Genomic DNA, 127591 nt, shown 5'->3' with positions numbered 1-127591 from the left:
GGCTGTGTTTGTGTGTGTGTGTCAGGGGCTGTGTGTGCGTGTGTGTCGGGGGCTGTGTGTGTGTGTGTCGGGAGCTGTGTGTGTGTGTCGGGAGCTGTGTGTGTGTGTCGGTGGCTGTGTGTGTGTGTGTCGGGGGCTGTGTGTGTGTGTCGGGGGCTGTGTGTGTGTGTCGGGGGCTGTGTGTGTGTGTGTGTGTCGGGGGCTGTGTGTGTGTCAGGGGCTGTGTGTGTGTGTCGGGGACTGTTTGTGTGTCGGGGACTGTTTGTGTGTCGGGGGCTGTGTTTGTGTGTCGGGGGCTGTGTTTGTGTGTCGGGGGCTGTGTGTGTGTGTCGGGGGCTGTGTGTGTGTGTCGGGGGCTGTGTGTGTGTGTCGGGGGCTGTGTGTGTGTGTCGGGGGCTGTGTGTGTGTGTCGGGGGCTGTGTGTGTGTGTCGGGGGCTGTGTGTGTGTGTCGGGGGCTGTGTGTGTGTGTCGGGGGCTGTGTGTGTGTGTCGGGGGCTGTGTGTGTGTGTCGGGGGCTGTGTGTGTGTGTCGGGGGCTGTGTGTGTGTGTCGGGGGCTGTGTGTGTGTGTCGGGGGCTGTGTGTGTGTGTCGGGGGCTGTGTGTGTGTGTCGGGGGCTGTGTGTGTGTGTCGGGGGCTGTGTGTGTGTGTCGGGGGCTGTGTGTGTGTGTCGGGGGCTGTGTGTGTGTGTCGGGGGCTGTGTGTGTGTGTCGGGGGCTGTGTGTGTGTGTCGGGGGCTGTGTGTGTGTGTCGGGGGCTGTGTGTGTGTGTCGGGGGCTGTGTGTGTGTGTCGGGGGCTGTGTGTGTGTGTCGGGGGCTGTGTGTGTGTGTCGGGGACTGTGTGTGTTTGTGTGTCGGGGGCTGTGTGTGTGTGTCGGGGGCTCTGTATGTATGTCGGGGGCTGTGTGTGTGTAGGGGTGTGTGTGTGTAGGGGTGTGTGTGTGTAGGGGTGTGTGTGTGTAGGGGTGTGTGTGTGTAGGGGTGTGTGTGTGTCGGGGGCTGCGTGTGTGTGTGTGTCGGGGGCTGCGTGTGTGTGTGTGTCGGGGGCTGTGTGTGTGTGTGTCGGGGGCTGTGTGTGTGTGTGTGTGTGTGTGTCGGGGTGTGTGTGTGTGTCGGGGGCTGTGTGTGTGTGTCGGGGGCTGTGTGTGTGTGTCGGGGGCTGTGTGTGTGTGTCGGGGGCTGTGTGTGTGTGTCGGGGGCTGTGTGTGTGTGTCGGGGGCTGTGTGTGTGTGTCGGGGGCTGTGTGTGTGTGTGTGTGTGTGTGTGTCGGGGGCTGTGTGTGTGTGTCGGGGGCTGTGTGTGTGTGTCGGGGGCTGTGTGTGTGTGTCGGGGGCTGTGTGTGTGTGTCGGGGGCTGTGTGTGTGTGTCGGGGGCTGTGTGTGTGTGTCGGGGGCTGTGTGTGTGTGTCGGGGGCTGTGTGTGTGTGTCGGGGGCTGTGTGTGTGTGTCGGGGGCTGTGTGTGTGTGTCGGGGGCTGTGTGTGTGTGTCGGGGGCTGTGTGTGTGTGTCGGGGGCTGTGTGTGTGTGTCGGGGGCTGTGTGTGTGTGTCGGGGGCTGTGTGTGTGTGTCGGGGGCTGTGTGTGTGTGTCGGGGGCTGTGTGTGTGTGTCGGGGGCTGTGTGTGTGTGTCGGGGGCTGTGTGTGTGTGTCGGGGGCTGTGTGTGTGTGTCGGGGGCTGTGTGTGTGTGTCGGGGGCTGTGTGTGTGTGTCGGGGGCTGTGTGTGTGTGTCGGGGGCTGTGTGTGTGTGTCGGGGGCTGTGTGTGTGTGTCGGGGGCTGTGTGTGTGTGTCGGGGGCTGTGTGTGTGTGTGTGTCGGGGGCTGTGTGTGTGTGTGTGTCGGGGGCTGTGTGTGTGTGTGTCGGGGGCTGTGTGTGTGTGTGTCGGGGGCTGTGTGTGTGTGTGTGTCGGGGCTGTGTGTGTGTGTGTGTGTCGGGGGCTGTGTGTGTGTGTGTGTGTCGGGGGCTGTGTTTGTATGTCGGGGGCTGTGTGTGTGTGTGTGTTGGGGGCTATGTGTGTGTGTGTGTTGGGGGCTATGTGTGTGTGTCGGGGGCTGTGTGTGTGTGTCGGGGGCTGTGTGTGTGTCGGGGGCTGTGTGTTTGTGTGTCGGGGGCTGTGTGTTTGTGTGTCGGGGGCTGTGTGTTTGTGTGTCGGGGGCTGTGTGTTTGTGTGTCGGGGGCTGTGTGTGTGTCGGGGTCTGTGTGTCGGGGGCTGTGTGTGTGTGTGTCGGGGGCTGTGTGTGTGTGTGTCGGGGGCTGTGTGTGTGTGTGTCGGGGGCTGTGTGTGTGTGTGTCGGGGGCTGTGTGTGTGTGTGTGTCGGGGGCTGTGTGTGTGTGTGTGTCGGGGGCTGTGTGTGTGTGTGTGTCGGGGGCTGTGTGTGTGTGTGTGTCGGGGGCTGTGTGTGTGTGTGTGTCGGGGGCTGTGTGAGTGTGTGTGTGTCCGGGGCTGTGTATGTGTGTGTGTCGGGGGCTGTGTGTGTGTGTGTGTCGGGGTGTGTGTGTGTGTGTCGGGGTGTGTGTGTGTGTGTCGGGGGCTGTGTGTGTGTGTCGGGGGCTGTGTGTGTGTGTTGGGGGCTGTGTGTGTGTGTGTGTGTGTGTCGGGGTCTGTGTGTGTGTGTGTGTCGGGGTCTGTGTGTGTGTGTGTGTCGGGGGCTGTGTATGTGTGTGTCGGGGGCTGTGTGTGTGTGTGTGTGTCGGGGGCTGTGTGTGTGTGTGTCGGGGGCTGTGTGTGTGTGTGTCGGGGGCTGTGTGTGTGTGTGTCGGGGGCTGTGTGTGTGTGTCGGGCTGTGTGTGTGTGTGTCGGGGGCTGTGTGTGTGTGTGTCGGGGGCTGTGTGTGTGTGTCGGGGGCTGTGTGTGTGTCGGGGGCTGTGTGTGTGTGTGTGTCAGGGGCTGTGTGAGTGTGTGTGTGTGTCGGGGGGTGTGTGTGTGTGTGTGTGTCGGGGTGTTTGTGTGTGTGTGTCGGGGGCTGTGTGTGTGTGTCGGGGACTGTGTGTGTGTGTCGGGGGCTGTGTGTGTGTGTGTGTGTGTGTCGGGGGCTGTGTGTGTGTGTGTCGGGGGCTGTGTGTGTGTGTCGGGGGCTGTGTGTGTGTGTCGGGGACTGTGTGTGTGTGTCGGGGGCTGTGTGTGTGTGTGTGTGTGTCGGGGGCTGTGTGTGTGTGTGTCGGGGGCTGTGTGTGTGTGTGTCGGGGGCTGTGTGTGTGTGTGTGTCGGGGGCTGTGTGTGTGTGTGTCGTGGGCTGTGTGTGTGTGTGTCAGGGGCTGTGTGTGTGTGTCGGGGGCTGTGTGTGTGTGTGTGTGTGTGTGTCGGGGGCTGTGTGTGTGTGTGTGTGTGTCGGGGGCTGTGTGTGTGTGTCGGGGGCTGTGTGTGTGTGTCGGGGGCTGTGTGTGTGTCGGGGTGTGTGTGTGTGTCGGGGGCTGTGTGTGTGTGTATGTATGTGTGTCGGGGGCTGTGTGTGTGTGTCGGGGGCTGTGTGTGTGTGTCGGGGGCTGTGTGTGTGGGTGTGTCGGGTCTGTGTGTGTTTGTGTGTCGGGGGCTGTGTGTGTGTGTGTGTGTCAGGGGCTGTGTGTGCGTGTGTGTCGGGAGCTGTGTGTGTGTGTCGGTGGCTGTGTGTGTGTGTGTGTCGGGGGCTGTGTGTGTGTGTGTCGGGGGCTGTGTGTGTGTGTCGGGGGCTGTGTGTGTGTGTGTGTGTGTGTGTCGGGGGCTGTGTGTGTGTGTGTGTGTCGGGGACTGTTTGTGTGTCGGGGGCTGTGTTTGTGTTTCGGGGGCTGTGTATGTATGTCGGGGGCTGTGTGTGTGTCGGGGGCTGTGTGTGTGTCGGGGGCTGTGTGTGTGTAGGGGTGTGTGTGTGTAGGGGTGTGTGTGTGTAGGGGTGTGTGTGTGTAGGGGTGTGTGTGTGTAGGGGTGTGTGTGTGTGTCGGGGGCTGTGTGTGTGTGTGTGTCGGGGGCTGTGTGTGTGTGTGTGTCGGGGGCTGTGTGTGTGTGTGTGTCGGGGGCTGTGTGTGTGTGTCGGGGGCTGTGTGTGTGTGTGTCGGGGGCTGTGTGTGTGTGTGTCGGGGGCTGTGTGTGTGTCGGGGGCTGTGTGTGTGTCGGGGGCTGTGTGTGTGTGTCGGGGGCTGTGTGTGTCTGTGTGTGTGTCGGGGGCTGTGTGTCTGTGTGTGTGTCGGGGGCTGTGTGTGTGTGTGTGTGTCGGGGGCTGTGTGTGCGTGTGTCGGGCTGTGTGTGTGTGTGTGTGTGTGTCGGGAGCTGTGTGTGTGTGTGTCGGGGGCTGTGTGTGTGTGTGTCGGGGGCTGTGTGTGTGTGTCGGGGGCTGTGTGTGTCGGGGGCTGTGTGTGTGTGTCGGGGGCTGCGTGTGTGTGTGTGTCGGGGGCTGTGTGTGTGTGTGTCGGCTGTGTGTGTGTGTCGGGGGCTGTGTGTGTGTGTGTGTGTGTCGGGGGCTGTGTGTGTGTGTGTCGGGGGCTGTGCGTGTGTGTGTGTGTGTCGGGGGCAGTGCGTGTGTGTGTGTCGGGGGCTGTGCGTGTGTGTGTGTCGGGGGCTGTGTGTGTGTGTGTGTCGGGGGCTGTGTGTGTGTGTGTGTGTCGGGGGCTGTGTGTGTGTGTGTGTCGGGGGCTGTGTGTGTGTGTGTGTCGGGGGCTGTGTGTGTGTGTGTGTGTGTGCTGTGTGTATGTGTGTCGGGGGCTGTGTGTATGTGTGTCGGGGGCTGTGTGTGTCGGGGGCTGTGTGTGTGTGTCAGGGGCAGTGTGTGTGTTTGTGTGTGTGTCGGGGGCTGTGTGTGTCGGGGGCTGTGTGTGTCGGGGGCTGTGTGTGTCGGGGGCTGTGTATGTGTGTGTGTGTCGGGGGCTGTGTGTGTGTGTCGGGGGCTGTGTGTGTGTGTCAGGGGCAGTGTGTGTGTTTGTGTGTGTGTGTGTGTGTCGGGGGCTGTGTGTGTTTGTGTGTCGGGGGCTGTGTTTGTATGTCGGGGGCTGTGTGTGTGTGTGTGTATGTCGGGGGCTGTGTGTGTGTGTGTCGGGGGCTGTGTGTGTGTGTGTGTGTTGGGGGCTATGTGTGTGTGTGTGTTGGGGGCTATGTGTGTGTGTGTGTCGGGGGCTGTGTGTGTGTGTCGGGGGCTGTGTGTGTGTGTGTGTGTGTGTGTCGGGGGCTGTGTGTGTGTGTGTGTGTCGGGGGCTGTGTGTGTGTCGGGGGCTGTGTGTGTGTGTGTGTGTGTGTGTGTCGGGGGCTGTGTGTGTGTGTCGGGGGCTGTGTGTGTGTGTCGGGGGCTGTGTGTGTGTGTGTCGGGGGCTGTGTGTTTGTGTGTCGGGGGCTGTGTGTGTGTGTCGGGGGCTGTGTGTGTGTGTCGGGGGCTGTGTGTGTGTGTGTCGGGGGCTGTGTGTGTGTGTGTCGGGGGCTGTGTGTGTGTGTGTCGGGGGCTGTGTGTGTGTCGGGGTCTGTGTGTGTGTGTGTGTCGGGGGCTGTGTGTGTGTGTGTCGGGGGCTGTGTGTGTGTGTGTCAGGGGCTGTGTGTGTGTGTGTCGGGGGCTGTGTGTGTGTGTGTGTGTCGGGGGCTGTGTGTGTGTGTGTGTCGGGGGCTGTGTGAGTGTGTGTGTGTCGGGGGGTGTGTGTGTGTGTGTGTCGGGGTCTGTGTGTGTGTGTCGGGGTCTGTGTGTGTGTGTGTGTGTGTCGGGGGCTGTGTGTGTGTGTGTCGGGGGCTGTGTGTGTGTGTGTCGGGGGCTGTGTGTGTGTGTGTCGGGGGCTGTGTGTGTGTGTGTCGGGGGCTGTGTGTGTGTGTGTCGGGGGCTGTGTGTGTGTGTATGTATGTGTCTCGGGGGCTGTGTGTGTGTGTCGGGGGCTGTGTGTGTGTGTCGGGGGCTGTGTGTGTGTGTCGGGGGCTGTGTGTGTGGGTGTGTCGGGGGCTGTGTGTGTGGGTGTGTCGGGGGCTGTGTGTGTTTGTGTGTCGGGGGCTGTGTGTGTGTCGGGGGCTGTGTTTGTGTGTGTGTGTCGGGGGCTGTGTGTGTGTGTGTCGGGGGCTGTGTGTGTGTGTGTCAGGGGCTGTGTGTGCGTGTGTGTCGGGGGCTGTGTGTGTGTGTGTCGGGGGCTGTGTGTGTGTGTGTGTGTGTCGGGGGCTGTGTGAGTGTGTGTGTGTCGGGGGGTGTGTGTGTGTGTGTGTCGGGGTCTGTGTGTGTGTGTGTGTGTGTCGGGGTCTGTGTGTGTGTGTGTGTGTCGGGGGCTGTGTGTGTGTGTGTCGGGGGCTGTGTGTGTGTGTGTCGGGGGCTGTGTGTGTGTGTGTGTCGGGGGCTGTGTGTGTGTGTATGTATGTGTCTCGGGGGCTGTGTGTGTGTGTGTGTCGGGGGCTGTGTGTGTGTGTCGGGGGCTGTGTGTGTGGGTGTGTCGGGGGCTGTGTGTGTTTGTGTGTCGGGGGCTGTGTGTGTGTGTCGGGGGCTGTGTGTGTGTGTCGGGAGCTGTGTGTGTGTCGGGGGCTGTGTGTGTGTGTCAGGGGCTGTGTGTGTGTGTGTGTGTGTGTCGGGGGCTGTGTGTGTGTGTGTCGGGGGCTGTGTGTGTGTGTCGGGGGCTGTGTATGTATGTCGGGGGCTGTGTGTGTGTAGGGGTGTGTGTGTGTCGGGGACTGTGTGTGTGTGTCGGGGACTGTGTGTGTGTGTGTGTGTCGGGGACTGTGTGTGTGTGTGTCGGGGGCTGTGTGTGTGTGTGTCGGTGGCTGTGTGTGTGTGTCGGTGGCTGTGTGTGTGTGTCGGGGGCTGTGTGTGTTTGTGTGTCGGGGGCTGTGTGTGTGTGTGTGTGTGTGTCGGTGGCTGTGTGTGTGTGTCGGGGGCTGTGTGTGTGTGTCGGGGGCTGTGTGTGTGTGTGTGTATCGGGGGCTGTGTGTGTATGTGTGTGTGTGTGTGTCGGGGGCTGTGTGTGTGTGTCGGGGGCTGTGTGTGTGTGTCGGGGGCTGTGTGTGTGTGTCGGGGGCTGTGTGTGTAGGGGTGTGTGTGTGTCGGATACTGTGTGTCGGGGGCTGTGTGTGTGTGTGTGTGTGTCGGGGGCTGTGTGTGTGTGTGTGTGTGTGTGTCGAGGGCTGTGTGTGTGTGTGTCGGGGGCTGTGTGTGTGTGTCGGGGGCTCTGTGTGTGTGTGTCGGGGGCTCTGTGTGTGTGTGTCGGGGGCTGTGTGTTTGTGTGTCGGGGGCTGTGTGTTTGTGTGTCGGGGGCTCTGTGTGTGTGTGTCGGGGGCTCTGTGTGTGTGTGTCGGGGGCTGTGTGTGTGTGTCGGGGGCTGTGTGTGTGTGTCGGGGGCTGTGTGTGTGTGTCGGGGGCTGTGTGTGTGTGTCGGGGGCTGTGTGTGTGTGTCGGGGGCTGTGTGTGTGTGTCGGGGGCTGTGTGTGTTTGTGTGTCGGGGGCTGTGTGTGTTTGTGTGTCGGGGGCTGTGTGTGTTTGTGTGTCGGGGGCTGTGTGTGTTTGTGTGTCGGGGGCTGTGTGTGTGTGTCGGGGGCTGTGTGTGTGTGTGTGTCGGGGGCTGTGTGTGTGTCGGGGGCTGTGTATGTGTGTCGGGGGCTGTGTGTGTGTGTCGGGGGCTGTGTGTGTGTGTGTGTCGGGTGCTGTGTGTGTGTGTGTGTCGGGTGCTGTGTGTGTGTGTGTGTCGGGTGCTGTGTGTGTGTGTGTGTCGGGTGCTGTGTGTGTGTGTGTGTCGGGGGCTGTGTGTGTGTGTGTCGGGGGCTGTGTGTGTGTGTGTCGGGGGCTGTGTGTGTGTGTGTCGGGGTCTGTGTGTGTGTGTGTGTGTGTCGGGGGCTGTGTGTGTGTGTGTCGGGGGCTGTGTGTGTGTGTGTCGGGGGCTGTGTGTGTGTGTGTCGGGGGCTGTGTGTGTGTGTGTGTCGGGGGCTGTGTGTGTGTGTATGTATGTGTCTCGGGGGCTGTGTGTGTGTGTCGGGGGCTGTGTGTGTGTGTCGGGGGCTGTGTGTGTGGGTGTGTCGGGGGCTGTGTGTGTGGGTGTGTCGGGGGCTGTGTGTGTTTGTGTGTCGGGGGCTGTGTGTGTGTCGGGGGCTGTGTTTGTGTGTGTGTGTCGGGGGCTGTGTGTGTGTGTGTCGGGGGCTGTGTGTGTGTGTGTCAGGGGCTGTGTGTGCGTGTGTGTCGGGGGCTGTGTGTGTGTGTGTCGGGGGCTGTGTGTGTGTGTGTGTGTGTCGGGGGCTGTGTGAGTGTGTGTGTGTCGGGGGGTGTGTGTGTGTGTGTGTCGGGGTCTGTGTGTGTCGGGGTCTGTGTGTGTGTGTGTGTGTCGGGGGCTGTGTGTGTGTGTGTCGGGGGCTGTGTGTGTGTGTGTCGGGGGCTGTGTGTGTGTGTCGGGGGCTGTGTGTGTGTGTGTCGGGGGCTGTGTGTGTGTGTATGTATGTGTCTCGGGGGCTGTGTGTGTGTGTGTGTCGGGGGCTGTGTGTGTGTGTCGGGGGCTGTGTGTGTGGGTGTGTCGGGGGCTGTGTGTGTTTGTGTGTCGGGGGCTGTGTGTGTGTGTCGGGGGCTGTGTGTGTGTGTCGGGAGCTGTGTGTGTGTCGGGGGCTGTGTGTGTGTGTCAGGGGCTGTGTGTGTGTGTGTGTGTGTGTGTCGGGGGCTGTGTGTGTGTGTCGGGGGCTGTGTATGTATGTCGGGGGCTGTGTGTGTGTAGGGGTGTGTGTGTGTAGGGGTGTGTGTGTGTCGGGGACTGTGTGTGTGTGTCGGGGACTGTGTGTGTGTGTGTGTGTCGGGGACTGTGTGTGTGTGTGTCGGGGGCTGTGTGTGTGTGTGTCGGTGGCTGTGTGTGTGTGTCGGTGGCTGTGTGTGTGTGTCGGGGGCTGTGTGTGTTTGTGTGTCGGGGGCTGTGTGTGTGTGTGTGTGTGTCGGTGGCTGTGTGTGTGTGTCGGGGGCTGTGTGTGTATGTCGGGGGCTGTGTGTGTGTGTGTGTATCGGGGGCTGTGTGTGTATGTGTGTGTGTGTGTGTCGGGGGCTGTGTGTGTGTGTCGGGGGCTGTGTGTGTGTGTCGGGGGCTGTGTGTGTGTGTCGGGGGCTGTGTGTGTAGGGGTGTGTGTGTGTCGGATACTGTGTGTCGGGGGCTGTGTGTGTGTGTGTGTGTGTCGGGGGCTGTGTGTGTGTGTGTGTGTGTGTGTCGAGGGCTGTGTGTGTGTGTGTCGGGGGCTGTGTGTGTGTGTCGGGGGCTCTGTGTGTGTGTGTCGGGGGCTGTGTGTTTGTGTGTCGGGGGCTGTGTGTTTGTGTGTCGGGGGCTCTGTGTGTGTGTGTCGGGGGCTCTGTGTGTGTGTGTCGGGGGCTCTGTGTGTGTGTGTCGGGGGCTCTGTGTGTGTGTGTCGGGGGCTGTGTGTGTGTGTGTCGGGGGCTGTGTGTGTGTGTGTCGGGGGCTGTGTGTGTGTGTCGTCGGCTCTGTGTGTGTGTGTGTGTCGGGGGCTGTGTGTTTGTGTGTGTGTGTGTCGGGGGCTGTGTGTGTGTGTCGGGGGCTGTGTGTGTGTGTCGGGGGCTGTGTGTGTGTGTCGGGGGCTGTGTGTGTGTGTCGGGGGCTGTGTGTGTGTGTCGGGGGCTGTGTGTGTTTGTGTGTCGGGGGCTGTGTGTGTTTGTGTGTCGGGGGCTGTGTGTGTTTGTGTGTCGGGGGCTGTGTGTGTTTGTGTGTCGGGGGCTGTGTGTGTGTGTCGGGGGCTGTGTGTGTGTGTGTGTCGGGGGCTGTGTGTGTGTCGGGGGCTGTGTGTGTGTGTCGGGGGCTGTGTGTGTGTGTCGGGGGCTGTGTGTGTGTGTCGGGGGCTGTGTGTGTGTGTGTGTCGGGTGCTGTGTGTGTGTGTGTGTCGGGTGCTGTGTGTGTGTGTGTGTCGGGTGCTGTGTGTGTGTGTGTGTCGGGTGCTGTGTGTGTGTGTGTGTCGGGTGCTGTGTGTGTGTGTGTGTCGGGGGCTGTGTGTGTGTGTGTCGGGGGCTGTGTGTGTGTGTGTCGGGGGCTGTGTGTGTGTGTGTCGGGGGCTGTGTGTGTGTGTGTCGGGGGCTGTGTGTGTGTGTGTGTGTCGGGGCTGTGTGTGTGTGTGTGTGTGTCGGGTGCTGTGTGTGTGTGTGTGTCGGGGGCTGTGTGTGTGTGTGTCAGGGGCTGTGTGTGTGTGTGTGTCGGGGGCTGTGTGTGTGTCGGGGGCTGTGTGTGTGTGTGTCGGGGGCTGTGTGTGTGTGTCGGGGGCTGTGTGTGTGTGTGTGTGTCGGGGCTGTGTGTGTGTGTGTGTGTCGGGGGCTGTGTATGTGTGTGTGTGTCGGGGGCTGTGTGTGTGTGTCGGGGGCTGTGTGTGTGTGTCGGGGGCTGTGTGTGTGTGTCGGGGGCTGTGTGTGTGTGTCAGGGGCAGTGTGTGTGTTTGTGTGTGTGTGTGTGTGTCGGGGGCTGTGTGTGTCGGGGGCTGTGTGTGTTTGTGTGTCGGGGGCTGTGTTTGTATGTCGGGGGCTGTGTGTGTGTGTGTGTTGGGGGCTATGTGTGTGTGTGTGTTGGGGGCTATGTGTGTGTGTGTGTCGGGGGCTGTGTGTGTGTGTCGGGGGCTGTGTGTGTGTGTGTGTGTCGGGGCTGTGTGTGTGTGTGTGTGTCGGGGGCTGTGTGTGTGTCGGGGGCTGTGTGTGTGTCGGGGGCTGTGTGTGTGTCGGGGGCTGTGTGTGTGTGTGTGTGTGTGTGTCGGGGGCTGTGTGTGTGTGTGTGTGTGTGTGTCGGGGGCTGTGTGTGTGTGTGTGTGTGTCGGGGGCTGTGTGTGTGTGTGTCGGGGGCTGTGTGTGTGTGTGTCGGGGGCTGTGTGTGTGTGTGTCGGGGGCTGTGTGTGTGTGTCGGGGGCTGTGTGTGTGTGTCGGGAGCTGTGTGTGTGTCGGGGGCTGTGTGTGTGTGTCAGGGGCTGTGTGTGTGTGTGTGTGTGTGTGTGTGTGTCGGGGGCTGTGTATGTATGTCGGGGGCTGTGTGTGTGTAGGGGTGTGTGTGTGTAGGGGTGTGTGTGTGTCGGGGACTGTGTGTGTGTGTCGGGGACTGTGTGTGTGTGTGTGTGTCGGGGACTGTGTGTGTGTGTGTCGGGGGCTGTGTGTGTGTGTGTCGGGGGCTGTGTGTGTGTGTCGGGGGCTGTGTGTGTGTCGGGGGCTGTGTGTGTGTGTGTGTGTGTCGGGGGCTGTGTGTGTGTGTGTGTGTGTGTGTCGGGGGCTGTGTGTGTGTGTGTGTATCGGGGGCTGTGTGTGTATGTGTGTGTGTGTGTGTCGGGGGCTGTGTGTGTGTGTCGGGGGCTGTGTGTGTAAGGGTGTGTGTGTGTCGGATACTGTGTGTCGGGGGCTGTGTGTGTGTGTGTGTCGGGGGCTGTGTGTGTGTGTGTGTGTGTGTGTCGAGGGCTGTGTGTGTGTGTGTCGGGGGCTGTGTGTGTGTGTCGGGGGCTGTGTGTGTGTGTCGGGGGCTCTGTGTGTGTGTGTCGGGGGCTCTGTGTGTGTGTGTCGGGGGCTGTGTGTGTGTGTGTCGGGGGCTGTGTGTGTGTGTGTCGGGGGCTGTGTGTGTGTGTCGTCGGCTCTGTGTGTGTGTGTGTGTCGGGGGCTGTGTGTTTGTGTGTGTGTGTCGGGGGCTGTGTGTGTGTGTCGGGGGCTGTGTGTGTGTGTCGGGGGCTGTGTGTGTGTGTCGGGGGCTGTGTGTGTGTGTCGGGGGCTGTGTGTGTTTGTGTGTCGGGGGCTGTGTGTGTTTGTGTGTCGGGGGCTGTGTGTGTTTGTGTGTCGGGGGCTGTGTGTGTGTGTCGGGGGCTGTGTGTGTGTCGGGGGCTGCGTGTGTGTGTGTGTCGGGGGCTGTGTGTATGTGTCGGGGGCTGTGTGTGTGTGTCGGGGGCTGTGTGTGTGTGTCGGGGGCTGTGTGTGTGTGTGTGTCGGGGGCTGTGTGTGTGTGTGTGTCGGGTGCTGTGTGTGTGTGTGTGTCGGGGGCTGTGTGTGTGTGTGTCAGGGGCTGTGTGTGTGTGTGTGTGTGTGTCGGGGGCTGTGTGTGTGTGTGTGTGTGTGTGTCGGGGGCTGTGTGTGTGTGTGTCGGGGGCTGTGTGTGTGTGTCGGGGGCTGTGTGTGTGTGTGTCGGGGGCTGTGTGTGTGTGTCGGGGCTGTGTGTGTGTGTGTGTGTCGGGTGCTGTGTGTGTGTGTGTGTCGGGGGCTGTGTGTGTGTGTGTCAGGGGCTGTGTGTGTGTGTGTGTCGGGGGCTGTGTGTGTGTGTGTGTGTGTCGGGGGCTGTGTGTGTGTGTGTCGGGGGCTGTGTGTGTGTGTCGGGGGCTGTGTGTGTGTGTGTGTGTCGGGGCTGTGTGTGTGTGTGTGTGTCGGGGGCTGTGTATGTGTGTGTGTGTCGGGGGCTGTGTGTGTGTGTCGGGGGCTGTGTGTGTGTGTCGGGGGCTGTGTGTGTGTGTCAGGGGCAGTGTGTGTGTTTGTGTGTGTGTGTGTGTGTCGGGGGCTGTGTGTGTCGGGGGCTGTGTGTGTTTGTGTGTCGGGGGCTGTGTTTGTATGTCGGGGGCTGTGTGTGTGTGTGTGTTGGGGGCTATGTGTGTGTGTGTGTTGGGGGCTATGTGTGTGTGTGTGTCGGGGGCTGTGTGTGTGTGTGTGTGTGTGTCGGGGCTGTGTGTGTGTGTGTGTGTCGGGGGCTGTGTGTGTGTCGGGGGCTGTGTGTGTGTCGGGGGCTGTGTGTGTGTCGGGGGCTGTGTGTGTGTGTGTGTGTGTGTCGGGGGCTGTGTGTGTGTGTGTCGGGGGCTGTGTGTTTGTGTGTCGGGGGCTGTGTGTGTGTGTGTCGGGGGCTGTGTGTGTGTCGGGGTGTGTGTGTGTCGGGGTCTGTGTGTGTGTGTGTGTGTGTGTCGGGGGCTGTGTGTGTGTGTGTGTCGGGGGCTGTGTGTGTGTGTGTCGGGGGCTGTGTGTGTGTGTGTCGGGGGCTGTGTGTGTGTGTGTCGGGGGCTGTGTGTGTGTGTGTCGGGGGCTGTGTGTGTGTGTGTCGGGGGCTGTGTGTGTGTGTGTCGGGGGCTGTGTGTGTGTGTGTGTGTGTCGGGCGCTGTGTGTGTGTGTGTGTCGGGGTGTGTGTGTGTGTGTGTCGGGGGCTGTGTGTGTCTGTTGGGGGCTGTGTGTGTGTGTGTGTGTCGGGGTCTGTGTGTGTGTCGGGGGCTGTGTGTGTGTGTGTCGGGGGCTGTGTGTGTGTGTGTCGGGGGCTGTGTGTGTGTGTGTCGGGGGCTGTGTGTGTGTGTGTCGGGGGCTGTGTGTGTGTGTGTCAGGGGCTGTGTGAGTGTGTGTGTGTCGGGGTGTGTGTGTGTGTGTGTGTGTCGGGGTGTGTGTGTGTGTGTGTCGGGGGCTGTGTGTGTGTGTCGGGGGCTGTGTGTGTGTGTCGGGGGCTGTGTGTGTGTGTGTGTCGGGGGCTGTGTGTGTGTGTGTGTCGGGGGCTGTGTGTGTGTATGTGTGTGTGTCGGGGGCTGTCTGTGTGTGTGTCGGGGGCTGTGTGTGTGTGTGCAGGGGGCTGTGTGTGTGTGTGTGTGTCGGGGGCTGTGTGTGTGTGTGTCGGGGGCTGTGTGTGTGTGTCGGGGGCTGTGTGTGTGTGTGTGTGTCGGGGGCTGTGTGTGTGTGTCGGGGGCTGTGTGTGTGTGTCGGGGGCTGTGTGTGTGTGTCGGGGGCTGTGTGTGTGTGTCGGGGGCTGTGTGTGTGTGTCGGGGGCTGTGTGTGTGTGTCGGGGGCTGTGTGTGTGTGTCGGGGGCTGTGTGTGTGTGTCGGGGGCTGTGTGTGTGTCGGGGGCTGTGTGTGTGTGTATGTATGTGTGTCGGGGGCTGTGTGTGTGTGTGTGTCGGGGGCTGTGTGTGTGTGTGTGTCGGGGGCTGTGTGTGTTTGTGTGTCGGGGGCTGTGTGTGTGTGTGTGTCGGGGGCTGTGTGTGTGGGTGTGTCGGGGGCTGTGTGTGTGTGTCGGGGGCTGTGTGTGTGTGTCGGGGGCTGTGTGTGTGTCGGGGGCTGTGTGTGTGTCGGGGGCTGTGTTTGTGTGTGTCGGGGGCTGTGTGTGTGTGTGTCGGGAGCTGTGTGTGTGTGTCGGTGGCTGTGTGTGTGTGTGTCAGGGGCTGTGTGTGCGTGTGTGTCGGGGGCTGTGTGTGTGTGTGTCGGGGGCTGTGTGTGTGTGTGTCGGGAGCTGTGTGTGTGTGTCGGTGGCTGTGTGTGTGTGTGTCGGGGGCTGTGTGTGTGTGTCGGGGGCTGTGTGTGTGTGTCGGGGGCTGTGTGTGTGTGTCGGGGGCTGTGTGTGTGTGTCGGGGGCTGTGTGTGTGTGTCGGGGGCTGTGTGTGTGTGTCGGGGGCTGTGTGTGTGTGTCGGGGACTGTTTGTGTGTCGGGGACTGTTTGTGTGTCGGGGGCTGTGTGTGTGTGTCGGGGGCTGTGTGTGTGTGTCGGGGGCTGTGTGTGTGTGTCGGGGGCTGTGTGTGTGTGTCGGGGGCTGTGTGTGTGTGTCGGGGGCTGTGTGTGTGTGTCGGGGGCTGTGTGTGTGTGTCGGGGGCTGTGTGTGTGTGTCGGGGGCTGTGTGTGTGTGTCGGGGGCTGTGTGTGTGTGTCGGGGGCTGTGTGTGTGTGTCGGGGGCTGTGTGTGTGTGTCGGGGGCTGTGTGTGTGTGTCGGGGGCTGTGTGTGTGTGTCGGGGGCTGTGTGTGTGTGTCGGGGGCTGTGTGTGTGTGTCGGGGGCTGTGTGTGTGTGTCGGGGGCTGTGTGTGTGTGTCGGGGGCTGTGTGTGTGTGTCGGGGGCTGTGTGTGTGTGTCGGGGGCTGTGTGTGTGTGTCGGGGGCTGTGTGTGTGTGTCGGGGGCTGTGTGTGTGTGTCGGGGGCTGTGTGTGTGTGTCGGGGGCTGTGTGTGTGTGTCGGGGGCTGTGTGTGTGTGTCGGGGGCTGTGTGTGTGTGTCGGGGGCTGTGTGTGTGTGTCGGGGGCTGTGTGTGTGTGTCTGGGGCTGTGTGTGTGTGTCTGGGGCTGTGTGTGTGTGTCTGGGGCTGTGTGTGTGTGTCAGGGGCTGTGTGTGTGTGTCAGGGGCTGTGTGTGTGTGTCAGGGGCTGTGTGTGTGTGTGTGTGTGTGTGTCGGGGACTGTGTGTGTTTGTGTGTCGGGGGCTGTGTGTGTGTGTCGGGGGCTCTGTATGTATGTCGGGGGCTGTGTGTGTGTAGGGGTGTGTGTGTGTAGGGGTGTGTGTGTGTAGGGGTGTGTGTGTGTCGGGGTGTGTGTGTGTCGGGGGCTGTGTGTGTGTGTGTGTCGGGGACTGCGTGTGTGTGTGTGTCGGGGGCTGTGTGTGTGTGTGTCGGCTGTGTGTGTGTGTGTCGGGGGCTGTGTGTGTGTGTGTGTGTGTCGGGGGCTGTGTGTGTGTGTCGGGGGTTGTGTGTGTGTGTCGGGGGCTGTGTGTGTGTGTGTGTCGGGGGCTGTGTGTGTGTGTGTGTGTCAGGGGCTGTGTGTGTGTGTGTGTGTGTGTCGGGGTGTGTGTGTGTGTCGGGGGCTGTGTGTGTGTGTGTGTGTCGGGGGCTGTGTGTGTGTGTGTCGGGGGCTGTGTGTGTGTGTCGGGGGCTGTGTGTGTGTGTGTGTGTGTGTGTGTCGGGGGCTGTGTGTGTGTGTGTCGGGGGCTGTGTGTGTGTGTGTGTGTGTCGGGGCTGTGTGTGTGTGTGTGTGTCGGGGGCTGTGTATGTGTGTGTGTGTCGGGGGCTGTGTGTGTTTGTGTGTCGGGAGCTGTGTTTGTATGTCGGGGGCTGTGTGTATGTGTGTGTGTGTGTTGGGGGCTATGTGTGTGTGTTGGGGGCTGTGTGTGTGTGTCGGGGGCTGTGTGTGTGTGTGTGTGTCGGGGGCTGTGTGTGTGTCGGGGGCTGTGTGTGTGTCGGGGGCTGTGTGTGTGTCGGCTGTGTGTGTGTCGGGGGCTGTGTGTGTGTCGGGGGCTGTGTGTGTGTCGGGGGCTGTGTGTTTGTGTGTCGGGGGCTGTGTGTTTGTGTGTCGGGGGCTGTGTGTGTGTGTCGGGGGCTGTGTGTGTGTGTGTCGGGGGCTGTGTGTGTGTCGGGGTGTGTGTGTGTCGGGGTCTGTGTGTGTGTGTGTGTGTGTCGGGGGCTGTGTGTGTGTCGGGGGCTGTGTGTGTGTAGAGGTGTGTGTGTGTAGGGGTGTGTGTGTGTAGGGGTGTGTGTGTGTGTCGGGGGCTGTGTGTGTGTGTGTGTGTCGGGGGATGTGTGTGTGTGTGTCGGGGGCTGTGTGTGTGTGTGTCGGGGGCTGTGTGTGTGTGTGTCGGGGGCTGTGTGTGTGTGTGTCGGGGGCTGTGTGTGTGTGTGTGTCGGGGGCTGTGTGTGTGTGTGTCGGGGGCTGTGTGTGTGTGTGTGTGTGTCGGGGGCTGTGTGTGTGTCGGGGGCTGTGTGTGTGTGTGTGTGTGTCGGGGGCTGTGTGTGTGTGTGTCGGGGGCTGTGTGTTTGTGTGTCGGGGGCTGTGTGTGTGTGTGTGTGTCGGGGGCTGTGTGTGTGTGTGTGTCGGGGGCTGTGTGAGTGTGTGTGTGTCGGGGGGTGTGTGTGTGTGTGTGTGTCGGGGTGTGTGTGTGTGTGTCGGGGTGTGTGTGTGTGTGTCGGGGTCTGTGTGTGTGTGTGTGTCGGGGGCTGTGTGTGTGTGTGTGTCGGGGGCTGTGTGTGTGTGTGTCGGGGGCTGTGTGTGTGTGTGTCGGGGGCTGTGTGTGTGTGTGTGTCGGGGGCTGTGTGTGTGTGTGTCGGGGGCTGTGTGTGTGTGTGTCGGGGGCTGTGTGTGTGTGTGTCGGGGGCTGTGTGTGTGTGTGTCGGGGGCTGTGTGTGTGTGTGTCGGGGGCTGTGTGTGTGTGTGTCGGGGGCTGTGTGTGTGTGTGTGTCAGGGGCTGTGTGAGTGTGTGTGTGTCGGGGTGTGTGTGCATGTGTGTCGGGGGCTGTGTGTGTGTGTCGGGGGCTGTGTGTGTGTGTGTCGGGGGCTGTGTGTGTGTGTGTGTGTGTCGGGGGCTGTGTGTGTGTATGTGTGTGTGTCGGGGGCTGTGTGTGTGTGTGTCGGGGGCTGTGTGTGTGTGTGTGTAGGGGGCTGTGTGTGTGTGTGTGTGTCGGGGGCTGTGTGTGTGTGTGTGTCAGGGGCTGTGTGTGTGTGTCGGGGGCTGTGTGTCGGGGGCTGTGTGTGTGTGTCGGGGGCTGTGTGTGTGTGTCGGGGGCTGTGTGTGTGTGTCGGGGGCTGTGTGTGTGTGTCGGGGGCTGTGTGTGTGTGTCGGGGGCTGTGTGTGTGTGTCGGGGGCTGTGTGTGTGTGTCGGGGGCTGTGTGTGTGTGTCGGGGGCTGTGTGTGTGTGTGTGTCGGGGGCTGTGTGTGTGTGTATGTATGTGTGTCGGGGGCTGTGTGTGTGTGTGTGTCGGGGGCTGTGTGTGTGTGTGTGTCGGGGGCTGTGTGTGTGTGTCGGGGGCTGTGTGTGTGTGTCGGGGGCTGTGTGTGTGTGTCGGGGGCTGTGTGTGTGTGTCGGGGCTGTGTGTGTGTGTCGGGGGCTGTGTGTGTGTGTCTGGGGCTGTGTGTGTGTGTCTGGGGCTGTGTGTGTGTGTCAGGGGCTGTGTGTGTGTGTCAGGGGCTGTGTGTGTGTGTCAGGGGCTGTGTGTGTGTGTCAGGGGCTGTGTGTGTGTGTGTGTGTGTGTGTGTGTCGGGGACTGTGTGTGTTTGTGTGTCGGGGGCTGTGTGTGTGTGTCGGGGGCTCTGTATGTATGTCGGGGGCTGTGTGTGTGTAGGGGTGTGTGTGTGTAGGGGTGTGTGTGTGTAGGGGTGTGTGTGTGTAGGGGTGTGTGTGTGTCGGGGTGTGTGTGTGTCGGGGTGTGTGTGTGTCGGGGGCTGTGTGTGTGTGTGTGTCGGGGGCTGCGTGTGTGTGTGTGTCGGGGGCTGTGTGTGTGTGTGTCGGCTGTGTGTGTGTGTGTCGGGGGCTGTGTGTGTGTGTCGGGGGTTGTGTGTGTGTGTCGGGGGCTGTGTGTGTGTGTGTGTCGGGGGCTGTGTGTGTGTGTGTGTGTCAGGGGCTGTGTGTGTGTGTGTGTGTGTGTCGGGGTGTGTGTGTGTGTGTCGGGGGCTGTGTGTGTGTGTGTCGGGGGCTGTGTGTGTGTGTCGGGGGCTGTGTGTGTGTGTGTGTCGGGGGCTGTGTGTGTGTGTGTCGGGGGCTGTGTGTGTGTGTGTGTGTCGGGGCTGTGTGTGTGTGTGTGTGTCGGGGGCTGTGTATGTGTGTGTGTGTCGGGGGCTGTGTGTGTTTGTGTGTCGGGGGCTGTGTTTGTATGTCGGGGCTGTGTGTGTGTGTGTGTTGGGGGCTATGTGTGTGTGTGTGTTGGGGGCTATGTGTGTGTGTCGGGGGCTGTGTGTGTGTGTGTGTGTCGGGGGCTGTGTGTGTGTCGGGGGCTGTGTGTGTGTCGGGGGCTGTGTGTGTGTCGGCTGTGTGTGTGTCGGGGGCTGTGTGTGTGTCGGGGGCTGTGTGTTTGTGTGTCGGGGGCTGTGTGTTTGTGTGTCGGGGGCTGTGTGTGTGTGTCGGGGGCTGTGTGTGTGTGTGTCGGGGGCTGTGTGTGTGTCGGGGTGTGTGTGTGTCGGGGTCTGTGCGTGTGTGTGTGTGTGTGTCGGGGGCTGTGTGTGTGTCGGGGGCTGTGTGTGTGTGTGTGTGTGTCGGGGGCTGTGTGTGTGTCGGGGGCTGTGTGTGTGTCGGGGGCTGTGTGTGTGTGTGTGTGTGTCGGGGGCTGTGTGTGTGTGTGTCGGGGGCTGTGTGTGTGTGTGTCGGGGGCTGTGTGTTTGTGTGTCGGGGGCTGTGTGTGTGTGTGTGTGTCGGGGGCTGTGTGTGTGTGTGTGTCGGGGGCTGTGTGAGTGTGTGTGTGTCGGGGGGTGTGTGTGTGTGTGTGTGTCGGGGTGTGTGTGTGTGTGTGTGTCGGGGGCTGTGTGTGTGTGTCGGGGGCTGTGTGTGTGTGTGTCGGGGTCTGTGTGTGTGTGTGTGTCGGGGGCTGTGTGTGTGTGTGTGTCGGGGGCTGTGTGTGTGTGTGTGTCGGGGGCTGTGTGTGTGTGTGTGTCGGGGGCTGTGTGTGTGTGTGTCGGGGGCTGTGTGTGTGTGTGTCGGGGGCTGTGTGTGTGTGTGTCGGGGGCTGTGTGTGTGTGTGTCGGGGGCTGTGTGTGTGTGTGTCGGGGGCTGTGTGTGTGTGTGTCGGGGGCTGTGTGTGTGTGTGTGTGTCAGGGGCTGTGTGAGTGTGTGTGTGTCGGGGTGTGTGTGTGTGTGTGTCGGGGTGTGTGTGTATGTGTGTCGGGGGCTGTGTGTGTGTGTGTCGGGGGCTGTGTGTGTGTGTGTCGGGGGCTGTGTGTGTGTATGTGTGTGTGTCGGGGGCTGTGTGTGTGTGTGTCGGGGGCTGTGTGTGTGTGTGTGTAGGGGGCTGTGTGTGTGTGTGTGTGTCGGGGGCTGTGTGTGTGTGTGTCGGGGGCTGTGTGTGTGTGTGTCAGGGGCTGTGTGTGTGTGTCGGGGGCTGTGTGTCGGGGGCTGTGTGTGTGTGTCGGGGGCTGTGTGTGTGTGTGTCGGGGGCTGTGTGTGTGTGTCGGGGGCTGTGTGTGTGTGTCGGGGGCTGTGTGTGTGTGTCGGGGTGTGTGTGTGTGTTGGGGGCTGTGTGTGTGTGTATGTATGTGTGTCGGGGGCTGTGTGTGTGTGTGTGTCGGGGGCTGTGTGTGTGTGTGTGTCGGGGGCTGTGTGTGTGTGTCGGGGGCTGTGTGTGTGGGTGTGTCGGGGGCTGTGTGTGTGTGTCGGGGGCTGTGTGTGTTTGTGTGTCGGGGGCTGTGTGTGTGTCGGGGGCTGTGTTTGTGTGTGTGTGTCAGGGGCTGTGTGTGTCGGGGGCTGTGTGTGTGTGTGTCGGGAGCTGTGTGTGTGTGTCGGTGGCTGTGTGTGTGTGTGTCGGGGGCTGTGTGTGTGTGTGTGTCGGGGGCTGCGTGTGTGTGTCGGGGGCTGCGTGTGTGTGTCGGGGGCTGCGTGTGTGTGTCGGGGGCTGTGTGTGTGTGTGTGTGTGTGTGTGTGTGTGTCGGGGGCTGTGTGTGTGTGTCAGGGGCTGTGTGTGTGTGTGTGTGTCGGGGACTGTTTGTGTGTCGGGGGCTGTGTTTGTGTGTCGGGGGCTGTGTATGTATGTCGGGGGCTGTGTGTGTGTAGGGGTGTGTGTGTCGGGGACTGTGTGTGTGTGTGTCGGGGACTGTGTGTGTGTGTGTCGGGGACTGTGTGTGTGTGTGTCGGGGGCTGTGTGTGTGTGTGTGTGTGTGTGTCGGGGGCTGTGTGTGTGTGTTGGGGGCTGTGTGTGTGTGTGTGTCGGGGGCTGTGTGTGTGTGTCGGGGGCTGTGTGTGTGTGTCGGGGGCTGTGTGTGTGTCGGGGGCTGTGTGTGTGTGTGTGTGTCGGGGGCTGTGTGTGTGTGTGTCGGGGGCTGTGTGTGTGTGTGTCGGGGGCTGTGTGTGTGTGTCGGGGGCTGTGTGTGTGTGTGTCGGGGGCTGTGTGTGTGTGTCGGGGGCTGTGTGTGTGTGTCGGGGGCTGTGTGTGTGTGTCGGGGGCTGTGTGTGTGTCGGGGGCTGTGTGTGTGTGTCGGGGGCTGTGTGTGTGTCGGGGGCTGTGTGTGTGTAGAGGTGTGTGTGTGTAGGGGTGTGTGTGTGTAGGGGTGTGTGTGTGTGTCGGGGGCTGTGTGTGTGTGTGTGTGTCGGGGGCTGTGTGTGTGTGTGTCGGGGGCTGTGTGTGTGTGTGTCGGGGGCTGTGTGTGTGTGTGTGTCGGGGGCTGTGTGTGTGTGTGTGTCGGGGGCTGTGTGTGTGTGTGTCGGGGGCTGTGTGTGTGTGTGTCGGGGGCTGTGTGTGTGTAGGGGTGTGTGTGTGTAGGGGTGTGTGTGTGTGTCGGGGGCTGTGTGTGTGTGTGTGTGTCGGGGGCTGTGTGTGTGTGTGTGTGTGTCGGGGGCTGTGTGTGTGTGTGTCGGGGGCTGTGTGTGTGTGTGTCGGGGGCTGTGTGTGTGTGTGTCGGGGGCTGTGTGTGTGTGTCGGGGGCTGTGTGTGTGTGTCGGGGGCTGTGTGTGTGTGTCGGGGGCTGTGTGTGTGTGTCAGGGGCTGTGTGTGTGTGTGTGTGTCGGGGACTGTGTGTGTTTGTGTGTCAGGGGCTGTGTGTGTGTGTCGGGGGCTCTGTATGTATGTCGGGGGCTGTGTGTGTAGGGGTGTGTGTGTGTAGGGCTGTGTGTGTGTAGGGCTGTGTGTGTGTAGGGCTGTGTGTGTGTCGGGGGCTGTGTGTGTGTGTGTGTCGGGGGCTGCGTGTGTGTGTGTGTCGGGGGCTGCGTGTGTGTGTGTGTCGGCTGTGTGTGTGTGTGTCGGGGGCTGTGTGTGTGTGTCGGGGGCTGTGTGTGTGTGTGTGTCGGGGGCTGTGTGTGTGTGTGTGTCGGGGGCTGTGTGTGTGTGTGTGTGTGTGTGTCGGGGTGTGTGTGTGTGTCGGGGGCTGTGTGTGTGTGTGTGTGTGTGTGTGTGTCGGTGTGTGTGTGTGTGTCGGTGTGTGTGTGTCGGGGGCTGTGTGTGTGTGTGTGTCGGGGGCTGTGTGTGTGTGTGTCGGGGGCTGTGTGTGTGTGTCGGGGGCTGTGTGTGTGTGTGTGTGTGTGTGTGTGTGTGTGTCGGGGGCTGTGTGTGTGTGTGTCGGGGGCTGTGTGTGTGTGTGTCGGGGGCTGTGTGTGTGTGTGTGTGTGTCGGGGGCTGTGTATGTGTGTGTGTGTCGGGGGCTGTGTGTGTGTGTCGGGGGCTGTGTGTGTGTGTCAGGGGCAGTGTGTGTGTTTGTGTGTGTGTGTGTGTGTGTCGGGGGCTGTGTGTGTCGGGGGCTGTGTGTGTTTGTGTGTCGGGGGCTGTGTTTGTATGTCGGTGGCTGTGTGTGTGTGTTGGGGGCTATGTGTGTGTGTGTGTTGGGGGCTATGTGTGTGTGTGTGTCGGGGGCTGTGTGTGTGTGTCGGGGGCTGTGTGTGTGTGTGTCGGGGGCTGTGTGTGTGTGTGTGTGTGTGTCGGGGGCTGTGTGTGTGTCGGGGGCTGTGTGTGTGTGTGTGTGTCGGGGGCTGTGTGTTTGTGTGTCGGGGGCTGTGTGTGTGTGTCGGGGGCTGTGTGTGTGTGTGTCGGGGGCTGTGTGTGTGTCGGGGTGTGTGTGTGTCGGGGTCTGTGTGTGTGTGTGTGTGTCGGGGGCTGTGTGTGTGTGTGTCGGGGGCTGTGTGTGTGTGTGTCGGGGGCTGTGTGTGTGTGTGTCGGGGGCTGTGTGTGTGTGTGTCGGGGGCTGTGTGTGTGTGTGTGTCGGGGGCTGTGTGTGTGTGTGTGTCGGGGGCTGTGTGTGTGTGTGTGTCGGGGGCTGTGTGTGTGTGTCGGGGGGGGTGTGTGTGTGTGTGTGTGTGTCGGGGTGTGTGTGTGTGTGTGTCGGGGGCTGTGTGTGTGTGTGTCGGGGGCTGTGTGTGTGTGTTGGGGGCTGTGTGTGTGTGTGTGTGTGTGTCGGGGTCTGTGTGTGTGTGTGTGTCGGGGGCTGTGTGTGTGTTGGGGGCTGTGTGTGTGTGTGTGTCGGGGGCTGTGTATGTGTGTGTCGGGGGCTGTGTGTGTGTGTGTGTCGGGGGCTGTGTGTGTGTGTCGGGGGCTGTGTGTGTGTGTGTGTCAGGGGCTGTGTGAGTGTGTGTGTGTCGGGGGGTGTGTGTGTGTGTGTGTGTCGGGGTGTGTGTGTGTGTGTGTCGGGGGCTGTGTGTGTGTGTCGGGGGCTGTGTGTGTGTGTGTCGGGGGCTGTGTGTGTGTGTGTCGGGGGCTGTGTGTGTGTGTGTGTCGGGGGCTGTGTGTGTGTGTGTGTCGTGGGCTGTGTGTGTGTGTGTCGGGGGCTGTGTGTGTGTGTCGGGGGCTGTGTGTGTGTGTGTGTGTGTGTCGGGGGCTGTGTGTGTGTGTGTCGGGGGCTGTGTGTGTGTGTCGGGGGCTGTGTGTGTGTCGGGGTGTGTGTGTGTGTCGGGGGCTGTGTGTGTGTGTATGTATGTGTGTCGGGGGCTGTGTGTGTGTGTCGGGGGCTGTGTGTGTGTGTCGGGGGCTGTGTGTGTGAGTGTGTCGGGGGCTGTGTGTGTTTGTGTGTCGGGGGCTGTGTGTGTGTGTGTGTGTCAGGGGCTGTGTGTGCGTGTGTGTCGGGGGCTGTGTGTGCGTGTGTGTCGGGAGCTGTGTGTGTGTGTCGGTGGCTGTGTGTGTGTGTGTCGGGGGCTGTGTGTGTGTGTGTCGGGGGCTGTGTGTGTGTGTCGGGGGCTGTGTTTGTGTGTGTGTGTGTGTCGGGGGCTGTGTGTGTGTGTCAGGGGCTGTGTGTGTGTGTGTGTGTCGGGGACTGTTTGTGTGTCGGGGGCTGTGTTTGTGTTTCGGGGGCTGTGTATGTATGTCGGGGGCTGTGTGTGTGTAGGGGTGTGTGTGTCGGGGGCTGTGTGTGTGTGTGTGTCGGGGGCTGTGTGTGTGTGTGTCGGGGGCTGTGTGTGTGTGTCGGGGGCTGTGTGTGTGTGTGTGTGTGTGTGTGTGTCGGGGGCTGTGTGTGTGTGTCGGGGGCTGTGTGTGTGTGTGTCGGGGGCTGTGTGTGTGTGTGTCGGGGGCTGTGTGTGTGTGTGTGTGTGTGTCGGGGGCTGTGTATGTGTGTGTGTGTCGGGGGCTGTGTATGTGTGTGTGTGTCGGGGGCTGTGTGTGTCGGGGGCTGTGTGTGTTTGTGTGTCGGGGGCTGTGTTTGTATGTCGGGGGCTGTGTGTGTGTGTTGGGGGCTATGTGTGTGTGTGTGTTGGGGGCTATGTGTGTGTGTGTGTCGGGGGCTGTGTGTGTGTGTCGGGGGCTGTGTGTGTGTGTGTCGGGGGCTGTGTGTGTGTGTGTCGGGGGCTGTGTGTGTGTGTCGGGGGCTGTGTGTGTGTGTGTCGGGGGCTGTGTGTGTGTCGGGGTGTGTGTGTGTCGGGGTCTGTGTGTGTGTGTGTGTGTGTCGGGGGCTGTGTGTGTGTGTGTCGGGGGCTGTGTGTGTGTGTGTCGGGGGCTGTGTGTGTGTCGGGGGCTGTGTGTGTGTGTGTGTCGGGGGCTGTGTGTGTGTGTGTGTCGGGGGCTGTGTGTGTGTGTGTGTCGGGGGCTGTGTGTGTGTGTGTGTCGGGGGCTGTGTGTGTGTGTCGGGGGGGGTGTGTGTGTGTGTGTGTGTGTCGGGGTGTGTGTGTGTGTGTCGGGGGCTGTGTGTGTGTGTTGGGGGCTGTGTGTGTGTGTTGGGGGCTGTGTGTGTGTGTGTGTGTGTGTGTCGGGGTCTGTGTGTGTGTGTGTGTCGGGGTCTGTGTGTGTGTGTGTGTCGGGGTCTGTGTGTGTGTGTGTGTCGGGGGCTGTGTGTGTGTGTGTGTCGGGGGCTGTGTGTGTGTGTGTGTCGGGGGCTGTGTGTGTGTGTGTCGGGGGCTGTGTGTGTGTGTGTCGGGGGCTGTGTGTGTCAGGGGCTGTGTGTGTGTGTGTCGGGGGCTGTGTGTGTGTGTTGGGGGCTGTGTGTGTGTGTGTGTGTCGGGGGCTGTGTGTGTGTGTGTGTCGGGGGCTGTGTGTGTGTGTGTCGGGGGCTGTGTGTGTGTGTGTCGGGGGCTGTGTGTGTGTGTGTGTCAGGGGCTGTGTGAGTGTGTGTGTGTCGGGGGGTGTGTGTGTGTGTGTGTGTCGGGGTGTGTGTGTGTGTGTGTCGGGGGCTGTGTGTGTGTGTCGGGGGCTGTGTGTGTGTGTGTCGGGGGCTGTGTGTGTGTGTGTCGGGGGCTGTGTGTGTGTGTGTGTCGGGGGCTGTGTGTGTGTGTGTGTCGGGGGCTGTGTGTGTGTGTGTCGGGGGCTGTGTGTGTGTGTGTCGTGGGCTGTGTGTGTGTGTGTCGGGGGCTGTGTGTGTGTGTCGGGGGCTGTGTGTGTGTGTGTGTGTGTCGGGGGCTGTGTGTGTGTGTGTCGGGGGCTGTGTGTGTGTGTCGGGGGCTGTGTGTGTGTCGGGGTGTGTGTGTGTGTCGGGGGCTGTGGGTGTGTGTGTGTGTCGGGGGCTGTGTGTGTGTGTATGTATGTGTGTCGGGGGCTGTGTGTGTGTGTCGGGGGCTGTGTGTGTGTCGGGGGCTGTGTGTGTGAGTGTGTCGGGGGCTGTGTGTGTTTGTGTGTCGGGGGCTGTGTGTGTGTGTGTCGGGGGCTGTGTGTGTGTGTGTCGGGGGCTGTGTGTGTGTCGGGGTGTGTGTGTGTGTCGGGGGCTGTGTGTGTGTGTATGTATGTGTGTCGGGGGCTGTGTGTGTGTGTCGGGGGCTGTGTGTGTGAGTGTGTCGGGGGCTGTGTGTGTGAGTGTGTCGGGGGCTGTGTGTGTTTGTGTGTCGGGGGCTGTGTGTGTGTGTGTCAGGGGCTGTGTGTGCGTGTGTGTCGGGGGCTGTGTGTGCGTGTGTGTCGGGAGCTGTGTGTGTGTGTCGGTGGCTGTGTGTGTGTGTGTGTCGGGGGCTGTGTGTGTGTGTGTCGGGGGCTGTGTGTGTGTGTCGGGGGCTGTGTTTGTGTGTGTGTGTGTGTCGGGGGCTGTGTGTGTGTGTCAGGGGCTGTGTGTGTGTGTGTGTGTCGGGGACTGTTTGTGTGTCGGGGGCTGTGTTTGTGTTTCGGGGGCTGTGTATGTATGTCGGGGGCTGTGTGTGTGTAGGGGTGTGTGTGTCGGGGACTGTGTGTGTGTGTGTCGGGGGCTGTGTGTGTGTGTGTCGGTGGCTGTGTGTGTGTGTCGGGGGCTGTGTGTGTGTGTCGGGGGCTGTGTGTGTGTGTCGGAGGCTGTGTGTGTGTAGGGGTGTGTGTGTGTAGGGGTGTGTGTGTGTGTCGGGGGCTGTGTGTGTGTGTGTGTCGGGGGCTGTGTGTGTGTGTGTGTCGGGGGCTGTGTGTGTGTGTCGGGGGCTGTGTGTGTGTGTGTCGGGGGCTGTGTGTGTGTGTGTCGGGGGCTGTGTGTGTGTCGGGGGCTGTGTGTGTGTGTCGGGGGCTGTGTGTGTCTGTGTGTGTGTCGGGGGCTGTGTGTGTCTGTGTGTGTGTCGGGGGCTGTGTGTCTGTGTGTGTGTCGGGGGCTGTGTGTGTGTGTGTGTCGGGGGCTGTGTGTGCGTGTGTCGGGCTGTGTGTGTGTGTGTGTGTGTGTGTCGGGGGCTGTGTGTGTGTGTCGGGGGCTGTGTGTGTAGGGGTGTGTGTGTGTCGGGGGCTGTGTGTGTGTGTCGGGGGCTGCGTGTGTGTGTGTGTCGGGGGCTGCGTGTGTGTGTGTGTGTCGGGGGCTGTGTGTGTGTGTGTCGGGGGCTGTGCGTGTGTGTGTGTGTGTCGGGGGCAGTGCGTGTGTGTGTGTCGGGGGCTGTGTGTGTGTCGGGGGCTGTGTGTGTGTGTGTGTGTGTCGGGGGCTGTGTGTGTGTGTGTGTGTCGGGGGCTGTGTGTGTGTCGGGGGCTGTGTGCGTGTGTGTGTGTCGGGGGCTGTGTGTGTGTCGGGGGCTGTGTGTGTGTGTGTGTCGGGGGCTGTGTGTGTGTGTGTGTCGTGGGCTGTGTGTGTGTCGGGGGCTGTGTGTGTGTGTGTCGGGGGCTATGTGTGTGTCGGGGGCTATGTGTGTGTCGGGGGCTGTGTGTGTGTGTCGTGGGCTGTGTGTGTGTGTGTGTGTGTGCTGTGTGTATGTGTGTCGGGGGCTGTGTGTGTGTGTCGGGGGCTGTGTGTGTGTAGGGGTGTGTGTGTGTAGGGGTGTGTGTGTGTGTCGGGGGCTGTGTGTGTGTGTGTCGGGGGCTGTGTGTGTGTGTGTGTCGGGGGCTGTGTGTGTGTGTCGGGGGCTGTGTGTGTGTGTCGGGGGCTGTGTGTGTGTGTCGGGGGCTGTGTGTGTGTGTGTCGGGGGCTGTGTGTGTGTGTGTTGGGGGCTGTGTGTGTGTCGGGGGCTGTGTGTGTGTGTCGGGGGCTGTGTGTGTCTGTGTGTGTGTCGGGGGCTGTGTGTGTGTGTGTGTGTCGGGGGCTGTGTGTGCGTGTGTCGGGCTGTGTGTGTGTGTGTGTGTCGGGGGCTGTGTGTGTGTGTGTCGGGGGCTGTGTGTGTTGTGTGTCGGGGGCTGTGTGTGTGTGTCGGAGGCTGTGTGTGTCGGAGGCTGTGTGTGTAGGGGTGTGTGTGTGTCGGGGGCTGTGTGTGTGTGTCGGGGGCTGCGTGTGTGTGTGTGTCGGGGGCTGTGTGTGTGTGTGTCGGCTGTGTGTGTGTGTCGGGGGCTGTGTGTGTGTGTGTGTCGGGGGCTGTGTGTGTGTGTGTCGGGGGCTGTGCGTGCGTGTGTGTGTGTCGGGGGCAGTGCGTGTGTGTGTGTCGGGGGCTGTGTGTGTGTCGGGGGCTGTGTGTGTGTGTGTGTGTGTGTGTGTGTCGGGGGCTGTGTGTGTGTGTGTGTGTCGGGGGCTGTGTGTGTGTCGGGGGCTGTGTGTGTGTCGGGGGCTGTGTGTGTGTCGGGGGCTGTGTGTGTGTGTGTGTCGGGGGCTGTGTGTGTGTGTGTGTCGTGGGCTGTGTGTGTGTGTGTCGGGGGCTGTGTGTGTGTCGGGGGCTATGTGTGTGTCGGGGGCTATGTGTGTGTCGTGGGCTGTGTGTGTGTGTGTGTGCTGTGTGTATGTGTGTCGGGGGCTGTGTGTATGTGTGTCGGGGGCTGTGTGTGTGTCGGGGGCTGTGTGTGTGTGTCAGGGGCAGTGTGTGTGTTTGTGTGTGTGTCGGGGGCTGTGTGTGTCGGGGGCTGTGTGTGTCGGGGGCTGTGTATGTGTGTGTGTGTCGGGGGCTGTGTGTGTGTGTCGGGGGCTGTGTGTGTGTGTCAGGGGCAGTGTGTGTGTTTGTGTGTGTGTGTGTGTGTCGGGGGCTGTGTGTGTTTGTGTGTCGGGGGCTGTGTTTGTATGTCGGGGGCTGTGTGTGTGTGTGTGTATGTCGGGGGCTGTGTGTGTGTGTGTCGGGGGCTGTGTGTGTGTGTGTGTTGATGGCTATGTGTGTGTTTGTGTTGGGGGCTATGTGTGTGTGTGTGTCGGGGGCTGTGTGTGTGTGTCGGGGGCTGTGTGTGTGTGTGTCGGGGGCTGTGTGTGTGTGTGTGTGTCGGGGGCTGTGTGTGTGTCGGGGGCTGTGTGTGTGTCGGGGGCTGTGTGTGTGTCGGGGGCTGTGTGTGTGTGTGTGTGTCGGGGGCTGTGTGTGTGTGTCGGGGGCTGTGTGTTTGTGTGTCGGGGGCTGTGTGTTTGTGTGTCGGGGGCTGTGTGTGTGTGTGTCGGGGGCTGTGTGTGTGTGTGTCGGGGGCTGTGTGTGTGTGTGTCGGGGGCTGTGTGTGTGTCGGGGTCTGTGTGTGTGTGTGTGTCGGGGGCTGTGTGTGTGTGTGTCGGGGGCTGTGTGTGTGTGTGTCGGGGGCTGTGTGTGTGTGTGTCGGGGGCTGTGTGTGTGTGTGTCGGGGGCTGTGTGTGTGTGTCGGGGGCTGTGTGTGTGTGTGTGTGTCGGGGGCTGTGTGTGTGTGTCGGGGGCTGTGTGAGTGTGTGTGTGTCGGGGGCTGTGTGTGTGTGTCAGGGGCTGTGTGTGTGTGTGTGTGTGTCGGGGTCTGTGTGTGTGTGTGTGTGTGTCGGGGGCTGTGTGTGTGTTTGTCGGGGGCTGTGTGTGTGTGTGTCGGGGGCTGTGTGTGTGTGTATGTATGTGTCTCGGGGGCTGTGTGTGTGTGTGTGTCGGGGGCTGTGTGTGTGTGTCGGGGGCTGTGTGTGTGTGTCGGGGGCTGTGTGTGTGGGTGTGTCGGGGGCTGTGTGTGTGGGTGTGTCGGGGGCTGTGTGTGTTTGTGTGTCGGGGGCTGTGTGCGTGTCGGGGGCTGTGTTTGTGTGTGTGTGTCGGGGGCTGTGTGTGTGTGTGTCGGGGGCTGTGTGTGTGTGTGTCAGGGGCTGTGTGTGCGTGTGTGTCGGGGGCTGTGTGTGTGTGTCGGGGGCTGTGTGTGTGTGTGTCGGGGGCTGTGTGTGTGTGTGTCGGGGGCTGTGTGTGTGTGTGTCGGGGGCTGTGTGTGTGTGTCGGGGGCTGTGTGTGTGTGTGTGTGTCGGGAGCTGTGTGTGTGTCGGGGGCTGTGTGTGTGTCAGGGGCTGTGTGTGTGTGTCGGGGGCTGTGTGTGTGTGTCGGGGGCTGTGTATGTATGTCGGGGGCTGTGTGTGTGTAGGGGTGTGTGTGTGTAGGGGTGTGTGTGTGTCGGGGACTGTGTGTGTGTGTCGGGGACTGTGTGTGTGTGTGTGTGTGTGTGTCGGGGACTGTGTGTGTGTGTGTCGGGGACTGTGTGTGTGTGTGTCGGGGGCTGTGTGTGTGTCGGTGGCTGTGTGTGTGTGTCGGTGGCTGTGTGTGTGTGTCGGGGGCTGTGTGTGTTTGTGTGTCGGGGGCTGTGTGTGTGTGTGTGTGTGTCGGTGGCTGTGTGTGTGTGTGTCGGGGGCTGTGTGTGTGTGTGTGTCGGGGGCTGTGTGTGTGTGTGTGTATCGGGGGCTGTGTGTGTATGTGTGTGTGTGTGTGTCGGGGGCTGTGTGTGTGTGTCGGGGGCTGTGTGTGTGTGTCGGGGGCTGTGTGTGTGTGTGTGTGTGTGTGTGTCGGGGGCTGTGTGTGTGTGTCGGGGGCTGTGTGTGTGTGTCGGGGGCTGTGTGTGTGTGTGTCGGGGGCTGTGTGTGTGTGTGTGTCGGGGGTTGTGTGTGTGTCGGGGGCTGTGTGTGTGTGTCGGGGGCTGTGTGTGTGTGTCGGGGGCTGTGTGTGTGTGTCGGGGGCTGTGTGTGTGTGTGTGTGTCGGGGGCTGTGTGTGTGTGTGTGTCGGGGGCTGTGTGTGTGTGTGTGTCGGGGGCTGTGTGTGTGTGTGTGTCGGGGGCTGTGTGTGTGTGTGTGTCGGGGACTGTGTGTGTGTGTCGGGGGCTCTGTATGTATGTCTAGGGGTGTGTGTGTGTAGGGGTGTGTGTGTGTCGGGGACTGTGTGTGTGTGTGTGTGTCGGAGGCTGTGTGTGTGTGTGTCGGGGGCTGTGTGTGTGTGTGTCGGTGGCTGTGTGTGTGTCGGGGACTGTGTGTGTGTGTGTCGGGGGCTGTGTGTGTGTGTGTGTCGGGGGCTGTGTGTGTGTGTGTGTCGGGGGCTGTGTGTGTGTGTGTGTGTGTGCGTGTGTGTGTCGGGGGCTGTGCGTGTGTGTGTCGGGGGCTGTGCGTGTGTGTGTGTCGGGGGCTGTGCGTGTGTGTGTGTCGGGGGCTGTGCGTGTGTGTGTGTCGGGGGCTGTGCGTGTGTGTGTGTCGGGGGCTGTGTGTGTGTCGGGGGCTGTGTGTGTGTGTGTGTGTGTGTCGGGGGCTGTGTGTGTGTGTGTCGGGGGCTGTGTGTGTGTGTGTGTGTCGGGGGCTATGTGTGTGTCGGGGGCTGTGTGTGTGTGTGTGTCGGGGAGTGTGTGTGTGTCGGGGGCTGTGTGTGTGTGTCGGGTCGGGGGCTGTGTGTGTGTGTGTGTGTGTGTGTGTGTGTCGGGGGCTGTGTGTGTGTGTGTCGGGGGCTGTGTGTGTTTGTGTGTCGGGGGGCTGTGTGTGTGTGTCGGGGGCTGTGTGTGTGTGTGTCGGGGGCTGTGTGTGTGTGTGTCGGGGGCTGTGTTTGTGTGTGTCGGGGGCTGTGTGCGTGTGTGTGTCGGGGGCTGTGTGTATGTGTCGGGGGCTGTGTGTGTGTGTGTGTGTGTGTGTGTGTGTCGGGGGCTGTGTGTGTGTGTGTGTCGGGGGCTGTGTGTGTGTGTGTGTCGGGGGCTGTGTGTGTGTGTGTGTCGGGGGCTGTGTGTGTGTCGGGGGCTGTGTGTGTGTGTGTGTGTGTCGGGATGTGTGTGTGTGTGTCGGGGGCTGTGTGTGTGTGTGTGTGTGTCGGGGGCTGTGTGTGTGTGTGTGTGTCGGGGGCTGTGTGTGTGTCGGGGGCTCTGTATGTATGTCGGGGGCTCTGTGTGTGTAGGGGTGTGTGTGTGTAGGGGTGTGTGTGTGTAGGGGTGTGTGTGTGTAGGGGTGTGTGTGTGTAGGGGTGTGTGTGTGTAGGGGTGTGTGTGTGTAGGGGTGTGTGTGTGTAGGGGTGTGTGTGTGTAGGGGTGTGTGTGTGTAGGGGTGTGTGTGTGTCGGGCGCTGTGTGTGTGTGTGTCGGGGGCTGTGTGTGTGTGTGTGTCGGGGGCTGTGTGTGTGTGTGTGTCGGGGGCTGTGTGTGTGTGTGTGTCGGGGGCTGTGTATGTATGTCGGGGGCTGTGTGTGTGTAGGGGTGTGTGTGTGTCGGGGACTGTGTGTGTCGGGGACTGTGTGTGACGGGGGCTGTGTGTGTGTGTCGGGGGCTGTGTGTGTGTGTGTCGGGGGCTGTGTGTGTGTGTGTGTCGGGGGCTGTGTGTGTGTGTGTGTCGGGGGCTGTGTGTGTGTGTGTGTCGGGGGCTGTGTGTGTGTGTGTGTCGGGGGCTGTGTGTGTGTGTGTGTCGGGGGCTGTGTGTGTGTGTGTGTCGGGGGCTGTGTGTGTTTGTGTGTCGGGGGCTGTGTGTGTGTGTGTCGGGGGCTGTGTATGTATGTCGGGGGCTGTGTGTGTGTAGGGGTGTGTGTGTGTCGGGGGCTGTGTGTGTGTGTGTGTCGGGGGCTGTGTGTGTGTGTGTGTCGGGGGCTGTGTGTGTGTGTGTGTCGGGGGCTGTGTGTGTGTGTGTGTCGGGGGCTGTGTGTGTTTGTGTGTCGGGGGCTGTGTGTGTGTGTGTCGGGGGCTGTGTATGTATGTCGGGGGCTGTGTGTGTGTAGGGGTGTGTGTGTGTCGGGGACTGTGTGTGTGTGTCGGGGACTGTGTGTGTGTGTGTCGTGGACTGTGTGTGTGTGTGTGTCGGTGGCTGTGTGTGTGTCGGGGACTGTGTGTGTGTGTCGGGGACTGTGTGTGTGTGTGTGATGGGGGCTGTGTGTGTGTGTCGGGGTGTGTGTGTGTGTCGGGGGCTGTGTGTGTGTGTCGGGGGCTGTGTGTGTGTCGGGGGCTGTGTGTGTGTGTGTGTGTGTGTGTGTGTGTGTCGGGGGCTGTGTGTGTGTCGGGAGCTGTGTGTGTGTCGGGTGCTGTGTGTGTGTCGGGGGCTGTGTGTGTGTCATAGAAACATAGAAACATAGAAAATAGGTGCAGGAGTAGGCCATTCGGCCCTTCTAGCCTGCACCGCCATTCAATGAGTTCATGGCTGAACATTCAACTTCAGTACCCCATTCCTGCTTTCTCGCCATACCCCTTGATCCCCCTAGCAGTAAGGACCTCATCTAACTCCTTTTTGAATATATTTAGTGAATTGGCCTCAACAACTTTCTGTGGTAGAGAATTCCACAGGTTCACCACTCTCTGGGTGAAGAAGTTCCTCCGCATCTCGGTCCTAAATGGCTTACCCCTTATCCTTAGACTGTGACCCCTGGTTCTGGACTTCCCCAACATTGGGAACATTCTTCCTGCATCTAACCTGTCTAACCCCGTCAGAATTTTATATGTTTCTATGAGGTCCCCTCTCATTCTTCTGAACTCCAGTGAATACAAGCCCAGTTGATCCAGTCTTTCTTGATAGGTCAGTCCCGCCATCCCGGGAATCAGTCTGGTGAACCTTCGCTGCACTCCCTCAATAGCAAGAATGTCCTTCCTCAGGTTAGGAGACCAAAACTGTACACAATACTCCAGGTGTGGCCTCACCAATGCCCTGTACAACTGTAGCAACACCTCCCTGCCCCTGTACTCAAATCCCCTTGCTATGAAGGCCAACATGCCATTTGCTTTCTTAACCGCCTGCTGCACCTGCATGCCAACCTTCAATGACTGATGTACCATGACACCCAGGTCTCTTTGCACCTCCCCTTTTCCTAATCTGTCACCATTCAGATAATAGTCTGTCTCTCTGTTTTTACCACCAAAGTGGATAACCTCACATTTATCCACATTATACTTCATCTGCCATGCATTTGCCCACTCACCTAACCTATCCAAGTCGCTCTGCAGCCTCACAGCATCCTCCTCGCAGCTCACACTGCCACCAAACTTAGTGTCATCCGCAAACTTGGAGATACTACACTCAATCCCCTCATCTAAATCATTAATGTACAGTGTAAACAGCTGGGGCTGTGTGCGTGTGTGTGTGTCGGGGGCTGTGCGTGTGTGTGTGTCGGGGGCTGTGTGTGTGTCGGGGGCTGTGTGTGTGTCGGGGGCTGTGTGTGTGTGTGTGTCGTGGGCTGTGTGTGTGTCGGGGGCTGTGTGTGTGTGTGTCGGGGGCTATGTGTGTGTCGGGGGCTGTGTGTGTGTGTCGTGGGCTGTGTGTGTGTGTGTGTGTGTGTGTGTGCTGTGTGTATGTGTGTTGGGGGCTGTGTGTATGTGTGTCGGGGGCTGTGTGTGTGTCGGGGGCTGTGTGTGTGTGTGTGCTGTGTGTATGTGTGTCAGGGGCTGTGTGTATGTGTGTCGGGGGCTGTGTGTGTGTCGGGGGCTGTGTGTGTGTGTCTGTGTGTCGGGGGCTGTGTGTGTGTCGGGGGCTGTGTGTGTGTCGGGGGCTGTGTGTGTGTGTGTGTCGGGGGCTGTGTGTGTGTGTGTGTCGTGGGCTGTGTGTGTGTCGGGGGCTGTGTGTGTGTGTCGGGGGCTGTGTGTGTGTGTGTGCTGTGTGTATGTGTGTCAGGGGCTGTGTGTATGTGTGTCGGGGGCTGTGTGTGTGTCGGGGGCTGTGTGTGTGTGTCTGTGTGTGTCGGGGGCTGTGTGTGTGTGTGTGTCGGGGGCTGTGTGTGTGTGTGTGTGTGTCGGGGGCTGTGTTTGTGTGTGTCGGGGGCTGTGTGCGTGTGTGTGTCGGGGGCTGTGTGTATGTGTCGGGGGCTGTGTGTGTGTGTGTGTGTGTGTGTGTGTGTCGGGGGCTGTGTGTGTGTGTGTGTCGGGGGCTGTGTGTGTGTGTGTGTCGGGGGCTGTGTGTGTGTGTGTGTGTGTCGGGGGCTGTGTGTGTGTGTGTGTCGGGGGCTGTGTGTGTGTCGGGGGCTGTGTGTGTGTGTGTGTGTGTCGGGATGTGTGTGTGTGTGTCGGGGGCTGTGTGTGTGTGTGTGTGTGTCGGGGGCTGTGTGTGTGTGTGTGTGTCGGGGGCTGTGTGTGTGTGTCGGGGGCTGTGTGTGTGTCGGGGGCTGTGTGTGTGTGTGTGTGTGTGTGTGTGTGTGTGTGTGTGTGTGTGTGTGTGTCGGGGGCTGTGTGTGTGTCGGGGGCTGTGTGTGTGTCGGGAGCTGTGTGTGTGTCGGGGGCTGTGTGTGTGTCGGGGGCTGTGTGTGTGTCGGGGGCTGTGTGCGTGTGTGTGTGTCGGGGGCTGTGCGTGTGTGTGTGTCGGGGCTGTGTGTGTGTCGGGGGCTGTGTGTGTGTCGGGGGCTGTGTGTGTGTGTGTGTCGGGGGCTGTGTGTGTGTGTGTGTCGTGGGCTGTGTGTGTGTCGGGGGCTGTGTGTGTGTGTGTCGGGGGCTATGTGTGTGTCGGGGGCTGTGTGTGTGTGTCGGGGGCTGTGTGTGTGTGTGTGCTGTGTGTATGTGTGTCGGGGGCTGTGTGTATGTGTGTCGGGGGCTGTGTGTGTGTCGGGGGCTGTGTGTGTGTGTCTGTGTGTGTCGGGGGCTGTGTGTGTGTGTGTGTCGGGGGCTGTGTGTGTGTGTGTGTGTGTCGGGGGCTGTGTGTGTGTGTGTGTGTGTCGGGGGCTGTGTGTGTGTGTGTCGGGGGCTGTGTGTGTGTGTGTGTCGGGGGCTGTGTGTGTGTGTGTGTCGTGGGCTGTGTGTGTGTCGGGGGCTGTGTGTGTGTGTGTCGGGGGCTATGTGTGTGTCGGGGGCTGTGTGTGTGTGTCGGGGGCTGTGTGTGTGTGTGTGCTGTGTGTATGTGTGTCAGGGGCTGTGTGTATGTGTGTCGGGGGCTGTGTGTGTGTCGGGGGCTGTGTGTGTGTGTCTGTGTGTGTCGGGGGCTGTGTGTGTGTGTGTGTCGGGGGCTGTGTGTGTGTGTGTGTGTGTCGGGGGCTGTGTGTGTGTGTGTCGGGGGCTGTGTGTGTGTGTGTGTGTGTCGGGGCTGTGTGTGTGTGTGTGTGTGTGTGTGTGTGTGTGTGTCGGGGGCTGTGTGTGTGTCGGGGGCTGTGTGTGTGTCGGGGGCTGTGTGTGTGTATGCCTGGTCGCTAATTGTCGATTATCTCTCTGCAGTTCGCCTGTTGACAGCGGGAGTGAGAGTGACGATAGTGACAGTTCCAGTGATTTGATTGGCCCCCCTGTACCGCCCCAGCTGGCTAGATTGGCTATTGAGGAGAGGGATAGTGTCGCGGGCCCCCCCATTGCCCCACAGTACGGCAATCCGCAGTGTGATACAGATGAGGACGAGGATGACGAGGATGATGAGGATGATGAGGATGATGAGGATGATGTAAGTGAGAACATCTCTGTTTCAGGTTTGCACAACAAGGTGGGTAAATGCGGTTTGGATCCAGATGTAACTAAATGACGGAACATCGACCTCCTGGGGGTCACCATGGACCAGCCACATAAATACTGTGGCTACAAGAGCGGGTCAGAGGCTGGGTATTTTGTGGTGAGTGTCTCACCTCCTGACTCCCCAAAGCCCCCCCACCATCTACAAGGCACAAGTCAGGAGTGTGATGGAACACTCTCCACTTGCCTTGATGAGTGCAGCTCCAACAATACTCGAGAATAGCTCAGATGAATACGTGGCTTGAGCAGTGGTGCAGCAGGGAGGGATTCAAATTCCTGGGACACTGGAACCGGTTCTGGGGGAGGTACAAACCGGACGGTCTGCACCTGGGCAGGACCAGAACCAATGTCCTCGGGGGGGGGGGGGTGTTTGCTAGTGCTGTTGGGGAGGAGTTAAACTAATATGGCAGGGGGATGGGAATCTATGCAGGGAGACAGAGGGAAGTAAAAAGGGGTCAGAGGCAAAAGGTAGGAAGGAGAAAAACGAGTGAAGGGCAGAGAAATCAAGGGCAAAAATCAAAAAGGGCCACATTACAGCATAATTCTAAAAGGACAAAGAGTGTTAAAAAAACAAGCCTGAAGGCTCTGTGCCTCAATGCGAGGAGCATTCAGAATAAGGTGGATGAATTAACTGCAGAGATAGATGTTAACGGATATGATGTAATTGGGATCACGGAGACATGGCTCCAGGGTAACCAAGGCTGGGAACTCAATACACAGGGGTATTCAATATTCAGGAAGGATAGACAGAAAAGAAAAGGAGGTGGGGGTAGCGTTTCTGGTTAAAGAGGACATTCACGCAATAGTTAGGAAAGACATTAGCTTGGATGATGTGGAATCTATATGGGTAGAGCTGCAAAACACCAAAGGGCAAAAAACGTTAGTGGGAGTTGTGTACAGACCTCCAAACAGTAGTAGTGAGGTTGGGGACAGCAGCAAACAAGAAATAAGGGATGTGTGCAATAAAGGTACAGCAGTTATCATGGGCGACTTTAATCTACATATTGATTGGGCTAACCAAACTGGTCGTAATGCGGTGGAGGAGGATTTCCTGGAGTGTATTAGGGATGGTTTTCTAGACCAATATGTCGAGGAACCAACTAGAGAGCTGGCCATCCTAGACTGGGTGATGTGTAATGAGAAGGGACTAATTAGCAATCTTGTCGTGCGAGGCCCTTTGGGGAAGAGTGACACAGTTAATTCAGAGACTAGGGTCCTGAACTTAAAGAAAGGTAACTTTGATGGTATGAGACGTGAATTGGCTACAATAGACTGGAGAATGATGCTTAAAGGGTTGAGGGTGGATAAGCAACGACAAACATTTAAAGATCACATGGATGAACTTCAACAATTGTACATCCCTGTCTGGAGTAAGAATAAAAAAGGGAAGGTGGCTAACAAGGGAAATTAGGGATAGTGTTAAATCCAAGGAAGAGGCATATAAATTGGCCAGAAAAAGCAGCAAACCTGAGAACTGGGAGAAATTTAGAATTCAGCAGAGGAGGACAAAGGGTATAATTAGGAGGGGGAAAATAGAGTATGAGAGGAAGCTTGCCGAGAACATAAAAACTGACTGCAAAAGCTTCTGTAGATATGTGAAGAGAAAAAGATTAGTGAAGACAAACGTAGGTCCCTTGCAGTCAGAATCAGATGAATTCATAATGGGGAACAAAGAAATGGCAGACCAATTGAACAAATACTTTGATTTTGTCTTCACTAAGGAAGACACAAATAACCTCCCGAAAATACTAGGGGACCGAGGGTTTAGCGAGAAGGGGGAACTGAGGGAAATCCTTCTTAGTCAGGAAATGATGTTAGGGAAATTGAAGGCGATAAATCCCAGGGCCTGATAGTCTGCATCCCAGAGTACTTAAGGAAATGGCTCAAGAAATAGTGGATGCATTGGTGATTATTTTCCAACATTCCATGGACTGTGGATCAGTTCCTATGGACAGGAGGGTAGCTAATGTAACCCCACTTTTTAAAAAAGAAGGGAGAGAGAAAACGGGTAATTATAGACCGGTTAGCCTGACATCAGTAGCGGGGAAAATGCTGGAATCAATTAATAAAGATGAAATAGCAGCGCATTTGGAAAGCAGTGACAGGATCGGTCCAAGTCAAAGGAAATCATGCTTGACAAATCTTCTAGAATTTTTTGAGGATGTAACTGGTAGAGTGGACAAGGGAGAACCAGTGGATGTGGTGTATTTGGACTTTCAAAAGGCATTTGACAAGGTCCCACACAAGAGATTGGTGTACAAAATTAAAGCACATGGTATTGGGGGTAATGTACTGATGTGGATAGAGAACTGGTTGGCAGACAGGAAGCAGAGAGTCGGGATAAACGGGTCCCTTTCAGAATGGCAGGCAGTGACTAGTGGAGTGCCGCAGGGCTCAGTGCTGGGACCCCAGCCCTTTACAATATACATTAATGATTTAGATGAAGGAATTGAGTGTAATATCTCCAAGTTTGCAGATGACACTAAACTGGGTGGCGGTGTGAGCTGTGAGGAGGATGCTAAGAGGCTGCAGGGTGACTTGGACAGGTTAGGTGAGTGGGCAAATGCATGGAGATGAAGTATAATGTAGATAAATGTGAGGTTATCCACTTTGTTGGCAAAAACATGAAGGCAGAATATTATCTGAATGGCGGCAGATTAGGAAAAGAGGAGGTGCAACGAGACCTGGGTGTCATGGTACATCAGTCATTGAAAGTTGGCATGCAGGTACAGCAGGCGGTGAAGAAGGCAAATGGTATGTTGGCCTTCATAGCTCGGGGATTTGAGTATAGGAACAGGGAGGTCTTATTGCAGTTGTACAGGGCCTTTGTGAGGCCGCACCTGGAATATTGTGTACAGTTTTGGTCTCCTAATTTGAGGAAGGACTTTCTTGCTATTGAGGGAATGCAGCGAAGGTTCACCAGACTGATTCCCGGGATGGCAGGAGTGACATATGAGGAGAGATTGGATCGACTGAGACTGTACTAACTGGAGTTTAGAAGGATGAGAGGGGATCTCATAGAAACATGTAAAATTCTGACGGGACTGGACAGGTTAGATGCAGGAAGAATGTTCCTGATGTTGGGGAAGTCCAGAACCAGGGAACACAGTCTTAGGATAAGGGGTAGACCATTTAGGACTGAGGTGAGGAGAAACTTCTTCACCCAGAGTTGTTAACCTGTGGAATTCCCTGCCGCAGAGAGTTGTTGATTCCAGTTCTTTGGATATATTCAAGAGGGTGTTAGATATGGCCCTTATGGCTAAAGGGATCAAGGGGTATGGAGAGAAAGCAGGAAAGGGGTACTGAGGGAATGATCAGCCATGATCTTATTGAATGGTGGTGCAGGCTCGAAGGGCCAAATGGCCTACTCCTGCACCTATTTTCTATGTTTGTATGTTATTACGAATGCTCCTCACATTGAGACTCAGAGCCTTCAGGCTTGGTTTTTTAACACTCTTTGTCCTTTTAGAATTTTGCTGTAATTTGGCCCTTTTAGTTTTTTGCCTTGGGTTTCTCTGCCCTCCACTTTTAGTATTCTCCTTTCTATCTTTTGCTTCTGCCCCCATTTTATTCCCCTCTGTCTCCCTGCAAAGGTTCCCATTCCCCTGCCATATTAGTTTAAATCCTCCCCAACAGCACTAGCAAGCACTCCCCCTAGGACATTGGTTCCGGTCCTGCCCAGGTGCAGACCGTCCGGTTTGTACTGGTCCCACCTCCCCCAGAACCGGTTCCAATGTCCCAGGAATTTGAATCCCTCTCTGCTGCACCACTCCTCAAGCCACGTATTCAACTGCGCTATCCTGCGATTCCTACTCTGACTAGCACGTGGCACTGGTAGCAATCCTGAGATTACTACCTTTTGAGGTCCTACTTTTTAATTTAACTCCGAGCTCCCTAAATTCAGCTTGTAGGACCTCATCCCGCTTTTTACTTATATCGTTGGTATCTATATGCACCACGACAACTGGCTGTTCACCCTCCCCCTCCAGAATGCCCTGCACCCGCTCCGAGACATCCTTGACTCTTGCACCAGGGAGGCAACATACCATCCTGGAGTCTCGGTTGCGGCCGCAGAAACGCCTATCTAGTCCCCTTACCATTGAATCCCCTATCACTATCGCTCTCCCACTCTTTTTCCTGCCCTCCTGTGCAGCAGAGCCAGCCACGGTGCCATGAACTTGGCTGCTGCTGCCCTCCCCTGATGAGTCAACCCCCTCAACAGTATTCAAAACGGTATATCTGTTTTGGAGGGAGATGACCGCAGGGGACCCCTGCACTACTTCCTTCCACTGCTCTTCCTGATGGTCACCCATTCCCTTTCTGTCTGTGTAACCTTTACCTGTGGTATGACCGGCTCGCTAAACGTGCTATTCATGACATCCTCAGCATCGCGGATGCTCCAGAGTGAATCCATGTGCAGCTCCAGTGCTGCAATGCGTTCTGACAGGAGCTGCAGCTGGACACACTTCCCGTACACATAGTCAGGGACACTGGAACTGTCCCTGATTTCCCACATAGCAAAGGAGGAGCATGACGTGGGTCTGGACTCTCCTGCCATGACTTAACCCTTAAATTAACTTAATTTGGCAACAATGTCAAAGGTTACCTACCGAAAGGAAAAAGAAAAATACTGACCAATCCACCAGCCAATCACTTAGCCGCTTGGCTGTGACGTCACACTTCGATTTTGATTTTTTTTTAAATATTTTTGTACCTGCTCCTGTGGCTCCTCTGCCTCTCGGGCCCCTTTGTCCATGTTTGGACCAAGACTGTAATGAGGTCTGGAGCAGAGTGGTCCTGGCGGTACCCAAACTGAGCATCGGTGAGCAGGTTATTGGTGAGTAACTGCCACTTGATAACACTGTCGACAACACCCTCCATCACTTCGCTGATGATTGAGAGTAGACTGATAGGGTGATAATTGGCTGGATTTTTGTGGACAGGACATACCTGGGCAGTTTTCCACATTGTTGGGTAGATGCCAGTGTTGTAGCTGTACTGGAGCAGCTTGGCTAGAGACGTGACTAGTTCTGGAGCACAAGTCTTCAGCCTGACAGCCGGGATGTTGTCGAGACCCAGAGCCTTTGCTGTATCCAGTGCACTCAACCGTTTCTTGATATCACGTGGAGTGAATCGATTTAGCTGAAGACTGGCTTCTGTGATGGTGGTGACCTCAGGAGGAGGCTGATATGGATCATCCAATCGGCACTTCTGGCTGAAGCTGGTTGCAAACACTTCAGCCTCGGTGGGTAACTGTTTTCCTGTTTTTTTTGTCAGAATCCGGTGAAGCGGATCCCAGACTCGCATGAAATCACACTGATCCACAGCAAGAGAACGGTGAGTGAAGCTTCCGCTCAGCACCGAGAGTGTGCCAGTAATAGTCGGCAACCAGCCAACAGTGCCCGATTTAAAGACTCGGGAATCGCATGCTGGCTGTGCCGGGCCTGGCCAGTCTGTGCCGGGCCGATCTGTGTCGGGCCGGTATGTGTCGGGCCGGGCCGGTCTGTGTCGGGCCGGTCTGTGTCGGGCCGGTCTGTGTCGGGCCGGTCTGTGTCGGGCCGGTCTGTGTCGGGCCGGTCTGTGTCGGGCCGGTCTGTGTCGGGCCGGTCTGTGTCGGGCCGGTCTGTGTCGGGCCGGTCTGTGTCGGGCCGGTCTGTGTCGGGCCGGTCTGTGTCGGGCCGGTCTGTGCCGGGCCGGTCTGTGCCGGGCCGGTCTGTGCCGGGCCGGTCTGTGCCGGGCCGGTCTGTGCCGGGCCGGTCTGTGCCGGGCCGGTCTGTGCCGGGCCGGTCTGTGCCGGGCCGGTTTTGCCGGGCCGGTCTGTGTCGGGCCGGTCTGTGTCGGGCCGGTCTGTGTCGGGCCGGTCTGTGTCGGGCCGGTCTGTGTCGGGCCGGTCTGTGCCGGGCCGGTCTGTGCCGGGCCGGTCTGTGCCGGGCCGGTCTGTGCCGGGCCGGTCTGTGCCGGGCCGTTCTGTGCCGGGCCGTTCTGTGCCGGGCCGGTCTGTGCCGGGCCGTTCTGTGCCGGGCCGTTCTGTGCCGGGCCGGTCTGTGCCGGGCCGGTCTGTGCCGGGCCGTTCTGTGCCGGGCCGTTCTGTGCCGGGCCGGTATGTGCCGGGCCGGTATGTGCCGGGCCGTTCATGTTGGAATCCCCAAAATGATCTGATTAAAGTATGAATGGTGAAGAAGGGGATGGGATGATAAGGGAAGGCACTGAAACAGGCAGTTTTGCGGGTTGAAGAGAATGGGATTGAAGGATCGAGGAGGTTTTGAGGCGAATTGGTGAAGGTCGGTCGATGGAAAGGACCCTGGCTTTGGAATGAAAAGAAGTTTCCTGTTTCATCCACCATAACCATAACCATCGTGATGGAGGGACTGTGAGGGAGTGAGTCACCATCGCTGCCAATTCACTTTTCCCGGGCGGAGAGACTCGGGGAGTTTAAACATTTATACCGGATGTGGGCGTTGTTCGCAAGGCCAGCACTTAATCTTCTGTTCTTATGTAAATTGATAAAGAAAGGGAAATAGAATATGAGAGTAAACTAGTGAGAGACATAAGAACAGACTGTAAAAGCTTCTATAGGTGTGTAAAAAGGAATAGATTATTGAAAGTAAATGTGGGTCCCTTACAGGCTGAGCCAGGAAAATTATACTGGGATTAAGGAAATGGCAGAGAACTTAAACAAATACTTTGTGTCTGTCTTCACAGAAGAAGACACGACAAACTTCTGAGAAGTAGTGGCGTTCTAGTGAGAATGATGAACTGAAAGAAATTAGTATTATTTAAAAAAAATAGTACTGGAGAAATTGATGGGACTGAAAGCCGATAAATCCCTGCACCTGATGCTACTCCAAAACTCGAACGCTTCGCGCAGATTGGAAGGCTGTGAATGTAACCCCACTATTTAAGAAAGGAGGGAGAGAGAAAACAGGGAACGACAGACCAGTGAAGCCTGACACCAGTCGTAGGGAAAATGCTCGAATCTAATATTAAGGCCGTGGTAACAGGGGAATTAGAAACTAATTATAGGATTGGGCGGAGTCAACATGGATATGAAAGGGAAATCATGTTTGACAAATCTGTTTTTTGAGCTTGTAACTAGCAGAATTGATAAAGGGGGAACCAGTGGATGTGGTGTATTTGGATTTTCAGAAGGCATTCGATAAGGTACCACACTGGAGGTTATTGAACATATACACTCGCCCTCCAATATGGCTCAGAGACGTGGACAATATGCAGCAGACATCTCGAATCGCTGGAGAAGTACCACCAGCGCTGTCTCCGCAAGATCCTGCAAATCCTGAACATGCACCAACGTCAGTGACCTCGATCAGGCCAACATCCCCAGCATTGAAGCACTGACCACACTTGATCAGCTCCGCTGGGCAGGGCCACATTGTCCGCATGCCTGACACGAGACTCCCAAAGCAAGCGCTCTACTTGGAACTCCTTCACGGCAAGTGAGCCAAAGGTGGGCAGAGGAAACGTTACAAGGACACCCTCAAAGCCTCCCTGATAAAGTGCAACATCCCCACCGATACCTGGGAGTCCCTGGCCAAAGACCAGTCCGCCCTAAGTGAAGGAAGAGCATCCGGGAGGGCGCTGAGCACCTCGAGTCTCGTCGCCGAGAGCATGCAGAAACCAAGCGCAGGCAGCGGAAGGAGCGTGCGGCAAACCAGACTCCCCACCCACCCCTTCCCTCAACCTCTGTCTGTCCCACCTGTGATCGAGACTGTAATTCCCGTATTAGACTGTTCAGTCACCTGAGAACTCACTTTTAGAGTGGAAGCAAGTCTTCCTCGATTTTGAGGGACTGCCTACGATGATGATATTGAACAAAATTAGGGCTCATGGGATTGGGGGTAATATACGAGCATGGATTGAGGATAGATTAAAAAACAAAGCAGAGAGTAGGAATACACGGGTCATTTTCGGGTTGGCGGACTGTAACTAGTGAGGTGCCACAAGGATCAGTGCTGGGGCCCCAGCTATTTACCATCTATAGCAATGATTTGGGTGAGGGGACCGAGTGTAATATATCCAAGTTTGCTGATGATACGAAGCTAGGTGGGAACGTACGTTGTGAGGAGGATACAAAGAGGCTTCAAGGGGATAGAGACAGACTCAGTGAGTGGGCAGGAACACGGCAAATGGACTTTGGTGGGAAAAATAGAAAATCAGAGTATTTTTAAATGGTGAGAGATTGGGAAATGTTGGTGTTCAGAGGGACCTGGGTTCCTTGTACACCAATCACTGACAGTTAACTGCAGGTACAGCAAGTGATTAAAGCAAATGGGATGTTGGCCTTTATTACAAGAGGATTTGAGTTTAAGAGTAAAGAGTTCTTACTGCAACTATATAATGCCCTGGTCTACATATAGATTGGGCTAACCAAACTGGTAGCAATGCGGTGGAGGAGGATTTCCTGGAGTGTATTAGGGATGGTTTTCTAGACCAATATGTTGAGGAACCAACTGGAGAGCTGGCCATTGTAGACTGGGTGCTGTGTAATGAGAAAGGACTAATTAACAATCTTGTTGTACGAGGCCCCTTGGGGAAGAGTGACCATAATATGGTAGAATTCTTTATTAAGATGGAGAGTGACACAGTTAATTCAGAGACTAGGGTCCCGAACGTAAGGAAAGGTAACTTCGATGGTATGAGGATGAATTGGCTAGGATAGACTGGCGAATGATACTTAAAGGGTTGGCGGTGGAGAGGCAATGGCAAACATTTAAAGATCACATGGATGAACTTCAACAATTGTACATCCCTGTCTGGAGTAAAAATAAAACGGGGAAGATGGCTCAACCGTGGCTAACAAGGGAAATTAAGGATAGTGTTAAAACTAAGGAAGAGGCATATAAATTGGCCAGAAAAAGCAACAAACCTGAGGACTAGAAGAAATTTAGAATTCAGCAGAGGAGGACAAAGCATTTAATTAAGAGGGGGAAAATAGGGTACGAGAGGAAGCTTTGCAGGGAACATAAAAACTGACTGCAAAAGCTTCTATAAATATGTGAAGAGAAAAAGATTAGGGAAGATTCGGGTGAATTTATAATGGGGAACAAAGAAATGGCAGACCATTTGAATAAATACTTCGGTTCAAAGTGGGATTAGGCTGGGTAGCTCTTGGTCGGCCTGCGTGGACACGGTGGACCGAAATGGCCTCCTTCGTGCTGTAAATTTCTCTTGATTCTCTGAATTGCCCTGGAGGAGGTGGTGATGAGCTGCCTTGAACCACTGCAGTCCTGTGGTGAAGTTACACCCACAGTTCTGAATTTGTCGTAGTGTTTGGTACAACTGAGTGTCTCGCTGGGCCATTGCAGAGGGTGTTAACCACATTGCTGTGGGTCTGGAGTCACCTATCGGCCAGACCGGGTAAGGGCGGCAGATTTCCTTCCCTGAAGGACATTAGTGAACCAGTTGGGTTTTTACACCAATCCGGTCGTTTCATGGCCACCATTACCGATACTGGCTTTTAAATTACAGATTTAAAAAAAAATTAACTGAATTTAAATCCAGATTATTACTCCAGGACTCTGGATTACGAGTCCAATAACATAACCACGATGCTGGTGAGTAAGTGCCGCTTGATAGCACCTTCCATCACTTACTGATGATTGAGAGTAGACTGATGGGGCAATAATTGGCCAGATTTTGTGGGCAGGACATACCTGGGCAGTTCCCCACATTGTCGGGTAGATGCCAGTGTTGTAGCTGTACTGGAGCAGCTTGGCTAGAGGCACGGCTAGTTCTGGAACACAAGTCTTCAGCCTGACAGCCAGGATGTTGTCGGGGGCCATTATTTAAATGGAGAAAGATTGCAAAGTGCTGCAGTACAGCGGGACCTGGGGGAACTTGTGCATGAAACACAAAAAGTTAGTTGCAGGTACAGCAAGTGATCAGGAAGGCCAATGGAATCTTGGCCTTTATTGCAAAGGGGATGGAGTATAAAAGCAGAGAAGTCTTGCTACAGTTATATAGGGTATTGGTGAGGCCACACCTGGAGTACTGCGTGCAGTTTTGGTTTCCATATTTATGAAAGGATATACTTGCTTTGGAGGCAGTTCAGAGAAGGTTCACTTGGTTGATTCCGGGGATGAGGAGGTTAACTTATGAGGAAAGGTTGAGGAGGTTGGGCCTCTACTCATTGGAGTTCAGAAGAATGAGAGGTGATCTTATCGAAACGTATAAGATTATGAGGGGGCTCGACAAGGTGGATGCAGAGAGGATGTTTCCACTGATGGAGGAGACTAGAACTAGGGGGCATGGTCTTAGAATAAGGGGCCGCCCATTTAAAACTGAGATGAGGAGAAATTTCTTCTCTCAGAGGGTTGTAAATCTGTGGAATTCACTGCCTCAGAGAGCTGTGGAAGCTGGGTCATTGAATACATTTAAGACAGAAATAGACAGTTTCTTAAACGATAAGGGGATATGGGGAGTGGGCGGGGAAGTGGAGCTGAGTCCATGATCAGATCAGCCATGATCGTATTAAATGGCGGAGCAGGCTCGAGGGGCCATATGGTCGACTCCTGCTCCTATTTCTTATGTTCTTCTAGACTTTGCTGTATCCAGTGCACTCAGCCACTTGATATCACGTGGAGTGAATCGAATTGGCTGAAGACTGACTTCTGTGATGGTGGGGACACCAGGAGGCGGCCGATATGGATCATTTCCTCTGCACTTCAGTCTTGTCTTTTGCACTTATGTGCTGTGCTGGGCTCTGCCATCATTGAGGATTGGGATATTCATGGAGCTGCCTCCTCCCGATAGTTTAATTGTCCACCACCATTCACGACTGGATGTGGCAGGACTCCAGAGCTTTGATCTGATCCATTGATTGTGGGATCGCTTAACCCTGTCTATAGCACACTGCTTCCACTGTTTAGTATGCATGTAGTCCTGTGTTGCAATTTCCCCGGGTTGGCACCTCATTTTTAGGTACGCCTGGTGCTGCTCCTGGTATGCGCTTCTGCCCTCCTAATTGAACCAGAGTTGGTCCTCTGGGTTGATGCTGATGGTCGAGTGAGGGATATGGCAGGCCATGAGGTTACAGATTGTAGTGGAATACAATTACATTTGAACATAAGAAATAGGAGCAGGAGTAGGCCATACGGCCCCTCGAGCCTGCTCCACCATTTAATACCATCATGGCTGATCCGATCATGGACTCAGCTCCACTTCCCCGCCCGCTCCCCATAACCCCTTATCCCCTATCGGTTAAGAAACTGTCTATTTCTGTCTTAAATTTATTCAATGTCCCAGCTTCCACAGCTCTCTGAGGCAGGGAATTCCAGATTTACAACCCTGAGAGAAGAAATTCCTAGTCATCTCAATTTTAAATGGGCGGCCCCTTATTCTAAGACCATGCCCCCTAGTTCTAGTCTCCCCCATCAGTGGAAACATCCTCTCTGCATCCACCTTGTCAAGCCCCCTCATAATCTTATACGTTTCGATAAGGTTATCTCTCATTCTTCTGAATTCCAATGAGTAGAGGCCTAACCTCCTCAACCTTTCCTCATAAGTCAATTCCCTCATCTCCGGAATCAACCGAGTGAACCTTCTTTGAACTGCCTCCAAAACAAGTATATCCTTTCGTAAATATGTAAACCAAAACTGCACGCAGTACTCCAGGTGTGGCCTCACCAATACCCTGTATCACTGTAGCAAGCCTTCCCTGCTTTTATACAATAAAGGCCAAGATACCATTGGCCTTCCTGATCACTTGCTGTACCTGCATACTAACCTTTTGTGTTTCATGCACAAGGACCCCCAGGTCCCGCTGTACTGCAGCACTTTGTAATCTTTCTCCATTTAAATAATAACTTGCTCTTTCATTTTTTTCCTGCTTAAGTGTGTGACCTCACACTTTCCAACATTATACTCCATCTGCCAGATTTTTGCCCACTCACTTAGCCTGTCTATGTCCTTTTGCAGATTTTTTGTGTCCTCCTCTCACATTGCTTTTCCTCCCATCTTTGTATCGTCAGCAAACTTGGCTACGTTACACTCAGTCCCTTCTTCAAAGTCGTTAATATAAATTGTAAATAGTTGGGGATCCAGCACTGAGCCCTGCGGCACCTCACTAGTTACTGGTTACCAGCCAGAGAATGAAACATAGAAACATAGAAAATAGGTGCAGGAGCAGGCTATTTGGCCCTTCGAGCCTGCACCACCATTCAATATGATCATGGCTGATCATGCAACTTCAGTACCCCATTCCTGCTTTCTCTCCATACCCCTTGATCCCTTTAGCCGTAAGGGCCACATCTAACTCCCTTTTGAATATATCCAACGAACTGGCCTCAACAACTCTCTGGGGTAGAGAATTCCACAGGTTAACAACTCTCTCAGTGAAAAAGTTTCTCCTCATCTCAGTCCTAAATGGCTGACCCCTTATCCTTAGAGTGTGTCCCCTGGTTCTGGACTTCCCCAACATTGGGAACATTCTTCCTGCATCTAACCTGTCCAGTCCCGTCAGAATCTTATATGTTTCTATGAGATCCCATCTCATTCTTCTAAATTCCAGTGAATATAAGCCTGGCCGATCCAGTCTCTCCTCATATTTCAGTCCTGTCATCCCTGGAATCAGTCTGGTGAACCTTCGCTGCACTCCCTGAATAGCAAGCATGTCCTTCCTCAGATTAGGAGACCAAAACTGAACACAATATTCCAGGTGAGGCCTCACCAAGGCCCTGTACAACGACAGTAAGACCTCCCTGCTCCTATACTCAAATCCCCTCGCTGTGAAGGCCAACATACCATTTGCCTTCACCGCCTGCTGTACCTGCATGCCAACCTTCAAAGACTGATGTACCATGACACCCAGGTCTCGTTGCATCTCCCCTTTTCCTAATCTGTCACCATTCAGATAATCCTGTTTTTGCCACCAAAGTGGATAACCTCACATTGATCCACATTATACTGCCACTCGTTTGCCCACTCACCTAACCTGTCCAAGTTCCCCTTCAGCCTCTTAGCATCCTCCTCACAGCTGGCAATGCCACCCAGCTTAGTGTCATCTGCAAACTTGGAGATATTACACTCAATTCCTTCGCCTAAACCATTAATGTATATTGTAAAGAGCTGGGGTCCCAGCACTGAACCCTGCGGCACTCCACTAGTCACTGCCTGCCATTCTGAAAAGGACCCATGTGGAGCCAGAAACAGGTGGTAGAAAGGTAAAAAGCAATAGTGGAAGGCCGAATAAACAAAGACAAGAAACAAATAGGGCCACACGACATCATAATTCTACAAGGACAAAGGGTGTTAAAAAAACAAGCCTAAGGCTTTGTGTCTTAATGCAAGGAGTATCCGTAATAAGGTGGATGAATTGACTGTCCAAATAGATGTTAACAGATATGATGTGATTGGGATTACAGAGACGTGGCTCCAGGATGATCAGGGCTGGGAACTCAACATCCATGGGTATTCAACATTCAGGAAGGATAGAATAAAAGGAAAAGGAGGTGGGGTAGCATTGCTGGTTAAAGAGGAGATTAATGCAATAGTTAGGAAGGACATTAGCTTGGATGATGTGGAATCTATATGGGTAGAGCTACAGAACACCAAAGGGCAAAAAATGTTAGTGGGAGTTGTGTACAGTCCTCCAAACAGTAGTAGTGATGTTGGGGAAGGCATCAAACAGGAAATTAGGGGTGCATGCAATAAAGGTGCAGCAATTATCATGGGTGACTTTAATATGCATATAGATTGGGCTAACCAAACTGGAAGCAATACGGTGGAGGAGGATTTCCTGGAGTGCAGAAGGGATGGATTTCTAGACCAATATGGCAAGGAACCAACTCTGGGGGAGGCCATCTTAGACTTGGTGTTGTGTAATGAGAGAGGATTAATTAGCAATCTCGTTGTGCGAGGCCCCTTGGGGAAGAGTGACCATAATATGGTGGAATTCTGCATTAAGATGGAGAATGAAACAGTTAATTCAGAGACCATGGTCCAGAATTTAAAGAAGGGTAACTTTGAAGATATGAGGCGTGAATTGGCTAGGATAGATTGGCGAAAATTTCTTAGGGGGTTGACAGTGGATGGGCAATGGCAGACATTTAGAGACCGCATGGATGAACTACAACAATTGTACATCCCTGTCTGGCATAAAAATAAAAAAGGGAAGGTGGCTCAACCGTGGCTATCAAGGGAAATCAGGGATAGTATTAAAGCCAAGGAAGTGGCATACTAATTGGCCAGAAATCGCAGCGAACCCGGGGACTGGGAGAAATTTAGAACTCAGCAGAGGAGGAAAAAGGGTTTGATTGGGGCAGGGAAAATAGAGTACGAGAGGAAGCTTGCAGGGAACATTAAGGCGGACTGGAAAAGCTTCTATAGATATGCAAAGAGAAAAAGGTTAGTAAAGACAAACGTAGGTCCCCTGCAGTCAGAATCAGGGGAAGTCATAACGGGGAACAAAGAAACGGCAGACCAATTGAACAAGTACTTTGGTTCGGTATTCACTAAGGAGGACACAAACAACCTTCCGGATATAAAAGGGGTCAGAGGGTCTAGTAAGAAGGAGGAACTGAGGGAAATCCTTATTAGTCGGGAAATTGTGTTGGGGAAATTGATGGGATTGAAGGCCGATAAATCCCCAGGGCCTGATGGACTGCATCCCAGAGTACTTAAGGAGGTGGCCTTGGAAATAGCGGATGCATTGACAGTCATTTTTCAACATTCCATAGACCCTGGATCAGTTCCTATAGAGTGGAGGGTAGCCAATGTAACCCCACTTTTTAAAAAAGGAGGGCGAGAAAACAGAATTATAGCCCAGTCAGCCTGACATCAATAGTGGGTAAAATGATGGAATCAATTATTAAGGATGTCATAGCAGCGCATTTGGAAAGAGGTGACATGATAGGTCCAAGTCAGCATGGATTTATGAAAGGGAAATCATGCTTGACAAATCTTCTGGAATTTTTTGAGGATATTTCCAGTAGAGTGGACAAGGGAGAACCAGTTGATGATGTGTATTTGGACTTTCAGAAGGCTTTCGACAAGGTCCCACACAAGAGATTAATGTGCAAAGTTAAAGCACATGGGATTGGGGGTAGTGTGCTGACGTGGATTGAGAACTGGTTGTCAGACAGGAAGCAAAGAGTAGGAGTAAATGGGTACTTTGCAGAATGGCAGGCAGTGACTAGTGGGGTACCGCAAGGTTCTGTGCTGGGGCCCCAGCTGTTTACGCTGTACATTAATGATTTAAACGAGGGGATTAAATGTAGTATCTCCAAATTTGCGGATGACACTAACTTGGGTGGCAGTGTGAGCTGCGAGGAGGATGCTATGAGGCTGCAGAGCGACTTGGATAGGTTAGGTGAGTGGGCAAATGCATGGCAGATGAAGTATAATGTGGATAAATGTGAGGTTATCACTTTGGTGGTAAAAACAGAGAGACAGACTATTATCTGAATGGTGACAGATTAGAAAAAGGGAAGGTGCAACGAGACCTGGGTGTCATGGTACATCAGTCATTGAAGGTTGGCATGCAGGTGCAGCAGGTGGTTAAGAAAGCAAATGGCATGTTGGCCTTCATAGCGAGGGGATTTGAGTACAGGGGCAGGGAGGTGTTACTACAGTTGTACAGGGCCTTGGTGAGCCACACCTGGAGTATTGTGTACAGTTTTGGCCTCCTAACTTGAGGAAGGACATTCTTGCGATTGAGGGAGTGCAGCGTAGGTTCACCAGACTGATTCCCGGGATGGCGGGACTGACCTATCAAGAAAGACTGGATCAACTGGGCTTGTATTCACTGGAGTTCAGAAGAATGAGAGGGGATCTCATGGAAACGTTTAAAATTTTGACGGTTTTCGACAGGTTAGATGCAGGAAGAATGTTCCCAATGTTGGGGAAGTCCAGAACCAGGGGTCACAGTCTAAGGATAAGGGGTAAGCCATTTAGGACTGAGATGAGGAGAAACTTCTTCACCCAGAGAGTGGTGAACCTGTGGAATTCTCTACCACAGAAAGTTGTTGAGGCCAATTCACTAAATATATTCAAAAAGGAGTTAGATGTCGTCCTTACTACTCGGGGAATCAAGGGGTATGGTGAGAAAGCAGGAATGGGGTACTGAAGTTGCATGTTCAGCATTGAATGGAGGTGCAGGCTCGAAGGGCCGAATGGCCTGCTCCTGCACCTATTTTCTATGTTTCTATGACCCGTTTATTCCCACTCTCTGCTTCCTGTCTGCCAACCAGTTCTCTATCCACGTCAATACATTACCCCCCAATACCATGTGCTTTAATTTTGCACACTGATCTCTTGTGTGGGAGTTTGTCAAAAGACTTTTGAAAGTCCAAATACACCACATCCACTGGTTCTCCCTTGTCCACTCTGCTAGTTACATCCTCAAAAAATTCTAGAAGATTTGTCAAGCATGATTTCCCTTTCATAAATCCGTGCTGACTTGGACCGATCCTGTCACTGCTTTCCAAATGTGCTGCTATTACATCTTTAATAATTGATTCAAGCAGTTTTCCCACCACCGATGTCAGGCTAACCGGTCTATAATTCCCTGTTTTCTCTCCCTCCTTTTTTAAAAGTGGTGTTACATTAGCTATCCTGTTGGAAAATGATCACCAATGCATCCACTATTTCGAGGGCCACTTCCTTAAATACTCTGGGATGCAGACTATCAGGCCCTGGGGATTTATCGGCCTTCAATCCCTTCAATTTCCCTAACACCATTTCCCGACTAATAAGGATTTTCTTCAGTACCCCCTTCTCACTAGACCCTCGGTCCCCTCGTATTTTCGGAAGGTTATTCGTGTATTCCTTCGTGAAGACAGAACCAAAGTATTTGTTCAGTTGGTCTGCCGTTTCTTTGTTCCCCATTATGAATTCATCTGATTCTGACTGCAAGGGACCTACATTAGTCTTCACTAATCTTTTTCTCTTCACATATCTATAGAAGCTTTTGCAGTCAGTTTTTATGTTCCCGGCAAGCTTCCTCTCGTACTCTATTTTTCCCTTTCCTAATTAAACCCTTTGTCCTCCTCTGCTGAATTCTAAATTTCTCCCAGTCCTCAGGTTTGCTGCATTTCTGGTCAATTTATATGCCTCTTCCTTGGATTTAACACTATCCTTAATTTCCCTTGTTAGCCACGATTGAGCCACCTTCCCCGTTTTATTTTTACTCCAGACAGGGATGTTCAATTGTTGAGGTTCATCCATGTGATCTTTAAATGTTTGCCATTGCCTATCCACCGTCAACCCTTTAAGTATCATTCTTCAGTCTATCCTAGCCAATTCATGTCTCATACCGTCAAAATGTCCTTTCTTTAAGTTCAGGACCCTAGTCTCTGAATTAACTGTGTCACTCTCCATCTTAATGAAGAATTCTACCATATTATGATCACTCTTCCCCAAGGGGCCTCGCACAACAAGATTGTTAATTAGTCCTCTCTCATTGCACATCACCCAGTCTAGGATGGCCAGCCATCTAGTTGGTTCCTCAACATATTTGTCGAGAAAACCATCCCTAATATATTCCAGGAAATCCTCCCCCACAGTATTGCTGCCAGTTTGATTAGCCCAGTCAATATGTTGATTAAAGTCTCTCATGATAACTGCTGTACCTTTATTGCACGCGTTCCTGATTTCCTGTTTGCTGCTGTCCCCAACCTCACTACTACTGTTTGGTGGTCTGTACACAACTCCCACTAACGTTTTTTGCCCTTTGGTGTTTCGCAGCTCTACGCATATTGATTCCATATCATCCAAGCTAATGTCCTTCCTTATTGTTGCATTAATCTCCTCTTTAACCAGTAACTCAACCCCACCTCCTTTTCTTTCTGTCTATCCTTCCTGAATGTTGAATACCCCTGGATGTTGAGTTCCCAGCCTTGGTTACCCTGGAGCCATGTCTCCGTAATCCCAATGACATCATATCCCTTAACAGCTATCTGCGCAGTTAATTCATCCACCTTATTACGAATGCTACTCGCATTGAGACTCGGCCTTGAGGCTTGTTTTTTTAACACTCTTTGTCCTTTTAGAAAATGTTGTAATGTGGCCCTTTTTGATTTTTGCCCTTGATTTCTCTGCCCTCCACTCTTGCTTTTCTCCTTCCTATCTTTTGCCTCTGCGCCCTTTTTATTTCCCTGTCTCCCTGCATAGATTCCCATCCCCCTGCCATATTAGTTTAAACCCTCCCCATCAGCACTAGCAAACACCCCCCCTCGGACATTGGTTCCGGTCCTGCCCAGGTGCAGACCGTCCGGTTTATACTGTTCCCAGCTCCCCCAGAACCGGTTCCAATGTCCCAGGAATTTGAATCCCTCCCTTCTGCACCACTCCTCAAGCCACGTATTCATCTGAGCTATCCTGCAATTCCTACTCTGACTAACACGTGGCACTGGTAGCAATCCTGAGATTACTACCTTTTGAGGTCCTACTTTTTAATTTAACTACTAAGCTCCCTAAATTCAGCTTGGAAGACTTCATCCCGTTTTTTGAACCATTTATCTCGACTCTCTGTTTTCTGTTCATTAGCCAATCCTCTATCCATGCTAATATATTACCCCCAACCCCATGAACTTTTATCTTGTACAGTAACCTTTTATGTGGTCCCTTGTCAAACGCCTTCTGGACGTCCAAATACACCACATCCACTGGTTCCTTTATTCGCCCTGTTCATTACATCCTCAAAAATTCCAGCACATTTGTCAAACATGCCTTCCCCTTCATAAATCCATGCTGACTCTGCCTGACTGAATTTTGCTTTTCCAAATGTCCTGCTACTGCTTCTTTAATAATGGACTCCAACTTTTTCCCAACCACAGATGTTAGGCTAACTGGTCTTTCGTTTCCTGCTTTTTGTCTGCCTCCTTTTTTAAATAGGGGCGTTACATTTGCAGTTTCCCAATCTGTTGGGACCTCCCCAGAATCCAGGGAATTTTGGTAAATTACAACCAATGCATCCACTATTCCTGCCGCTACTTCTCTTAAGACCCGAGGATGCAAGCCATCAGGTCCAGGGGATTTATTTGCCTTTAGTCCCATTATCTTACTGAGTATCACCTCCTTAGTGATTGTGATTGTGTTAAGTTCCTCCCCGCCCATAGCCCCTTGACTATCCACTGTATTGTTAGTGTTCTCTACCGTAAAGACTGATACAAAATATTTGTTCAGAGTTTCTGCCATCTCCATGTTCCCCATTACTAATTCCCCGGTCTCATCCTCTAAGGGACCAACATTTACTGGACTTTCAAAAGGCTTTTGACAAGGTCCCATACAAGAGATTGGTGTACAAAATCATAGCACATGGTATTGGGGGTAATGTACTGACGTGGATAGAGAACTGGTTGTCAGACAGGAAGCAGAGAGTCGGGATAAACGGGTCCTTTTCGGAATGGCAGGCAGTGACTAGTGGAGTGCCGCAGGGCTCAGTGCTGGGACCCCAGCTCTTTACAATATACATCAATGATTTGGATGAAGGAATTGAGTGTAATATCGCCAAGTTTGCAGATGACACTAAGCTGGGTGGCAGTGTGAGCTGTGAGGAGGATGCTAAGAGGCTGCAGGGTGACTTGGACAGGTTAGGTGAGTGGCAGATGCATGGTATAATGTGGATAAATGTGAGGTTATCCACTTTGGTGGCAAAAACGTGAAGGCAGAATATTATCTGAATGGCGGAAGATTAGGAAAAGGGGAGGTGCAACGAGACCTGGGTGTCATGGTACATCAGTCACTGAAGGTTGGCATGCAGGTACAGCAGGCGGTGAAGAAGGCAAATGGTATGTTGGCCTTCATAGCTAGGGGATTTGAGTATAGGTGCAGGGAGGTCTTACTGCAGTTGTACTGGGCCTTGGTGAGGCCACACCTTGAATATTGTGTTCAGTTTTGGTCTCCTAATCTGAGGAAGGACGTTCTTGCTATTGAGGGAGTGCAGCGAAGGTTCACCAAACTGATTCCCGGGATGGCTGGACTGACATATGAGGAGACTGGATCGACTGGGCCTTTATACACTGGAATTTAGAAGAATGAGAGGGGATCTCATAGAATCATAGAAAATTCTGACGGGACGAGACAGGTTAGATGCGGGAAGAATGTTCCCGATGTTGGGGAAGTCCAGAACCAGGGGACATAGTCTAAGGATAAGGGGTAAACCATTTAGGACTGAGATGAGGAGAAACTTCTTCACTCAGAGAGTTGTTAACCTGTGGAATTCCCTGCCGCAGAGAGTTGTTGATGCCAGTTCATTGGATATATTCAAGAGGGAGTTAGATATGGCCCTTACGGCTAAAGGGATCAAGGGGTATGGAGAGAAAGCAGGAAAGGAGTACTGAGGGAATAATCAGCCATGATCTTATTGAATGGTAGTGCAGGCTCGAAGGGCCGAATGGCCTACTCCTGCACCTATTTTCTATGTTTCTGTGTTTCTGTGTTAAAATAGCCTGCCACCGGGTTGGTTCCGTTACTTACTGCTCAAGGAACCTGTCTCTTATGCATTCTATGAACTCTTCCTCCTCAAGGCAATCCTGGCCAATTTAATTTGTCATTCAATATGGAGGTTAAAATCACCCATGATTATTGCTGTTCCCTTTTTACAAGTCCCTACTATTTCCTGGTTTGTACTCCGACCAACAGAGTTGCTACTGTTAGGGGGACTATAGACTACGCCCACCAGTGACTTTTTCCCCTTATTGTTCCTTATCTCCAACCAAACTGTTTCAACATCCTGATCATTTGAGCCAGTATCGTTTCTCACTATTGCAGTGATTCCATCCTTTATCAACAGAGCTGCCCCACCTCCTTTTCCTTTCTGTCTGTCCTTCCGGATTGTCAAATACCCCTGAATGTTTAGTTCCCAGTCCTGGTCACCTTGCGACCACGTCTCTGTAATGGCGATCAGATCAGACCCATTTGTATCTATTTGTGCCGTCAACTCATCTATTTTGTTACAAATGCTACGTGCATTTAGACAAAGTGCCTTTAAATTCTTCTGCTGATGGCCCAGAGTGCCTCATGGATTCCCAGTTTTGAGCTACTAGATCTGTTCTGAATTGATCCCATTTAGCACTGTGGTAGTGCCATACAACACGATGGAGGGTGTCTTCAGTGTAACACCAGGACTTGGTCTCCACAAGGACTGTGCGGTGGTCACTGTTGTCATGGACGGATGCATCTGCGACAGATAGATTGGTGAAGATTTTTCCCTTGTGTTTTCCTTTGGGGAAACTAAAACTAGGGGACATAGTCTCAGAATAAGGGGCCGCCCATTTAAAACTGAGATGAGGAGGAATTTCTTCTCTGAGGGTTGTAAATCTGTGGAATTCTCTGCCCCAGAGAGCTGTGGAGGCTGGGTCATTGAATATATTTAAGGCGGAGATCGACAAATTTTTGAGCGATAAGGCAATAAGGGGTTATGGGGAGCGGGCAGGGAAGTGGACCTGAGTCCATGATCGGATCAGCCATGATGGTATTGAATGGCGGAGCAGGCTCGAGGGGCCGTATGCCCTACTCCTGCTCCTATTTCTTATGTTCTTATGTTGGTTCTCTCACCATCTGCTGCAGGCCCAGTCTGGCAGCTATGTCCTTCAGGATTTGGCCAGCTCGGTCAGTAGTGGTGCTACCGAGCCACTCTTGGTGATGGACATTGAAGTCCTGTATCCAGAGTACACTCTGTGCCTTTGCTACTCTCACTGTTTCTTCCAAGTGGTGTTCAACATGGAGGAGTACGGATTCATCAGCTGAGGGGAGGGCGGTAGGTGGGAATCAGCAGGAGGTTTCCTTGCCTATGCTTGACCTGAAGCCATGAGACTTCATGGGGTCCGGAGTCAATGTTGAGGACTCCCAGGGCCACTCCCTCCTGACTGTATACAACTGTGCTGCCACCTCTGGTGGGTCTGTCCTGCCGGTGGGACAGGACATACCCAGGGCTGGTGATGGAGGATTATGGGACATTAGCTGAAAGGTACGATTCTGTCAGTATGACTGTCGGGCTGTTGCTGCACTGGTCTGTGGGACAGCTCTCCCAATTTTGGCACAAGTCCCCAGATGTTGGTGAGGAGGATGATGCCGGGTTGCCTGGGCTGGGTGTGCCGTTGTTGTGTCCGTAGCCAGTGCTGAGGTCGATGCCGGGTGGTCAGTCCCGTTTTATTCTTGTTGTGTTTTGTTGCGGTTGTGTGGTTTGCTGGGCCATTTCAGGAGGGCAGGTAAAAGACATCAAGGCCAGACTGGGTCAGGACGAGAGATTTTCTTCCCGAGTGAACCAGATGGGTTTTTACGACAATGCGGTAGTTTCATGGTAACCATTGCTGACATGTGCCTGAGTGAGGGATTGCCATTGGTGCTGATTCCGATCCCTGGGAAACAGAGACTGACCGGTGGTGTGTGTGTTCCGTTCCCTGGGAAGCAGAGACTGACCGGTGGTGTGTGTGTTCCCAGGTGTCGGCACTGGGGCTGGACCCCTCCGGAGCCCGTCTGGTCACCGGAGGCTACGATTACGAGGTGAAGCTCTGGGACTTTGCAGGAATGGACGCCTCGCTGCAGGCCTTCAGGTCATTGCAGCCGTGTGAGTGGTGAGTGCGGGGGCGGAGGATGGGGGCGGGGGGGTGAGTGCGGGGGGAGGGGGTGAGTGAGGGGGGGAGGGGGGAGCGGTGGGTGGGGGCGGGGGGAGGGTGCGGGGGGAGTGGAAGGGGGGAGGGGGAGTGGGGGGATGGAGGAAGGGGGAGGGGAATGGGGGGAGGGGGGGAGGGGAGTGGGGGATGGGGGGGAGGGGGGAGGGGAGTGGGGGATGGGGGGGAGGGGAGGGAGAGTGGGGGGATGTGGGGAGGGGAAGGGGGGAGTGGGGGGATGTGGGGAGGGGAAGGGGGGAGTGGGGGGAGGGGGAGTGGGGGATGGTGCGGGGGGGTGAGTGCGGGGGGAGGGGGAGGGGGTGAGTGAGGGGGGAGGGGGGAGCGGTGGGTGAGGACGGGGGGAGGGGAAGGGGGGAGGGGGAGTGGGGGGATGGGGTAAGGGGGACGAGAATGGGGGAGGGGGAGGAGGGGAGGGGAAGTGGGGGGATTTGGGGAGGGGAAGGGGGGATGTGGGGAGGGGCGTGGGGGAGTGGGGGAAGGGGGAGGGGGAGTGGGGGGATGGGGGGAGGGGAGTGTGGGGATGGGGGAGGGGGAGTGGGGGGATGTGGGAAGGGGGGGGGGATGGGGGGAAGGGGGGGATGGGGGGAGGGGGAGGTGAGTGGGGGGATGGGGGAGGGGAGGGGAGTGGGGGAAGGGGAGTGGGGGGATGTGGGGAGGGGAAGGGGGGAAGGGGAGTGGGGGAGGGGAAACGGAGGAAGAGGAGTGGGAGGATGGAAGGGAAGGGGGAGGTGAGTGGGGGGATGGGGGAGGGGAAGGGTGAGTGGGGGAGGGGAGTGGGGGAAGGGGAGTGGGGGGATGTGGGGAGGGGGAGTGGGGGGAGGGGAAACGGAGGAAGGGGAGTGGGGGATGGGGGAGGGAGAGGTGAGTGGGGGGATGGGGAGGGGAGTGTGGGGATGTGGGGAGGGGAAGGGGGGAGGGGGAGTGGGGGGATGTGGGGAGGGGATCGGGGGAAGGGGAGTGGGGGGAGGGGAAAGGGGGGGATGGGAGGAGGGGGAGGTGAGTGGGGGGATGGGGGAGGGGAGGGGAGTGGGGGGATGTGGGGAGGGGAAGGGGGGAAGGGGAGTGGGGGGAGGGGAAACGGAGGAAGGGGAGTGGGGGATGGGGGGAGGGGGAGGTGAGTGGGGGGATGGGGGAGGGGGGGGAGGGGAGTGGGGGGATGTGGGGAGGGGAAGGGGGGAAGTGGAGTGTGGGGAGGTGAAGGGGGGAAGTGGAGTGGGGGGAGGGGAAACGGAGGAAGGGGAGTGGGGGATAGGGGGAGGGGGAGGTGAGTGGGGGGATGGGGGAGGGGAGGGGGATGGGGGAGGGGAGTTGGGGATGTGGGGAGGGGAGTGGGGGGATGGGGTGAGGGAAGGGGAGTGGGGGGATGTGGGGAGTGGGGAGGTGAGTGGGGGGATGGTTGGGGGTAGTGGGGGGATGGGGTGAGGGAAGGGGAGTGGGGGGATGGGGTGAGGGAAGGGGAGTGGGGGGATGTGGGGAGGAGGGGAGTGGGGAAGGCGGGGAGGGGGAGTGGGGGAGGGGTGGGGGGTGTGTGTAGGGGGAGGGGGAGTGGGGGGATGTGGGGTGGGGAGCAGTGGGAGGAGGCGAGGTTGCGAAGTGGTGGTGTGGGGGGGGGGTGGGTGTTTTGGGGTGGGGTGCGCGTGGGAGGTTGCGGAAGGAGGGGGTGGGGGGGGAGTTGCTGAGCGGCGGCTCGAGGGGTGGAGCAAAGGACAGAGTGGAGGGGGGCAGAGGAGGGGGTCGGAGTGAAGGGCAGGGCATCTGGAGGGGGTCAAGCGGGGGGCAGAGTGAAAGATAGAGAGCGGGGTGGAGGGGGCAGGGCAGAGCAGTGAGGGGGGGGCGGAGAGCTGAGTGAGGGGCGGAGTGAAAGACAGAGAGGGATGGAGGGCGGCGGAGGGGATGGGACCAGATACAGGCCAGAGGGAGGGGTCCGAGCAGGGGACAGGGCGGATGATTGACATTGTTGGGTGTTGTGCTTGCTCACCTTTGGCTTCAGTCACCAGATTAAATCGCTGCAGTACAGTGCGACGGGAGACGTGATTCTGTGTGTGGCTGGCAGTGCCCAGGCTAAGGTGTTGGATCGGGATGGATTCCAGGTGATGGAGTGTGTGAAGGGAGACCAGTACATCGTCGATCAAGCTAAGACCAAGGTACCCATGCAGTCCGCATTACTACTGCAATTCACGTACCCCCGGGCCGTGTACAGGAAAAGTTACCTCCAGTCCAGGGGCTGCTTACAGGCCTGCCTCCTTACCTCTTCCCAAGATCCAGAAGCAAACACTGTGTGGAGCATTTGTCCTGCTATGCCACTGTGGCTTGTGTGGTACTGCACTCAGACCCTTCTGATTCTACACCCTGTTTCTGTACTCACCATCACCATCACCATCACAGGCAGTCCCTCAGAATCGAGGAAGACTTGCTTCCACTCTAAAAGTGAGTCCCTCGGTGGCTGAACAGTCCAATACGAGAACCACAGTCCCTGTCACAGGTGGGACAGACAGTGGTTGAGGGAAGGGGAGGGTGGGACAGGTTTGCCGCACACTCCTTCCGCTGCCTGCGCTTGGTTTCTGCATGCTCTCGACGATGAGACTCTAGGTGCTCAGCACCCTCCCGGATACACTTCCTCCACTTAGGGTGGTCTTTGGCCAGGGACTCCCAGGTGTCGGTGGGGATGTTGCACTTTATCAGGGAGGCTTTGAGGGTGTCCCTGTAACGTTTCCTCTGCCCACCTCGGGATCGCCTGCTCTGTCGGAGTTCCGAGTAGAGCGCTCGCTTTGGGAGTCTCGTGTGGGGCATGTGAACAATGTGGCCTGCCCAGCGGAGCTGGTCGAGTGTGGTCAGTGCTTCGATGCTGGGGATGTTGGCCTGGTCGAGGACACTAACGTTGGGGCGTCCGTCCTCCCAGGTGATTTGTCGGATCTTGCGGAGACTGCGCTGGTGGTACTTCTCCAGCGACTTGAGGTGTCTGCTGTTAGTAGGCTCCCGAGGTATGAAAAATGGTCCACATTGTCCAGTGCGCGCCATGGATCTTGATAAACGGGGGTCAGGTTGGTAGAGGACCTTTGTCTTATGAATGTTTAGTGTAAGGCCTATGCTTTCGAACGCCTTAGTGACTGTGTTGACGAAGGCTTGAGTTCAGCCTCCGAATGTGTGCAGACGCAAACGTTGTCCGCGTACTGTAGCTCGACGACAGAGGATGGGACAGTCCGGAGACGCCGAAGTTTGAACAAATTCCCACTGGTTCTGTAGTTTAGTACCACTGCAGCGGGGAGCTTACTGAGGGTGAGGTGGAGCAGGGCAGCGAGGAAGATTGAGAAGAGGGTTGGTGCGATGACACAGCCCTGCTTGACCCAGTCTGTGGTGGATCTGTTGGTCAGGATCACGGCCTGTATGCCATCGCGGAGCAGGCGGAGAATGGTGACGAACTTTTGAGGGAAGCCGAAATGGAGAAGGACGCTCCATAGTCCCTCGCGGGTAACATTGGCAAAGGCCTTTGTGAGGCTAAAGAAGGCCATATACAAGGGTTGGTGCTGTTCCTCAGGTGGTCGCGTGGTGAACATCATGTCCATTGAGTGGATGAAATCCGCACTGCGACTCTGGGAGGAGCTCTTCATGGAACACAGAGAAGACGGTTGAGGAGAAGACGGTTGAGGAGGATTCTAGTCACAACTTTCCCAGTGGCCGACAATAGGGAGATTCCTCTGTTGTTGTCGCAGTCGGACTTGTCCTCTTTTTTGAAGATGGTCACGATTACGGCATAGAAACATAGAAAATAGGTGCAGGAGTAGGCCATTCGACCCTTCGAGCCTGCACCACCATTCAATAAGATCATGGCTGATCATTCCCTCAGTACCCCTTTCCTGCTTTCTCTCCATACCCCTTGATCCCTTCAGCCGTAAGGGCCATATCTAACTCCCTCTTGAATATATCCAATGAACTGGTATCAACAACTCTCTGCGGCAGGGAATTCCACAGGTTAACAACTCTCTGGGTGAAGAAGTTTCTCCTCATCTCAGTCCTAAATGGCTTACCCCTTATCCTTAGACTATGTCCCCTGGTTCTGGACTTCCCCAACATCGGGAACATTCTTCCTGCATCTAACCTGTTCAGTCCCATCAGAATTTTATATGTTTCTATGAGGTCCCCTCTCATCCTTCTAAACTCCAGTGAATAAAGGCCCAGTCGATCCAGTATCTCCTCATATGTCAGTCCTGCCATCCCGGGAATCAGTCTGGTAAACCTTCGCTGCATTCCTTCATTACCAAGAAAGCCCTTCCTCAGATTAGGAGACCAAAACTGAACACAATATTCCAGGTGTGGCCTCAACTGCAGTAAGACCTCTCTGCTCCTATACTCAAATCCCCTCGCTATGAAGGCCAACATACCATTTGCCTTCTTCACCGCCTGCTGAACCTGCATGCCAACTTTCAATGCCTGATGAACCATGACACCCAGGTCTCGTTGCACCTCCCCTTTTCCTAATCTGCCGCCATTCAGATAATATTCTGTCTTCGTGTTTTTGCCCCCAAAGTGGATAATCTCACATTTATCCACATTATACTGCATCTGCCATGTATTTGCCCACTCACCTAACCTGTCCAAGTCACCCTGCAGCCTCTTAGCGTCCCCCTCACAGCTCACTGTCACCCAGCTTAGTGTCATCTTCAAACTTGGAGATATTACACTCAATTCCTTCATCCAAATCATTGATGTATATTGTAAATAGCTGGGGTCCCAGCACTGAGCCCTGCGGTACCCCACTAGTCGCTGCCTGCCATTCTGAAAAGGACCCGTTTATCCCGACTCTCTGCTTCCTGTCTGCCAATCAGTTCTCTATCTACGTCAGTACATTACCCCCAATACCATGTGCTTTAATTTTGCACACCAATCTCTTGTGTGGGACCTTGTCAAAAGCCTTTTGAAAGTCCAAATACACCACATCCACTGGTTCTTCCATGTCCACTCTACTGGAAACATCCTCAAAAAATTCTAGAAGATTTGTCAAGCAGGATTTCCCTTTCATAAATCCATGCTGACTTGGACCGATCCTGTCACTGCTTTCCAAATGTGCTGCTATTTCATCCTTAACAATTGATTCCAACATTTTCCCCACTACTGATGTCAGGCTAACCCGTCTATAATTACCCGCTTTCTCTCTCCCTCCTGTTTTAAAAAGTGGTGTTACATTAGCTACCCTCCAGTCCATAGGAACTGATCCAGAGTCGATAGACTGTTGGAAAATCCACTATTTCTCGGGCTACTTCCTTAACTACTCTGGGATGCAGACTCGGCCCCGGGGATTTATCGGCCTTCAATCCCATCAATTTCCCTAACACCATTTCCTGCCTAATAAGGATTTCCTTCAGTTCCTCCTTCTCACGAGACCCTTGGTTCCCTTATATTTCCGGAAGGTTATTTGTGTCTTCCTTCGTGAAGACAGAACCCAAGTATTTGTTTAATTGGTCTGCCATTTCTTTGTTCCCCATTATAAGTTCACCTGAATCTGACTGCAAGGGACCTACGCTTGTTTTCACTAATCTTTTTCTTTTCACATATCTATAGTCAGTTTTTATGTTCCCAGCAAGCTTCCTCTCAAACTCTATTTTCCCCCTCCTAATTAAACCCTTTGTCCTCCTCTGCTGTATTACAAATTTCTCCCAGTCCTCAGGTTTGCTGCTTTTTCTGGCCAATTTATATGCCTCTTCCTTGGATTTAACACTATCCTTAATTTCCCTTGTTAGCCACGGTTGAGCCACCTTCCCCGTTTTATTCTTACTCCAGACAGGGATGTACAATTGTTGAAGTTCATCCATGTGATCTTTAAATGTTTGCCATTGCCTATCCACCTTCAACCCTTTAAATATCACTCGCCAGTCTATTCTAGCCAATTCACGTCTCATACCATTGAAGTCTCCTTTCCTTAAGTTCAGGACCCTAGTCTCTGAATTAACTGTCACTCTCCATCTTAATAAAGAATTCTACCATATTATGGTCACTCTTCCCCAAGGGGCGTTGCGGAGTTGGAGCTGAGGGTGGATTCACTCTGGAGCATGAAAATGACGTGAGTAGCATGTGTAGCGAGTTGGTCGTACCGCAGGGAAAGGGTCCACAGCCAGATAGGGAATGGAAGACCAGCAGGAAGAGCAGTGCAAGGAAGGTAGTGCAGGGATCCCCTGTGGTCATCCCCCTGCAGAGAAACAGAAAATGTGCAGGAGTAGGCCATTCGGCCCTTCTAGCCTGCACCGCCATTCAATGAGTTCATGGCTGAACATGCAACTTCAGTACCACATTCCTGCTTTCTCGCCATACCCCTTGATCCCCCTAGTAGTAAGGACTTCATCTAACTCCTTTTTGAATATATTTAGTTAATTGGCCTCAACAACTTTCTGTGGCAGAGAATTCCACAGGTTCACCACTCTCTGGGTGAAGAAGTTTCTCCTCATCTCGGTGCTAAATGGCTTACCCCTTATCCTTAGACTGTGACCCCTGGTTCTGGACTTCCCCAACATTGGGAACATTCTTCCTGCATCTAACCCGTCTCACCCCGTCAGAATTTTAAACGTCTCTATGAGGTCCCCTCTCATTCTTCTGAACTCCAGTGAATACAAGCCCAGTTGATCCAGTCTTTCTTGATAGGTCAGTCCCGCCATCCCGGGAATCAGTCTGGTGAACCTTCGCTGCACTCCCTCAATAGCAAGAATGTCCTTCCTCAGGTTAGGAGACCAAAACTGTACACAATACTCCAGGTGTGGCCTTACCAAGGCCCTGTACAACTGTAGCAACACCTCCCTTCCCTTGTACTCAAATCCCCTCGCTATGAAGGCCAACATGCCATTTGCTTTCTTAACCGCCTGCTGTACCTGCAATGCCAACCTTCAATGACTGATGTACCATGACACCCAGGTCTCGTTGCACCTCCCCTTTTCCTAAAACAGATACACTGCTTTGGGTACTGTTGGGGGGGGATGACTCATCAGGGGAGGGCAGCAGCAGCCAAGTTCATGGCACCGTGGCTGGCTCTGTTGCACAGGAGGGCAGGAAAAAGAGTGGGAGAGCGATAGTGATTGGGGATTCAATTGTAACGGGAATAGATAGGCGTTTCTGCGGCCGCAATCGAGACACCAGGATGGTATGTTGCCTCCCTGGTGCAAGGGTCAAGGATGTCTCGGAGCGGGTGCAGGACATTCGAAAAAGGGAGGGAGAACAGCCAGTTGCCGTGGTGCACATTGGTACCAACGACATAGGTAAAAAAAGGGATGAGGTCCTACAAAACGAATTTAAGGAGCTAGGAGCTAAATTAAAAAGTAGGACCTCAAAAGTAGTAATCTCGGGATTGCTACCAGTGCCACGTGCTAGTCAGAGTAGGAATCGCAGGATAGCGCAGATGAATACGTGGCTTGAGCAGTGGTGCAACAGGGAGCGATTCAAATTCCTGGGGCATTGGAACCGGTTCTGGGGGAGGTGGGACCAGTACAAACCGGACGGTCTGCACCTGGGCAGGAACGGAACCAATGTCCTAGGGGGAGTGTTTGCTAGTGCTGTTGGGGAGGAGTTAAACTAATATGGCAGGGGGATGGGAACCAATGCAGGGAGACAGAGGGAAACAAAAAGGAGACAAAAGCAAAAGACAGAAAGAAGATGAGGAAAAGTGGAGGGCAGAGAAACCCAAGGCAAAGAACAAAAAGGGCCACTGTACAGCAAAATTCTAGAAGGACAAAGGGTGTTAAAAAAACAAGCCTGAAGGCTTTGTGTCTTAATGCAAGGAGTATCCGTAATAAGGTGGATGAATTAACTGTGCAAATAGATGTTAACAAATATGATGTGATTGGGATTACGGAGACGTGGCTCCAGGATGATCAGGGCTGGGAACTCAACATCCATGGGTATTCAACATTCAGGAAGGATAGAATAAAAGGAAAAGGAGGTGGGGTAGCATTGATGGTTAAGGAGGAGATTAATGCAATAGTTAGGAAGGACATTAGCTTGGATGATGTGGAATCTATATGGGTAGAGCTGCAGAACACCAAAGGGCAAAAAACGTTAGTGGGAGTTGTGTACAGACCTCCAAACAGTAGTAGTGATGTTGGGGAGGGCATCAAACAGGAAATTAGGGGTGCATGCAATAAAGGTGCAGCAGTTATAATGGGTAACTTTAATATGCACATAGATTGGGCTAACCAAACTGGAAGCAATATGGTGGAGGAGGATTGCCTGGAGTGCAGAAGGGATGGTTTTCTAGACCAATATGTTGAGGATTCCACTCGGGGGGAGGCCATCTTAGACTGGGTGTTGTGTAATGAGAGAGGATTAATTAGCAATCTCGTTGTGCGAGGCCCCTTGGGGAAGAGTGACCATAATATGGTGCAATTCTGCATTAGGATGGAGAATGAAACAGTTAATTCAGAGACCATGGTCCAGAACTTAAAGAAGGGTAACTTTGAAGGTATGAGGCGTGAATTGGCTAGGATAGATTGGCGAATGATACTTAAGGGGTTGACTGTGGATGGGCAATGGCAGACATTTAGAGACCGCATGGATGAACTACAACAATTGTACATTCCTGTCTGGCATAAAAATAAAAAAGGGAAGGTGGCTCAACCGTGGCTATCAAGGGAAATCAGGGATAGTATTAAAGCCAAGGAAGTGGCATACTAATTGGCCAGAAATAGCAGCGAACCCGGGGACTGGGAGAAATTTAGAACTCAGCAGAGGAGGACTGATTAGGGCAGGGAAAATGGAGTACGAGAAGAAGCTTGCAGGGAGCATTAAGACGGATTGCAAAAGGTTCGATAGATATGCAAAGAGAAAAAGGTTAGTAAAGACAAACATAGGTCCCCTGCAGTCAGAATCAGGGGAAGTTCATAACGGGGAACAAAGAAATGGCGGACCAATTGAACAAGTACTTTGGTTCGGTATTCACTAAGGAGGACACAAACAACCTTCCGGATATAAAAGGGGTCAGAGGGTCTAGTAAGGAGGAGGAACTGGGGGAAATCCTTATTAGTTGGGAAATTGTGTTGGGGAAATTGATGAGATTGAAGGCCGATAAATCCCCAGGGCCTGATGGACTGCATCCCAGAGTACTTAAGGAGGTGGCCTTGGAAATAGCGGATGCTTTGACAGTCATTTTCAACATTCCATTGACTCTGGATCAGTTCCTATGGAGTGGAGGGTGGCCAATATAACCCCACTTTTTAAAAAAGGAGGGAGAGAGAAAACAGGGAATTATAGACCGGTCAGCCTGACCTCAGTAATGGGTAAAATGATGGAATCAATTATTAAGGATGTCATAGCAGTGCATTTGGAAAGAGGTGACATGATAGGTCCAAGTCAGCATGGATTTGTGAAAGGGAAATCATGCTTGACAAATCTTCTGGAATTTTTTGAGGATGTTTCCAGTAGAGTGGACAAGGGAGAACCAGTTGATGTGGTATATTTGGACTCTCAGAAGGCTTTCGACAAGGTCCCACACAAGAGATTAATGTGCAAAGTTAAAGCACATGGGATTGGGGGTAGTGTGCTGACATGGATTGAGAACTGGTTGTCAGACAGGAAGCAAAGAGTAGGAGTAAATGGGTTCTTTTCAGAATGGCAGGCAGTGACTAGTGGGGTACCGCAAAGTTCTGTGCTGGGGCCCCAGCTGTTTACACTGTACATTAATGATTTAGACGAGGGGATTAAATGCAGTATCTCCAAATTTGCGGATGACACTAATTTGGGTGGCAGTGTGACCTGCGAGGAGGATGCTATGAGGCTGCGGAGCGACTTGGATAGGTTAGGTGAGTGGGTAAATGCAGATGAAGTATAATGTGGATAAATGTGAGGTTATCCACTTTGGTGGTAAAAACAGAGAGACAGACTATTATCTGAATGGTGACAGATTAGGAAAAGGGGAGGTGCAACGAGACCTGGGTGTCATGGTACATCAGTCATTGAAGGTTGGCATGCAGGTACAGCAGGCGGTTAAGAAAGCAAATGGCATGTTGGCCTTCATAGCGAAGCGATTTGAGTACAGGGGCAGGGAGGTGTTGCTACAGTTGTACAGAGCCTTGGTGAGGCCACACCTGGAGTATTGTGTACAGTTTTGGTCTCCTAACCTGAGGAAGGACATTCTTGCTATTGAGGGAGTGCAGCGAAGGTTCACCAGACTGATTCCCGGGATGGCGGGACTGACCTATCAAGAAAGACTGGATCAACTGGACTTGTATTCACTGGAGTTCAGAAGAATGAGAGGGGACCTCATAGAAACATTTAAAATTCTGATGGGTTTAGACAGGATAGATGCAGGAAGAATGTTCCCAATGTTGGGGAAGTCCAGAACCAGGGGACACAGTCTAAGAATAAGGGGTAAGCCATTTAGCACCGAGATGAGGAGGAATTTCTTCACCCAGAGAGTGGTGAACCTGTGGAATTCTCTACCACAGAAAGTTGTTGAGGGCAATTCACTAAATATATTCAAAAAGGAGTTAGATGTACTACTAGGGGGATCAAGGGGTATGGAGAGAAAGCAGGAATGTGGTACTGAAGTTGCATGTTCAGCCATGAACTCATTGAATGGTGGTGCAGGCTAGAAGGGCCGAATGGCCTACTCCTGCACCTATTTTCTATGTTATCCTTCCTAAATGTTGAACACCCCTGGATGTTGAGTTCCCAGCCTTGGTCATCCTGGAGCCATGTCTCAATCATACTAATTATATCATATCCATTAACTGCTATCTGCGCAATTAATTCGTCCACCTTATTCCGAATACTCCTCGCATTGAGGCACAGAGCCTTCAGGCTTGTCTTTTTAACAACTTTGCCCCTTTAGAATTTAGCTATAATCTGACCCTGTTTGATTTATGCCTTGGGTTTCTCTGCCCTCCACTTACTTTTCTTCTTTCTATGTTTTGCATCTGTCTCCCTGCATAGGTTCCCATCCCCCTGCCGTATTAGTTTAACTCCTCCCCAACAGCACTAGCAAACTCTCCCCCTAGGACATTGGTTCCGGTCCTGCCCAGGTGCAGACCGTCCGGTTTGTACTGGTCCCACCTCCCCCAGAACCGGTTCCAATGCCCAGGAATTTGAATCCCTCCCTGCTGCACCACTGCTCAAGCCACGTATTCATCTGAGCTATCCTGCGATTCCTACTCTGACTAGCACGTGGCACTGGTAGCAATCCCGAGATTACTATTTGTGAGGTCCTACTTTTTAAATTTAGCTCCTAGCTCCCTAAATTTATCTCGCAGGACCTCATCCCGTTTTTTACATCGATTGTTCGTACCTATATGCACCACGACAACTGGCTGGGCCCTCTGTTTCTCTACACTTCTCAGTGTACTACCATTTAATGTATATTCCCTTGCCTCCTTCACCCTCCCCAAATGCATTACCTCACACTTGTCTGGATTGAATTCCATTTGCCACTCTTCTACCCATCTGACCAGTACATTGATATCGTCCTGCAATCTACAGCTTTCTTCTTCATTATCAACCACACGGCTGATTTTAGTATCATCTACAAACTTCTTAATCATACCCCCAACATTCAGGTGTAAATCACTGATATATACCGACCAGAAAAAGCAAGGGGCTCAGCTGAGCCCCGCGAAACCCCACTGGAAACAGCCTTCCAGTCGCAGACACAACCACCGACCATGACCCTTTCTTATACAAAAGCAAAATACTGCAGATTCTGGAACCTGAAATTAAAACAGAAAATGCTGGCAATCCCAGCGGGCCAGGCAGCATCTGTGGAGAGAACGCCCATCGAGCAGACTCATACCGCATACCTTATCGTGGATGAGCGAGACCCAACTGCTTGGGGTTTTATTAAGTCATGTGAACATCACGTGACTGGCTAAGCCATTCCCAATGCAACAGCTCCACAACTATTTTAACTCCTTCAAGTTGAACCAGTAATCAAGTGTTCCCTGATTAAAGGGGGGCATGAAAACCGACAAACTTAAACCAATAAAACTTCAGTCAACTTCAGTCAATTTAAAATTTGGTTACCGGGGTGATGATGCACTGCAGTCCCTCCGGTGTCCACCTCTCGTGGAAGGCTGCAAGCATAGCATTGGACAAATATTAATTCCGGAAGATTAACATTGAAGTAACAGTGACCCTGATATGATTTGGACACGCAGCCTTCTGACCTGGAGGCGATAGAATGCTGTGAGCGTTCTCAGGTGCATACGTGACACCCGTCTAATCAGCTTTGATATTGTTTACTGTAAAATGGTGGACATTGGGGCTGTGCTCAGAAGTAAAGGAAGGAATGTGAGTGACCAGTTAACAGTCAAGTTACAGGACATATTTAATGTCTTCTCCCAGGGACACACCGCCATGCTGAACAGTGGAGTCTGGCATCCCAAAATCAAGGAAGAATTCGCCACCTGCTCCAACGATGGGTAGGAACAGTCCTGAAACCGAAAGTCCCAGAAATGCCCAGCCGCACAGGCAGAGAGAAAAGTCAATGATCCAGCAAATACAGCACGGGCTAGTGTTCGAGAGAGGGGTGTGAGAGTGTGAATAAATACAGGGATAGAGTTAGAGAGAGGGGTGTGAGAGTGTGAATAAATACAGAGATAGTGTTAGAGAGAGGGGTGTGAGAGTGTGAATAAATACAGGGATAGTGTTAGAGAGAGGGGTGTGAGAGTGTGAATAAATACAGGGATAGAGTTAGAGAGAGGGGTGAGAGAGTGTGAATAAATACAGAGATAGTGTTAGAGAGAGGGGTGTGAGAGTGTGAATAAATACAGGGATAGTGTTCGAGAGAGGGGTGTGAGAGTGTGAATAAATACAGGGATAGTGTTAGAGAGAGGGGTGAGAGAGTGTGAATAAATACAGAGATAGTGTTAGAGAGAGGGGTGTGAGAGTGTGAATAAATACAGGGATAGTGTTAGAGAGAGGGGTGAGAGAGTGTGAATAAATACAGAGATAGTGTTAGAGAGAGGGGTGTGAGAGTGTGAATAAATACAGGGATAGTGTTCGAGAGAGGGGTGTGAGAGTGTGAATAAATACAGGGATAGTGTTAGAGAGAGGGGTGAGAGAGTGTGAATAAATACAGAGATAGTGTTAGAGAGAGGGGTGTGAGAGTGTGAATAAATACAGGGATAGTGTTAGAGAGAGGGGTGAGAGAGTGTGAATAAATACAGAGATAGTGTTAGAGAGAGGGGTGTGAGAGTGTGAATAAATACAGGGATAGAGTTAGAGAGAGGGGTGAGAGAGTGTGAATAAATACAGGGATAGTGTTAGAGAGAGAGGTGTGAGAGTGTGAATAAATACAGGGATAGTGTTAGAGAGAGGGGTGAGAGAGTGTGAATAAATACAGAGATAGTGTTAGAGAGAGGGGTGTGAGAGTGTGAATAAATACAGGGATAGTGTTAGAGAGAGAGGTGTGAGAGTGTGAACAAATACAGTGATAGTGTCAGAGAGAGGGGTGTGAGAGTGTGAATAAATACAGGGATAGTGTTAGAGAGGGGTGTGAGAGTGTGAATAAATACAGGGATAGTGTTAGAGAGAGGGGTGTGAGAGTGAATAAATACAGAGATAGTCTGAGAGAGAGGGGTGTGAGAGTGAAAAAATACAGAGATAGTGTTAGAGAGAGGGGTGTGAGAGTGAATAAATACAGGGATAGTGTAAGAGAGGGTGGTGTGAGAGTGTGAATAAATGCAGAGATAGTGTTAGGGAGAGGTGTGAGAGAGTGAATAAATACAGAGATAGTGTCAGAGAGAGGGGTGTGAGAGTGTGAATAAATACAGGGATAGTGTCAGAGAGAGGGGTGTGAGAGTGTGAATAAATACAGTGATAGTGTAAGAGAGGGTGGTGTGAGAGTGTGAATAAATGCAGAGATAGTGTTAGGGAGAGGTGCGAGTGTGAATAAATACAGGGATAGTGTTAGACAGAGGTGTGAGAGTGTGAATAAATGCAGAGATAGTGTTAGGGAGAGGTGTGAGAGAGTGAATAAATACAGAGATAGTGTCAGAGAGAGGGGTGTGAGAGTGTGAATAAATACAGGGATAGTGTCAGAGAGAGGGGTGTGAGAGTGAATAAATACAGGGATAGTGTGAGAGAGGGGTGTGAGTGTGAATAAATACAGGGATAGTGTTAGAGAGAGAGGGGTGTGACAGTGAATAAATACAGGGATAGTGTGAGAGAGGGGTGTGAGAGTGAATAAATACAGGGATAGTGTTAGAGAGAGGGGCGTGAGAGTGAATAAATACAGGGATAGTGTAAGAGAGAGGGGTGTGAGAGTGAATAAATACAGAGATCGTGTTCGAGAGAGGAGTGTACGAGTGAATAAATACAGGGATAGTGTTAGAGAGAGGTGTGAGAGTGTGAATAAATACAGGGATAGTGTTCGAGAGAGGGGTGTGTGAGTGTGAATAAATACAGGGATAGTGTTAGAGAGAGGTGTGAGAGTGTGAATAAATACAGGGATAGTGTTAGAGAGAGGGGTGTGAGACTATGATTAAATACAGAGATAGTGTTCAAGAGATGGGTGTGAGAGTGAATAAATACAGGGATAGTGTAAGAGAGTGAGGGGTGTGAGAGTGTGAATAAATACAGGGATAGAGTTAGAGAGAGAGGTGTGAGAGTGAATAAATACAGGGATAGTGTTCGAGAGAGGGGTGTGAGTGTGAATAAATAAAGAGATAGTGTTAGAGAGAGCGGTGTGAGAATGAATAAATACAGGGATAGTGTTAGAGAGAGGGGTGTGAGAGTGAATAAACACAGGGATAGTGTCAGTGAGAGAGGTGTGAGAGTGAATAAATACAGAGATAGTGTTCGAGAGAAGTGTCAGAGTGTGAATAAATACAGGGATAGTGTTAGAGAGAGAGGTTTAAGAGTGTGAATAAATACAGGGATAGTGTTCGAAAGAGGGGTGTGAGAGTGAATAAATACAGTGATAGTGTTAGAGAGAGGGGTGTGTTAGTGAATAAATACAGGGATAGTGTTCGAAAGAGGGGCCTGAGAGTGTGAATAAATACAGGGATAGTGTTCGAGAGAGGGGTGTGTGAGTGTGAATAAATACAGGGATAGTGTTAGAGAGAGATGTGTGAGAGTGAATAAATACAGTGATAGTGTTAGAGAGAGGGGTGTGAGAGTGAATAAATACAGGGATAGTGTTAGAGAGAGTGGTGTGAGAGTGAATAAATACAGAGATAGTGTTCGAGAGAGGGGTGTGAGAATGAATAAATACAGGAATAGTGTTAGAGAGAGGGGTGTGAGAGTGAATAAATACAGAGATCGTGTTCAAGAGAGGGGTGTGTGAGTGTGAATAAATACAGGGATAGTGTTAGAGAGAGAGGTGTGAGAGTGTGAAGAAATACAGGGACAGTGTGAGAGAGAGGAGCGTGAGATTGAATAAATACAGGGAAAGTATTAGAGAGAGGGGTGTGTGAGTGTGAATAAATACAGGGATAGCGTTAGAGAGAGGTGTGTGAGAGTGAATAAATACAGGGAAAGTGTTCGAGAGAGAGGTGTGAGAGTGTGAATAAAAACAGAGATAGTGTTCGAGAGAGGGTGTGAGTGTGAATAAATAAAGAGATAGTGTTATAGAGAGGGGTGTGAGTGTGAATAAATACAGGGATAGTGTTAGAGAGAGGTGTGTGAGAGTGAATAAATACAGAGATAGTGTCAGAGAGAGGGGTGTGTGAGTATGAATAAATACAGGGATAGTGTTAGAGAGAGAGGTGTGAGAATGAATAAATACAGAGATAGTGTTAGAGAGAGAGGTGCGAGAGTGTGAATAAATACAGAGATAGTGTTAGAGAGAGAGGTGTGAGAGTGAATAAATACAGAGATAGTGTTAGAGAGAGGTGTGAGAGTGTGAATAAATACAGAGATAGTGTTCGAGAGAGGGGTGTGATAGTGAATAAATACAGGAATAGTGTAAGAGAGAGGGGTGTGAGAGTGAATAAATACAATGATAGTGTTAGAGAGAGGGGTGTGAGAGTGTGAATAAATACAGGGACAGTGTTCGAGAGAGGGGTGTGAGAATGAATAAATACAGGAATAGTGTAAGAGAGAGGGGTGTGACAGTGAATAAATACAGAGATCGTGTTCGAGAGAGGGGTGTGTGAGTGTGAATAAATACAGGGATAGTGTTAGAGAGAGAAGTGTGAGAGTGAAAAAATACAGGGATAGTGTGAGAGAGGAGCGTGAGATTGAATAAATACAGTGATAGTGTTCGAGAGAGGGGCGTGAGAGTGTGAATAAATACAGGGATAGTGTTCGAGAGAGAGGTGTGAGAGTGAATAAATACAGAGATAGTGTTAGAGAGAGGGGTGTGAGAGTGAATAAATACAGAGATAGTGTTAGAGAGAGGAGTGTGAGAGTGTGAATAAATACAGGGATAGTGTTAGAGAGAGTGGTGTGAGAGTGAATAAATACAGTGATAGTGTTGGAGAGAGGGGTGTGAGAGTGTGAATAAATACAGGGATAGTGTTCGAGAGAGGGGTGTGAGAGTGAACAAATACAGGGATAGTGTGAGAGTGAATAAATACAGGGATAGTGTGAGAGAGAGGGGTGTGAGAGTGTGAATAAATACAGGGATAGTGTTAGAGAGAGGTGTGAGAGTTTGAATAAATACAGGGATAGTGTTTGAGAGAGAGGAGTGAGAATGAATAAATACAGAGATAGTGTTAGAGAGGTGTGAGAGTGTGAATAAATACAGGGATAGTGTTAGAGAGAGTGGTGTGAGAGTGAATAAATACAGTGATAGTGTTGGAGAGAGGGGTGTGAGAGTGTCAATAAATACAGGGATAGTGTAAGAGAGAGGGGTGTGAGAGTGAATAAATACAGGGATAGTGTCAGAGAGAGGGGCGTGAGAGTGCTTAAATACAGGGATAGTGTTAGAGAGAGTGGTGTGAGAGTGAATAAATACAGAGATAGTGTTCGAGAGAGGGGTGTGAGAGTGAATAAATACAGGAATAGTGTAAGAGAGAGGGGTGTGAGAGTGTGAATAAATACAGGGATAGTGTTCGGGAGAGGTGTGAGAGTGTGAATAAATACAGGGATAGTGTTCGAGAGAAGGGTGTGTGAGTGTGAATAAATACAGGGATAGTGTTAGAGAGAGGGGTGTGAGAGTGTGAATAAATACAGGGATAGTGTTAGGGAGAGGTGTGAGAGTGTGAATAAATACAGGGATAGTGTTAGAGAGAGGTGTGAGAGAGTGAATAAATGCGGAGATAGTGTTAGGGAGAGGGGCCTGAGAGTGTGAATAAATGCAGAGATGGTGTGAGAGTGTGAATAAATACAGGGATAGTGTTAGGGAGAGGTGTGAGAGTGAATAAATACAGGGATAGTGTTAGAGAGAGGGGTGTGAGAGTGAATAAATACAGGGATAGTGTGAGAGTGAATAAATACAGGGATAGTGTGAGAGAGAGGTGTGAGTGTGTGAATAAATACAGGGATAGTGTTAGAGAGAGGTGTGAGAGTGTGAATAAATACAGGGATAGTGTTAGAGAGAGAGGTGTGAGTGAATAAATACAGGGATAGTGTAAGAGAGGCGTGTGAGAGTGTGAATAAATACAGGGATAGTGTTAGAGAGAGAGGTGTGAGAGTGTGAAAAAATACAGGGATAGTGTTAGAGAGAGGAGTGTGAGATTGAATAAATACAGGGATAGTGTTAGAGAGAGAGGTGTGAGAGTGAATAAATACAGTGATAGTGTTAGAGAGAGGGGTGTGAGAGTGAATAAATACAGGGATAGTGTTAGAGAGAGGGGTGTGAGAGTGAATAAATACAGAGATAGTGTTAGAGAGAGGGGTGTGAGAGTGAATAAATACAGGGATAGTGTGAGAGTGAATAAATACAGGGATAGTGTTAGAGAGAGGGGTGTGAGAGTGAATAAATACAGAGATAGTGTTAGAGAGAGGGGTGTGAGAGTGAATAAATACAGGGATAGTGTGAGAGAGGGGTGTGAGAGTGTGAATAAATACAGGGATAGTGTTAGAGAGAGGTGTGAGAGTGTGAATAAATACAGGGATAGTGAAAGAGAGAGGGGTGTGAGTGAATAAAAACAGTGATAGTGTTAGAGAAAGGGGTGTGAGAGTGAATAAATACAGGGATAGTGTTAGAGAGAGGTGTGAGAGAATGAATAAATACAGAGATAGTGTCAGAGAGAGGGACGTGAGAGTGAATAAATACAGGGATAGTATTAGAGAGAGGTGTGAGAGAATGAATAAATACAGAGATAGTGTTCGAGAGAGGGGTGTGAGAGTGAATAAATACAGAGATCGTGTTCGAGAGAGGGGTGTGAGAGTGTGAATAAATACAGGGATAGTGTGAGAGAGAGGGGTGTGAGAGTGTGAATAAATATAGAGATAGTGTTAGAGAGAGGGGTGTGAGAGTGTGAATAAATACAGGGATAGTGTAAGAGAGAGGTGTGAGAGTGTGAATAAATACAGGGATAGTGTTAGAGAGAGGGGCCTGAGAGTGTGAATAAATGCAGAGATAGTGTTAGAGAGAGGGGCCTGAGAGTGTGAATAAATGCAGAGATAGTGTTAGAGAGAGGGGTGTGAGATTGAATAAATACAGGGATAGTGTTAGAGAGAGAGGTGTGAGAGTGAATAAATACAGTGATAGTGTTAGAGAGAGGGGTGTGAGAGTGAATAAATACAGAGATAGTGTTAGAGAGAGGGGTGTGAGAGTGAATAAATACAGGGATAGTGTGAGAGTGAATAAATACAGGGATAGTGTGAGAGAGAGGGGTGTGAGAGTGTGAATAAATACAGGGATAGTGTTAGAGAGAGGTGTGAGAGTGTGAATAAATACAGGGATAGCGTTAGAGAGAGGGGCCTGAGAGTGTGAATAAATGCAGAGATAGTGTTAGAGAGAGGGGCCTGAGAGTGTGAATAAATGCAGAGATAGTGTTAGAGAGAGGGGTGTGAGAGTGTGAATAAATCCAGGGATAGTGTTAGGGAGAGGTGTGAGAGTGTGAATAAATACAGGGATAGTGGTAGAGAGAGGTGTGAGAGTGTGAATCAATGCAGAGATAGTGTTAGGGAGAGGTGTGAGAGAGTGAATAAATACAGAGATAGTGTCAGAGAGAGGGGCGTGAGAGTGAATAAATACAGGGATAGTGTTAGAGAGAGTGGTGTGAGAGTGAATAAATACAGAGATAGTGTTCGAGAGAGGGGTGTGAGAGTGAATAAATACAGAGATAGTGTTAGAGAGAGTGGTGTGAGAGTGAATAAATACAGAGATAGTGTTCGAGAGAGGGGTGTGAGAGTGAATAAATACAGGGATAGTGTTAGAGAGAGGGGTGTGAGAGTGAATAAATACAGGGATAGTGTTAGAGAGAGGTGTGAGAGTGAATAAATACAGGGATAGTGTTAGAGAGAGGGGTGTGAGAGTGAATAAATACAGGGATAGTGTTAGAGAGAGTGGTGTGAGAGTGAATAAATACAGAGATAGTGTTCCAGAGAGGGGTGTGAGAGTGAATAAATACAGAGATAGTGTTAGAGAGAGTGGTGTGAGAGTGAATAAATACAGAGATAGTGTTCGAGAGAGGGGTGTGAGAGTGAATAAATACAGGGATAGTGTTAGAGAGAGGGGTGTGAGAGTGAATAAATACAGGGATAGTGTTAGAGAGAGGTGTGAGAGTGAATAAATACAGGGATAGTGTTAGAGAGAGGGGTGTGAGAGTGTGAATAAATATAGGGATAGTGTTAGAGAGAGGGGCCTGAGAGTGTGAATAAATGCAGAGATAGTGTCAGAGAGAGGGGTGTGAGAGTGTGAATAAATACAGGGATAGTGTTAGAGAGAGAGGTGTGAGAGTGAATAAATACAGGGATAGTGTTAGAGAGAGGGGTGTGAGAGTGTGAATAAATGCAGAAATAGTGTTAGAGAGAGGGGTGTGAGAGTGTGAATAAATACAGGGATAGTGTTAGGGAGAGGTGTGAGAGTGTGAATAAATACAGGGATAGTGTTAGAGAGAGGTGTGAGAGAGTGAATAAATACAGAGATAGTGTCAGAGAGAGGGGCGTGAGAGTGAATAAATACAGGGATAGTGTTAGAGAGAGTGGTGTGAGAGTGAATAAATACAGAGATAGTGTTCGAGAGAGGGGTGTGAGAGTGAATAAATACAGGGATAGTGTTCGAGAGAGAGGTGTGAGAGTGAATAAATACAGTGATAGTGTTAGAGGGGTGTGAGAGTGTGAATAAATACAGGGATAGTGTTCGAGAGGGGTGTGAGAGTGTGAATAAATACAGGGATAGTGTTAGAGAGAGGGGTGTGAGAGTGTGAATAAATACAGGGATAGTGTAAGAGAGAGGTGTGAGAGTGTGAATAAATACAGAGATAGTGTTAGGGAGAGGGGCCTCAGAGTGTGAATAAATGCAGAGATGGTGTGAGAGTGTGAATAAATACAGGGATAGTGTTAGAGAGAGGGGTGTGAGAGTGTGAATAAATACAGGGATAGTGTTCGAGAGAGGGGCGTGAGAGTGAATAAATACAGGGATAGTGTTAGAGAGAGGGGTGTGAGAGTGTGAATAAATACAGGAATGGTGTAAGAGAGAGGGGTGTGAGTGAATAAAAACAGTGATAGTGTTCGAGAGAAGGGTGTGTGAGTGTGAATAAATACAGGGATAGTGTTGGAGAGAGGGGTGTGAGAGTGTGAATAAATACAGGGATAGTGTTAGAGAGAGTGGTGTGAGAGTGAATAAATACAGGGATAGTGTTCGAGAGAAGGGTGTGTGAGTGTGAATAAATACAGGGATAGTGTTGGAGAGAGGGGTGTGAGAGTGTGAATAAATACAGGGATAGTGTTAGAGAGAGTGGTGTGAGAGTGAATAAATACAGGGATAGTGTTCGAGAGAAGGGTGTGTGAGTGTGAATAAATACAGGGATAGTGTTAGAGAGAGGGGTGTGAGAGTGTGAATAAATACAGGGATAGTGTTCGAGAGAGTGGTGTGAGAGTGTGAATAAATACAGGGATAGTGTTGGAGAGAGGTGTGAGAGAGTGAATAAATGCAGAGATAGTGTTAGAGAGGTGTGAGAGTGTGAATAAATACAGGAATAGTGTTAGAGAGAGTGGTGTGAGAGTGAATAAATACAGTGATAGTGTTGGAGAGAGGGGTGTGAGAGTGTCAATAAATACAGGGATAGTGTAAGAGAGAGGGGTGTGAGAGTGAATAAATACAGGGATAGTGTCAGAGAGATGGGCGTGAGAGTGCTTAAATACAGGGATAGTGTTAGAGAGAGTGGTGTGAGAGTGAATAAATACAGAGATAGTGTTCGAGAGAGGGGTGTGAGAGTGAATAAATACAGGAATAGTGTAAGAGAGAGGGGTGTGAGAGTGTGAATAAATACAGGGATAGTGTTTGGGAGAGGTGTGAGAGTGTGAATAAATACAGGGATAGTGTTCGAGAGAAGGGTGTGTGAGTGTGAATAAATACAGGGATAGTGTTAGAGAGAGGGGTGTGAGAGTGTGAATAAATACAGGGATAGTGTTAGGGAGAGGTGTGAGAGTGTGAATAAATACAGGGATAGTGTTAGAGAGAGGTGTGAGAGAGTGAATAAATGCGGAGATAGTGTTAGGGAGAGGGGCCTGAGAGTGTGAATAAATGCAGAGATGGTGTGAGAGTGTGAATAAATACAGGGATAGTGTTAGGGAGAGGTGTGAGAGTGTGAATAAATACAGGGATAGTGTTAGAGAGAGGTGTGAGAGAATGAATAAATACAGAGATAGTGTCAGAGAGAGGGGTGTGAGAGTGAATAAATACAGGGATAGTGTGAGAGTGAATAAATACAGGGATAGTGTGAGAGAGAGGTGTGAGTGTGTGAATAAATACAGGGATAGTGTTAGAGAGAGGTGTGAGAGTGTGAATAAATACAGGGATAGTGTTAGAGAGAGAGGTGTGAGTGAATAAATACAGGGATAGTGTAAGAGAGGCGTGTGAGAGTGTGAATAAATACAGGGATAGTGTTAGAGAGAGAGGAGTGTGAGATTGAATAAATACAGGGATAGTGTTAGAGAGAGAGGTGTGAGAGTGAATAAATACAGTGATAGTGTTAGAGAGAGGGGTGTGAGAGTGAATAAATACAGGGATAGTGTTAGAGAGAGGGGTGTGAGAGTGAATAAATACAGAGATAGTGTTGGAGAGAGGGGTGTGAGAGTGAATAAATACAGGGATAGTGTGAGAGTGAATAAATACAGGGATAGTGTTAGAGAGAGGGGTGTGAGAGTGAATAAATACAGAGATAGTGTTAGAGAGAGGGGTGTGAGAGTGAATAAATACAGGGATAGTGTGAGAGAGGGGTGTGAGAGTGTGAATAAATACAGGGATAGTGTTAGAGAGAGGTGTGAGAGTGTGAATAAATACAGGGATAGTGTTAGAGTGAGGGGCCTGAGAGTGTGAATAAATGCAGAGATAGTGTTAGAGAGAGGGGTGTGAGAGTGAATAAATACAGAGATAGTGTTCGAGAGAGGGGTGTGAGAGTGAATAAATACAGGAATAGTGAAAGAGAGAGGGGTGTGAGTGAATAAAAACAGTGATAGTGTTAGAGAAAGAGGTGTGAGAGTGAATAAATACAGGGATAGTGTTAGAGAGAGGTGTGAGAGAATGAATAAATACAGAGATAGTGTCAGAGAGAGGGACGTGAGAGTGAATAAATACAGGGATAGTATTAGAGAGAGGTGTGAGAGAATGAATAAATACAGAGATAGTGTTCGAGAGAGGGGTGTGAGAGTGAATAAATACAGAGATCGTGTTCGAGAGAGGGGTGTGAGAGTGTGAATAAATACAGGGATAGTGTGAGAGAGAGGGGTGTGAGAGTGTGAATAAATACAGGGATAGTGTTAGAGAGAGAGGTGTGAGAGTGAATAAATACAGTGATAGTGTTAGAGAGAGGGGTGTGAGAGTGTGAATAAATACAGGGATAGTGTTCGAGAGAGGGGTGTGAGAGTGTGAATAAATACAGGGATAGTGTTAGAGAGAGGGGCCTGAGAGTGTGAATAAATGCAGAGATAGTGTTAGAGAGAGGGGTGTGAGATTGAATAAATACAGGGATAGTGTTAGAGAGAGAGGTGTGAGAGTGAATAAATACAGTGATAGTGTTAGAGAGAGGGGTGTGAGAGTGAATAAATACAGAGATAGTGTTAGAGAGAGGGGTGTGAGAGTGAATAAATACAGGGATAGTGTGAGAGTGAATAAATACAGGGATAGTGTGAGAGAGAGGGGTGTGAGAGTGAATAAATACAGGGATAGTGTGAGAGTGAATAAATACAGGGATAGTGTGAGAGAGAGGTGTGAGTGTGTGAATAAATACAGGGATAGTGTTAGAGAGAGGTGTGAGAGTGTGAATAAATACAGGGATAGTGTTAGAGAGAGAGGTGTGAGTGAATAAATACAGGGATAGTGTAAGAGAGGCGTGTGAGAGTGTGAATAAATACAGGGATAGTGTTAGAGAGAGAGGAGTGTGAGATTGAATAAATACAGGGATAGTGTTAGAGAGAGAGGTGTGAGAGTGAATAAATACAGTGATAGTGTTAGAGAGAGGGGTGTGAGAGTGAATAAATACAGGGATAGTGTTAGAGAGAGGGGTGTGAGAGTGAATAAATACAGAGATAGTGTTGGAGAGAGGGGTGTGAGAGTGAATAAATACAGGGATAGTGTGAGAGTGAATAAATACAGGGATAGTGTTAGAGAGAGGGGTGTGAGAGTGAATAAATACAGAGATAGTGTTAGAGAGAGGGGTGTGAGAGTGAATAAATACAGGGATAGTGTGAGAGAGGGGTGTGAGAGTGTGAATAAATACAGGGATAGTGTTAGAGAGAGGTGTGAGAGTGTGAATAAATACAGGGATAGTGTTAGAGTGAGGGGCCTGAGAGTGTGAATAAATGCAGAGATAGTGTTAGAGAGAGGGGTGTGAGAGTGAATAAATACAGAGATAGTGTTCGAGAGAGGGGTGTGAGAGTGAATAAATACAGGAATAGTGAAAGAGAGAGGGGTGAGAGTGAATAAATACAGGGATAGTGTTAGAGAGAGTGGTGTGAGAGTGAATAAATACAGAGATAGTGTTCGAGAGAGGGGTGTGAGAGTGAATAAATACAGAGATAGTGTTAGAGAGAGTGGTGTGAGAGTGAATAAATACAGAGATAGTGTTCGAGAGAGGGGTGTGAGAGTGAATAAATACAGGGATAGTGTTAGAGAGAGGGGTGTGAGAGTGAATAAATACAGGGATAGTGTTAGAGAGAGGTGTGAGTGTGAATAAATACAGGGATAGTGTTAGAGAGAGGGGTGTGAGAGTGTGAATAAATATAGGGATAGTGTTAGAGAGAGGGGCCTGAGAGTGTGAATAAATGCAGAGATAGTGTTAGAGAGAGGGGTGTGAGAGTGTGAATAAATACAGGGATAGTGTTAGAGAGAGAGGTGTGAGAGTGAATAAATACAGGGATAGTGTTAGAGAGAGGGGTGTGAGAGTGTGAATAAATGCAGAAATAGTGTTAGAGAGAGGGGTGTGAGAGTGTGAATAAATACAGGGATAGTGTTAGGGAGAGGTGTGAGAGTGTGAATAAATACAGGGATAGTGTTAGAGAGAGGTGTGAGAGAGTGAATAAATACAGAGATAGTGTCAGAGAGAGGGGCGTGAGAGTGAATAAATACAGGGATAGTGTTAGAGAGAGTGGTGTGAGAGTGAATAAATACAGAGATAGTGTTCGAGAGAGGGGTGTGAGAGTGAATAAATACAGGGATAGTGTTCGAGAGAGAGGTGTGAGAGTGAATAAATACAGTGATAGTGTTAGAGGGGTGTGAGAGTGTGAATAAATACAGGGATAGTGTTCGAGAGGGGTGTGAGAGTGTGAATAAATACAGGGATAGTGTTAGAGAGAGGGGTGTGAGAGTGTGAATAAATACAGGGATAGTGTAAGAGAGAGGTGTGAGAGTGTGAATAAATACAGAGATAGTGTCAGAGAGAGGGACGTGAGAGTGAATAAATACAGGGATAGTGTTAGAGAGAGAGGTGTGAGAGTGAATAAATACAGTGATAGTGTTAGAGAGAGGGGTGTGAGAGTGAATAAATACAGAGATAGTGTTAGAGAGAGGGGTGTGAGAGTGAATAAATACAGGGATAGTGTGAGAGTGAATAAATACAGGGATAGTGTGAGAGAGAGGGGTGTGAGAGTGTGAATAAATACAGGGATAGTGTTAGAGAGAGGTGTGAGAGTGTGAATAAATACAGGGATAGCGTTAGAGAGAGGGGCCTGAGAGTGTGAATAAATGCAGAGATAGTGTTAGAGAGAGGGGCCTGAGAGTGTGAATAAATGCAGAGATAGTGTTAGAGAGAGGGGTGTGAGAGTGTGAATAAATCCAGGGATAGTGTTAGGGAGAGGTGTGAGAGTGTGAATAAATACAGGGATAGTGGTAGAGAGAGGTGTGAGAGTGTGAATCAATGCAGAGATAGTGTTAGGGAGAGGTGTGAGAGAGTGAATAAATACAGAGATAGTGTCAGAGAGAGGGGCGTGAGAGTGAATAAATACAGGGATAGTGTTAGAGAGAGTGGTGTGAGAGTGAATAAATACAGAGATAGTGTTCGAGAGAGGGGTGTGAGAGTGAATAAATACAGAGATAGTGTTAGAGAGAGTGGTGTGAGAGTGAATAAATACAGAGATAGTGTTCGAGAGAGGGGTGTGAGAGTGAATAAATACAGGGATAGTGTTAGAGAGAGGGGTGTGAGAGTGAATAAATACAGGGATAGTGTTAGAGAGAGGTGTGAGAGTGAATAAATACAGGGATAGTGTTAGAGAGAGGGGTGTGAGAGTGAATAAATACAGGGATAGTGTTAGAGAGAGTGGTGTGAGAGTGAATAAATACAGAGATAGTGTTCGAGAGAGGGGTGTGAGAGTGAATAAATACAGAGATAGTGTTAGAGAGAGTGGTGTGAGAGTGAATAAATACAGAGATAGTGTTCGAGAGAGGGGTGTGAGAGTGAATAAATACAGGGATAGTGTTAGAGAGAGGGGTGTGAGAGTGAATAAATACAGGGATAGTGTTAGAGAGAGGTGTGAGAGTGAATAAATACAGGGATAGTGTTAGAGAGAGGGGTGTGAGAGTGTGAATAAATATAGGGATAGTGTTAGAGAGAGGGGCCTGAGAGTGTGAATAAATGCAGAGATAGTGTTAGAGAGAGGGGTGTGAGAGTGTGAATAAATACAGGGATAGTGTTAGAGAGAGAGGTGTGAGAGTGAATAAATACAGGGATAGTGTTAGAGAGAGGGGTGTGAGAGTGTGAATAAATGCAGGGATAGTGATAGGGAGAGGTGTGAGAGTGTGAATAAATACAGGGATAGTGTTAGAGAGAGGTGTGAGAGAGTGAATAAATACAGAGATAGTGTCAGAGAGAGGGGCGTGAGAGTGAATAAATACAGGGATAGTGTTAGAGAGAGTGGTGTGAGAGTGAATAAATACAGAGATAGTGTTCGAGAGAGGGGTGTGAGAGTGAATAAATACAGGGATAGTGTTCGAGAGAGAGGTGTGAGAGTGAATAAATACAGTGATAGTGTTAGAGGGGTGTGAGAGTGTGAATAAATACAGGGATAGTGTTCGAGAGGGGTGTGAGAGTGTGAATAAATACAGAGATGGTGTGAGAGTGTGAATAAATACAGGGATAGTGTTCGAGAGAGGGGCGTGAGAGTGAATAAATACAGGGATAGTGTTAGAGAGAGGGGTGTGAGAGTGTGAATAAATACAGGGATAGTGTTCGAGAGAGGGGCGTGAGAGTGAATAAATACAGGGATAGTGTTAGAGAGAGGGGTGTGAGAGTGTGAATAAATACAGGAATAGTGTAAGAGAGAGGGGTGTGAGTGAATAAAAACAGTGATAGTGTTCGAGAGAAGGGTGTGTGAGTGTGAATAAATACAGGGATAGTGTTGGAGAGAGGGGTGTGAGAGTGTGAATAAATACAGGGATAGTGTTAGAGAGAGTGGTGTGAGAGTGAATAAATACAGGGATAGTGTTCGAGAGAAGGGTGTGTGAGTGTGAATAAATACAGGGATAGTGTTGGAGAGAGGGGTGTGAGAGTGTGAATAAATACAGGGATAGTGTTAGAGAGAGTGGTGTGAGAGTGAATAAATACAGGGATAGTGTTCGAGAGAAGGGTGTGTGAGTGTGAATAAATACAGGGATAGTGTTGGAGAGAGGTGTGAGAGAGTGAATAAATGCAGAGATAGTGTTAGGGAGAGGGGCCTGAGAGTGTGAATAAATGCAGAGATGGTGTGAGAGTGTGAATAAATACAGTGATAGTGTTAGAGAGAGGTGTGAGAGAGTGAATAAATACAGAGATAGTGTTAGGGAGAGGTGTGAGAGAATGAATAAATACAGAGATAGTGTCAGAGAGAGGGACGTGAGAGTGAATAAATACAGGGATAGTGTTAGAGAGAGGTGTGAGAGAATGAATAAATACAGAGATAGTGTCAGAGAGAGGGACGTGAGAGTGAATAAATACAGGGATAGTGTTAGAGAGAGGTGTGAGTGCGAATAAATACAGAGATAGTGTTCGAGAGAGGGGTGTGAGAGTGAATAAATACAGGAATAGTGTAAGAGAGAGGGGTGTGAGAGTGAATAAATACAGAGATCGTGTTCGAGAGAGGGGTGTGAGAGTGTGAATAAATGCAGGGATAGTGTTGGAGAGAGAGGTGTGAGAGTGAATAAATACAGGGATAGTGTGAGAGTGAATAAATACCGGGATAGTGTGAGAGAGAGGGGTGTGAGAGTGTGAATAAATACAGGGATAGTGTAAGAGAGAGAGGTGTGAGAGTCAATAAATACAGAGATAGTGTTAGAGAGGGTGGTGTGACAGTGTGAATAAATACAGGGATAGTGTTCGAGAGAGGGTGTGAGAGTGTGAATAAATACAGGGATAGTGTTAGAGAGAGGGTGTGAGAGTGTGAATAAATACAGGGATAGTGTTAGAGAGAGAGGTGTGAGATTGAATAAATACAGGGATAGTGTTAGAGAGAGAGGTGTGAGAGTGAATAAATACAGGGATGGTGTTAGAGAGAGGGGTGTGAGAGTGAATAAATACAGAGATAGTGTTAGAGAGAGGGGTGTGAGAGTGAATAAATACAGGGATAGTGTGAGAGTGAATAAATACAGGGATAGTGTGAGAGAGAGAGGTGTGAGAGTGTGAATAAATACAGGGATAGCGTTAGAGAGAGGGGCCTGAGAGTGTGAATAAATGCAGAGATGGTGTGAGAGTGTGAATAAATACAGGGATAGTGTTGGAGAGAGGGGTGTGAGAGTGAATAAATACAGGGATAGTGTTAGAGAGAGTGTGTGAGTGTGTGAATAAATACAGGGATAGTGTTAGAGAGAGGGGTGTGAGAGTGAATAAATACAGAGATAGTGTTAGAGAGAGGGGTGTGAGAGTGAATAAATACAGTGATAGTGTTAGAGAGAGGTGTGAGAGTGTGAATAAATACAGGGATAGCGTTAGAGAGAGGGGCCTGAGAGTGTGAATAAATGCAGAGATGGTGTGAGAGTGTGAATAAATACAGGGATAGTGTTAGAGAGAGGTGTGAGAGAGTGAATAAATGCAGAGATAGTGTTAGGGAGAGGTGTGAGAGAATGAATAAATACAAAGATAGTGTCAGAGAGAGGGACGTGAGAGTGAATAAATACAGAGATCGTGTTCGAGAGAGGGGTGTGAGATTGAATAAATACAGGGATAGTGTTAGAGAGAGAGGTGTGAGAGTGAATAAATACAGTGATAGTGTTAGAGAGAGGGGTGTGAGACTGAATAAATACAGGGATAGTGTTAGAGAGAGGGGTGTGAGAGTGAATAAATACAGAGATAGTGTTAGAGAGAGGGGTATGACAGTGAATAAATACAGAGATAGTGTTAGAGAGAGGGGTATGACAGTGTGAATAAATATAGGGATGGTGTTAGAGAGAGGGGTGTGAGAGTGAATAAATACAGGGATAGTGTGAGAGTGAATAAATACAGGGATAGTGTGAGAGAGAGGGGTGTGAGAGTGTGAATAAATACAGGGATAGTGTGAGAGTGAATAAATACAGGGATAGTGTGAGAGAGAGGGGCCTGAGAGTGTGAATAAATGCAGAGATAGTGTTAGAGAGAGGGGCCTGAGAGTGTGAATAAATGCAGAGATGGTGTGAGAGTGTGAATAAATACAGGGATAGTGTGAGAGTGAATAAATACAGGGATAGTGTTAGGGAGAGGTGTGAGAGAATGAATAAATACAGAGATAGTGTCAGAGAGAGGGACGTGAGAGTGAATAAATACAGGGATAGTGTTAGAGAGAGGTGTGAGTGTGAATAAATACAGGAATAGTGTAAGAGAGAGGGGTGTGAGAGTGTGAATAAATACAGGAATAGTGTAAGAGAGAGGGGTGTGAGAGTGAATAAATACAGAGATAGTGTTCGAGAGAGGGGTGTGAGAGTGTGAATAAATACAGGGATAGTGTTCGAGAGAGAGGTGTGAGAGTGTGAATAAATACAGGAATACTGTAAGAGAGAGGGGTGTGAGAGTGAATAAATACAGAGATCGTGTTCGAGAGAGGGGTGTGAGAGTGTGAATAAATACAGGGATAGTGTTCGAGAGAGAGGTGTGAGAGTGAATAAATACAGTGATAGTGTTAGAGAGAGGGGTGTGAGAGTGAATAAATACAGTGATAGTGTTAGGGAGAGGTGTGAGAGAATGAATAAATACAGAGATAGTGTTAGGGAGAGGTGTGAGAGAATGAATAAATACAGAGATAGTGTCAGAGAGAGGGACGTGAGAGTGAATAAATACAGGGATAGTGTAAGAGAGAGGGGTGTGAGAGTGAATAAATACAGAGATCGTGTTCGAGAGAGGGGTGTGAGAGTGTGAATAAATACAGGAATAGTGTAAGAGAGGGGTGTGAGAGTGAATAAATACAGAGATCGTGTTCGAGAGAGGGGTGTGAGAGTGTGAATAAATACAGGGATAGTGTTCGAGAGGGGTGTGAGAGTGTGAATAAATACAGGGATAGTGTTGGAGAGAGAGGTGTGAGAGTGAATAAATACAGTGATAGTGTTAGAGAGAGGGGTGTGAGAGTGTGAATAAATACAGGGATAGTGTTCGAGAGAGAGGTGTGAGAGTGTGAATAAATACAGGAATACTGTAAGAGAGAGGGGTGTGAGAGTGAATAAATACAGAGATCGTGTTCGAGAGAGGGGTGTGAGAGTGTGAATAAATACAGGGATAGTGTTCGAGAGAGAGGTGTGAGAGTGAATAAATACAGTGATAGTGTTAGAGAGAGGGGTGTGAGAGTGAATAAATACAGTGATAGTGTTAGAGAGAGTGGTGTGAGAGTGTGAATAAATACAGGGATAGTGTTAGGGAGATGTGTGAGAGTGAATAAATACAGGGATAGTGTTAGAGAGAGGTGTGAGAGAGTGAATAAATGCAGAGATAGTGTTAGGGAGAGGTGTGAGAGAATGAATAAATACAGAGATAGTGTCAGAGAGAGGGATGTGAGAGTGAATAAATACAGGGATAGTGTAAGAGAGAGGGGTGTGAGAGTGAATAAATACAGAGATCGTGTTCGAGAGAGGGGTGTGAGAGTGTGAATAAATACAGGAATAGTGTAAGAGAGAGGGGTGTGAGAGTGAATAAATACAGAGATCGTGTTCGAGAGAGGGGTGTGAGAGTGTGAATAAATACAGGGATAGTGTTCGAGAGGGGTGTGAGAGTGTGAATAAATACAGGGATAGTGTTGGAGAGAGAGGTGTGAGAGTGAATAAATACAGTGATAGTGTTAGAGAGAGGGGTGTGAGAGTGTGAATAAATACAGGGATAGTGTTCGAGAGAGGGGTGTGAGAGTGTGAATAAATACAGGGATAGTGTTAGAGAGAGGGATATGAGAGTGTGAATAAATACAGGGATAGTGTAAGAGAGAGGTGTGAGAGTGTGAATAAATACAGGGATAGTGTTAGAGAGAGGGGTGTGAGATTGAATAAATACAGGGATAGTGTTAGAGAGAGAGGTGTGAGAGTGAATAAATACAGTGATAGTGTTAGAGAGAGGGGTGTGAGAGTGTGAATAAATACAGGGATAGTGTTCGAGAGAGGGGTGTGTAAGTGTGAATAAATACAGAGATAGTGTTGGAGAGAGGGGTGTGAGAGTGTGAATAAATACAGGGATAGTGTTCGAGAGAGGGGTGTGAGAGTGTGAATAAATACAGGGATAGTGTTAGAGAGAGTGGTGTGAGAGTGTGAATAAATACAGGGATAGTGTTAGGGAGAGGTGTGAGAGTGAATAAATACAGGGATAGTGTTAGAGAGAGGTGTGAGAGAGTGAATAAATGCAGAGATAGTGTTAGGGAGAGGTGTGAGAGAGTGAATAAATACAGTGATAGTGTTAGAGAGAGGGGTGTGAGAGTGTGAATAAATACAGGGACAGTGTTCGAGAGAGGGGTGTGAGAGTGTGAATAAATACAGGGATGGTGTTAGAGAGAGGGATGTGAGAGTGTGAATAAATACAGGGATAGTGTAAGAGAGAGGTGTGAGAGTGTGAATAAATACAGGGATAGTGTTAGAGAGAGGGGTGTGAGAGTGAATAAATACAGGGATAGTGTTAGAGAGAGGGGTGTGAGAGTGAATAAATACAGGGATACTGTGAGAGTGAATAAATACAGGGATAGTGTGAGAGTGAATAAATACAGGGATAGTGTGAGAGAGAGGGGTGTGAGAGTGTGAATAAATACAGGGATAGTGTCAGAGAGAGCGGCGTGAGAGTGTGAATAAATACAGGGATAGTGTTAGAGAGAGTGGTGTGAGAGTGAATAAATACAGAGATAGTGTTCGAGAGAGGGGTGTGAGAGTGAATAAATACAGGAATAGTGTAAGAGAGAGGGGTGTGAGTGAATAAAAACAGTGATAGTGTTAGAGAGAGGGGTGTGAGAGTGAATAAATACAGGGATAGTGTTCGAGAGAAGGGTGTGTGAGTGTGAATAAATACAGGGATAGTGTTAGAGAGAGGGGTGTGAGAGTGTGAATAAATACAGGGATAGTGTTAGAGAGAGTGGTGTGAGAGTGTGAATAAATACAGGGATAGTGTTAGAGAGAGGTGTGAGAGAGTGAATAAATGCAGAGATAGTGTTAGGGAGAGGTGTGAGAGAATGAATAAATACAGGGATAGTGTTAGAGAGAGGGGTGTGAGAGTGTGAATAAATACAGGGATAGTGTTAGGGAGATGTGTGAGAGTGAATAAATACAGGGATAGTGTTAGAGAGAGGTGTGAGAGAGTGAATAAATGCAGAGATAGTGTTAGGGAGAGGTGTGAGAGAATGAATAAATACAGAGATAGTGTCAGAGAGAGGGACGTGAGAGTGAATAAATACAGGGATAGTGTTAGAGAGAGGAGTGTGAGAGTGTGAATTAATACAGGGATAGTGTTCGAGAGAGGGGTGTGAGAGTGTGAATAAATACAGGGATAGTGTTAGAGAGAGAGGTGTGAGAGTGAATAAATACAGTGATAGTGTTAGAGAGAGGGGTGTGAGAGTGCGAATAAATACAGGGATAGTGTTCGAGAGAGGGGTGTGAGAGTGTGAATAAATACAGGGATAGTGTTAGAGAGAGGGGTGTGAGAGTGTGAATAAATACAGGGATAGTGTAAGAGAGAGGTGTGAGAGTGTGAATAAATACAGGGATAGTGTAAGAGAGGGGTGTGAGATTGAATAAATACAGGGATAGTGTTAGAGAGAGAGGTGTGAGAGTGAATAAATACAGTGATAGTGTTAGAGAGAGGGGTGTGAGAGTGAATAAATACAGGGATAGTGTTAGAGAGAGGGGTGTGAGAGTGAATAAATACAGAGATAGTGTTAGAGAGAGGGGTGTGAGAGTGAATAAATACAGGGATAGTGTGAGAGTGAATAAATACAGGGATAGTGTGAGAGAGAGGGGTGTGAGAGTGTGAATAAATACAGGGATAGTGTTAGAGAGAGGTGTGAGAGTGTGAATAAATGCAGAGATAGTGTCAGAGAGAGGGGCGTGAGAGTGTGAATAAATACAGGGATAGTGTTAGAGAGAGGGGTGTGAGAGTGTGAATAAATACAGGGATAGTGTTTGAGAGAGTGGTGTGAGACTGTAAATAAATACAGAGATAGTGTTCGAGAGAGGGGTGTGAGAGTGAATAAATACAGAGATAGTGTCAGAGAGGGGTGTGAGAGTGTGAATAAATACAGGGATAGTGTTAGAGAGAGGTGTGTGAGAGTGAATAAATACAGGGATAGTGTTAGAGAGAGGGGTGTGAGAGTGTGAATAAATACAGGGATAGTGTTAGAGAGAGGGGTGTGAGAGTGAATAAATACAGGGATAGTGTTAGAGAGAGTGTGTGAGTGTGTGAATAAATACAGGGATAGTGTTAGAGAGAGGGGTGTGAGAGTGAATAAATACAGAGATAGTGTTAGAGAGAGGGGTGTGAGAGTGAATAAATACAGGAATAGTGTTAGAGAGGGGTGTGAGAGTGTGAATAAATACAGGGATAGTGTTAGAGAGAGGGGTGTGAGAGTGTGAATAAATACAGGGATAGTATTAGAGAGAGGTGTGTGAGAGTGAATAAATACAGGGATAGTGTTGGAGAGAGGTGTGAGAGTGTGAATAAATACAGGGATAGTGTTAGAGAGAGGTGTGTGAGAATGAATAAATACAGGGATAGTGTAAGAGAGAGGTGTGAGAGAGTGAATAAATACAGGGATAGTGTTGGAGAGAGGTGTGAGAGTGTGAATAAATACAGGGATAGTGTTGGAGAGAGGGGTGTGAGAGTGAATAAATACAGGGATAGTGTTAGAGAGGGGTGTGAGAGTGTGAATAAATACAGGGATAGTGTTAGAGAGGGGTGTGAGAGTGTGAATAAATACAGGGATAGTGTTAGAGAGAGGTGTGAGAGTGTGAATAAATACAGGGATAGTGTTGGAGAGAGGTGTGTGAGAATGAATAAATACAGGGATAGTGTAAGAGAGAGGTGTGAGAGAGTGAATAAATACAGGGATAGTGTTGGAGAGAGGTGTGAGAGTGTGAATAAATACAGGGATAGTGTAAGAGAGAGGTGTGAGAGAGTGAATAAATACAGGGATAGTGTAAGAGAGAGGTGTGAGAGTGTGAATAAATACAGGGATAGTATTAGAGAGAGGGGTGTGTGAGTGTGAATAAATACAGGGATAGTGTAAGAGAGAGGTGTGAGAGTGTGAATAAATACAGGGATAGTATTAGAGAGAGGGGTGTGTGAGTGTGAATAAATACAGGGATAGTGTTAGAGAGGGGTGTGAGAGTGTGAATAAATACAGGGATAGTGTTGGAGAACATTGCCGATTTCACTGGTTCGTGCGGTGACTGGTTATCAGTGGTTAGTGTGCCTTGTTACTGATCATGTGACTGTTTGTGGTGTTAGGACGGTACGGACCTGGGACATGAACAATGAGAAGAAACACAAGGAAGTTTTCAAACCCCGATCGGCACAGGGGAATCGGGCCGTTCCCACCACCTGTGTGTACAGCAGGGACGGCAAGTTCATCGCCGCCGCCTGTCAGGATGGCTCTATTCAGATCTGGGACAGGACTCTCAATGTGAGTGTGCTTTCATTCAACACCAGCATGGTACCTGCTGCGGGGAGGGGGAGGGTGGGGGAGGGAGTGGGGGGGTGGGGGAGGGAGTGGGGGGGTGGGGGAGGGAGGGAGTGGGGGCGTGGGGGAGGGAGTGGGGACGTGGGGGGGGGGGTAGTGGGAGGGTGGGGGAGGGAGGGAGTATGGGCGTGGGGGAGGGAGTGGGAGAGAGGCGGGGGGCGGAAGGGGTCGGAGCTGGGGGAGGGGAGCGTGTGGGATTTGCAGGAACTTGCGGCGACACCGTTGGTGGTATTTCTCCAGTGACTTGAGGTGTCCACTGTACATGGTCCATGTCTCTGGGCCATACAGGAGGGTGGGTATTACTACAGCTCTGTAGACCATGAGCTGGGGGTGAGGTGTCTACTGTACATGGTCCATGTCTCTGGGCCATACAGGAGGGTGGGTATTACTACAGCTCTGTAGACCATGAGCTGGGGGTGAGGTGTCTACTGTACATGGTCCATGTCTCTGGGCCATACAGGAAGGTGGGTATTACTACAGCCCTGTAGACCATGAGCTGGGGGTGAGGTACCTACTGTACATGGTCCATGTCTCTGGTCCATACAGGAAGGTGGGTATTACTACAGCCCTGTAGACCATGAGCTGGGGGTGAGGTACCTACTGTACATGGTCCATGTCTCTGGGCCATACAGGAGGGTGGGTATAACTACAGCCCTGTAGACCATGAGCTGGGGGTGAGGTACCTACTGTACACGGTCCATGTCTCTGGGCCATACAGGAGGGTGGGTATTACTACAGCCCTGTAGACCATGAACTGGGGGTGAGGTACCTACTGTACATGGTCCATGTCTCTGGGCCATACAGGAGGGTGGGTATTACTACAGCCCTGTAGACCATGAACTGGGGGTGAGGTACCTACTGTACATGGTCCATGTCTCTGGGCCATACAGGAGGGTGGGTATTACTACAGCTCTGTACACCATGAGCTGGGGGTGAGGTACCTACTGTACATGGTCCATGTCTCTGAGCCATACAGGAGGGTGGGTATTACTACAGCTCTGTAGACCATGAGCTGGGGGTGAGGTGTCTACTGTACATGGTCCATGTCTCTGGGCCATACAGGAGGGTGGGTATCACTACAGCCCTGTAGACCATGAGCTGGGGGTGAGGTACCTACTGTACATGGTCCATGTCTCTGGGCCATACAGGAGGGTGGGTATCACTACAGCCCTGTAGACCATGAGCTGGGGGTGAGGTACCTCCTGTACATGGTCCGTGTCTCTGAGCCATACAGGAGGGTGGGTATTACTACAGCTCTGTAGACCATGAGCTGGGTGGTGGGGGTGAGGTGTCTACTATACATGGTCCATGTCTCTGGGCCATACAGGAGGGTGGGTATTACTACAGCCCTGTAGACCATGAGCTGGGTGGTGGGGATGAGGTGTCTACTATACATGGTCCATGTCTCTGGGCCATACAGGAGGGTGGGTATTACTACAGCCCTGTACACCATGATCTTGGTGACAGTTTTGAGGTCCGGGTCTTCAAACACACTTTTCTTCAGGCGGCCGAAGGCTGCACTGGTGCACCTCGTCAAAAACCGAATGAAGTTAGTTGAACACAATCGGGGGGAATGGCAGCGTCGTGGTAACATCACCGGACCAGTAATCCCGAGGCCTGGACCAATGATCCAGGGACGTTGGTTCAAATCTCACCGCGGCAGCTGGGGAATTTAAATTTAGTTCATTGATAAATCTGGAATAATGAACTAGTGTCAGTAATGGTGACTGTGAAACTACCGGATTGTCATAAAAACCCATCTGGTTCAGTAATGCCTGTTAGGGAAGGACATTTTCTGCCCTTACCCGGTCTGGCTGATAGTGACTCTTAACTGCCCTCTGAAATGATCCAGCGAGACACTCCGTTGTACACAATCACTGCCAAAATAACAAGAAGAATAAAAGCGCCCGGCATCGACCTCAGAACTGGTTACCGACACAACAACCAGGGATGGTACAGTGGTATACAGTCAGGAGGGAGAGTGGCCCTGGGAGTCCTCAACATTGACTCCAGACCCCATGAAGTCTCATGGCTTCAGGTCAAACATGGGCAAGGAAACCTCCTGCTGATTACCACCTACCGCCCTCCCTCAGCTGATGAATCCGTACTCCTCCATGTTGAACACCACTTGGAAGAAACAGTGAGAGTAGCAAAAGCACAGAGTGTACTCTGGATACAGGACTTCAATGTCCATCACCAAGAGTGGCTCGGTAGCACCACTACTGACCGAGCTGGCCAAATCCTGAAGGACATAGCTGCCAGACTGGGCTTGCAGCAGGTGGTGAAAACACCGGCATGAGGGAAAAAATCTACTTGACCTCATCCTCACCAATCTACCAGTCACACACTGATATGTTATATACCATTGATCTGTGAATGCCTTTTTCAGCATTTACAGCAGTGCCACTTTAATACTGGCCATGAAAGCACAGTCCTTGTGGAGACCAAGTCCCGTCATTACACTGAAGACACCCTCCATCGTGTTGTATGGCACTACCACAGTGCTAAATGGGATCAATTCAGAACAGATCTAGTAGCTCAAAACTGGGAATCCATGAGGCGCTCTGGGCCATCAGCAGAAGAATTGTATTCCACTACAATCTGTAACCTCATGGCCTGCCATATCCCTCACTCGACCATCAGCATCAACCCAGAGGACCAACTCTGGTTCAATTAGGAGGGCAGAAGCGCATACCAGGAGCAGCACCAGGCGTACCTAAAAATGAGGTGCCAACCCGGGGAAATTGCAACACAGGACTACATGCATACTAAACAGCGGAAGCAGTGTGCTATAGACAGGGTTAAGCGATCCCACAATCAATGGATCAGATCAAAGCTCTGGAGTCCTGCCACATCCAGTCGTGAATGGTGGTGGACAATTAAACTATCGGGAGGAGGCAGCTCCATGAATATCCCAATCCTCAATGATGGCAGAGCCCAGCACAGCACATAAGTGCAAAAGACAAGACTGAAGTGCAGAGGAAATGATCCATATCGGCCGCCTCCTGGTGTCCCCACCATCACAGAAGTCAGTCTTCAGCCAATTCGATTCACTCCACGTGATATCAAGAAACATAGAAAATAGGTGCAGGATCAGGCCATTCGGCCCTTTGAGCCTGCACCACCATTCAATAAGATCATGGCTGATCATTCCCTCCGTACCCCTTTCCTGCTTTCTCTCCATACCCCTTGATCCCTTTAGCCGTAAGGGCCATATCTAACTCCCTCTTGAATATATCCAATGAACTGGCCTCAACAACTCTCTGCGGCAGGGAATTCCACAGGTTAAGAACACTCTGGGTGAAGAAGTTTCTCCTCATCTCAGTCCTAAATGGCTTACCCCTTATCCTAAGACTGTGTCCCCTGGTTCTGGACTTCCCCAACATCGGGAACATTCTTCCCGCATCTAACCTGTCCAGTCCCGTACGGCTGAGCGCACTGGATACAGCAAAGGCTGTGGGTCTCGACAACATCCTGGCTGTCGTGCTGAAGACTTGTGCTCCAGAACTAGCCGCATGTCTAGCCAAGTTGTTCCAGTACAGCTACAACACTGGCATCTACCCGACAATGTGGGAAACTGCCCAGTTATGTCCTGTCCACACAAAGCAGGACAAATCCAGTCTGGCCAATTACTGCCCCATCAGTCTACTCTCAATCATGTGTAGTCGACAGTGCTATCAAGGCAGCATTTGTCTGAGAATAGCATCAAGGAGCCCGAGTAAAAGGGAAGTCAATGGGAATCAGGGGGAAAACTCTCCACTGGCTGGAGTCATACCTAGCACAAAGGAAGGTGGTTGTGGTGGTTGGAGGTCAATCATCCCAGCCCCAGGAGATCACTGCAGGAGTTCCTCAGGCCAGTGTCCTCGGCCCAAACATCTTCATCTGCTTCATCTATGACCTTCCCTCCATCATAAGGTCAGAAGTGGGGATGTTCGCTGCTGACTGCACAGTGTTCAGTTCCATTCACAACTCCTCAGATAATGGCCCTGAAATCGCGGTTTCTCCTTCCCGCGGGCGATTGACTGGATTGTAGAAAAACGATGCGCACTGACCTGTTCCTGCTGCGCTCACCACCACCACCTCACGGGCAATTCGGGACGGCAATAAATGCCTACATCCCGTGAACGACCAGTTTAAATAAATAAATTGGGCTGCAGCAGATCCGTGCTGCCGCTTGAGTATTACCCGTGCTTATCCAAGCGTCTGTTGCTGTTCTCCTGCATTATTGTCTGAAAGTTTGCCTGGCCTGTAATTGCCAGGTTTATCCTTATCCCCTTTTTTGAACAAGGGTGTAACACTTGCAATCCTCCAGCCCTTTGGCACCACCCCGTATCTCAGGAGGATTGGAAGGTTGTGGTCAGCACCTCTGCAATTTCCACCCTAACTTCCCTCAGTATCCGAGGATGCACCCCATCCGGACCGGGTGACTTAACCACTTTCATCACCATCAGCCTTTCTGGAACCGCTTTATCTATTTTTATCTCATCCAGTATCCCAGCAACCTCCTCCATTTACCATAGTTTTGGCGAGTCCTCTTCCTTGGTAAACGTCGAGATAAATTTAGTGCCTTATCCATACCTGCTCCCTCCATCAATCATTCTCCACTTTGGTCCCAAATCATAAGAACATAAGAAATAGGAGTTGGCCATACGGCCCCTCGAGCCTGCTCCGCTACTTAATACAATCATGGACTCGGGTCCACTTCCCCGCCCGCTCCTCATAACCCCTTAATCCCTTTACTGTTAAAAAGCCGACAGAGCACCTCGAGATTCTTTTTCCCGTTAGCTGCCACATTGGAGCTTTCAAGACCGATAGATTTTTATTGGATAAGGTTATCCAGGGATATGGAGCTAAGGCAGAAGTAGGAATTCAGGTACAGACTAGCCATTAATTCATTGAACGATTGATAAGTTCGAGAGGCTGAATGGCCCCCTCCTGCCCCCGTGTTCCCTCGAGGGGTCCCTCCTGCCCCCGTGTTCCCTCGAGGGGCCCCTCCTGCCCCCGTGTTCCCTCGAGGGGCCCCCTCCTGCCCCCGTGTTCCCTAAAGGGGCCCCCTCCTGCCCCCGTGTTCCCTCAAGGGGCCCCCTCCTGCCCCCGTGCTCCCTCGAGGGGCCCCTCCTGCCCCCGTGTTCCCTCAAGGGGCCCATCCTGCCCCCGTGCTCCCTCGAGGGGCCCCTCCTGTCCCTATGACCTGTGTTCCAATGTAAGGCAGCTGGGTGTGCCCCCGGAGGTGCCTCTCAGACACTGCCCGGTGAGCTTGGAGTGTGTCTGGGTAGGGGAGTGTTTTTGATTACGTCTCGTCACGTCACTGGGTGGTGCCCCGAGTATTTGCGAATCATTGTTTGTTGCTTTATCTTTTAGGTTCATACGAAGTTTCACAATCGGCAGGCACATGTTCCTGGCAGTGACACGTCCTGCCTCAGCTTTTCATATGATGGGAATACCCTGGCATCACGTGGTGGTATGTACCTGTATCTGTGAGTGGGAATACCTTGGCATCACGTGGTGGTATGTACCTGTATCTGTGAGTGGGAATACCTTGGCATCACGTGGTGGTATGTACCTGTATCTGTGAGTGGGAATACCCTGGCATCACGTGGTGGTATGTACCTGTATCTGTGAGTGGGAATACCTGGCATCACGTGGTGGTATGTACCTGTATCTGTGAGTGGGAATACCTGGCATCACGTGGTGGTATGTACCTGTATCTGTGAGTGGGAATACCCTGGCATCACGTGGTGGTATGTACCTGTATCTGTGAGTGGGAATGCCCTGGCATCATGTGGTGGTATGTACCTGTATCTGTGAGTGGGAATACCTGGCATCACGTGGTGGTATGTACCTGTATCTGTGAGTGGGAATACCTGGCATCACGTGGTGGTATGTACCTGTATCTGTGAGTGGGAATACCCTGGCATCACGTGGTGGTATGTACCTGTATCTGTGAGTGGGAATGCCTGTCGGACCCTGCTTGTTTCTGCACAAGGAATAGGCACCAAACCTACGTTACAACCAGGGATGTCATCAGAATGTGTGTGTGTGTTCCTCATTCTGTAGATCACTGCTGATCTGCTGTCCAACAGAACAGGGAAAGCCCACCTGGAAGATCAGTGTACCACATTCCTTTTCCCTTAAAAAAGGAGGCAGACAAAAAGCAGGAAACTATAGACCAGTTAGCCTAACATCTGTGGTTGGGACAATGTTGGAGTCCATTATTAAAGAAGCAGTAGCAGGACATTTGGAAAAACATAATTCAGTCAGGCAGAGTCAGCATGGATTTATGAAAGGGAAGTCATGTTTGACAAATTTGCTGGAATTCGTTGAGGATGTAATGAACAGGGTGGATAAAGGGGAACCAGTGGTTGTGGTGTATTTGGATTTCCAGAAGGCATTTGCCAAGGTGTCACATAAAAGGTTACTGCACAAGATAAAAGTTCACGGGGCTAGGGGTAATATATTAACATGGATAGAGGATTGGCTAATGAACAGAAAACAGAGAGTCGGGATAAATGGGTCATTCTCTGGTTGGCAACCAGTTACTAGTGGGGTGCCACAGGGATCAGTGCTGGGACCTCAACTATTTATAATCTATATTAACGACTTTGAAGAAGGGATTGAGTGTAACATAGCCAAGTTTGCTGACGATACAAAGATGGGAGGAAAAGCAATGTGTGAGGAGGACAAATAAATCTGCAAAAGGACATAGACAGGCTAAGTGAGTGGGCAAAAAATCTGGTAGATAGAGTATAATGTTGGAAAGTGTGAGGTCATGCACTTGGGCAGAAAAAAATCAAAGAGCAAGTTATTATTTAAATGGAGAAAGATTGCCAAGTGCTGCAGTACAGCGGGACCTGGGGGTACTTGTGCATGAAACACAAAAGGATAGTATGCAGGTACAGCAAGTGATCAGGAAGGCCAATGGAATCTTGGCCTTTATTGCAAAGGGGATAGAGTATAAAAGCAGGGAAGTCTTGCTACAGTTATACAGGGTATTGGTGAGGTTACACCTGGAGTACTGCGTGTAGTTTTGGTTTCCATATTTAAGAAAGGATATACTTGTTTTGGAGGCAGTTCAGAGAAGGTTCACTCGGTTCTCTATCCATGTCAGTACATTACCCCCAATACCATGTGCTTTAATTTTGCACACCAATCTCTTGTGTGGGACCTATATTTAAGAGGGAGTTAGATATGGCCCTTATGGCTAAAGCGATCAAGGGGTACGGAGAGAAAGCAGGAAAGGGGTACTGAGGGAATGATCAGCCATGATCTTATTGAATTGTGGTGCAGGCTCGAAGGGCCGAATGGCCTACTCCTGCACCTATTTTCTATGTTTCTATTGGACCACACACTGTCCCCGGGGGGAGGGGTGTGAATTATTAGACCACACACTGTCCCCGGGGGGGGGGGGTGAATTATTAGACCACACACTGTCCCCGGGGGGGGGGGGTGAATTATTAGACCACACACTGTCCCCGGGGGGGGGGGGTGAATTATTAGACCACACACTGTCCCCGGGGGGGGGGGGGTGAATTATTAGACCACACACTGTCCCCGGGGGGGGGGGGTGAATTATTAGACCACACACTGTCCCCGGGGGGGGGGGGGTGAATTATTAGACCACACACTGTCCCCGGGGGGGGGGGGGGGGGGTGAATTATTAGACCACACACTGTCCCCGGGGGGGGGGGGGTGAATTATTAGACCACACACTGTCCCCGGGGGGGGGGTGTGAATTATTAGACCACACACTGTCCCCGGGGGGGGGTGTGAATTATTAGACCACACACTGTCCCCGGGGGGGGGGGGGGGGGGTGAATTATTAGACCACACACTGTCCCCGGGGGGGGGGGGGTGAATTATTAGACCACACACTGTCCCCGGGGGGGGGGGGTGAATTATTAGACCACACAATGTCCCCGGGGGGGGGGGGTGAATTATTAGACCACACACTGTCCCCGGGGGGGGGGGGGGGGGGGGGGTGAATTATTAGACCACACACTGTCCCCGGGGGGGGGGGGGGGGGGTGAATTATTAGACCACACACTGTCCCCGGGGGGGGGGGGGGGGGGGGTGAATTATTAGACCACACACTGTCCCCGAGGGGGGGGTGAATTATTTGACCACACACTGTCCCCGGGGGGGGGGGTGAATTATTTGACCACACACTGTCCCCGGGGGGGGGGGGGGGTGAATTATTAGACCACACACTGTCCCCGGGGGGGGGGGGGTGAATTATTAGACCACACACTGTCCCCGGGGGGGGGGGGGGGGTGAATTATTAGACCACACACTGTCCCCGGGGGGGGGGGGTGTGAATTATTAGACCACACACTGTCCCCGGGGGGGGGGGGGGTGAATTATTAGACCACACACTGTCCCCGGGGGGGGGGGGGGTGAATTATTAGACCACACACTGTCCCCGGGGGGGGGGGGGGTGTGAATTATTAGACCACACACTGTCCCCGGGGGGGGGGGATGAATTATTAGACCACACACTGTCCCCGGGGGGGGTGTGAATTATTAGACCACACACTGTCCCCGGGGGGGGGGTGAATTATTAGACCACACACTGTCCCCGGAGGGGGGGTGAATTATTAGACCACACACTGTCCCCGGAGGGGTGTGAATTATTAGACCACACACTGTCCCCGGGGGGGGGTGTGAATTATTAGACCACACAATGTCCCCGGGGGGGGGGGGTGAATTATTAGACCACACACTGTCCCCGGGGGGGGGGGGGGGGGGGGGTGAATTATTAGACCACACACTGTCCCCGGGGGGGGGGGGGGGGGGTGAATTATTAGACCACACACTGTCCCCGGGGGGGGGGGGGGGGGGGGTGAATTATTAGACCACACACTGTCCCCGAGGGGGGGTGAATTATTTGACCACACACTGTCCCCGGGGGGGGGGGTGAATTATTTGACCACACACTGTCCCCGGGGGGGGGGGGGGGGGTGAATTATTAGACCACACACTGTCCCCGGGGGGGGGGGGGTGAATTATTAGACCACACACTGTCCCCGGGGGGGGGGGGTGTGAATTATTAGACCACACACTGTCCCCGGGGGGGGGGGGGGTGAATTATTAGACCACACACTGTCCCCGGGGGGGGGGGGGGGTGAATTATTAGACCACACACTGTCCCCGGGGGGGGGGGGGGGTGTGAATTATTAGACCACACACTGTCCCCGGGGGGGGGGGGGTGAATTATTAGACCACACACTGTCCCCGGGGGGGGTGTGAATTATTAGACCACACACTGTCCCCGGGGGGGGGGTGAATTATTAGACCACACACTGTCCCCGGAGGGGGGGTGAATTATTAGACCACACACTGTCCCCGGAGGGGTGTGAATTATTAGACCACACACTGTCCCCGGAGGGGGGGTGAATTATTAGACCACACACTGTCCCCGGAGGGGTGTGAATTATTAGACCACACACTGTCTCCGGGGGGGAGTGAATTATTAGACCACACACTGTCCCCGGAGGGGTGTGAATTATTAGACCACACACTGTCTCCGGGGGGGTGTGAATTGTTCTGTCCCCGGGGGGGGTTTGCATGTGAGGGAGTTTGGGATTGGTGACGGAACGAGAATCCCGGTGTTCCTGAGAAGATGGACACTGGGTGAGAGGCAGAGTACTGAGTGAGGGGGCTCGTACCCATCTCCCTCACATTATCGCAACCTCCCACAGCTCGCCAGATTAAAATGTTGCATGTGTTTTCCAGGAGATGACACCATCAAAACCTGGGATCTGAGGAATTTCGGTAAACCTCTGAATGTGGCATCTGGTCTACCCAACATCTTCCCAATGTGAGTTTCTGCAATTACTGAACTACCATAGAAACAAAGAAAATAGGTGCAGGAGTAGGCCATTCGGCCCTTCGAGCCTGCACCACCATTCAATAAGATCATGGCTGATCATTCCCTCAGTACCCCTTTCCTGCTTTCTCTCCATACCCCTTGATCCCTTTAGCCGTAAGGGCCATATCTAACTCCCTCTTGAATATATCCAATGAACTGGCCTCAACAACTCTCTGCGGCAGGGTATTCCACAGGTTAACAACTCTCTGAGTGAAGAAGTTTCTCCTCATCTCAGTCCTAAATGGCCTACCCCTTATCCTTAGACTGTGTCCCCTGGTTCTGGACTTCCCCAACATCGGGAACATTCTTCTCGCATCTAACCTGTCCTGTTCAGTCAGAATTTTATATGTTTCTATGAGATCCCCTCTCATCCTTCTAAACTCCAGTGAATACAGGCCGAATCGATCCAATCTCTCCTCATATGTCAGTCCAGCCATCCCGGGAATCAGTCTAGTGAACCTTCGCTGCATTCCTTCAATGGCAAGAACGTCCTTCCTCAGATTAGTAGACGAAAACTGAACACAATATTCCAGGTGAGGCCTCACTAAGGCCCTGTACAACTGCAGTAAGACCTCCCTGCTCCTATACTCAAATCCCCTAGCTATGAAAGCCAACATACCATTTGCCTTCTTCACCGCCTGCTGTACCTGTATGCTAACCTTCAATGACTGATGTATCATGACACCCAGGTCTCGTTGCACCTTCCCTTTTCCTAATCAGCCACCATGCAGATAATATTCTGCCTTCATGTTTTTGCCCCCAAAGTGGATAACCTCACATTTATCCACATTATACTGCGACTGCCATGTATTTGCCCACTCACCTAACCTGTCCAAGTCACCCTACAGCCTTTTTGCATCCTCCTCATAGCTCAGACCGCCACCCAGTTTTGTGTCATCTGCAAACTTGGAGATATTACACTCAATTCCTTCATCCAAATCATTAATGTATATTGTAAATAGCTGGGGTCCCAGCACTGAGCCCTGCGGCACCCCACTATACATTGCCTGCCATTCTGAAAAGGACCCGTTTATCCCGACTCTCTGCTTCCTGTCTGCCAACCAGTTCTCTATCCACATCGGTACACTACCACCAATACCATATGCCTTAATTTTGCACACCAATCTCTTGTGTGGGACCTTGTCAAAAGCCTTTTGAAAGTCCAAATACACCACATCCACTGGTTCTCCCTTGTCCACTCTACTAGTTACATCCTCAAAAAATTCTAGAAGATTTGTCAAGCATGATTTCCCTTTCATAAATCCATGTTGACTTGGACCGATCCTGTCACTGCTTTCCAAATGCGCTGCTATTTCATCTTTAATAATTGATTCCAACATTTTCCCCACTACTGATGTAAGGCTAACCCGTCTATAATTACCCGTTTTCTCTCTCCCTCTTTTCTTAAAAAGTGGTAATCAGGTACCCTCCAGTCCATAGGAACTGATCCAGAGTCGATAGACTGTTGGAAAATGATCACCAATGCATCCACTATTCCTACTTCCTTAATTACTCTGGGATGCAGACTATCAGACCCTGGGGATTTATCGGCCTTCAATCCCATCAATTTCCCTAACACCATTTCCCGCCTGATAAGGATTTCCTTCAGTTCCTCCTCACTAGACGCTCGGTCCCCTCGTATTTCCGGCAGGTTATTTGTGTCTTCCTTGGTGAAGACGGAACCAAAGTATTTGTTCAACTGTTCTGCCATTTCTTTGCTTCCTATTATAAATTCACTTGAATCTGACTGCAAGGGACCTACGTTTGTCTTCACTAATCTTTTTCTCTTCACATATCTATAGAAGCTTTTGCAGTCAGTTTTTATGTTCCTGGCAAGCTTCCTCTCATACTCTATTTCCCCCCTCCTAATGAAACCCTTTGTCCTCCTCTGCTGTATTCTAACATTCTCCCAGTCCTCAGGTTTGCTGCTTTTTCTGGCCAATTTATATGCCTCTTCCTTGGATTTAACACCTAATTTCCCTTGTTAGCCACGGTTGAGCCACCTTCCCGGTTTTATTTTTACTCCCGACAGGGATGTAGAATTATTGAAGTTCATTCAAATGATCTTTAAATGTTTGCCATTGCCTATCCACCTTCAACCCTTTAAGTATCACTCGCCAGTCTATTCTAGCCAATTCACGTCTCATACCATCGAAGTTACCTTTCCTTAAGTTCAGGACCCTAATCTCTGAATTAACTGTGTCACTCTCCATCTTAATAGAGAATTCTACCATATTATGGTCACTCTTCCCCAAGGGGCCTCGCACAACAAGATTGTTAATTAGTCCTTTCTCATTACACATCACCCAGTCTAGGATGGCCAGCCCTCTAGTTGGTTCCTCGACATATTGGTCTCGAAAACCATCCCTAATACACTCCAGGAAATCCTCCTCCACCGCATTGCTAGCATTTTGGTTTGTCCAATCAACATGTAGATTAAAGTCTGCCATGATAACTGCTGTACCTTTATTACACACATCCCTTATTTCTTGTTTGATGCCGTCCCCAACCTCACTACTACTGTTTGGAGGTCTGTACATAACTCCCACTAGCGTTTTCTGCCCCTTGGTATTCCGTAGCTCCACGCATACCAATTCCACATCATCCAGCAATAAATGTTGAATACCCCTACCCCTGGGTTTTGAGTTCCCAGCCTTGGTTACCCTGGAGCCATGTCTGAGTGATGCTAATTATATCATATCCGTTAACTGCTGTCTGCGCAGTTAATTTATCCACCTTATTCCGAATATAAAAAGCTGAACGCCCTGTTACTGGGAGTAATACCCCCTTACTGCTCTGTTACTGGGAGTAATGTCCCTCAGTGCCCTGTTACTGGGAGTAATACCCCCTCACTGCTCTGTTACTGGGAGTAATGTCCCTCAGTGCCCTGTTACTGGGAGTAATGTCCCTCAGTGCCCTGTTACTGGGAGTAATGTCCCTCAGTGCCCTGTTACTGGGAGTAATGTCCCTCAGTGCCCTGTTACTGGGAGTAATGTCCCTCAGTGCCCTGTTACTGGGAGTAATATCCCTCACTGCTCTGTTACTGGGAGTAATGTCCCTCAGTGCCCTGTTACTGGGAGTAATGTCCCTCAGTGCCCTGTTACTGGGAGTAATGTCCCTCAGTGCCCTGTTACTGGGAGTAATATCCCTCAGTGCCCTGTTACTGGGAGTAATGTCCCTCAGTGCCCTGTTACTGGGAGTAATGTCCCTCAGTGCCCTGTTACTGGGAGTAATATCCCTCAGTGCCCTGTTACTGGGAGTAATAGCCCCCTCAGTGCCCTGTTACTGGGAGTAATGTCCCTCAGTGCCCTGTTACTGGGAGTAATATCCCTCAGTGCCCTGTTACTGGGAGTAATATCCCTCAGTGCCCTGTTACTGGGAGTAATGTCCCTCAGTGCCCTGTTACTGGGAGTAATGTCCCTCAGTGCCCTGTTACTGGGAGTAATGTCCCTCAGTGCCCTGTTACTGGGAGTAATGTCCCTCAGTGCCCTGTTACTGGGAGTAATGTCCCTCAGTGCCCTGTTACTGGGAGTAATGTCCCTCAGTGCCCTGTTACTGGGAGTAATGTCCCTCAGTGCCCTGTTACTGGGAGTAATGTCCCTCAGTGCCCTGTTACTGGGAGTAATGTCCCTCAGTGCCCTGTTACTGGGAGTAATGTCCCTCAGTGCCCTGTTACTGGGAGTAATGTCCCTCAGTGCCTTGTTACTGGGAGTAATCTCCCTCAGTGCCGTGTTACTGGGAGTAATGTCCCTCAGTGCCCTGTTACTGGGAGTAATGTCCCTCAGTGCCCTGTTACTGGGAGTAAAGAATCATTGAAATTTACAGCATGGAAGGAGGCCATTTCGGCCCATCATGTCCACGCCGGCCGACCAAGAAACATAGTAAATAGGTGCAGGAATGGGCCATTCGGCCCTTCAAGCCTGCACCACCATTCAATAAGATCATGGCTGATCATTCGCTCAGTACCCCTTTCCTGCTTTCTCTCCATACCCCCTGATCCCTTTCGTTGTAAGGGCCATATCTAACTCCCTCTTGAATATATCCAGTGAACTGGCATCAACAACTCTCTGCGGCAGGGAATTTCACAGGTTAACAACTCTCTGAGTGAAGAAGTTTCTCCTCATCACGGTCCTGAATGGCTTACCCCTTATCCTTAGAGTGAGACCCCTGGTTCTGGACTTCCCCAACATCGGGAACATTCTTCCTGCATCTAACCTGTCCCGTCCCGCCAGAATTTTATATGTTTCTATGAGATCCCCGCTCATCCTTCTAAATTCCAGTGAATATAAGCCCAGTTGATCCAGTTTTTCTTCATATGTCAGTCCTGCCATCCCGGGAATCAGTCTGGTGAACCTTCGCTGCACTCCCTCAATAGCAAGAATGTCCTTCCTCAGATTAGGAGACCAAAACTGAACACAATATTCCAGGTGTGGCCTCACCAAGGCCCTGTACAACTGCAGTAAGACCTCCCTGCCCCTATACTCAAATCCTCTCGCTATGAAGGCCAACATACCATTTGCTTTCTTAACCACCTGCTGTACCTGCATGCCAACTTTCAATGACTGATGAACCATCACACCCAGGTCTCGCTGCACCTCCCCTTTTCCTAATCTGTCACCATTCAGATAATCTGTCTTCCTGTTTTTGCCACCAAAGTGGATAACCTCACATTTATCCACATTATACTGCATCTGCCATGCATTTGCCCACTCACCTAACCTGTCCAAGTCACCCTGCAGCCTCTTAGCATCCCCCTCACAGCTCACACCGCCACCCAGCTTAGTGTCATCTGCAAACTTGGAGATATTACACTCAATTTCTTCATTTAAATCATTGATGTATATTGTAAAGAGCTGGGGTCCCAGCACTGAGCCCTGCGGCACCCCACTAGTCACTGCCTGCCATTCTGAAAAGGACCCGTTTATCCCGACTCTCTGCTTCCTGTCTGCCAACCAGTTCTCTATCCATGTCAGTATATTACCCCCAATACCATGTGCTTTAATTTTGCACACCAATCTCTTGTGTGGGACCTTGTCAAAAGCCTTTTAACAGACTGGGATTCATTTAATCCGGGCCTGCGGATTTATCCACTTTCAAACCCCTAATACTTCCTCTCTCACGATGTTTATTTCATCTAATATTTCATAATCCTCCTCCCTGATTTCAAAGTCTGCATTGCCCCTCTCCTTTGTGAAAACAGATGCCAAGTATTCATTAAGAACCATACCCACGTCTTCCGCATCCACACACAGATTACCCTCATGGTCTCTAATAGGCCCTACTCTTTCTTTAGTTATCCTCTTGCTCCTGATATATTGGGAAAACATCTTTGGGTTTTCCTTGATTTTACTTGCCAAAATGTTTTCCCGCTCTCTCTTTGCTTTCTTAATATCCTTTTTAATCTCACCCCTGGACTTTCTATACCTCTCTCGAGTCTCTGTAGTATTTAGCCCTCGGTATCTGTCATAAGCCTCCCTTTGTTTCTTTATCCTACCCTGTATGTCCCTCGACATCCAGGGGGCTCTAGATTTGTTAGTCCCACCCTTTTTCTTAAGGGAATAAAGTTGCTCTGAACCCTCAGGATCTCCTCCTTGAATGCCCCCCACTGCTCTGACACTGATTTACCATCAAGTAGCTGTTTCATAGAAATTTACAGCGCAGAAGGAGGCCATTCCGGCCCATCGTGTCCCACCGGCCGACAAAGAGCCACACGGCCCTCGGTCAGCAGCCCTGAAGGTTACATATAAACCTATGAACAATGACGGAAAGGCAAAGAGCACCCAGCCCAACCAGTCTGCCTCACACAACTGTGACACCCCTTATACTGAAACATTCTACACTCCACCCCAACCGGAGCCATGTGATCTCCTGGGAGAGGGAAAAACCAGATAAAAACCCAGGCCCATTTAGGGAGAAAAAATCTGGGAAAATTCCTCTCCGACCCATCCAGGCGATCAACACTATTCCAGGAGATCACCCTGGCCGTATTCTATTCCCTGCAGTACTTACCGTTATATCTGCACCGTCCAACAAACGGTCATCCAGTCTAATCCCAATTACCAGCTCTAGGTCTGTAACCCTGCAGGTTACTGCACTTTAAGTGCCCATCCAACCATCTCTTAAATGTGATGAGGGTTTCTGCATCCACCAATCTTCCAGGCAGCGAGTTCCAGATCCCCACAACCCTCTGTGTAAAGAAGCCCCCCTCAAATCCCCTCTAAACCTTCCACCTACCACCTTAAAACTATGCCCCCTCGTAATAGACCCCTCCACTAATGGAAATAAACTGTTAATATCCACTATGTCCAGACCCCTCAATATTTTGTACACCTCGATGAGGTCTCCTCTCAATCTCCTCTGTTCCAATGAGAACAAACCCAGACTATCCAATCTGTCCTCATAACTAAGATTCTCCATTCCAGGCAGCATCCTAGTAAATCTCCTCTGCACCTTCTCTAGTGCAATCACATCCTTCCTATAATACGGCGACCAGAACTGCACGCAGTACTCCAGCTGTGGCCTAACCAAAGTATTATACAATTTAAGCATAACCTCCCTGCTCTTGTATTCTTTGCCTCGGCCAATAAAGGCAAGCATTCCGTATGTCTTCTTAACCACCTTATCCACCTGGCCTGCTACTTTCAGGGATCTGTGGACATTCACTCCAAGGTCCCTTTGTTTATCTACACTATTAAGTGGCCTACCGCTTAATGTGTATACCCTTTCCTTATTAACCCTCCCAAAGTGCATCACCTCACACTTCTCTGAATTAAATTCCATTTGCCACTGCTCTGCCCACCTGACCAGTAGATTGATATCCTCCTGCAGCCCATGACTTTCCTCTTCATTATCAACCACACGGACAATTTTAGTGTCGTCTGCAAACCTCTTAATCATACCCCCTATATTCAAATCAAAATCATTGATATATACCACAAAAAGCAAGGGACCCAGCACTGAGCCCTGCGGCACCCCACTGGAAACAGCCTTCCAGTCACAAAAACACACATCAACCATTACCCTTTGCTTCCTACCTCTAAGCCAATTTTGGATCCAACTTGACTCTTTTCCCTGGATCCCATGGGCTTCGTGACCAGTCTACCATGTGGGACCTGATCAAAAACCAAGCTAAAATCCATATACACTACATCATATGCACTAGCCTTATCGACCCTCTTGGTTACCTCCTCGAAAAATTCAATCAGCTTAGTCAAACATGATCTTTCTTTAATATTCCATTCTGGCAAAATCACCTCTTCACTTATCAAAATTGGATTTTCCTCACTTGAGAACTTTTATTCTTGGTCTATCTTTGTCTTTTTCCATAGCTCCCATAAATCTAACTGAATTATGATCACTAGCACCAAAATGCTCTCCCACTGATACCCTTTCCACCTGCCCCTCTTCATTCCCCAAAACCAGGTCCAGAACCGCCCCCTCCCTTGTTGGGCTTGTTACATACTGGCTAAAGAAGTTCTCCTGAATATATTTTAGGAATTCCGCACTCTATACCAGTCACATTAATTTTATCCCAGTTAATATTCGGGTAGTTGAACTCCCCTACTGTTAGTTCTCAGAAATATGCCTACATATTTGCTCTTCTATCTCCCTCTGACTGTAGTACGCTCCCATTTTTGTCCATTGTGTTCGTGCCAGCCGTTAAAGAGCTGTCCAACCTAATCCCACTTTCCAGCTCTTTGTCCACGACTCTCCAGCTCTCGGTCCGTAGCCCTGTAGGTTACGGCACTTTAAGTGTACATCCAGGTACTGTTTAAATGTGGTGAGGGTTTCTGCCTCTACCACCACCACCCTTTCAGGCAGTGAGTTCTAGACCCCCACCACCTTCTGGGTGAAGACATTTCCCCTCAAATCCCCTCTAAACCTCCCCCCAATTACATTAAATCTATGCCCCCTGGTTGTTGACCCCTCTGCTAAGGGAAATAGGTCCGTCTTATCCACTCAATTTAGTTTTAGTTAATTTTAATGCACTCAATAATTTTATACACCTCATTAAGGTCTCCCTCAGCCTCCTCTGTTCCAAAGGAAATATACCAAGCGAATCCAATCTATCCTTGTAGTCCGTGCTGTGTTTGGATCGTACAGTGGGCGATACACGAGCCACGTGCTGTGGTTGGATCGTACAGTGGGCGATACACGAGCCCGGTGCTGTGTTTGGATCGTGCGGTGTGTGATACACGGGCCCGTGCTGTGTTGGATCGTGCGGTGTGTGATACACGAGCCTGTGCTGTGTTTGGATCGTATGGTGGGCGATACACGAGCCCGGTGCTGTGTTTGGATCGTACGGTGGGCGATACACGAGCCCGGTGCTGTGTTTGGATCGTGCGGTGTGTGATACACGGGCCCGTGCTGTGTTTGGATCGTGCGGTGTGTGATACACGAGCCCGTGCTGTGTTGGATCGTGCGGTGTGTGATAACACGAGCCCGTGCTGTGTTTGGATCGTACGATGGGCGATACACGAGCCCGGTGCAGTGTTTGGATCGTACAGTGGGCGATACACGAGCCCGGTGCTGTGTTTGGATCGTGCGGTGTGTGATACATGAGCCCGGTGCTGTGTTTGGATCGTGCGGTGTGTGATACACGAGCCCGGTGCTGTGTTTGGATCGTGCGCTGGGCGATACACGAGCCCGGTGCTGTGTTTGGATCGGACGGTGGGCGATGCACGAGCCCCGTGCTGTGTTTGGATCATGCGGTGTGTGATACACGAGCCCGTGCTATGTTTGGATCATACGGTGGGCGATACACGAGCCCGGTGCTGTGTTTGGATCATGCGGTGTGTGATACACGAGCCCATGCTGTGTTTGGATCGTACGGTGTGCGATGCACGAGCCCCGTGCTGTGTTTGGATCGTGAGGTGTGTGATACACAAGCCCGCGCTGTGTTTGCATTGTACGGTGGGCGATACACGAGCCCCGTGCTGTGTTTGGATCGTGCGGTGTGTGATACACGAGCCCGTGCTGTGTTGGATCATGCGGTGATTGATACATGAGCCCATGCTGTGTTTGGATCGTACGGTGGGCGATACACGAGCCCGGTGCTGTGTTTGGATCGTACAGTGGGCGATGCACGAGCCCCGTGCTGTGTTTGGATCGTGCGGTATGTGATGCACGAGCCCCGTGCTGTGTTTGGATCGTACGGTGGGCGATACACGAGCCCGGTGCTGTGTTTGGATCATGCGGTTTGTGATACACGGGCCCGCGCTGTGTTTGCATTGTGTGGTGGCCGATACACGGGCCTATGCTGTGTTTGGATCGTACGGTGGGCGATACACGAGCCCCGTGCTGTGTTTGGATCGTGTGGTGTGTGATACACGGGCCCGCGCTGTGTTTGCATTGTGCGGTGGGCGATACACGAGCCCCGTGCTGTTTTGGATCGTGCGATGTGTGATACACGAGCCCGTGCTGTGTTAGGATCGTACGGTGGGCGATACACGGGCCCGTGCTGTGTTTGCATCGTGCGATGGGCGATACACGGGCCTGTGCTGTGTTTGGATGGTGCGATGTGTGATACACGAGCCCCGTGCTGTGTTTGGATGGTGTGTGCACGGGCCGTGCTGTGTTTGCATTGTGCGGTGGGCGATACACGGGCCTGTGCTGTGTTTGGATGGTGCGGGGTGTGATACACGAGCCCCGTGCTGTGTTTGGATCGTGCGATGTGTGATACACTGGCCCGTGCTGTGTTTGAATGGTGTGGTGGGTGTTATATGAGCCCCGTGCTGTGTTTGGATGGTACGGTGTGTGATACACGGGCCTGTGCTGTGTTTGGATCGTGCGGTGTGTGATACATGGGCCGGTGCTGTGTTTGGATGGTACGTTATGTGATACACGGGCCCGTGCTGTGTTTGGATGGTACGGTGTGTGATACACGAGCCCGTGCTGTGTTTGGATGGTGCGGTGTGTGTTACACGGGCCCGTGCTGTGTTTGGATGGTGCGGTGTGTGATACACGGCCCGTGCTGTGTTTGGATGGTATGGTGTGTGACACACGGGCCTGTGCTGTGTTTGGATGGTACGGTGTGTGATACACGAGCCCGTGCTGTATTTGGATGGTGCGGTGTGTGTTACACGGGCCCGTGCTGTGTTTGGATGGTGCGGTGTGTGATACACAGCCCGTGCTGTGTTTGGATGGTATGGTGTGTGACACACGGGCCTGTGCTGTGTTTGGATGGTATGGTGTATGATACACGAGCCCGTACTGTATTTGGATGGTGCGGTGTGTGTTACACGGGCCCGTGCTGTGTTTGGATGGTGCGGTGTGTGATACACAGCCTGTGCTGTGTTTGGATGGTATGGTGTGTGGCACACGGGCCCGTGTTGTGTTTGGATGGTGCGGTGTGTGATACACAGCCCGTACTGTGTTTGGATGGTGCGGTGTGTGATACACAGCCCGTGCTGTGTTTGGATGGTGCGGTGTGTGATACACGGGCCCGTGCTGTGTTTGGATGGTGCGGTGTGTGATACACAGCCCGTGCTGTGTTTGGATGGTGCGGTGTGTGGCACACGGGCCTGTGCTGTGTTTGGATGGTACGGGGTGTGTTACACGGGCCCGTGCTGTGTTTGGATGGTGCGGTGTGTGATACACAGCCCGTGCTGTGTTTGGATGGTGCGGTGTGTGATACACGAACCCGTGCTGTGTTTGGATGGTACGGGGTGTGTTACACGAGTTAGTCGAATGCCTGTGTTCTCTCACAGGACAGATTGCTGCTTCAGCCCTGACGATAAGCTGCTGGTAACGGGGACGTCGGTAAAGAGAGGACAGGGGAACGGGAAGCTGCTGTTCTTCGAGAGGGAGACGTTTCACCAGCTGTACCAGATCGAGGTCACTGACGCAGTGAGTCAATCCATTCCTTCTCATCCAATCACATCCAGTACACCAAATGGAGCCCAGAGCACTGTCTTTCTCTCAATATACCGCCCTCATTCTCTCAACTCCCGTCTGACCCCCGACCTGTCCGGACCCCCCCCCGCCAGGCCCTACTACACCTCTTCCCCCTTATCCCCTCCCGGACCCCGTTCCCCCTCTCCCCCACCCCTCTCTGCGCCTCCCCTCCCCACCCCTCTCTACCCCGTCCCCACATCCCCCCGTTCCCCCTCCTGGACCTTTCTCTTCCCCACTCCCGGTTCACTCCCCCCACCCCCCCACCTCTGACCTGCCCCGACCTCTGACTCCCACTCTGACCTTTGACCAACCTCGACCTCTGACTCCCACTCTGACCTCTGACCGACCCCATCCTCTGACTCCCAGTCTGACCTTTGACCGACCCCGACCTCTGACTCCCACTCTGACCTGCCCCGACCCTGACCTCTGACCTGCCGTCTTTGGCCTTTGCTGTAAATGACAGCAGCAGGATTACCAACAACTGACGTCCCAAACATGGTCTGAAATTGTTGAAGTTGATGTTGAGTTGGGAAGGCTGTAAGCTGCCCAATCGGAAGATGAGGTGCTGTTCCTTCAGCTTCTATTGAGCTTCATTGGCACAGTGTAGGAGGCCAAGGACAGAGATTGGGAGTGGAGAATTAAAATGGCAAGTTCAGGGTCAAGCTTGTGGACTGAACATGTTCAGCAAAGCGGTCACCCAATCTGTGCTTGGTCTCCCCAATGTCGAGGAGACCACATCGTGAGCAGCGAATACAATATACTAAATGGAAAAATGTGCAGCTAACTCGCAGTTTCAACTGGAAGGAGTGTTTGGGGCTGAGGGAGAAACTGTGGGCCTATTTCCTCTTCCGAGCCATCGCCCGTCTCCGAGCCATCGCCCGTCTCCGAGCCATCGCCCGTCTCCGAGCCATCGCCCGTCTCCGAGCCATCTCCCATCTCCGAGCCATCTCCCGTCTCCGAGCCATCGCCCGTCTCCGAGCCATCGCCCGTCTCCGAGCCATCTCCCATCTCCGAGCCATCTCCCGTCTCCGAGCCATCTCCCGTCTCCGAGCCATCGCCCGTCTCCGACCCTGCCTCAGCCTATCTGCTGCTGAAACCCTGATCCGTGCCTTTGTTACCTCTGCACCTGGCCAAACCAATGCTCTCCTGACCAGCCTCCCACTCTCTGTAAACTGCAGCTTATCCAAACCTCTGCTGCCTGTATCCCAACGGGCGCTCAGTCCCACTCTTCCATCACTATCCTCCCTGTCCTACACTGGCTCCCATCGTCACATTGTCGTCACATCTCTCCATGGTCTCACCCCTCCCAACCTCCATAACCCTGCGCCCATACCCTGCCCACTCTCACTCTGGCCTCTTCCTTGCCTCCACCATTGATGGCTGTGCGTTCAGCCAGTTACGCCCCAGGCTCTGGCACACACCTCCGCCTCGCCAACTCCCTCTCCTTCTTCAAGACCTCCTTAAAACTCTGCTCTGATCGACTTTTTGCTCACCCCTCCCAATATCTCTGGCTTGGGATGGATTTGGATTTATTTCTGCGTCCAGCTCTGTGAACCACCTGGAGAAGATGCTGTGTGTGGAAGGTGCTTCCTCAATGCTGCCGATGTCTCTGCTCTGTCTCACCCCCCCACCCTGCCAACGCTCTGCGCTCTCTGCTCTGCTTTGTACAGCCGGACGATTTCCCTGTGAACCGTGCCGGGCTCCCATGCTCAATTCGTCTTCTGTTCATTTTTCAGAGTGTTATTCGCTGCCTGTGGCACCCAAAGCTGAACCAGATCATGGTGGGGACGGGAAACGGACTGGCCAAAGTCTACTATCACCCGGTCAAGAGTCAAAGGTAAAAGTTCAGAGTGCCAACGACATTCAGCGGGGCCAAGGACAGCACCAGAGTGTATCGGGATTGTCGGTATTTACACTGGCGAGTGTGCCTCCTCCATAGCTTTTTCAAATTTGTTCCTGGGGTGTGGGTGGCACTGGCAAGGCTGGCATTTATTGCCCATCCTGAGCCGCCTTCTTAAACCGCTGCAGTCCGTGTGGTGAAGGTGCTCCCACAGTGCTGTTAGTGGAGGGAGTGAGTGTTGAAGGTGGTGGAGGGAGTGAGTGTTGGAGGTGGTGGAGGGAGTGAGTGTTGGAGGTGGTGGAGGGAGTGAGTGTTGGAGGTGGTGGAGGGAGTGAGTGTTGGAGGTGGTGGAGGGAGTGAGTGTTGGAGGTGGTGGAGGGAGTGAGTGTTGGAGGTGGTGGAGGGAGTGAGTGTTGGAGGGAGTGAGTGTTGGAGGTGGTGGATGGGGAGCTGATCAAGTGGGCTGCTTTGTCCTGGATGGTGTTGAGCTTTGAGTGTTGTTGGAGCTGCACCCATCCAGGCAAGTGGAGAGTGTTCCATCACACTCCTGACTTGTGCCTTGTAGATGGTGGAGAGGCTTTGGGGAGTCAGGAGGTGAGACACTCACCGCAGAATACCCAGCCTCTGACCCGCTCTTGTAGCCACAGTATTTATGTGGCTGGTGCGGTTCAGTGGTGATGGTGTGGGATTTGAATACGATAATGCCGTTGAATGTCGAGGAGAGGCGGTTGCAGATTCTCTGGTTGGAGATGGCCATTGCCTGGCACTACTCTAGTGCCAATGTTACTTGCCACTTCGCCCGAGCCTGGATGCCGTTCGGGCCTTTCTGTATGTGGGCACAGACTGCTCCATTATCTGAGGAGTTGTGAATAGAGCTCAATAACAATAACTTGCACGTAGCGGATTTTACATATCAAAATGTCCCAAGGCACTGAACAAAAGCGATATCAGTGAAAACATTTTTGACATCGAGCTGCAAAAGATATCAGGGCAGGTGACCAAAAGCTTGTTCAAGGAGCTAGCTTTTAAGGAGCATCTTGAAAGAGGAGAGGGAGAGAGGTAGAGAGGCGGAAGAGGTTTAGGGAGAGAACTCCAGAGCTTGGGGTCAAGGGAGTTGAAAGCATGGCCGCCAATGGTGGAGCGATGGAAATGGGGGATGCAAGGCCAGAATTGGAGGAGTGCAGATATCTGAAAGACTTGTAGGGCAAGAGGAGGTTACAGAGATAACGAGGGACAAGACCATGGAGGGATTTGTAGATGAGGATTTTAAAATTGCGGTGTTGTCGGACACTGTGCAATCATCAGCGAACGTCGCCTCTTCTGACCTTATGATAGAGGAAAGGTCATTGATGAAGCAGCTAAATATAGCTGGGCCTCGGACCCTCCCCCATAGTCTCATCTCCCCCTCCCTCGCAGTCTTATAGAATGATAGAGCACAGAAGGAGGCCGTTTGCTCCATCGTGCCTGTGCTGGCTCTTGGGTAGAGGTACCCAATGAATTCCACTACCCCGCTCTTGCCCCATCGTTCTTGAAATCTTTTCCCTCCGAGTATTTGTCGAATTCCCTTTTGAATGTTACGATTGAATCTGCTTTTTTAACACCCTTCTCAATTTGCCGTGTCACCTTTAAGGATTTGTGCACATGTACTTCTCGGTCTCTGTTACTGCAGCCCCTTTAAATTGCACAATTGGTTTATACTGCCACTCATTTTCCGACCGAAATGTATCAGCAGTCTGTCTATGTCCTCCTGAAGTCTGTTACCATCCTTCTCACTGTTTACCACATTTGAGTTTTATGTCATCTGCATACGTTGAAATGATACCCTGTAAACCCAAGTGCAGTGGTCCTAATACTGATCTGTGGGAAACACACTGCACACGACCCTTCAGTCTGACATTCGACCTTTCACCACCACTCTTGGCTTTGTCACTGAGCCAATGTTCTATTCAGACTGCCACTGTCCCTTTAATCCCATGGACTTTAAATTTACTAACAAGTCTATTATCTGGTACAAAAGCAAAATACTGCGGATGCTGGAACCTGAAATAAAAATAGATAATGCTGGAAATCTCAGCGGGTCAGGCAGCATCTGTGGAGAGAGAAACAGAGTTAACGTTTCGGGTCAATGACGCTTCGTCAGAACTGCCAAATGTTCGAGATGAACAGATTCTTAACCAGCGCTGAAAGAGGGAGTGGAGGAAAGAACAAAAGGGAAGGCCTGTGATAGGGTGGAAGGCAGGAGAGATTTGAGAGACAAAGGGATGATGGGCCGAATTGAGATGGTCAGGGCAGAAGTTAGAAAAAGGTTGGTCTATATAGGGTTAATGACCAGCTGCCATTGGAGATACTGACAAAAAAAACATAAGATAGTGACGGGGGTTGGGGGGAAGGGACCACCTCCCTCCCTATTAAAATCGTGGGCGACTTTAATCTACATATAGATTGGGCTAACCAAACTGGTAGCAATACGGTGGAGGAGGATTTCCTGGAGTGTATTAGGGATGGTTTTCTCGACCAATATGTCAAGGAACCAACTGGAGAGCTGGCCATCCTAGACTGGGTGATGTGTAATGAGAAAGGACTAATTAACAATCTTGTGCGAGGCCCTCTGGGGAAGAGTGACCATAATATGGTAGAGTTCTTTATTAAGATGGAGAGTGACACAGTTAATTCAGAGACTAGGGTCCTGAACTTAAGGAAAGGAGACTTCGATGGTATGAGGCGTGAATTGGCTAGAATAGACTGGTGAGTGATACTTAAGGGGTTGATGGTGGATAGGCAATGGCAAACATTTAAAGATCACATGGATGAACTTCAATAATTCTACATCCCTGTCTGGAGTAAAAATAAAATGGGGAAGGTGGCTCAACTGTGGCTAACAAGGGAAATTAAGGATCGTGTTAAATCCAAGGAAGAGGCATATAAATTGTCCAGAAAAAGCAGCAAACCTGAGGACTGGGAGAAATTTAGAATTCAGCAGAGGAGGACAAAGTGTTTCATTAGGGGGGGGGGGAAATAGAGTATGTGAGGAAGCTTGCTGGAAACATAAAAATTGACTGCAAAAGCTTCTATAGATATGTGAAGAGAAAAAGATTAGTGAAGACAAACGTAGGTCCCTTGCAGTCGGACTCGGGTGAATTTATAATGGGGAACAAAGAAATGGCAGACCAGTTAAACAAATACTTGGGAAGATACAAATAACCTTCTGGAAAAACTAAGGGACCGAGGGTCTAGTGAGAAGGAGGAACTGAAGGATATCCTTATTAGGTGGGAACTTGTGGAAGGGAAATTGATGGGATTGAAGGCCGATAAATCCCCAGGGCCTGATAGTCTGCATCCCAGCGTACTTAAGGAAGTGGCCCTAGAAATAGTGGATGCATTGGTGATCATTTTCCAACAGTCTATCGACTCTGGATCAGTTCCTATGGACTGGAGGGTAGCTAATGTAACACCACTTTTTAAGAAAGATGGGAGAGAGAAAGCGGGTCATTATAGACCGGTTAGTCTGACATCAGTAGTGGGGATAATGTTGGGATCAATTATTAAAGATGAAATAGCAGCACATTTGGAAAGCAGTGACAGGATCGGTCCAGGTCAGTATAAGGGAATGGGGAATGGGCCCGGGTAAGAGCAGCAGATGCTCAGACAGCAGCAGCAGGAAAGGTAAGAGAGAGGGGGAGAGAGAGAGAGAGAGAGAGAGAGAGCGGGGAGGAGGCGAGTGGTGTGGGGGGAGCCTTTCGGGTGTAGTGAGGTGCGGGGACCTGGAGGGAGGAGGCCATTGGATCTTCAACGGGAAAGTGGGGTGGGGGAACTTTGCCAATTGGAGGTAAGTTGCTGCAATATATTTCAACGTGTGTTTAATTTGATGGATTGTGTTTTACGAGAGTGATTCCGGGGATGAGGGGGTTGACTTATGAAGAAAGGTTGAGCAGGTTGGGCCTCTACTCATTGGAATTCAGAAGAATGAGAGGTGATCTTATCGAAACGTATAAGATTATGAGGGGGCTTGACAAGGTGGATGCAGAGAGAATGTTTCCACTGATGGGGGAGACTAGAACTAGGGGGCATGATCTTAGAATAAGAGGCCGCCCATTTAAAACTGAGATGAGGAGGAATTTCTTCTCTCAGAGGGTTGTAAATCTGTGGAATTCGCTGCCTCGGAGAGCTGTGGGGGCTGGGTCATTGAATATATTTAAGTCAGAGATAGACAGTTTCTTAACCGGTAAGTGGGTAAGGGCTTATGGGGAGTGTGCGGGGAAGTGGAGCTGAGTCCATGATCAGATCAGCCATGATCGTATTAAATGGTGGAGCAGGCTCGAGGGGCCGAATGGCCCACTCCTGCTCCTATTTCTGATGTTCTTATGTCACTTATGCCCGAACCCTCTCCCCCGAGCCCCCCTGCCCCAAGCCCTGCCCTGAGCAGCCCGCACACACCCAGTGCCTCCCCTCGCCCCACTCATCACTCCATTCACTCACCACACTGTGTGTTTTGCAGAGGGGCCAAACTGTGTGTGGTGAAAACAAAACGCAAATGGAAGCAGAGTCAGACCGTCACGCAGGATTACATCATCACACGTAAGTACACGGCCTGTCTGACTGACCAATCAGCAGCTCCCCTGCACCATACCCATACTCTCAGGGCCTGGTTACCATGGGCACCAGCCCTGCTCCCCCCTACCCTACCTGATATACCCCACACCCCTCACTGTAACACCGATATACCACACACCCCTCACTGTAACACTGATATACCCCACACCCCTCACTGTAACACTGATATACCCCACACCCCTCACTGTAACACTGATATACCCCACACCCCTCACTGTAACACTGATATACCCCACACCCCTCACTGTAACACCGATATACCCCAGACTCCTCACTATTACAGTGATATACCCCACACCCCTCACTGTAACACTGATATACCCCACACCCCTCACTGTAACACTGATATACCCCACACCCCTCACTGTAACACTGATATACCCCACACCCCTCACTGTAACACCGATATACCCCACACCCCTCACTGTAACACTGATATACCCCACACCCCTCACTGTAACACCAATATACCACACACCCCTCACTGTAACACTGATATACCCCACAGCCCTCACTGTAACACTGATATACCCCACACCCCTCACTGTAACACCGATATACCCCACACCCCTCACTGTAACACCGATATACCACACACCCCTCACTGTAACACTGATATACCCCACACCCCTCACTGTAACACTGATATACCCCACACCCCTCACTGTAACACCGATATACCCCACACCCCTCACTGTAACACTGATATACCCCACACCCCTCACTGTAACACTGATATACCCCACACCCCTCACTGTAACACTGATATACCCCACACTCCTCACTGTAACACCGATATACCCCACACCCCTCACTGCAACACTGATATACCCCACACTCCTCACTGTAACACCGATATACCCCACACCCCTCACTGCAACACTGATATACCCCACACCCCTCACTGTAACACTGATATACCCCACACCCCTCACTGTAACACCGATATACCCCAGACTCCTCACTATTACAGTGATATACCCCACACCCCTCACTGTAACACTGATATACCCCACACCCCTCACTGTAACACTGATATACCCCACACCCCTCACTGTAACACTGATATACCCCACACCCCTCACTGTAACACTGATATACCCCACAACCCTCACTGTAACACTAATATACCCCACACCCCTCACTTTAACACTGATATACCCCACACCCCTCATGTAACACTGATATACCCCACACAACTCACTGTAACACCGATATACCCCACACCCCTCACTGTAACACTGATATACCCCACACTGTAACACTGATATACCCCATACCCCTCACTGTAACACTGATATACCCCTCACTGTAACACTGATATACCCCACACCCCTCACTGTAACACCGATATACCCCACACCCCTCACTGTAACACCGATATACACCTCACTGAAACACCGATATACCCCACACCCCTCACTGTAACACCGATATACCCTGCACCCCTCACTGTAACACTGATATACCCCACACCCCTCACTGCAACATTGATAGACCCCACACCCTTCACTGTAACACCGATATACCCCACACCCCTCACTGTAACACTGATATACCCCACATCCCTCACTGTAACACTGATATACCACACACCCCTCACTGTAACACCGATATACCCCACACCCCTCGCTGTAACACCGACATACACCTCACTGCAACACCGATATATCCCAGACTCCTCACTGTTACACTGATATACCCCACATCCCTCACTGCAACACTGATATACCCCACACCCCTCACTGTAACACTGATATATCCCACACCCCTCAATGTAACACTGATATACCCCACATCCCTCACTGTAACACTGATATACCCCACACCTCTCACTGGAAGACTGATATACCGCTCACTGTAACACTGATATACCCCACACCTCTCACTGTAACACTGATATACCCCACACTGTAACACTGATATACCCCACACTGTAACACTGATATACCCCATACCCCTCACTGTAACACTGATATACCCCTCACTGTAACACTGATATACCCCACACCCCTCACTGTAACACTGATATACCCCATACCCCTCACTGTAACACCGATATACCCCACACCCCTCACTGTAACACCGATATACCCCACACCCCTCACTGTAACACCGATATACCCCTCACTGTAACACCGATATACCCCACACCCCTCACTGGAACACTGATATACCCCACACCACTCACTGTAACACTGATATACCCCACATCCCTCACTGTAACACTGATATACCCCACACATCTCACTGTAACACTGATGTACGACACACCCCTCACTGTAACACTGATATACCCCACACATCTCACTGTAACACTGATATACCCCACACATCTCACTGTAACACTGATGTACGACACACCCCTCACTGTAACACTGATATACCCCACACCCCTCAATGTAACACTGATATACCCCACACCCCTCACTGTAACACTGGTATATCCCACACCCCTCACTGTAACACTGATATACCCCACATCCCTCACTGTAACACTGGTATATCCCACACCCCTCACTGTAACACTGATATACCCCACACCCCTCACTGTAACACTGATATACCCCACATCCCTCACTGTAACACTGGTATATCCCACACCCCTCACTGTAACACTGATATACCCCACACCCCTCACTGTAACACTGATATACCCCACACCCCTCACTGTAACACTGATATACCCCACACCCCGCACTGGAACACTGATATACCCCACACCCCTCACTGTAACACTGATATACCCCACATCCCCCACTGTAACACTGATATACCCCACACATCTCACTGTAACACTGATGTACCCCACACCCCTCACTGTAACACTGGTATATCCCACACATCTCACTGTAACACTGATATACCCCACACATCTCACTGTAACACTGATGTACGACACACCCCTCACTGTAACACTGATATACCCCACACCCCTCACTGTATCACTGATATACCCCACACCCCTCATGTAACACTGATATACCCCACACACCTCACTGTAACACCGATATACCCCACACTGTAACACTGATATACCCCATACCCCTCACTGTAACACTGATATACCCCTCACTGTAACACCGATATACCCCACACCCCTCACTGTAACACCGATATACCCCACACCCCTCACTGTAACACCGATATACCCCACACCCCTCACTGTAACACCGATATACCCCACACCCCTCACTGTAACACCGATATACCCCACACCCCTCACTGTAACACCGATATACCCCACACTCCTCACTGTAACACCGATATACCCCACACCCCTCACTGTAACACCGATATACCCTACACCCCTCACTGTAACACTGATATACCCCACACCCCTCACTGCAACATTGATAGACCCCACACCCCTCACTGTAACACCGATATACCCCACACCCCTCACTGTAACACTGATATACCCCATAACCCCATCACTGTAACACTGATATACCCCACACCCCTCATTATAACACATTGATATACCGCACACCCCTCACTGTAACACTGATATACCCCACAACCCTCACTGTAACACTGATATACACCACACCCCTCTCTTTAACATTGATATACCCCACACCCCTCATGTTACACTGATATACCCTACACACTTCACTGTAACACCGATATACCCCACACCCCTCACTGTAACACTGATATACCCCACACCCCTCACTGTAACACTGATATACCCCACACCCCTCACTGTCACACCGATATACCCCACACCCCTCACTGTAACACTGATATACCCCTCACTGTAACACCGATATACCCCACACCCCTCACTGTAACACCGATATACCATACACCCCTCACTGTAACACTGATATACCCCACACCCCTCACTGGAACACTGATATACCCCATACTGTAACACTGATATACCCCATACCCCTCACTGTAACACTGATATACCCCTCACTGTAACACTGATATACCCCACACCCCTCACTGTAACACTGATATATCCCACACCCCTCACTGTAACACTGATATACCCCACACCCCTCACTGTAACACCGATATACCCCACACCCCTCAGTGTAACACCGATATACCCCTCACTGTAACACCGATATACCCCACACCCCTCACTGTAACACCGATATACCCTACACCCCTCACTGTAACACTGATATACCCCACACCCCTCACTGCAACATTGATAGACCCCACACCCCTCACTGTAACACATTGATATACCCCACACCCCTCACTGTAACACCGATATACCCCACACCCCTCACTGTAACATTGATAGACCCCACACCCCTCACTGTAACACCGATATACCCCACACCCCTCACTGTAACACTGATATACCCCATAACCCCATCACTGTAACACTGATATACCCCACACCCCTCATTATAACACATTGATATACCGCACCCCCCTCACTGTAACACTGATATACCCCACAACCCTCACTGTAACACTGATATACACCACACCCCTCTCTTTAACATTGATATACCCCACACCCCTCATGTTACACTGATATACCCTACACACTTCACTGTAACACCGATATACCCCACACCCCTCACTGTAACACTGATATACCCCACACCCCTCACTGTAACACTGATATACCCCACACCCCTCACTGTCACACCGATATACCCCACACCCCTCACTGTAACACTGATATAACCCACACCCCTCACTGTAACACTGATATACCCCACACCCCTCAATGTAACACTGATATACCCCACACCTCTCACTGTAACACTGATACACCCCACACCCCTCACTGTAACAATGATATACCCCACACCCCTCACTGTCACACCGATATACCCAACACGCCTCACTGTAACACTGATATACCCCACTCCCCTCACTGTATCACTGATATACCCCACACCCCTCACTGTAACACTGATATACCCTCACTGTAACACTGGTATATCCCACACCCCTCACTGTAACACTGATATACCCCACACATCTCACTGTAACACTGATGTACGACACACCCCTCACTGTAACACTGATATACCCCACACCCCTCACTGGAACACTGATATACCCCATACTGTAACACTGATATACCCCATACCCCTCACTGTAACACTGATATACCCCACACTGTAACACTGATATACCCCATACCCCTCACTGTAACACTGATATACCCCTCACTGTAACACTGATATACCCCACACCCCTCACTGTAACACTGATATATCCCACACCCCTCACTGTAACACTGATATACCCCACACCCCTCACTGTAACACCGATATACCCCACACCCCTCAGTGTAACACCGATATACCCCTCACTGTAACACCGATATACCCCACACCCCTCACTGTAACACCGATATACCCTACACCCCTCACTGTAACACTGATATACCCCACACCCCTCACTGCAACATTGATAGACCCCACACCCCTCACTGTAACACATTGATATACCCCACACCCCTCACTGTAACACTGATATACCCCACAACCCTCACTGTGACACTGATATACCCCACACCCCTCACTTTAACACTGATATACCCCACACCTCTCATGTAACACTGATATACCCCACACCCCTCACTGTAACACTGATATACCCCACACTGCAACACTGATATACCCCATACCCCTCACTGTAACACTGATATATTCCTCAGTGTAACACCGATATACCCCACACCCCTCACTGTCACACCGATATACCCCACATCCCTCACTGTAACACTGATATATCCCACATCCTTCACTGTAAAACTGATATACCCCACACCCCTCACTGTCACAACGATATACCCCACATCCCTCACTGTAACACTGATATACCCCACACCCCTCACTGCAACACTGATATATCCCACACCCTTCACTGTAACACCGATATACCCCACACCCCTCACTGTCACACCGATATGCCCCACATCCCTCACTGTAACACTGATATACCCCACACCCCTCACTGTAACACTGATATACCCACACCCCTCACTGTAACACTGATATACCTCACACCTCTCACTTTAATATTGATATACGCCACACTCCTCACTGGAACACTGATATACCCCACATCCCTCACTGTAACACTGATCGACCCCACACATCTCACTGTAACACTGATATATGCCACACCCCTCACCGTAACACTGATATACCCCACACCCCTCACTGTAACACTGATATACCTCACACCTCTCACTGTAACACTGATGTACGACACACCCCTCACTGTAACACTGATATACCCCACACCCCTCACTGTAACACCGATATACCCCACACCGCTCACTTTAACACCGATATACCCCACACCCCTCACTGTAACACTGATATACCCCACATCCCTCACTGTAACACTGATATACCCCTCACCCCTCACTGGAACACTGATATATCCCTCACTGTAACACTGATACACCCCACACCCCTCACTGTAACACTGATATACCCCATTCCCCTCACTGTAACACTGATATACCCCACACCCATCACTGTAACACCGATATACCCCACACCCCTCACTGTAAAACCGATATACTCCACACCACTCACTGTAACACTGATATACCCCATAACCCCATCACTGTAACTCTGATATACCCCACACCCCTCACTGTAACACTGATATACCCCACACTGTAATACTGATATATCCCATACCCCTCACTGTAACACTGATATACCCCATACCCCTCATTGTAATACTGATATACCCCACACCCTTCACTGTAACACCGATATACCCCACACCCCTCACTGTAACACCGATATACCCCACACCCCTCACTGTAACACCAATATACCCCACACCCCTCACTGTAACACCGATATACACCTCACTGTAACACCGATATACCCCACACCACTCACTGTAACACCGATATCCCCTACACCCCTCACTGTAACACTGATATACCCCACACTCATCACTGCAACATTGATAGACCCCACACCCCTCACTGTAACACCGATATACCCCACACCCCTCACTGTAACACTGATATACCCCATAACCCCATCACTGTAACACTGATATAGCCCACACCCCTCACTGTAACACTGATATACCCCACACCCCTCACTGTAACACCGATATACCCCACACCCCTCACTGTAACACTGATATACCCCATAACCCCATCACTGTAACACTGATATACCCCATAACCCCATCACTGTAACACTGATATAGCCCACACCCTTCACTGTAACACTGATATAACCCACACCCCTCACTGTAACACTGATATACCCCACACCCCTCACTGTAACACATTGATATATCCCACACCCCTCACTGTAACACTGATATACCCCACAATCCTCACTGTAACACTGATATACCCCACACCCCTCACTGTAACAACGATATACCCCACACCCCTCACTGTAACACATTGATATACCCCACACGCCTCACTGTAACACTGATATACCCCACACCCCTCACTTTAACATTGATGTACCCCACCCTTCATGTAATACTGATATACCCCACACGCCTCACTGTAACACCGATATACCCCCACACCCCTCACTGTAACACCGATATACCCCTCACCCCTCACTGTAACCTGATATACCCCACACTCCTCACTGTAACACTGATATACCCCACACCCCTCACTGTAACACTGATATACCCCACACCCCTCACTGTAACACTGATATACCCCACACCCCTCACTGTAACACCGATATACCCCACACCCCTCACTGTAACACCGATATACACCTCACTGTAACACCGATATACCCCACACCACTCACTGTAACACCGATATCCCCTACACCCCTCACTGTAACACTGATATACCCCACACTCATCACTGCAACATTGATAGACCCCACACCCCTCACTGTAACACCGATATACCCCACACCCCTCACTGTAACACTGATA

General features: G+C 51.5%; 1 protein-coding gene across 1 annotated transcript; it reads left to right on the top strand.

The window, feature by feature from the left end:
- Positions 1–35023: 35023 nt before the first annotated feature.
- Positions 35024–119665, top strand: LOC139256184 (WD repeat-containing protein 70; the record flags this gene model as incomplete). Its single annotated transcript, XM_070874130.1, has 11 exons — positions 35024–35242; positions 40585–40644; positions 57706–57839; positions 59887–60040; positions 70206–70282; positions 92255–92429; positions 97848–97947; positions 102219–102303; positions 113064–113202; positions 114987–115087; positions 119586–119665. Coding segments are annotated over 11 exons (1324 nt in total), but the record flags the coding sequence as incomplete, so codon positions are not given.
- Between the last annotated feature and the right edge of the window lie 7926 nt (positions 119666–127591).

Source organism: Pristiophorus japonicus, unplaced genomic scaffold, assembly GCF_044704955.1.
Source record: "Pristiophorus japonicus isolate sPriJap1 unplaced genomic scaffold, sPriJap1.hap1 HAP1_SCAFFOLD_688, whole genome shotgun sequence".
NCBI classification, from domain to species: domain Eukaryota; kingdom Metazoa; phylum Chordata; class Chondrichthyes; family Pristiophoridae; genus Pristiophorus; species Pristiophorus japonicus.
The sequence above is the reverse complement of the archived record's forward strand: the minus strand, read 5'-3'. Positions and strand labels throughout refer to the sequence as shown.